General features: G+C 50.1%; 2 protein-coding genes and 1 long non-coding RNA gene across 3 annotated transcripts; 2 read left to right on the top strand and 1 right to left on the bottom strand.

The window, feature by feature from the left end:
- The first annotated feature begins 12842 nt into the window (after positions 1–12842).
- LOC122370298 lies at positions 12843–14763 on the top strand. The gene is made up of 3 exons (XR_006254548.1): positions 12843–13225; positions 13465–13600; positions 14306–14763. It is a non-coding gene; the product is annotated as an uncharacterized LOC122370298 (long non-coding RNA).
- Positions 14764–64146: 49383 nt separating this feature from the next.
- LOC122370297 (trypsin-1-like) lies at positions 64147–67281 on the top strand. Its single transcript, XM_043345767.1, has 4 exons — positions 64147–64523; positions 64797–65005; positions 65927–66116; positions 66480–67281. Exons 1-4 carry the CDS (start codon positions 64487–64489, stop codon positions 66833–66835), a joined length of 792 nt encoding a protein of 263 aa, XP_043201702.1. The 5' UTR covers positions 64147–64486; the 3' UTR covers positions 66836–67281.
- Positions 67282–86905: 19624 nt separating this feature from the next.
- On the bottom strand, positions 86906–123379 carry LOC122370296 (neuronal acetylcholine receptor subunit alpha-7-like; the record flags this gene model as incomplete). Its single annotated transcript, XM_043345766.1, has 9 exons — positions 86906–89504; positions 90679–90788; positions 99182–99268; positions 109293–109487; positions 112848–112920; positions 113192–113372; positions 116227–116336; positions 120265–120309; positions 123240–123379. Coding segments are annotated over 9 exons (1424 nt in total), but the record flags the coding sequence as incomplete, so codon positions are not given.
- Between the last annotated feature and the right edge of the window lie 12300 nt (positions 123380–135679).

The following is a 135679-nucleotide window of genomic DNA, read 5'->3' as shown; positions in this document are numbered from 1 at the left end:
GCGCTGTGCTGGGTGGCGTTTTACGCCCCCCCCCCGGAAAATGGCGTCGCGCAGCGCCACCATTTTCGGCACACCTGCTCATACATTTTTTTCTGCATATGAAGAAATTTTAGACCCAGGTCGTTCAAGGTCAGGTCACGTCAAATACTTAACATCAGAAAAATTTCAATGGTCGCTGACGATCGCACCGTTCGCAACGTGCCATGGAAACCGTTCGATATTTTTGTCATTTTCGCTCAGGGAATCACCGCTCGATTTCACACCAGTTTGAGGTAAAATGTCAAAACAATATCGAACGGATTTCATTTTATAGCGTTTTTTGATACTGTCCCATCACCATGTCTCAAGTATCAACCTTACGGCATGTATAAAATATATTTGCTAGTGCAATAAAACACCTCATATGTGTTCAGCTTGACGGTTTGGATCGACTGATATGCAACATGACCTGGTCAGGTCAACCTGAGGTCAAGTTTTAAATATGGCCTTTCAAGGTCTTATTATAGTTCATTCGTCCCGACGAGAGGAACACTATGCTAACGGCAAAATAAATGTCGTGACTCTTGAGTGGAAAGTATTACAGAAAACATTTTGGTAAAAACGGCTTTTTTAGAGTTTTTGCTCTCTGGAGGCTTAGTTGTTGAGGTCAAATCTGAGATCAAACGCCTTTGAATCTTAATCTCTGAGGTCAAATCTGAGATCAAACGCCAGCAAAAAAAAAAAAAAAAAACGTCGAAAGGGCTTTTGACTGCATTTTTCCGCGGGCAGCTCTTTTGGTTCCGAGTTAAGCACCAGTTTTTCGAAAATATTGAAATAAGCAAAATTTGGCCTTTCCTGACCTCTGGTGACCTGGCACTTGACTTGGCCTTAAAATTACCCAAGTATTTCCTTAAATATCTTTAATGCTTTTTCGAAAGCCGCTTACTGCGTGTCGCTACGTGGCCCAACCCCAACAGCCGAGTTAGAAGAGGGGACGTGAAGACGACCCCCTCCCCCCCCAGTACATCACGGTAAACTCAGAGCACCAGCACGGCGCGGTTTATCATTAATTTTGAGCTGAAGTAACTTGATAACTTTTGATATTTCAATCAACTTGCATGCCCTATAACTTCCGGTTCTCTTACTGGCAAAAGAAAATCTGACTTTTTTATTGTGTTTTCAGGGAACGGCCCATTGAGCCTCCTCTGCATCTTGGCGGAGAAGGCGTCAGTGGTGGCGTACACGGGTGACGAAAATTTGGATCACCCCTATCATAACAAGTCCGAAGAAAACGAACGGTGCCGCCTCATCGTGGAGCGAACGGAAGTCTTGTGGGGATCCATGGTTTGGAAGGGAGTCTTTTGCTGTGGGCGACGGCGCACTTTGTGCTCAGTCAACAAACGGCGCACAAAGTGCGAAACACGCTGTGGTTTGTGTGTATCCATTCAATGCTGAGCGCCAGCCACCTGCAGCCGCGAAGACTGAGGTCGAGAAGCTGGCAAAAGAGTGAAGCTGAGCTGACGTGGAGTCGATCCCCCCCCCCCCCCCCGACGCAGTTTGGCGTGTGTCAGAATTGAAATACAGCGCAATGCGACCGTTTCTACAAACATGTATTTCTTGTAAGGGCTGGGGCGAATAGTGCAAGACTAGACGTTGGTCGGGCATGGTATAATACAGGGGCCGTATTCACGTCGATCATTTTCGTAAGAATTTCCTTAAGTTTGACCTACTGGCTACTTCTCAAGTATTTTTTTTTCTAATCACGTGAACTTCGTTGATAAAAACTTAAAAAGCGTCGACGCGAATACCAAATTATTCTTACGAAAGAAAATCGACTTACGAAGTCGACGTGAATACGGCCCCAGATATGTATGCTGGTTTTGGGCAATGATTCGTTATATATTGGCCAATCCCAATATATAGACTAGCTGCCTGGTAGTGGCTGTTGTATCAGCATCATGCATGCATATTGCATAATGCTGATGCGGCAGCTGTTATCATGGGCGGCGAGCCTATACATTGGCTTGAGCCAATATAAAACGAATCAGATCAGCCGTTTCAGGCGGCGCCTGAGTAACACCCGAGTATCGTATGAGTTATCGACGTGAGTACGTCCTGAGTACAGCCCTAGTTTTCACTGAATAACCGATGAGTTCCAACTGAGTTATGGCCGTACTACCACCTGAGTTATACATTAGTACCAGCTGAGTTACATGTGAGTTACTTCCTAGTTTTTCATGAGTAATGACTTACTAATACCTGAGTTTGGCCTGAGTTGTCTGAGTAGGACATGAGTTACGCATGAGTACTTACTGAGTTTTATCTGAGTTTTACCATCGGACAAATTGGCAACTCACTTTGTTACTCACATGCTACTCACTTGCAATGAGTTTTGCCCGAGTTTTACCTGCGTTCCGCCCTGAGTTTTACCTGAGTACGCGGATTTAGAGTGAGTTTTACCATTGGACAAAATGGCAACTCAGTCATTACTCAGAAAAGTGAGTAAAAATTTTTTCAGTGTGCACTCGACGTACACATACGCCTGTGAGCTAGACCACTGCACAGTCGCTGTCAGTTTCAGCGGACAGCTCGTCAGCGGTGACCTGACGGACCGTAGAGACATCACCTGACAGACCGTAGTGACGTCACCTGACGGACAGTAGTGCCGTCACCTGACGGGCAGTAGTGACGTCAGCTGACGGACCGCAGTGACGTCAGCTGACGGACCGTAGTGACGTCAGCTGACGGACCGCAGTGACGTCAGCTGACGGACCGCAGTGACGTCAGCTGACGGACCGTAGGTAGTGACGCCGCCTGACGGGCCGCAGTGACACCATCTCCATTCCTAAATTACCGGCTTTCCCAGCCATTGGAATTATCATATCGACCATAGTCCATATAAGCAGCCTAGAACTTTGCAAGAACATCAGAGCTTCTCGAAGAATGTTAACGGTTCATGGTTTTGTTTCTCCATGAATTGCCGACAAAGCTACATGCTTATAATATTCATACAAGTACCTATGCTTTATTCAAATATCGTTTGTTGAACCTGTCGGATTCGGCGATATCCGTGCTCATGAAAAAAACAACATTTAAGCTGATTCTTTGAAACTATGTAGTCATTAGACGTTCCTTTATAAGTAAAATATATTTTCCTGAACTAGGTGTAGGTAGGGCCAGGGAATTCTAAAAATAATGGCTAATGACATTAAATTGCGGTAGGTAGGTAGTAAATTGCGTTCGATGAGCAGAAGCAGATGAAATGTCACAGCCCAGCCTGATGAGGAGCTGCTCCTGCAGTTCCTTCTGATGCTGTTCGTATGTATATGAATATCCATATGGATGAGTGCAATGTGCACAGACTCACGATGATTTGATATACGAGCGCACGGACAAGGCATTGTTTTCACCACCGATGATTGCAACCAAGGACACGCTAATGTTCTTGCATACATGCAAACAATTAATGTTACGCAATGTGAGCGGGACTTTCATCCACCCCATGTTCAGTTTTCATAGTCTGCCAACATCTAGGCACCGTCCGCCGTCCACCGTCCACCATCCACCGTCCACCGTCCACCGTCCACCGTCCACCGTCCACCGTCCACCGTCCACCGTCCACCGTCCACCGTCCACCGTCCACCGTCCACCGTCCACCTTCCGCGCTGTCCGCGGGCTCGGCTTGGTCGCCCGGCACGCAGCGACTCGCCGCCGCCGCCTCAGGCAGCTGTGGTTTAGCCGCGCCCGCCGGCCGCCGCCTCCCCTCCTAATTAACTGACCGGCCCAATAAGTAATTCTCCGGGCGCGTTTTCACGCCTGCTGGCCGGACCAACCAGATGCGCCGCGCAGTATGGCTCTCCTCCGGTAGCTCTAGCACTAATTTTGGACCTTATGGGAGCGGCTTCGACTCCAGTGTGGAAGCCAGGCTCCGGACGCAGTTCTCATAACCAGCAGACAGCTCTAATCCGGGGGAGCGGACAGACAGAGCTGGCCTATTCGGCGGCTCTAATCCCACGGCAGCGGAAAGGCTGTCGGTGAGCACAGCAGCCCCAGTCCCGGGCCAGGATGGCGGCGCCAGAGACCAGCTAATCGGGGGTCGTATTTCAGAATCAGGGCCGCAGAGGCGACACGGCGCCTGGCGCACCTCCCGCGGCCGGCAGCCCTGACCTCGAGTGGTGTCAGGGTGGCAGCTCCGCCTGGTCTGACCGGCCGGTCTCCCACAGACTGAGACGGGCCCACACCGAGTGGCAGCGCAGACAGGGAGCGAAGCGCCCATATCGTGATATCGTGCCTTTCGGTCCAGGCTCGTCCACAGGACAGTCGGACACGTCGGCCGGTCCGGGGCTGGACCGGGGGGGGGGGGGGCACAGAGCCGGATTGTCGGCACAGGTGGCCGGCACAGGTGTGCGCTTTCCGGCACCGAGCGATAAGGAAAAATGGGGAGCCTCGCCGACCGACTACAACCGCAGAGCCTGCCCGACTGCCCGAGGGCCGTGCTGGTGGGCACAAAAGCTGTTTGTGTGAGATTCCACAATGCCCTCAGAAAAACGGCTGCCGACGTCAGGCTTGAGGTTTCTTTGACATCACAGGCTCTTGTTCTGTGGCCTCGCTACTGAGCTCGCCAGCATAGAGGCGGCGGCAGCACCACGGGTTGTTAGCCTGGGAATGCCACAGAAAAAGGAAAGGCAGCTGCCATCCCCATAGTCCCGACCCACGGAACCCGTCCGGATAGCCGAAACAAATCGGGAACGAATTGGATCGTTTAGGGCAGCGGGCGAAATGCTTACAACCGCGCCTGGAGCTATGAGCCTAATCGGCCATTCCGGAGGGCGATTGCTCATTGTGCGCCGGGCCGGGGCGGCGCGGCGCTGGGTGCCTCGGCAGAGGGGAGGCCGGCCGCGGCCCCACCCGGGCGCGGCGCGCACAATAGCGCCCCGGCCCGGCCGACGGCGGCACGCACCCCTCCCAGTCCGCACGGCCGACCTCGAGGTGTGAACAAAGCCGACTTGGTGGCGCCTTTAGTTAGCGATCGGCCGAGCCGGGCATGTCAGCTATCCTGAGGGGCGCTGCGACTTTCTCCGGCGCGGTGGGCGGTGGGCGCTGGCTACGTGGGTCGCCGCCGCCGCCACACCGGTGGACCGGCGCGCTGCTGTGCCGCCGGGCGGAGTCGGGTACATGCCTGCTGAGGTGTGTGTGTGGGTGGGTGGGGGGGGGGGGGTTCCAGGGCGCGGAGTGAGCGTCTCGGCATTGTAATTATTTACCAACAGCTTTTAGCATATTGGAAAACATCTTCAACGTAACGGCGTGTGATTTTAACTGGTTAAGAGTTAAGCTGCAAAAACGAAGATAAGGAATATGTGGAAATAAAATGAACAATATAAAATATGCTTCTTATTATCTGATTAAAATTACCCAATCCTCAATTCGATCAGATTGATGATGTATTGTCCGCCGCCGACCCTGTGAGGCCGACCCAGGGTCCGCCGCCGAGCCTGTGAGTGAGGCCGACCCAGGGTCCGCCGCCGACCCTGTGAGGCCGACCCAGGGTCCGCCGCCGAGCCTGTGCCACTGACCGGTCCGTCGTTTCACTGACAAACTCATTGAAAGCCTGGCGCGGCTCCGAATAACGCTGGCGAGCGGCGAGCTCTCAATGGCATTGTGATCGTATGATAATCACTTCATTTGTTTGCACCAGCGTCACCGGCAGCCGCGACCGGCTGCGCGCCGTGCCGACGTAAAAGGCCCTGTCGGCGTCTAGCGGACGGGGGGGGGGTACCAGGGGGGGGGTCTCCTGGGGACCGAGCGGCGCAGTTGCATGCATCGGGCGGACCTGGTCAGGCCGCCCACGTGACCACGGCCGCCGCCCGGGCCTCAGACCACGTGACCGGTCCGTTTGTCATGTTGGCGTTTAGTGCGCGGGAGTGCGGGGCGGTAGGGTCGGCTCCTCCGCTGCGCCGGCAGACATAGCAACAGGCACATATTTAATTACATGCTCTGGCCGGTAATCCGGGGCTAGAGGCTGGACTAGAAGCGTTCACGGCGTTCTACATAATACAAGGCTCCACGACTGTAATGTGATAAACTATCTAAGCTACAGGAAAAGTAGGATCATGTCCAGAGGTTCCAAACCAACTGAGACGGCAAATTGATAATTTGAATAGGGCCGGGTATATTTGAATAGGACCCCTGGTCTGTAGGGAGTATGGATTGACTCCTCTTGTCAAAGACGTTTATCCCTGAATCAACTATTATTTGAATCCGTAGCTGTGGAGACGCACAATGTATTCATGCAATAAAGTCATCTTGGTGTCACAGCAAAAGGATTGCAAGAAAAGGTATCGGCCGGACAGCCATAGATATCCGGTGGAACCATTAGCGCCATTCTGAAGGCCAAACCGGTTTAGCCGAGAGGCCGACGCTAAAGCTTAGCTGAATATCACCTACCAATACAAATACAAGAATCGTACCTCGCCAATACAAAAATCGTTAAAATATGTACCCAATACTTTATTTATATACAGTATAGGGGTATACAGTATACACATTATACAGTATGCCTAAGTATAGGGGAAGTTGGGGGAACGCCGAATACTTTTTTCTGACGCCCGTAGCACGCAAGGTAGACAACATAAGCTATTCTTGTTGGCGTCATTCGAGAGGCCAGTCTTTTGCCTTTCAAACATACCAGGCGCATTTGATGAATTCGCATACCGTTAAGCGCACAAACTAAAAATATCAAAGAAGTGACTTTTTCGGCGTTGCCCCGGACTGCGGGGAAAGCCGAAAATGGGAGAAATGATCTACGGGGAATGCCGACATTGATGTTTTGCCACTTTATCTCAAACTTTATCCGGAATTTATCAAAGCTGACACGCGTTTTAAGAGCTTGAGGACGCTTGGTGCACACTGGAAGTTATAATTGTGTGATATAATAAGAAAATGCCAGGTAAATAATTCCTTATAGGTAACAGGCCGTTGTGTCGGTTGAAAGTGTAATTTGTGTGACTAAAAATTCGCGTTGCTATTCTACAGCAGTAAAGTCCACGTAGCGTGCTTTAACGTGCGTAATTGCACGTTTTCGGCGTTACCCCAGCCAGCCATACTTTCATTTGCAGGCCCATAACTTTTCAACGTGCCGTATAAATTTCAAATAGGCAGCACACTTATGCAAAGACATGCTGAAGATTACTTGACCGAATTGGCCAGACAAACGGTAGCATAATGAGTAAGAAATGCAGCTTCAAAGGCGCATGTAGTACAAGGAACGCGTACCTTGAAAACGCTCTTGGCGCCCTCACAGCCGAAGTATTCCGAATGACGACTCGTAACAAACATGCGATAATTGTAGTCACTTAGGCTTCAGAGCAGCACTGACAAGTGGCATCCATGTCTTACGGTTTTCGAAATATCTCGAATTTCGGCTTTGCCCCAACTCCGGCATTGCCCCAACTTCCCCTACAATCAAATTACAGCTAACTTATTTCCGGCATTGACGGCAATTGTTTGACCATAATTATAGCAGATACAAAACTTTGTAATAGTTTGACAGTGATTTGCGTTCGTTTATACATGTCCTGCAAACGACTTCCATTGAATAGTTCTAATAATTATGCCAACATCTTGGCAAAACCGTTTCAACTTAATTTCAAATTTTTCCCTTTTTAGCGTCATGTCACATCGATGCGAAATAGAGAGTTACCAGCCATGGAGAACAATAAACAAATTTGCTGTATCAATTTCATCTGAAACATGACAAAGATAAGCGCATCCCCTGATAAAAAATGACCGTTTAACCCGCGCCCCACTGGGGTCTGCGTATAACACGCCCTACTCGGGGGTGGCGGGGGGGGGGGCTCTTCATAGCCCCCCTTCTAACGCCGAAACTACTGGGCCGATCGTCAAAATTCAAACGGCGTATGATAGCCCCGGAAAAACTGTCATGCGAAGCCTAATTTCATTGACCTCGAGGTCACTGATGACGTCACAGGTCAGGTCAAAGTAAAAATTATTAGCATTTTGGCTTGTTCACGTTTTGGGCTCTGGCCGCCGTCTTACAAGTCAGATCAGGCTCATTTTTGGTTCAAACACTCGTGAACAGATGCTCTAGATACCCTGAGGTTACCAAACTTGTACTTTGATTTTCAGGTCAAGGTCAGGTCATCACAGGTCACGAAAATATTATATCATGCGTCGGTCACGTGACACATGTTTTATGGTTCATTTAGGCCAAAGATTTCGAATTTGATGTCGTCTGTGTCATTGGAGGTCATTTTGAGTCGAATTTAGCTTAGGCCAGGTCACTTTCAGGTCAAAAAGGTCAAATTTTGAAGTTAACATTTTTCAACAAAAAAGGTGTCTGTTGGATGCAGCTTGAGCTAAGGAACACGATGGTGCTATTTATATTGGCGTACGATGTCAAATACGTGCTAAAAAATTGATTTGAAAAATTAATAATTGTGATTTTTTGCAATAATGCGTATAACTTGGCCATTTTTGAAGATATTTAGCTAAAACTTGCTAGAGTTAGTCATAATAACGCGTTCTATCACATATATTCCGTTTTTTTTTTCTCTCGAAAAGTCAAAAACTTTTTGAAAAACTGTAAAAATGTAAATTTTGAATTTTATTATATAAAATTTTCAAAATTTCGAAAATCCGAGATAGCAGTTTGATAGCGCAGTCTATTCTGAGTCCTCTCATGCAAAGAATTGGATCTAGCTTAAAAACTGAGCCCTTGGGAACGATTGCTCAATGTTTTGCGTCGAAATCGGCCGAACATGACGTCACTCTGACGTCATTTCCGGCCGACCTATGATAGCTACGAAGTTAAAATTTTGACACAAGGTGTCATATTGATGCAGCCAAAGGTACTGAAAGTTTGGCGTCGATACGTCAAGCGGTTTGGAAGTTATTGCAGAAAAACGGGAGGGGGCTATGAATAGCCCCCCCCAGTGGGGCGCGGGTTAACGGCATTGATGCGACGGGTGACGGTCAGTGCACGTGCCACGTGCTGAAGCAGTTATGTGAACATTGATCCTTTATAAAAATCCGGATTAACGGGGCTGATTGGCGATTGCACTAATTCTATCTAGTCTTATCGTTAGACAACGGCCGGGCGATGAAGTTTCATGTCTCAGAGCTGGAATGCCGCTACACGTGCCCATATCCAGTGTACCCCACCTCAAAGAACGTCTAAACCGAATACCCTCAAAATTGGTGCGTCCATAGGCGTAGGAACGTTTTCGAAAGTGGGGGGGCCAGGGTCCCAGAGATCCAAAACCTAACCTACCCCCAAAATCCGATTTCTCCTCGGATTTCGGCCACTTTGTTTTCGCAAACATGCTCAGAGGTAAAAAAAAAAAAATAGAGACAAAAAAAGAGAAAAGAATTGGTTGAAATTTCAGGGAGTCTCCACTCTCCCGTCCATAAACTCAAACTGATGGACGCGTTCCCCTGTCCTCCGCAGCCGTTGGCACCCATGCAAATTCCAGAGGCATCCAGCAACTTTTTCATTACGAGCAAGCGTGAAACGTGCAAAGCGAGTCTTTTCAATATACCTATAAAAATCAGCATGAACGGCCCAGCTAGGCTCAGCCAGGCCTATAACGTTTTAAGAGGTTTTATATCAGCGACCACTGCAACTGGGCTGATTGACTTTCACTTATCAGAGGCCGGTGTGGGACTTTTAGACGGTCTGGGCCTTCAGAGGCCAGTTTAACCCTCCACGGCCCGGTCCTATAGGTTTTCTACATACGCGCTGGCCGAGGGGGCGGGGGGCGGGTACGACCCCCCTCGCCGTTTCGCCCCAGGTGGAGCTAGCGCGTCGCGGTAAAACGAGCGTGTGCGCCGTTACGAGACGCAGAGATCGATACCCGATTTTATGGTCCTAGGTCAACCAGTGACCTCTGACACCGTTCCGTGCTTCTATCCTCAGGATACTGAAATCCTTCTCCTTCACACCGCAACCCCCTCCGGGCTGGACAGGCAACTTTATCTCATGCGGGCTGCTCCCTTGGAGCGGCACCGCTGCTCCCGAGGGAGCGCACCCCGTAGCCGGGTGCAGTGAGTGCCTTGGGGCTGGGTGGCCTGTCCTCTGGACGGGCTCAGCCCCGGCGACTCACTAGGGTGCCTGCCCAGACCAATGTCTCCCCCTATGTATATCCTATCATCCTTCCGACTCTGAAATGGTCTCATTGGACTGAAAGGGCCTAACCCAACAAAACAAACAAAAACCGGTGACCTCTGAGGTCAGGTCAAGTGCCTCAAGGCACGGTTCCGTTTTTGGTGAATAACTTCGCAAAAAATGGCCGCAGAGCCGCGATTTTGCCAGCATCGTGTTCGCCTCTCTCAGGCGCGTCGAATGATATACTTTTTGTTTGGGTGAGGTAAACTTAGGGTGTTGACCTCGGGTCACGGTCAGGTCGGCGTCCCCAGGTCACGAAATTGGTCGAAGGAGGTCATGTCGCATATCATTCGATTCGGCAGGTCTTCTTGAGTCCATAGGTGGCTTTCCCGACTCGCTAGCTCAATTTGATCGGTACCTAGTTATTGACGAAAAACTCTTATTTCCACACACTTATTTCACACTCTCTTATCACACTCTCTTAAACACACTCTTATTTCCAAAGGTACCCATGAACAAAAGGCAACCTTTCATTTGTAGCTAATTTTGAATGAAATTGGGGAAATTGTAGGTAGGGTAGGTGCATAGGTCCGTCCAGAAAAGGCAACCCTGGGATTTACATAATTCTCCACCCCTGTCAAGGTCGCATTAATCATGCAATATGTATATTCACCAGATACACACCCACCTTTTTCGCAAAAAAACTTCTTATATCCATCTCATTTCTAAATTCTACCTGACTCAAACCAGATCTTCATCTTAGTGCCTTGACCAGATCCACAAAACGAAACCGGTTGGCGCAATAAACATATCAGATATGTCTCTTCTGCGCTGAATTTGAAAATTTACGCGCTAAATCGCTAAACTGCTGCATGTTTTAGACGGTGTTTATTCTACCTGCAAAGCACAGATTATCCGTGACAGAAACCAAGATACCTATAAGAAACAGGTAGATCCGATGTTTGAAAGTAAAGCCCAGTAAAGCCCCAGTCACAAATTTGACGCACCTGTGACATTTCCTGACACCCACGTGACTATTGTATTAACTTTTGTGTTTTGCGATGTTTTGACCTTATTTAAAGTACTGAAAGCTCAAAATGTATGATTAATGTTGTTTAAAGCAGCATATTAATAATTATATTTGTAAATTATCGATAAACTGCTTATAGCAGGTCACGTGATTGCTACCAGATTATGTGCTCAGAAAGCATCTTTTCAACTTCGATTTTGAACAATTTTTACCTCCTTTGAGGTCAAATGATGGACGGTTTGACGCACACGATGAAATGCTAAATCTATTGATGCCAAAATTTGTTCGTTTTTTGCATTTTTAGACTAGTATATCCTGGCTCAAACTTTGACCAGTTTGTGTGTAAACCCTATGGTGAAGGGAAAACTTCACGCCCAGCAGGCGTCATTACAGTGCTGCCAAATCGTGTTTGGTGGGGGTCGACAGAAACGGCACCGTGGCCCATCTTTTTGTGTTTAGTTGGTTGAATCGTGTTTAAAGTAAAGAGCGAATCTCAGACATTGGAGTGCTCTCAAAAGTGGGGGGGCCACACACATTACTGGCCCCCCCACTCCAAAATGGTGGGGTGGCCGTGGCCCCCCAGCCAGCAATTCGGTTGGGGAAAGTGCGGGGACAGTGTTGGGGAAAGCTTGGGGAGAACGTACAATTCCCCTATCGGATCGGGGAACGGTCCGTGTTCCCCATCCGTTCCCCGACTGTATTGGTAATATGTTCAAAAGACATGGGGAAATTACACCGATCCCCGTACGGGGAAAGAGCAGCATTCCCCAATCAAACCCCACTGTTGGGGTTCGGTCGGGTAAAAGATCAGATTCCCCGAACGGGGAAGGGTGCGTTATCCCCGACCCATTTTCAAGAACAGTTTGATTGGGGAAAAGTAGGGGAACTGTTGAAATTCCCCGCTCGGGATTTTACACTTAATCCCCAGACGAATCCCAACCGCCAGTAGGACGTCTTGAGATCGACTTCCAGCATGTAATTCCACAAGTATTCAATAAAGAAAAATGCATCTTGGGAATGCTAAAAGCAGTCTTAGGAGCAGTTCTAGAGCTATAGGTTCATGCATCGATTGAAGGGAGATTAATAAAAAAATTAGCGATATAACGATTTTATAACGATATAACGATAAAACGATACCTATAACGATATAATTTTTTTATAATCGTTTTCATGACAGGTGATCTGGCGAATGCATCAAACCTGACCAAATTTGCACCAAATTTCTTTTTCATATCTTTATATCATATACCTATTTATTTGAGTGTTTTAATCGAAAATAATGTCTGATATAATTGATCAAATCGGCACCGCATCTGGACCAAATGCCTACCAATTGTGTACCAGTTACCTATCATGAAAACGGTTATTCGCAGACATTTGATTGAGGCATTTGATGTATGTAATTTTCGACCTAAAAGAGAGGTAAAGCCGTCTTGGTTTACGGGGCCTGCTAAGCCGTGAGGATGAGGACACGCACACGTCATTATTTTGAACGAACGTTGGTGCCCTTATTTCATGAGGTAAAAACAACTTTGACAACTTTCAGGATCTTTGTTTCTTCTCGCACTGCTGTGGCATAAACATTACGTTTTCTTTCTTCTGTCATCACTCATCGCATTGAAATTACAAAAGCATCAAAATTTCAACAACACACGTCACACTGCCTACGACATACATGTGTCGCCTCAACGCAGCGAGGGGAGGGGAGGGGTAGCAACGACCGGCCGCCGTCGGTTCCGTCCGCACATCTGGTTGAGGGGCGTCTCCTGTCGCCATCTGTCATCGTGAATGGGGCCGTGCCGACGTGTCAGACGGGACGAACGGGGGAAGTCGGTCCAGAGTCACTGCGCCGCGCGGTTGTGTGAGCAAGCCGTGGGCTAGGTACCGCTCCAGGTCAGACCATGGTTGGCACTGAAGAGTGCGGCGACACTACAGAGCTGTGAACGAAGACGGTGAACGGCGAGATGTGGTGACCGCTTGACTGACCTGTGCTCAAAGTCGTGATCTACCGCTGGCCGCTGGGGTCAGTGCGTGAGAAGCTGGACTCGGCAACAACGGAGGACGCAGCTCGACGAGGAAGCTATGCTGTGTTGGTAAGGAACTAAAGCACTTAATTGTAACGAATCCATGACAGATATAAAATGACGATACTAACTCAAGTTTATTGTAAAAGACAAAGCTTTCGATACACACAATATCTTGATAACTGTCTAGGATATGCAGAATATGACGTAAAAATGACTAAGGTCATCAACCTCCGTCTGAGATTATCCTTAAATTGCCCGGACAATATAATGTCATCAGCCTAATGCTTCATCTGCTTCTGTTCTAGAGGGACGTCTGCCGGTTACGACCGGAAGGTTTCCGACGGGACTTGGCAGAACCCACAACAGCAGTATGAACCCGGCGTGGAGTTAATGCGTAATTGCTCGCATGAGCAACCGAAGAGCGACTTCCAGGCGAAGATGGTAAGCAGTTTATGGGGGTGGGGGCTAGCTTAGAGCTGTTGAACAACCTGTCCTTCACCCAAGTCTAAAGGCTGAGACACACTCTTTCTACAGCCAGAAAATCTCATGCGAGAGCCCATTAATTAAACACATGAAATCACGATCGCATCAACCACTTACAGGGATGTGCGAACAATTGACGCGATTGTAATAAATAACATGCATTTGAATAGGCTCTCGCATTCCATTTTCTGTCTTCGGGAAGAGCCTGTTTCAGCGGCTCTACTAGACAGCTCTGCTTGTGAAAGGGATTGTTATCTTGAAAAACTATATAGCAACCGATTTTAATTGTCAAACGGCGTTCATTTATCTGTCAAGTGCTTTCGCGAGGAACTTCGTAAGGCGTAATATAGACGTACAACATTTATTACCTAATGACTTTTCCTGGAATGAGAAATGTTTAGAAGTACAAATCTAATTATTGAATTTTATTTCCTGATTTAAATAATTTAAGAATAATTTAATTAATTATTCTAAGTATATCACATTCAATTTTTAAGCACTTTTCGTGGAAAAAAGTTATAAATAAGTGTAATTTTATAAAATGGCATTCAACATGTTTCAGCGTAAGCTGACGTTTCCATATAAGGACATTTCATGTAGTAGCTAGCTGTAAAACCTGATTGATATACCTACAAGTGCACATATTTTTGTTTTTGTCCACAGCCGCAGAATTCCTGGAGATGCGCTGGGACATGGATCATAGCAAGGTGGCTCTCAGCGGCAGCTGACCGCTGAGATGTGTCTGAAACAGCCAGAAGGAAGACTCGGGTTGTGGATCCAGGGCACTACTGATCGGAAGGCGGGACCAGCTGTAGGGAGACTACAGCAAAGCCGTCGTACTCAATCTGCTGAACAGACTCCTACTGCAGAGGAAAAACTGGGGTTCGACGTGTTAGAACTGGGGTTAGACCGGTTACCAGTGCTCGTGTTCGTCACCTGTTGTTTGTCACTGCTGTGCTGCTGCTGTATGTCATGTTTGCCACCTGCTAAGCGTTCACAATGTATTTTAAGTGAATAATAACCTTTTTAGTGTTTGTCTTGATTTGTAACGAGTATATCAAGTACCTATGTTAACCTTTCATCAAATGAAGGACTCCACATAAAAATAGTATAGGCTGTGGTGGTACACTCGGGGGCAGATTGATGTTCCACCATTCCCTACCCATCGGGCTCCCATGGCTCAGCACTGGCAGCTGCCAGTGGCAGCACTGGCAGCACTGGCACGGGCAGGCAGTGCTGAGCAGTGCTGAAGGCAGGCAACACTGGCAGCAGCCAGTGCTGAGCCATGGGATCGCCCGATGGGTAGGGAGTGGTGGAACATCAATCTGCCCCCGAGTGTACATACCATGCTTGGCCGACTGTTGTGTAGTGATCTAGTCGCTGAAGCGTCCTGAAAGTCTGGAAATAAACAGGCATAGCCAAATGGATTGGTTCTAATTATTTTCCTGTGTGGTTTTATCATTTCCCTATTGCGGGGAAACAAGTGGACAATTTTGTTTGTATTTATACAAGTATGTGTATACAAATATTTGTATGTTTACGGACAAAATAAATAGTCATTGTCAATTTTAATGGGACCCGGATATGTTTCCCAGTGCGGTTTTTACTGGCTTCTCCGTACGGGGAAAAAAGCAGACAAGGCAGTGGGGCCATTGCCAAGTCGGGGAACGGCCGGGGTTCGCGCGGGGGAAAGGTCTTGGAACGTTAGGGGAAAATCACGGTTTCCCCGATCGGGGAAGGTCTCCAGTAAGCATAAACCCGTATAGCCGGGTGGGGGAATGTGCGGGGCTCGCACAGGATCTTCTTGGGGAAAATGTTCGAAAGCCCCGTACGGGGAACCGACCTTAACAACGGGTTTTAACCATAGTCGGCGCGGGGGTAGCTTGGGGGACGTTTGGGGAACGCTTGGGCAGTTATACCGTTTCCCCGTACGAATCCCGCATAAAGTTCCCCGTACAAAGTGTCTCAAATCCCAAGCGAACGCTCCGTTTTCCCCAGGAGAACGGTTGGGGTTTCCCCGAGCCTGCCCCAAGCTCACCACAGGCCTTCCCCGTACGGGGAAAGCTCCGATTTGCTGGCTGGGCCCCCTGGCCCCCCGGTTCCTACGCCTATGGGTGCGTCCTAAGTGTTCTGGGCAGAGGGCTGACTCGAACAATTCTATGAGGATCTCACTGCCATGAAGGAGCCGTCTGGAGACCGGACGTGGCAGGAAGTGCAGCTCTCGGGCACGTGCTCCGGTCGGTCGGGACGTGTGCTCGAGCCCACACTATCGGCGCCGGCCGGGCCGGGAAGAGGGCGCGCCGGGGCGCCGGGGCGCCGGGACACTGCACTGGGGCGCGCCGGGGCGCCGGGGCGCCGACCGGGCAGGATCCCGCCGCCGGATGGACCGGCGACGTGCAGGAAGCTGTCTGAGCTGATAGACGGAGCCGAGAGCGCCGGGCTGATGCAAGACGACGCGCCAGTGCACCTCCCAGTGCTACCGTGTTGTACTCTGCGCGCACCTCCTCTCGCAGTCCCCCTTTCCCATTGGCAACACACTACCTACATGTATGTACATTTACGGTAAACACCTGAGCGGTGCCCGCTGCCACCCAATGAGCTGCAAAAAGCGCTTCAGTTCTGTGTTCATGAGAAAAAGAGTAGGTCCTATCTAAAAACTATCTACTGCTTTCTTGTGATATCTAAATTCACGTGATAGGGCCTTTTTTCTGCGTCATGAACAAACAAATCAATCCTAAATAGTAAGAAGGAAGAAAATTACAAATATATCACTCTTGCAATTTTATTTCAAATACAATTAACCCGCGCCCCAGTGGCGGTCTCAGCCAACTTCGCCCGTGGGGGGGGGGGGGGGCATATGTTACCACCCACCTCTAACTCAAAAACTAAGAGCGGCTAGAAAGACGCGGTAAAAAGCAGTCGATAGCTCTCAATGCGTACGTTTGAAAGTATTTCAGTCATTTTTCATCTTAGAGCAATATTGGGGTCACCAGAGGTCATCAAAGGTCAAAATTTGCCAATGATCATTATATTTTTCAGAAAACATCTCGTTATCTCAGGAACTATGGTAGCTAGAAAAACGCATGTAAAAGCAATCGATAGCTTTTGAACTCTTCTTTTGATAAGGTCTTATCAAAATTGACCTCAGGTCAACGGTTTAGCCTCCAGAGGGCAAAAACTCCAAAAAATAGCTGTTTTTACGAAAAGTGTTTTTCGTAAAAATAATAATAAATAAAATAAAATAAATAAATAACTTTCGCCTACAAAAAGCCACGAAATTTATATTGCCAGAATCGTGTTCCTCTCGCCAAGACGCGTCGAATGAACTATAATTTGACCTTGAAAGGTCAACTTGAAAATTTGACCTCAGGTCAAGGTCATGACCTGACCGGAAAAGGTCATGTTGCATATCAGTCGATGCGTCGCAACAAGACAAACACAATGAGACCATCCTCAGCGTTCTATCTCCTTCCAATCGCGAGTTATTGGCAAAAATCTGTTTGTAGCCTCAAATGACCTCGGATTACCTTTCTATAGGCTATCAGCAAAAATGACACCTTGGTCATCACGGGTGGTCCAAGTCATTGTGATTCTGAAATATTTCCTATGCGTACACACGGATCTAGAGGCATTTTCATTTTTCTCCATTGACTTGTAATGGAAAGGTCACGCCACTGACCTGACCTTAGGTCACGGATATAAAAAATCCGAGATATGCAAACTGTAGGCGCCCATAACGTCATGCAATCCACCAAGTTTAACCTTTCTGACAAACACTGCAGGCTGGACACTGGCGGATCCAGGGGGGGGGGCATTAGGGGCATATGCCCCCCCCCCCCCCCCCGACAGGAGCCTGGGGAGGGCATTCAGTACAAGTATGCCCCCCCGTTCAGACTTACACTTCTAACGCCTATAACGAGGAACTAAATAAAAATGGATTAGAAAGACTTCCTAGTAACTACTTTTGTGATCAGAGTCGTTTTAGTAACCTCAATTTAGTTGTCATTGCTTTATTTTGTCTAAAAGTATGTTGCTTCTTAGTTCTTACCACAGGGGAGTCAAGCTGCTTCAACCCTTTTGACCGTATTGTCTAACGATGGCACTCATATTGCGCAAACCAGGAATCGGCCGCCGCCTATGCTTGGGAATAGGGACGGTTAGAATATGATTTACCTGTATGGCCGCAGCCAGTGCAGCGTAACTGGGGGGGGGGGGGCACAAGGGGCGCGTGCCGCCTCATTAGATGCATGGTGCCCTATGGACCCGAGAGGCCCTGCAGTGCCAATTGGCCGCTCAGGGTCCAAGCGTGCCTTATCTCGACTGAGATAAGACCCGCAGGACTCGTGAGAGCACCTCACGGATGACGGAGTCACGGGTTCCTGAGTCGCCACACATCACACATCTCCATAATGGCCCCACTCTGGCTTCTGAGGGCGCTGTGCTGGCCTCAGAGTGCCCTTGCTGACCTATTAAGCGTCAGCTCTAATTAGGGTCCTGGCCCATACCCGCATGGAACGGCTCCACACCAGTGTCCCTGAGGGTCCATAACGGCGCCTGTGAGGGTCTCACACCGGCGCCTTTGAGGGCCCAACACCGCCAATCTGAGGGACTAACACCAATATTTCTTAAGGCCCTACATCGGCGGCGGCTCTTAGAGCCCCACACTGGCGCCTCTGAAGGTCTTACACAGGCGCATCTGACGGCTACCTACCTGCAACTCTGTGGGCCCCACACTGGTGACTCTGAGGGCTCCCAGTGACGCCTGAGAGTACCACGCCGGTCTCCAGGATCCAACAGGGCTCCTGAAGGCCTCTGCTGGACCTTGCTGGTCTCTTGAAGACCCCTTTCCCCCATGCATGTGTCTCTGAGGAGTGAGGACTCTCACAACGATGCCTTTGAAAGTCTTCACCGGCGACTGTGAGGGCACCACACAGACACGTCTGAGGGCTCTACACCGCCACCTCTAACACACCAGTGTCTCCTGAGGTCCCACATCGGCGACTCTGAGGGTCCCACACCGGCGCCTCTGGGCCCCACACCAGTGCCTCTGGCAGTCAGCCACCGGTAACTATGTAGGTCCTACACCGGTGACTCTGAGGGCCAGGTTACCGGCGTCTGAGAGTACCATGCCGATCTCTAAGGACTCCACAAGGCTCCTGAAGATAGGTACTGCTGGCGCTCACTTGCCGGCCTGTGAAGGCCCATTGTTGGCATCATACGGCCCGTTACCGGCCTCTGAGGGCCCTTTGTCGGTCTCTGAGAGGTCTTACTGGGTTATTTAGCATTCGCATTTCGCACCAACAACTCCAAGGGCCCCACACACAGCCATCTGTGAATGGTGTGGGCTTAGCGCCACACCAGTGTCTGAGGCACCACAACGACGTCCATGTGAGGGCCTCACACCAGCACCTTAGAGGGCCCACACCGGCTCCTTTGTGGTTCTTGCACCAGTGCCTCTGAGGGCCCCACACCACTGCCTCTGGGGAACCCACACCGATACCTTTGATGGTCCCACGCCAGTACCTCTTAACCCTCGCCGGACGTATTGGTTTTCTACATACGCGCCGGCCGAGGGGGGGGGGGGGGGCGGGTACGACCCCCCCTCGCCGTTTCGCCCCTGGTGGAGCTAGCGCGTCGCAGAAAAAACGAGCGTGTGCGCCGTTACGAGACGCAGAGATTGGTACCCGATTTTAAGGTCCTAGGTCAACCGGTGACCTCTGAGGTCAGGTCAAGTGCCCCAAGGTACGGTTCAGTTTTTGGTGAATAACTTCGCAAAAAACGGCCGCAGAGCGCCGATTTCGGCAGCATCGTGTTTGTCTCGCTCAGGCGCGTCGAATGATATACTTTTTGTCCGGGTCAGGTCAACTTGGGGTGTTGACCTCAGGTCAAGGTCAGGTCAGCACCCCCAGGTCACGAAGTTGGTCGAAAGAGGTCATGTCGCATATCATTCGATTCGGCAGGTCTTCCTGAGTCCATTGGTGGCTTTCCCGACTCGCTAGCTCAATTTGATCAAGAGTTATTGACGAAAAACTAATATGACCTTGATGACGTCATAAATGACGTCACGCAAGGTCAACATTGCAAAAGTGACGCATCTAACCTTGCAAGGAGTGCATCAAATCACGGTTCTGTGTGCTTGAGATAGTTGGAGATCGTTCCCGGCGCCAGAATAGCAGTTTTCATTTTTCCCCATTGACTTATAATGGTGAGGTCACGAAAATGACCTGACCTCATATGACCTTAAGGAAAAATCCGAGATATACAAGTTGTGGGACTCATAATGGATACTAGATCCTGCAAGTTTCATTTCCCTGTGACATCTCCTCTGGCAGTGAGGGCGTTGCGAAGTTGCGACATCTGAAGACCGTGCAGAGGTTCACTTATGACGTCATAGGTCAGTGACCTGACCTGACCCAAAAATGCGGTTGGTGTCAAAAGATCCGGCTTGGATCAAAGGTCAGGTATGCCAAGTTTCAGCTCTCTATCGCCAGCGTGTTCGGAGCTATCGCGAAAAAACCCTATGGGGGGGGGGCGGCACCCGCCCCCCCCCCCTCGGCCGGCGAGGGTTAAGGTTCCACACCGGCGGCCCTGGGTCGGCTCTATACACCAGTCATTCTGAGGGCCCCACCGGCCCCACCAATTTTCGTCGATTTCTGGCGCTGCCCGGGTGTTTGTCCCAAAAGCCTCTTCCTCCTGCATCTGCCAATGGGGGTCAGGTGTCCTACCATTTCTTCTTTTTTTTTTAGAAAAAAACTCGTGTCAGGGCTATGACGAAAAAAAGTGGCCTAAATCCGATGAGAAAACAGGATTTGGGGGCACCCTAGGTTTGGCTCCGTGACCTGGTATGCCCCCCCCCGCGCTGACACCCTGGATCCGCCAGTGAGGCTGGACATGATTGCAAACTTTTTTAGGCTTGGTCAGTTAACTTGACCTGGTAACCTGACCTGACATGACCAGGTATGTAGAGGTCTATGCCATGAAAAAAAATTCACACATCGTCCAAAATTGATGTACCAAAAGGTACCTCAAGCGGCGCGGCGCTACGCGCCGCGGTTTTTTATTCACACGCAAAAAACGCGACAGGGTGGTAACGTATGCCTCCCCCCCACTGGGGCGAAGGTTAAGCCACGAGTGAAGTGTTTAAACAGAATCTACATACAAAACAACAAAAGTGTTGGTATACCAGCTCTACATATACTAATGAAGGCTGCATGTTCAAAAGTATCCTTCTCTGAACTGCAAATGCTATTTCATCAATACTTGCCCTATACAAAGACAAGGGAACACTTATAATCACTGATGCACTTTCTGCTAATCCGTCCACTGCAGTGCAGCCAAAAACATGCGTCCTTCAGATCGTTCGTCCTTCATCATTGGCTCATTATCCTCGTCAACTGAAAACTCCGCCAACTTTGGTGGCGATAATCTGTGTCCGCATTCCCTGGACTACTTTCCTTTTCCTTCGGACTATTAGCTCCAATTAAAAATGCCTAACTGCGAACAACAAGAGTCGAGCCAACCGCTATAAAATTGGATTATGATTGTCCTTGTCCCCTGACCATTTCATCACACTTCACAATGGCGTGTGTCATCATACAAGTTAGGCCATTGAAGACCACTTTTAACACACTGTCCTGGGTGAATAGGTTCTCCTTATTTGCACGATTTCTGAGGAATGACGATTGGCGAAGAATAAGTTCATTTGCTTCTCTGTGTGTCTTAGGTCCACAACTGGCTCTAAAGAAAGAAATGTGTCCATAGGTCCACAATGTGCATAATAGTCATTCGTTAAATTACCGGCAATGTAACCAATTGCTTATTGTGGCACATCAAACATAATAACCTGTCAATGCAGGCAAGTCTAGTGCTACGTGCTATTGGATAAGACGTAATGACTATATGAGACATCTGAGGAACCACAGTTGGTATGAGGATTGGAGCGCCCTCAGTCCCGGCTTACAGAGCTCCAGCAGCTCTGAAGGAGACGGGACTGAAGCTCCACTGCACCTGGATCAATCGACTTTGTCCCCTATGACCAGGCGCAGACAGGGTGATTTTGTCCCCTATGACCTGACCCGCGGAAGAACTATGTAGTGTCGCCGCGGTGTACATACTGGCGGCCGGCGGACACGGCTGTCGCGGCGGTGTACTGGCGGCCGGCGGACACGGCTGTCGCCGCGGTGTACTGGCCGCCGGCGGACACGGCTGTCGCCGCGGTGTACTGGCGGCCGGCGGACACGGCTGTCGCGGCGGTGTTCTGGCGGCCGGCGGACACGGCTCCGCCACACGTTTCCGCCGCGCGATAGGCGCGCACCGACTCCGTTCCTGCAGACGGAGAGAGCTACCAGGTGCCTTACGAGGCAGCTGGCAGAACTTGTCCCCGTGAACAGATTGAACAGAACAGCACTTCAGAAAAGAAACTGCAGAACAATTTACGCGCAATCTAAAAGCCCGCACTACTGCTGATGCTGATGCGCCACAAGGTTTGGCAAGTGCTTTATCTGTTTTTTTTTTCAACTCAAACCCCAGGACCATTCCAACCTTTCCCATTCCCTGAGCACTGAAGTGAGCAGTGAGCACAGTGCCGTGCGGCGTTTGTTTCGGCTAGAGGTCGTATCAGGTGGCCCCACTGCGGACTCGGCGACCTCCGACGGTCCCCGGCGACCACCCTCCCCCGCCTGCCGTCACTCGAAGCTCTGGCTTTTTGTCATCTGAGCGCGCGGTGACCGCCAGCCGCCGCTGAATCAGCTGCGATTCAATTGAAAGTCAAGTCGTCCCGTCGGCTGAGCCGCCCCCGGAAGGCGGCCCTTTCCGGTGGGTACCCGGCTGGCTGGCACGGCACGGGGAGGGGACTAGCACTGACAGCAGCGACTGCAGCGAGAGGAGAGTGGTTCCGGCGGGAGAGAGAGAGGGGAGAGAGAGAGAGAGAGGGAGAGAGGGAGAGGGAGAGAGAGAGAGAGGGAGAGAGAGAGAGAGAGAGAAGAGTTAAGAAACGGAAGCAGCATCGGAGACAAATGATTACCATTTGTGTATATATCTTCTGTGAAGTGCGCAGCAAGAAAGAGTCATCGCAATGTGACTATTTCTGAGGTGACAGACATATAGCGAAGGCTGTATAAATTATTGACGAAAAGAGATGTGTATGACAATCACCACTGAACTCTATAATGTGGAAGGCGCATCGGCCGCCAGATGGTGTCCAACGGTGCCGCCATGTTGCGCAGACCAGGAAGCGGCCGCCGCCTGTGTTGGGGAATAGGGAATTTCAATTCGGGACCTCGATTTACGTTTGCGGTCGCTGCATCCGTTACGTTCAAGCTATGTGGACACGGAACCCGGCATCTTACGCAGAATTGAGTGGAGAACAAGATGAAATCCTAAAAAATCCTCAGCTACAAGGAACTAATACGTTAAACCCTTATAAGTCAATGGGGAAACATGAAAAATGCTATTTTGGCGCCGAGAATGATCTAAAACTATCTCAAGCATATAGAATCATGATTTCATACACTCCTTGCAAGGTTCTATGCTTCATATTTGCATTGTTGCCCTTGCGTGACGTCATTTGTAACGTCACAAGGGTCACAATTTTTCTCCAATAACTCCCGATCAAATTGAGCTAGCGAGTCGGGAAAGCCACCAATGGACTCAGGAAGACCTGCCGAATCGAATGATATGCGACATGACCTCTTTCGACTAACTTCGTGACCTGGGGGTGCTGACCTGACCTTGACCTGATGTCAACACCCTAAGTTGACCTGACCCGAACAAAAAGTATATCACTCGATGCGCCTGAGCTAGCTGAACACGATGATGCCAAAATCGCGGCTCTACGGCTATTTTTGGCGAAGTTATTTACCAAAAACCGAACCGTGCCTTACCTAGATCACTTGACCTGACCTCAGAGGTCACCGGTTGACCTGAGACCTTTAAAGCGGGCTCCTACAAGTTACTCTGCATTATACTTTGCCGCATACGACCACTTTACCGCTTAATTCTAGTTTAATTAGCGGCGCATTAGCGAGGTGGGTTCAATCAACCCCCTCGGCCGGGGCAAATGTAGGTCCGGCGAGTAAATTTGAGGAATTCTGAAGATACGATCGTGTTTCCCACTCAATTCTGCGTAAGATGCCGGGCTCCGTATCTACGTAGCTTGATCGTAACGGATACGGCGGCCGCAAACGTGAATCGAGGTCCCGAATTCCCTATTCCTCAACACAGGCGGCAGCCGGTTCCTGGTCTGCGCAATATGGCCGCCACCGTTAGACACTACGGCCAATAGGGTTGAAGCGGCAGTGCTCCCCTGTGACAATCACCCACAGGCCACAAATCAGTTGGGGAAACTACGAGGCGAAAATAAAAAATTGATTGGTCAATAAATGGACTTTTGATGACCATATATGGGCATAAATGCAGCCCCCGCTACTAAGGGTGAAAAACTGTATAACAAGCCGGTACTTGCGGTATCGCGATTCGCGTCCACTTATCGGAGAGAAAAGGCTTCCATTTTCCACTAGGAATTAGCGTGATTTGATTAAATTCGGCGAATTGACTCGAAAATGGCGATAGGAAAGCGACTTTTCTGCAGGTTCTGGGCGTCACAATCAGCTGGCCATTCAATAAATGGATTGGTGCTTTGAAAGAAAATTGTTAAAAGATTTAATTTAATTAGGTACAATAAACAAAGATATTTAATTTTAAAATAATAACTTAACCAAAATAAGAAAAACAAACAAAACAATAAAGATAATGACATTTTTAAACCACGGTACCGCTTGCATTTTTGGCGCGTCTGTTTCAATCCGCCATATTTGCCAATCACTGTTTGACCTTGTGTTGTACCTAACTCTGCGATTTAGAGCCGCCAGTTAATTATTCAGGTCAGGTCAAGGTCAGGTCGCGGGTAAAAACTGCAAGTTTCTATGCACGTTATCGGCCTGGGAGCGCAGTTGGAGAAGAATGGACTGAGACTGGTTGTCAAAAGCGTGTTCTTAGGCTACCAAGACAAGATGCATTGCATACAATGTCATGCTAACGTCAAAGGTCGAGGTCAGATCAGATCACAAAAACGAACTGTAGAACAGGATATGTGATTGAGCGAGTTGCAACTTGCAACACATGTTTTATGGGTCATTTTTCATAGTGCTCATTGGGCATACTCAGTGATATGGACCACATTTGGGTTAAGTTCAGGTCGAGGTTAGGTCAATGTCAGGTCAAGTGAGGTCAAATTTTGAAGTTGCTTACCTATTTAGAACCAAAATGTGTCTACATATCTGATGCAGTTTTTTCTCGACAGCTCAAATAGTGCTATGTTTGGCTATGTTTACTCCCGTACGAGGTCCAAAACATCATAAGAAGTCCATTTTTTGACAAATTGGTGCGTCGTGACGACACTAAAATTTGAATGACTCTTACGTTTTTAACCGATTCTTCTAAAAATTGGAATGTGAGTGCACAAATATGTAACATATATCCTATTTTTCTCATAAGCTCAATTTTGTATTGTATACCTAACGGTTTAACCCCCCCCCCCCCCCCCAAAAAAAAAAGATCAAAATCCAAAGTTTCCGAAAAACCGAGATATCCATTTGAATGACAAGGTAGAAGAACGCATATACTCTTTGTAACGCCGTTAGAGGCGTTTGCATTTTGCAGTTTTTTGAAGCACAAAAAAAAACAGCGCGAAATGACCGGGATAGAGTCCAGCCGGGACGGCGCCGACTGCCGGGGTAGGGCCCGGACGGGACGGTGCCGGCACAGGGCCCGGACGGAGCCGGGGCACCGTGCCGGGCGGAGCCGCCGCCGCCTCTCGCTGCAGCGACTCACCGGGTGCCGTATTCACACTCCGGCCAGAGCAAGGGGCGATAAATGTCGCCTCCGGTGTGCACACGACAAGTGGCCACCCGGTCAGAGGCGCCGCGCATACTGATGGCCACAGCTCAGACTCGAGTCGCGCCGCGTCTGGCCGAATCGGGCGGAGTCGGTCCGACTCGCCAGGAGTCGGTCAGAGTCGAGGAGGCACGGACAGCCGGTCGGACGGGGAGCAGCAGAGGGTACGGACGGCAGGAAGGTGGGCGCCGTCTGTCCATACTCCATTCCAAACTGCACGGGTCAGTACCAGTTGCGCCACCACTGTACCCCTCCCCAGCCGCCCAGTCTGGGGCTGCCCCCAGTCCCCGGCCCCGCCGATGCCCCCGGATCACGGGCTACGGTCGCCAGCCGCGATCCCCCCCCCCCTGCCAACCCCCGGCCCCCAGCCGCGGCGCCCGCCGGCCGGCCGGCCAGTGATGATCGATGGTGAAAAGTGCCGTCAGGTCCGGGCACTGCCTTATAGAGCGGCCGGCCGGCCGGTGCACGGCGTCATTAGGCAGCTGCACGCGGCACTGTGAGGCGGCTTAGCTGGGCAGGGACGACAGGACGTCGGGCGCGCCCGAATGCTCAGCCAGCGATTCGCCGGTACCTCCAGTACTGCCCGGCACTGCCCGGCGCTACCCGGTGCTGCCCGATGCTGTCCGGCACTGTCCGGCGCTGCCCGGTACTGTCCGGTGTTGTCCGGTAGTGTCCGGTGCTGCCTGGCACTGTCCGGCACTGTCCGGTGCTACCCAGCACTGTCCGATCCTGCCCGGTACTGTCCGGTGCTGTCTGGTGCTGCCCGGTGCTGTCCGGTGCTGCCCGGTGCTGCCCGGCACTGCCCGGTGCTGTCCGGTGCTGTCTGGCCGTCCGGCACTGCCCGGTGCTGTCCTGCGTGCACTAGTGGTGTCAATCGGTTACCAAAATTTCGGTATACCAATACCGAACCGATACCGATTCGGTATTCGGTATTTTATACCAAAAGCATTTGGTATTTTGTCGGTATTATGAAAGTCAACTACTGTGATAAAAAAATTAAAACATTTTTGATAAACCTTCTGAACTCAAATTTGATTTGCTAAATGACATTGGATGAAGAAAAAGGACAACCATGACATATTTCTCCCAAATGCATGATGTCATAACAAATGGGCAAACACATTAACTGCAACATCAAACACATCAGTCTACCAATGTTAAATGGCAACTTATCAGTGCCAGCAAATTCCAATACCATGAGGATAATTATCTTACAAAAAAGCTAATGTGCAAACCATGTACATTAAACATTACATACATTGCATTAAACATGTATCAATGTTTAACTCACTGTATACTGGAAAACATACTCTAACTACCTTACTCAAAATTTCCAAAGCGTTCATTGGTAGGTAACAAATTTGACTTTGTTTTGAGGAGTCTGTGATTGATATTCTTGACCTTGTCTTGCTCTCCATTTCACTGCAATGCAGTTACCTTATCCCAAGGTCAAAACCCTGTTTTTATAGCACTAGCTTCACCAATATCATCTAATATTGAAGGCAGCATCTATCACTTCATCATCACCCCACAAATTCTCAACTTCGTTCAACATCAAAAAGATCCTGTGGATAATTTATTTTCTTTACTTAGTGTTCTCTTTCCTGCTCTCCTCAACAGAAAGAAATCCCTAGCAATGTAATCAAAAGCATTCCTAAAATATAATTAGGTCTTGGCTTGATTCGCAAATAGCAGTTTAAAAACTGAACACAAGACATCTAAGAACTTTTAAATGTCGCAGCTGCGCCAAAACCCGATGTGGCTCAATAACAATTGAAAATAATTGAGCAACATTGTTTTTCTGGTTCTTCATTTTTTAGCGATAGCGGCGTACAATCTTTCTTGAATTAATTTAAAGAAACCAAAATATGAGCATCATATTTTTAAATTAAGTATACATGAGCAAAAAAGAAAAAAACTTTATTTTATGCAGTTCCGTGCGTTTCGTGCCTAAATGCAAATGGCCGCCGCCTTCAAGGCTACCATAGTGGAAGTGATGCCATGCCACGTGACAGGCGTGACACGTGTCAATGATTCCGTAAAATTATGGACATTTTACTTAGCTTTCATCGCGATATCATTACAGTGGTGTCTGCTATCTATCAGTGTGCCTCGTAAGTAATTATTTATCAAGATTTGTTGTGTTAAACATTTATTTATGATGAAAATTGGCTGCGTCACTATCGTCACCAGTTGAACTGTAGGTATCATGGATTTTGTTTACATTAACCCGCGCCCCACTGGGGGGGGGCTATTTATAGCCCCCCCTCCCGTTTTTCTGCAATAACTTCCAAACCGCTTGACGAATCGACGCCAAACTTTCAGTACCTTCGGCTGCATCAATTTGACACCTTGTGTCAAAATTTGAACTTCGTAGCTACCATAGGTCGGCCGGAAATGACGTCAGAGTGACGTCATGTTCGTCCGATTTCGACGCCAAACATTGAACCACGGCAATCGCTCCCAAGAGCTCAGTTTTTAAGCTAGATCCAATTTCTTTGCATGAAAGGACTCAGAATTGACCGCGCTATCAAACTGCTATCTCGGATTTTCAAAATTTTGAAAATTTCGAAAATTTTATATAATAATATTCAAAATTTATATTTTTATATTTTTTTTCAAAAAGTTTTTGACTTTTCGAAAAAACCGGAATATATGTGACAGAACGCATGATTATGACTAACTCTAGCAAGATTTAGCTAAATATCTTAAAAAATGGCCAAGTTATACGCATTATTGCAAAAAAATCACAATTATTAATTTTTCAAATCAATTTTTCAGTACGTATTTGGCATCGTACACCAATATAAATGGCACCATCGTGTTCCTGAGCTCAAACTGCATCCAATAGACACCTTTTTTGTTGAAAAATTTCAACTTCAAAATTTGACCTTTTTTGACCTGAAAGTGACCTGACCTAAGCTAATTTCGACTCAAAATGACCTTGAATGACACAGACGACATCAAATTCGAAATCTATGGCCTAAATGGACCATAAAACATGTGTCACGTGACCGACGCATGATATAATATTTTCGTGACCTGTGATGACCTGACCCTGACCTGAAAATCAAAGTACAAGTTTGGTACCCTCAAGGTATCTAGAGCATCTGTTCACGAGTGTGGAAACCAAAAATGAGCCTGATCTGACTTGTAAGACGGCGGCCAGAGCCCAAAATGTGAACAAGCCAAAGTGCTAATAATTTTTACTTTGACCTGACCTGTGACGTCATCGGTGACCTCGAGGTCAATGAAATTAGGTTTCGCTCGACAGTTTTTCCGGGGCTATCAGACGCCGTTTGAATTTTGACGATCGGCCCAGTAGTTTCGGAGTTAGGAGGGGGGGGCTATGAATAGCCCCCCCCCCCCCCCAGTAGGGCGTGTTATACACAGACCCCAGTGGGGCGCGGGTTAATGGTATAGCCCAGCCCATCATTGTCATTTGGATACCATTTTTTGATCATGATAACACACGTAACCCTGTCTTGACTGGACTCGAATTGAATGACTTACGTTCAGGCATGGATGAGATTCAGGGTTCAAGTTCTTGTCCTTTCACCTCATGCAGATGACTTGAATCCACATCCCAGTTAAGTAACTGACCTGAATATTTGTTAATAGTTACACAATACAGTTATATTTTTTTGCAGTGCAAATAACTTTCTTGTTTTTGTTGCCTTATTTTAAAGTATAACCTTTTAAAGCTTATCATTTGTTTTGAGAAAGTTTGAAGCATTTGTTTGATGATTCCCTGAATTCGGTACCTAGTCGGTATTTCACCCTATTTCTGAAAATCGGTTCGGTTTTGGTATACTCTCAGTGGTTTTGGTCGGTATCGGTTTGGTATTGGTTTCCAAAATTTCTAAAACTGACATCACTAGCGTGCACTCCTGTCGACAGGTGCCGGCGGCGCCAGGCCGACCTCTGCCGCCGGGTCCTCCCTGCTGGTCCGGGTCAGACGGGTCCTCCCGGGTCCGGGTCAGTGGGGAGTGTCACGGGTCCTCCCCGTCCGGCCAGCCGGGTCCTCCCTGGGTTCCAGGTATCCGGGTCATGCCGGGTCCTACTGGGTCCGGGTCCTCCCTGGCTGTAGGGCAGATTGAAGCGGCCCCGGTCCTAGCCTGACTCGGGTCAGCAAGCAGTAACGCCGGCCTTTGCTTCTGCAGATGTAACTCTACTTAGGTTCGCTTACATCTTATAGCACAAATATGAAAATGGGGCTACGTCCGGAGAGTACCTACATACAGGACAGGCCCTTCGCTGGGTCTCAACCGGAGTCGTCTATCAGCCTGTTACAAAAATACAGCCGACACACGCACACAGGGCCTATTGGTGCAGCCAGAGAACAGGCTCTCGCGCTCTAGTGATGGCCGGCTGTAGTAGTGACTCAAGAGTCACCAAAGGACGACGGTGCTCTTCAGTCTTAGGCGCGACAGCCATCAGCCAACAGCACAGCCTGCTGTTTTGCACACGCATGTGTTCAAGGAGCACTGTCAAAAAGGCGTTACCGCGGGCAGCGAGTAGTGACCAGTGTCCTCTTGGTTATATACCAGGTAATGACCTCAGGATCCAGCCATGTACAGTCTGTCTTTAAAGTACCGCGCAAAGTGACGGTGGATCCATCAAGCCTGGCCGATGAAGGACTGCTAAATTTGAGTCACCGAAGCAATGGACATCCTCGTCCATTCCCCAGGTCAATTGGTTCGGTGACTTTCAAATTATAGCAGGCCCTTCCTCGGTCAGGCTTGATGGATCCACCGTCACTTTGCGCGGTACTTTTAAGACAGACTGCACAGCGCTCCGATCGCCGTTGACCGCTGGCAGTCTATCGCTGGCGCACACGTGCAGTCGCACACGCTGCCGCTTCCCCGCACCTCCTGCGGCGCTGGCGGACGGAGGAGCCGCCGCAGTGGCCGCAGCAAGGCCCATATACCAAAGGCCGCAGGGTCGCACGACGGTCCGATGCGTCGGACAATCCGACAATCACGCAAGTCGACGCGTAGTCGACGGACAATAATTTTGGCCGAGATTCATAGTCAACGGACAATAACATTTGACGGAGACTCATGGTCAACGGACAATTACACTTGACGGAACTTCACAGACAGCGGACAATAATATTTGACAGAAATATATAGTCAACGGACATCTTTAACCCGCGCCCCACTGGGGTCTGTGTATAACACGCCCTACTGGGGGGGGGGGGCTATTCATAGCCCCCCTCCTAACTCCGAAACTACTGGGCCGATCGTCAAAATTCAAACGGTGTCTGATAGCCCCGGAAAAACTGTCGAGCGAAACCTAATTTCATTGACCTCGAGGTCACCGATGACGTCACAGGTCAGGTCAAAGTAAAAATTATTAGCACTTTGACTTGTTCACATTTTGGGCTCTGGCCGCCGTCTTACAAGTCAGATCAGGCTCATTTTTGGTTTCCACACTCGTGAACAGATGCTCTAGATACCTTGAGGGTACCAAACTTGTACTTTGATTTTCAGGTCAGGGTCAGGTCATCACAGGTCACGAAAATATTATATCATGCGTCGGTCACGTGACACATGTTTTATGGTCCATTTAGGCCATAGATTTCGAATTTGATGTCGTCTATGTCATTCGAGGTCATTTTGAGTCGAATTTAGCTTAGGTCAGGTCACTTTCAGGTCAAAAAAGGTCAATTTTTGAAGTTGAAATTTTTCAACAAAAAAGGTGTCTATTGGATGCAGTTTGAGCTCAGGAACATGATGGTGCCATTTATATTGGTGTACGATGCCAAATACGTACTGAAAAATTGATTTGAAAAATTAATAATTGTGAATTTTTTGCAATAATGCGTATAACTTGGCCATTTTTTAAGATATTTAGCTAAAACTTGCTAGAGTTAGTCATAATCATGCGTTCTGTCACATATATTCCGGTTTTTGCGAAAAATCGAAAACCTTTTGAAAAAAATATAAAAATATAAATTTTGAATATTATTAAATAAAATTTTCGAAATTTTCAAAATTTTGAAAATCCGAGATAGCAGTTTGATAGCGCGATCAATTCTGAGTTCTTTCATGCAAAGAAATTGGATCTAGCTTAAAAACTGAGCTCTTGGGAGCGATTGCCGTGGTTCAATGTTTTGCGTCGAAATCGGACAAACATGACGTCACTCTGACGTCATTTCCGGCCGACCTATAGTAGCTACGAAGTTCAAATTTTGACACAAGGTGTCAAATTGATGCAGCCGAAGGTACTGAAAGTTTGGCGTCGATCCGTCAAGCGGTTTGGAAGTTATTGCAGAAAGACGGGAGGGGGGGGGGGCTATAAATAGCCCCCCCCCCCAGTGGGGCGCGGGTTAAATAGTCGGCCGGCATAATATTTGGTGGACATTCATCGTCGACGCCAATCGCATCGAGAAATATTTTTTTAAGAGCTTTCGTCAATGTACCGGAAGTCGTTGCAATTTGCATGGTCGTTGCGCCGACGGGCGAAGTCCTTGGCCGTTTCATGGTTATCAAATATCCGATATCCAATATCCATGCCATACCCTTATCCCATTTTTTTTCGGCGTGTCGGTGCATGAATTCATCCTAGGAATGTGAAAATCTGGAAATGCAAGAAGTTGTGTCCATCGCAATCGTAGCACATTGCACACAATTCCAATAAGTCGCGTACCTATTGCATGGCACGCAAATAAGGCAGCGCTGTCGCGTGCTACTTGTCGACGCCACACAATGTCTTAGAAGTCAGGACCTCGCGATATGAGACGTGCCTGAGCTCATCATACGAAACAATGCTCCGTTTCGATAAATGTCACAATGTTTCTGGGAGGAAAACCACCACGAAGAGCTGTAAATATACAGGTTTGAAACTTCCCAGATATGTCAAGCACGTAGTTTTTATAAATGAAAATTGTGCTGGTGCAAAAATCATGGTAAAATAACGAACTACACATCCAAATGTAGTTGATTTATTACCACATGACCAACCGCGGCAAATACAACAGGGACACGGTCGTATCACGCGAATCGTGAAATATAGGATAACCTGTCAGTTCAAGTATGCTGCTTTTCTTCAACTTTAAGAGTCTTCATAATGCAACTCATTGCGGAATCTAAAAAGGAAATACTATTCATGCCCAACTCAAGCTTGACATTCAATGTCCATTGTCCCTAAAGTCTTTGGCCATTCGTTTCATTTCACTATATAAGCATCTACACCTTCCCCACTCTTGAAGCGTTTGCATATAGGTGCTCTTTTAGATAATACAGGGTTTTATTTGTTGCTGTTGCGATTTATGCTCGGAATGCAAAAGAAATCGCCAGACAGGCGCATCTTTTCCTGCGTATGGTCATGCAGGGGCGCGCAGAGCTGGTCGGCGCGCGCCACAGCACGGCGGTGTGTCAGTGACAGACTCGGGCCGTGTCCCTTTGGCAGCGCGGGCCGTGTCCCCGTGACAGCTCGGACCGTGTCCCTGTGGCAGTCACGGGCCGTGTCCACGTGGCAGTCACGGGCCGTGTCCACGTGGGATTCCACGTCCACAGCCGCCTGCACGTGGCGGCAGCGGACGCCCGCACACGCCGCCGTCTGGGCCGCAGGTGCTGCCTCGGCAAACACTGTCGATGATAGTGAGCCGCCGACGCCGGCGCTGGCGCGCTGGCGCGACTCGCCCCCCAGATCAAATAGCCGCGGCGCCAGGTGCCGCGGCAGCGCTGCCCGATCGCGCTGCTCCCGCCGAATTTCCCACGTGCAGCGGCGATGGGACGGGGACGGAGACGCGGGCCCCTGGCCGGGAGGTCCAACTTCCGTCGCTGTTTGTGCCGTGTCAACAGGGTGTCGCTGCAGCGCTGCAGCCCGGACCGGCTCCTCCGCGCCGGAAACGCGGCGCCCCCGTCCACACAGTGGTCATTGCTATGCGCAGCGGCGCCGGATTACACAAATCCCGTATTCTCGGCAGAGCGCGTCCGGTCGGCCCCGGCAGGACCGACGACAGTGCCGTATACCGCGCTGCCATATCTCAGCGCGCTGCCAAATGACAAGGGGCTTGTTTGCAGGGATGCGGAGCCGGAGCCGGAGTCGGAGCCGGAGCCGCCGGAGCCGGCATATTTTGCCCGGAGCCGGAGCCGGAGCCGGAGCCGTGAAACAATATAGCCCGGAGCCGGAGCCGGAGCCGGAGCCGCCAAAAAAGGGGGCGACTCCGGCTCCTTTTTATTTTTTGAAGAGGAAAAAAAAATAATTGACCTAGTTCGGTTTGACAGTACAAGACAGTAAAACATATCGTACTATTGGTCTCAATATAAGTGCCCAGGCGACCTGTAGTTTTGATGCGGTGAATACCCTCACCCTCGCCACAATGCGAGTGGGGGTGGCGCTGGCTGGGAGGAGGGGTGCACTCGGCCCGAGTTGTGGCGAGGGTAAGGGTATTCACCGCATCAAAACTACAGGTCGCCTGAGCCCTTATCTTGAGACCAATAGTACGTCATGGGCCATCAAGTGAATGAAAAAGCCGAATATCCCCAGTATCCCACAGTGCGCAATCAACTTCCTGTCTGCTCCTCCCCCCCCCCCTCACGTCTACTGCATCCCCAGAACATGAGGACCGGTCATCAGGTGACGGCCATTGTTTTGAAGCCAGTGCAGTGGACTGCGACTCCCAGCAACGTCTCTTCCCACCAGGGGGCGTCGAAGTCTAGTTCCTACCAACCTGGCACTCCCATGCCTACGTCACCACGAGGACGCCCGAGGGCATTTACATGTTGAAGATAGGGAAATTGCCATAGTTTAGAGCCGCCTGAAGGGCAACATTGAGATAAATGATAATGTAAATGTGTGCTAATATGATCATCAACATGTTATTTATCCAAATCCAGGGCCAATTATTGGATAACTTGTCACGTTTTCCAGTGGTGATGCGCTAACTTTCGTGGTTCTTGCAGCCAATAAGGGTGTTTCGTAGTGCGATTCAGCCGCATTATCGACTTTAATGCCATAAACCGCCACGGAACATACGATTTGCAGCTTCCTGGCGTGATAGCTGCCAGTAGGGCTCCGGAGTCGGAGTCATGAAGTCGGTCGGAATTGACAGTTCTGACCTGAGTCGTCGAGTCAGAGTCAGAGTCGATTTTAAAAGCTGGAACCTGAGTCAGTCACCGAAATTCGATCCCCTCCGCAGACCTTTCAGGGTTCCGTAGTCGGAGTTGTAGTCGGTCGGAGTCGGCAGTTCTGACCTGAGTCGTTGAGTCAGAGTCAGAGTCAATTTTAAAAGCTGGAGTCTGAGTCAGTCACCGAAATTCGATCCCCTCCGCAGACCTTTCAGGGTTCCCGAGTCGGAGTTGTAGTCGATCGGAGTCGACAGTTCTGACCAGAGCCAGAGTCAGAGTCGATTTTGAAAGCCAGAGTCGGAGTCGGAGTCACCAAAAATCCATTGCCTCCGCAGACCTGCTAGGGCTATGGAGTCGGAGTCAGTCAGAGCCGACATTTGAAATCAAAGTCAGTTGATTTTTGAAAGTCTGCGTCAGAGTCGGAGTCATCAAGAAACCCATTGACGATCCGCAGTACCATGCAGTAAGGGCGCTGCCGATCGATGCCCTGAATTGCCTATGAATTGAATGAATAGATGACAATTAATTAGGTAGGTAGTAGGTACCTTCTATTATTCATCCCCTGCCACTTGGGGGACTTACGTTTAGTAGAAAAAGACGCATTATTGTTTGTTTGTTTATTTATTGACAATTTTTTTTTAGCAGTTTATAGGGATACAGACACAAAACACAATGATAGCACCTCGCTGGTGCAAATCATTGCTAGATAGATGTTTAAATGTGTTGCCATTGAAGAATCTACTGATTTTCCTGGCGACTCTCATTTTCAAGTAGGACTACTGGTCTTGTAAGATCTCTTGATTGCTCTCCGTCTGGCGTCTTCCAAGGTTTTCTGAAAGCTAATCAAACGTTACCATGGCTGCTCTTGATCACCTCTTGATAGCATGGCGCTTGCTGGTTCTGGGTTCTTAATTGGTGGTTCTTGCGTCTGATCTTGTTGCTTCATGTTCCATCACATTACATTAAATTTCTAATCTAATGGAACAGACACTTTTACCTTTTATTTCACTATCAGTCGACTTGCATTTACCCCTGTGGCCTGCTCGCCCTTTTATTTACACGCTAGAATCTACCAATTATTGAAAAAGCCTCGGATAAAAAAGCAAGGAAAGTATGTCAAGTTAAATAATTGAGACGGTCCTAGAACACCAGAAAAAAAAAATCAAAAAGCCTGTCCATCTCACTTCCCTCACTTCATAACAAAAACAAGGCAGCAAAACATGCGAAAGAGTCCTTAGCAACGCCCTAGCAACGCATTTGTCTGAAGTGCGCAATATGTGTCACATCTGGAAAATTTAGTAGCTACTTGATTATTCAACTAGAGTTGGACTATATAAGCTAGGCTTTTATATAAAAAATAAGTATTCGCTTATTGAATTTATAGAAACTGGTCGCTTAGCTTCGAAATAATGATTTATTACAGAAAAAGCTTGTTTGCGACATATTTGTAAAGAAACAGCGGAAATAGCTTTGACTCGTGCGCTATTCTAGTACATTTTTGGTAGAAAACTTCGTCCAACCTTATGTTTTAGGGCCTTGCTTCCCACCACCCCCCCCCCCACCCCCCACCCCCCACCCCCCAATGCAGCCGAGATGGGTGTCAGCTTACGATGGTTCAGTGGTGAACTCCGATTCGCGGCGACTGCGTTTCCAATGCCATCGCTTCCTAGTCCTTTGTTCTGCCAGTTCTCTCCGAGGTGCGTTTGCGCGGGGACGCGGTGAGCCGGTCATGGCAAGAGTAGGTAACGCGTATAACCAATCCAATTTTTCTTCCACCCGTATTTAATTGATTGCATAGGGGATGTACTGAGTCGGAGCCGGAGCCGCCGGAGCCGGAGCCGCCGGAGCCGGGCCATTTTACTCGGAGCCGGAGCCGGAGCCGGAGCCGCCATAACATTTCACCCGGAGCCGGAGCCGTAGCCGGAGCCGATTTTTTTCTCCGGAGCCGGAGCCGGAGCCGGAGCCGTTTGAAATTTCCACGGCTCCGCATCCCTGGGGAGGAGTCAATTAGAACGAAAGGTATCCGGTTGCCAATCCCCTTTGAGCCATGTTAAGCAATTATGCATCTTTCAACAAGCGCTGCCATTGAATCTCCAAACCAAATGCTACCAGGGAACTGATGATGTAACAGATATATCTTAGTAGAGTCTGCTTAGAATATCAAACAAAAACAGCACTGGTTCTAGAATCCAAATGGAAAAGGAATTATACAAAACTTTGAGGATGGAAAGCATGGAGGATGAAGGTAGGTACGTTTGAATGAGTAGAGGCAAGCACGTCCAATGAGCTGCGTGCCCCGTGGCGGGCAGTAACGTCTTGACGCCTGACCTTAGATCGCCTATAAAAATAATCCGGTGCACCGAATCGCGACGGAGGGCAGAAGCCAGCCATTCATAGTTCCACCGGTAACACAAAGTCACATTTCACGTTTTGGAAGTGCAGAAATGCCGAAAGGATATGTCTGTAAGGACATGTGTATTATGTAAGCTAAATGCTTATTATTTATAGTTACATCAATTCATTCCGTAAGTATGGTAACTGGTAAGGATTTGCTATATTCGAGCGAAGTTTATGGCAATCACAGAATCCTAAAATACCACCTAACATGTTATAATGTTTCAGGACTATGTGGTTGCCATCATTTTCTCTGGAATATCAAACCTTGTTTGATTTTCACATTATTAAGGTTATTTACTAACCTTTTTGCGTATTGAATCTGGGTGTGTACTGGTGAACTCAGTGTTACTCTGGGTAACATAGCAGCGTCACTCTATAATTAATTCAGCTTCACCCTAGTCAGTTTGGTATCACCCTGGTCAATTCAGCGTCACTCTGGAGAATAACCGTCCCTCTGGTACATAAGTCTACAAAATAAGTCCCCGCGACCAGTGAGCAGGCAGCGCCTGAGCGCTGCTCAGGCGCCACCCGCCTGCTCATGACGGGGACCTATTTTGTATGTAGACCTACAACACATAACGTCCCATCGATTACGTCCTTCTGGTAAATATGACGTTCTTCTGGATAATTCAGCGTCACTGTGGTAAATATATCGTCATCCAAACGTCCATCTGGTGAATATAACATCCCTGTGGTGATTATTAGGTAGGTACGTCCCTTTGGTAGGTATAATAACGCCCCCGTGGTGAATACAACGTCCCTTTGGTGAATGACTGAATGTAATGTATCTCTAGTGAAAATAACGCCACAGTGCTCAGTGTTGATGCATTTGACAGCCACTGTTGTGAAGCACCACCCCGCTGAATCTAATGTCTGTTGTTGATTCAGTGCCACTCATGTAGTCACGTGCAGGTCCAATGTGGGGAGAGGTCGTTTGAAGAAGCCGACGCACCCCTGCACCGTGGAACCGGTCCGTTCATAATTGATGTACAATGCTTCCAGCAGTTTTTCTCCAATAAACAGCAATCCTTTCTATCTTTGTTTTTATCATTTCAATTTGTACAGCAATGCAAAAGAAAGCAAAACCAAGGAGTTTTAGAACCTTTAATACTTTTTTGGGATCAAGCCTCCCCCTGCGGATCCAATACCACCATTCTGGATCCACCAATGTCAGCGAGCTGCAGGTATTATAACAGCATGGCAGGCACGTCTGACCCCGCGGAGGGAGGCCGCGTTGCAGCGTGGACCGTCCTGCGGAGGGCACCACACCCGCCGGCTGGCCTTTTTACCGCCCCTCCCGCCGGGCGACGGTCATCTGGCCGGGGACAAAAAGGCCGCCGCCGCCGCGGCGCGAACCTGACCCGTCAGAGTAAGTGATTCAGGCCGCGGGCGGGCGCGCCATTGAACCGCGCCGGCGCGGCGGGTCGCCGCCGCCCCGCGCCACTCAGCGCCATTGAATGCGACCGAACCATGACAAAACCGAGCTCAAAACAGCCGGACACCTGGCGGCTAAATAAATTATGAGGCACGTTTCAATGAGGTTATCAATAGGCAATCAACAGCATACCCCTGCTCACCAGCCACTTCCTGTCAGGCTTACGATGGATTCTGGTTTTCAACGCCCTGCTAGAGTAAAACTTGAACGCATTGCATCACGTCTATCCTGATTTATTCTCTTCCCCCCCCCCCATTCCTTGGTCATACACTGCGACGCAACAGGCGGCGTTCGAACGAAAGGTCGTGAAAACAACCTGAAGATCATTCTTAAAAGATTGTGCACACAGCCGCCTAAGGCCGACTCCCCTCACTGACTTCGGCTAGCCACCAACCGCAACCATACCCGTCAGAAGCCTTTCATAAACATCGAGCACCCGACGCGTCTCGAACCGCGGACTTTTACAGCGTGGACGTGTGCTCTTACCACACGGAGTCCAACACTCCAGCCGACTGAGCTGCTGGACCGGCCCGCGCACGAAATCCAACGCTCTTCTGCATCGTATTCATATTCATATTCATCTTAAGGTTGTCCATCGACATACCAAATTTGAGATCGATAGCGTTTTCTTAGGTAAAATAATGGTGAAAAAAGCTACTAAAAATTGATGGTGTCAAATTTCCAAACGCCATAAGTTAGCCGTTTTAGCCAACGGTGCAAAACAAAGACCACCATTCAATTCCCCGTGAGGAGCTGCATAGTATCGATACATTTTTCACGCAAAAATATTAATTTTGAAATTTGACCTCAATTGACCTTGCCTTGACCTGACCTTCACCAGAACGTAGCCTTAAATTGACCCGCGTGATTCGGTGGTGTGTTCCTGTGAGACAGATTTGTCCGCGTGATTCGTTGGTGTGGTGTGTTCCTGTGGGACAGATTTGTCCGCGTGATTCGGTGGTGGTTCCTGTGGGACAGATTTGTCGAAGGGTTTGTTGGCGCGACTGGTTCCCGGCGGAACAGGTCGATTGTGGCTGCGGTGTGTCTCGGCGCGGCCCTTTGTCCATCCCCCCCCCCGTCCGCTTCAGCCGGTGGGGTGTTGCGGCGCCGTCACCGTCACAGGCCTATCGCTGACCCCCCCCCCTCCCACACACACACCTCTGTTTCTCAGGCGCATATCAACAGCGGGCGCCGAGTCACCGTATATCAGGGCGGCACACAGTCTCCGATACCGCGCGACAAACGCGCACACAAACACGCAGTGCGTCACTCCGCAGCTGGCCAAACGCTCCCTCACACACATACACAGACTCACCTTAGTCCGCGGCGCTGGGCCCGAGTGGACTCCGCCGCGCCGCCCCTGTCACCGCCAGGCACACCACCAACACAGACCGACCCCCCGGCCGCCGGGCGCAGGTCAGCGCTCAGCCGGTCCCAGGTCAGCGCCCAGCACCGCCCCAGGTCAACACACACCCCGTCCGAGGTCAGCGACCAGCTGTGTCGCATGGCCGCCGCGCCCCGCCTCGGACCGGCGGCCAACTTCAAAGCGGTACCGCCTCGGTATTGATCACAGTACTACGGATGCCCGCGGGCCGTCCGAGGGGGCGGGGCGGCGGGGGCGGGCGGGTTGGGGGGGGGAGAGGTGCGATCGATGGCTGGCTCAGACCCGGCGGCGCGTCGCGCGGCTCCGCAGACCGCGCGACGCCGCCGGGACACCCGAAAAAGTGGTGGGGCCCGGCCGGCCGGCCTACCCGGCCGCTGCCGAAAATTACGGACAGCCCGCAGTCCCGGAGAAAGCCCCGAAGACAGAGCCGGGAAGACACCCACAGAGTTCCACGACAAATCGACAAGTGCCCTGCACCCTCATATTTTATTTTTTGCTTAAAATTGGTCTAATGGGTTGTGATGGGCGGGGAAGCCAGCTGTGGCAAGGATTGTTTTCTTCGAACAACGGTTTCCGAGATATAGCCTCGGGCAATTCTTGGAGTTTGCGCTGCAGCCCTATCTTTGGCGGCGTATAACTCAGAAACTATTGGTTTTTTACGATAAAAACTTTATATGGTTCAACTCACAATCAACCAACAAACATTTTGGCTATCTCGAATTCTCAATTTTTGAAAATTTTGATCACGTGACCTTTTGTCCTATTTTTCGAAGTGACCTTGATATTTTCCCCACTGAAAGTTGCAATTTTGTCTGATGACGATTAAAGCCTTATCGATTGTCATTCATATGCGATAATAAAAAAGTGGTTATCGCCCTGCATTGACCTCAGGTCAGGTCATTTTTATGACCTGTCCATTATTACGAGCGGGAGCGACAGCGAGATCTCGAGAATAAAGCAAGATAGCGACAAGCGGTAAACGGTAAAGGGTACACACGGATAAGGTCTATAATTTTTACTGAGGTCATTTTCAGGTCAGGTCAAAGATGACGTCACAGGAGTTAAAAGGAAGTCAAAATAGCGGCACTATACATATATATAAGAAGGATGGTAAGAAGGATGGTTCTGATGTTCAGCCTGACCTATCTGCCAATGACTTAAATTCTTTCTTTGTATCCGTCGGTCCTCGTGTCGCTGCCGAGATCCGAGCCCAAAACGCACCTACCAATTTGAATGTACGTCTTACCCGTGTTGGCGCATGCATTTTTCAACTTCGAGAAATCACACTTGCCGAGCTTGAGCGGACGATTTTCAGCATGCGTAGCTCGGGTGCTTGCGGTACCGACAGTGTCTGCGTTCGCATGCTGAAAGCCGGATTCCGAGCTATTGGTGGTGTCATCCTGCATATTATCAATACCTGCTTAATTCAATCCGATATCCCCGATTCATGGAAACATTCCATAGTTCACCCTCTGTTCAAATCCGGCAATCCTTCAGACCCCGCAAACTTCCGGCCCATTTCCCTGGTTCCTGTGATCATGAAAGTGGTTGAGCGCATTGTCCATCAGCAGCTCTACACCTACCTCTCTCACAATCACCTTCTGGCATCCTCACAGCACGGCTTCCGCCCCCGGCACTCTACTGAAACCGCGTTGTTGTCCGTCACTGAACGCATCCTGGCCGCCACCGACAGGGGGGGGGAGATCTCAATGCTATGCCTTCTCGATCTTAGTAAATGTTTTGACGTGATAGACCACGAGCTTCTGATGCAAAAACTTATGCTGCACGGTATCGAAATTTCCTGGTTCGCTGCCTATCTTCATGGGCACACCCAGAGCGTGTCGTTGAAAAATGGGTCCGGAAGTAGAGTGCTGTCTCGGCCTCTTCCTAATACCATGGGTGTCTTCCAGGGCTCTGCGTTAGGGCCGTTACTTTTCACCATCTTCTCTAACAACTTATCGCTGTACGCGGGTGATGCAGTAGTCTTTCAATATGCCGACGACACCCAAGTATTGCTTAGCGGTCCTGCCAGGGACCTTGAAGTTCTCATCTCGCGCATGGAGGTTTCGCTCGCGTCACTCAACGAATGGTTCTGCGCTAACGCCCTGAAGGTCAACGCCAGTAAAACACAGCTCATTGTCTTCGGCAGTCGTCAAAATTTACGCAAATTGCCAGATTTCAGGGTATCGTTCCGTGACGCAGCGTTGCAGCCGTGCGCGCAGGTTGGGAACCTGGGCGTCACTTTTGACAGTACTCTATCCTGGGACGCTCACGTCTCCGAACTCAGCCGCCGGTGTACGGGACTGTTGATCGGTCTCTCCCATGCGCGCCACAGTCTCCCGGATGGCATCATTAGAACGCTCGTGACAGCACTCGTTATCTCACGCATCCAGTACTGCCTCTCAGTTTATGGCAATGGGTCCCAAAAAAATTTCGATCGTCTCCAAAAAATTTTGAACTTCGCTGCTAGAGTCATTTTCGGTCGCCGTAAATTTGCCCATGTCTCTGACCTGCGAAAAAAGCTCGGGTGGTTGTCCCCGCGTCATATGGCTGATTACCAAACCCTTGTTATCGCCCACAAAGCCATTCAGCGCGGCGAACCCGAGGAATTGGCAACCATGTTCGTCACAAACAGCGCTGTCCGGGAGAGACACTCCAGGCAAGATCACCTCTTTCACCTTCCGCGACCACGGCTGGAAACGGGTAGGCGGCGGTTCGGCTATCGAGCCGCTGCTCTACTCAACAGTCTCCCAACTCAGCTGTCGCAGCTGTCTCCCGCCCCCTTTGCCCGATCTGTTAAAGCCGCGATAGTGGATGGGACATCAACTGATCGTCGCTGACCAACGGGTTGGTGGGTGGGTGAGTTGTACCTGTGTTACTACGAAAGTGTCTCTGTCCTTGCTTTGACGTGAGTGAATGTGTGAATGCTGTGAATGTTTAGATTAGTAACCGCGGATACGGATTCTGAGCAGTAATCGCCACGCACTTTCAGAATGTGGATCGCTCATGATTGTTCAATACAATATATGAAGTTTTTCTCGAATAACTTTCAAGGTATCCCAGCTAGGAACAAACTAATAGCACCATCGTGATCCTCTCGTCGATCCGCATCGAAACATATGTATGTTGAACTCGAAAGGTAGAAAGGTCAAAAGTTGACCTTAGATCACGTGACCTAAGGTCAACTTTTGACCTTTCGACCTTTCGAGGTCAACATACATATGTTTCGATGCGGATCGACGAGAGGATCACCGCCTATTAGTTTGTTCCTAGCTGGGATACCTACCTTGAAAGTTATTCGAGAAAAACTTCATATATATGTATAGTGCCGCTATTTTGACTTCCTTTTAACTCCTGTGACGTCATCTTTGACCTGACCTGAAAATGACCTCAGTAAAAATTATAGACCTTATCCGTGTGTACCCTTTACCGTTTACCGCTTGTCGCTATCTTGCTTTATTCTCGAGATCTCGCTGTCGCTCCCGCTCGTAATAATGGACAGGTCATAAAAATGACCTGACCTGAGGTCAATGCAGGGCGATAACCACTTTTTTATTATCGCATATGAATGACAATCGATAAGGCTTTAATCGTCATCAGACAAAATTGCAACTTTCAGTGGGGAGAATATCAAGGTCACTCTTCGAAAAATAGGACAAAAGGTCACGTGATCAAAATTTTCAAAAATTGAAAATTCGAGATAGCCAAAATGTTTGTTGGTTGATTGTGAGTTGAACCATATAAAGTTTTTATCGTAAAAAAACAATAGTTTCTGAGTTATAGGCCTCCAAACATCGGGTTGCAGCGCAAACTCCAGGAATTGCCCGACATCACAACCCCTTACACCAGTTTTCAACGAAGAATAAAATATGAGGGTGCAAATTTAATTTTTTATTTGTCGATTTGTCGTGGAACGCCCCAGAGGCGGGCGACCGCAGGAAGGAACGGGCAGGGACGAGGGGAAAGCAAGAATCACACACGCTGGGACGGCGTACGCCGGGGCCGTCAGTCTGAAACTCCCCCGTACACCCCAGGGAGGACTCGCTGAAAGGCGACACCCGACTCCCGTGTGGCCTGCGGATCAGGGAGGGACACTCGGCGGACGGCGACCGGCTGTCTGTCGGTCGCGTATTTACAAATTGCAACCGAGCTCCGCCGTGGGGTAAGGTGGGCAGGGGTTTTTGCACTACGGCTGCGGTTGAACTACCGTCTGTGGTAGAAACTTCAGGACGATGGCGCGTTTCATACGAAATCTGGCGCAATGTTTGTTTGCTTCTGAACTTGTACTGCTATTGCTGTGAATTCTTGAAGTGGGAGTGTTTCAATAACAGTTTGTGGATTATTTGAGTTTCTTTATGTAAACATAGAATAGTATTATGAAACATTTTGTGAAAATTGCAAATACTGATATGATCAATTACTTAGTTTGGGAATTGATACACATTTTGTAGATATTTGTCTGGCAAATGGTGTAACAAACCTCAAGCCTATCATGATCTGAAGCTGTTGTAACAAATCAAAATTGCTTTGATGTTACATAGTACCTTGTTGGAAAGACTGGAGCATGGTTCAAGATGATGCGTAAAAATTCAAGATTTGTGCGAAAGCTTGTGACTGAAGAACGAAAACAGTTCGATATGATGGCTCAATCAAACGTGTAGATGCCAGATGGACGACAAAAGTAGAGTTTCAACATTCCAGCATGTGAGAATTACTTCAGAAATTCATAGTTATTGTAGTATTGCATTCTTCTTATGTACAGTTATAGGTTTTGTTAGGGTATTTCAAATTCATTGTGTCAGTTGAGATATAGCTGGATTGCGGAAAAATTTAGAATCATTGCATGGTAGCTAGGTACTTGTTCGATAAAAAGGTATGTGATGAAAGCTATGAGAAGGTTTTTTATGATTTAATATATGGTCGTTGTTGTACCTACAAAAATGCAAGCTTACTAGCAACTAGTTTCTGAATCAAATAGAAAGTATTTGCCATGAATGTAAATATGTACCTGCAAAGTATGTCAATAAATTTGTGTGAAGTTGACCAGAGAGTTTTATCATCTGGGCATGTATGTCGCTTCTTACATTAGGTGTTGAGCATAGTAATTACGGATGAACTTTGTGCCAATATCTTCAAATTGCACAATGTATGTAGCATGTCTACAACCCTCACTGATCCTGCTATAGCTATAGGCATTTGGCACCAGCTTGACTAAGGGCATGAACTTCACAGTTGCACAACCTTTTGTCATGTACCACCAGTCACGTTTTTACTTAAGGTGCACATAGCAGTGCACACAACAATGTCAATGTGCAGAGGGCCTACACAAAACAACATGACGAGTGTGCACTATGCACAGCATTGTACCCTGATTATTTGAATATTTTGACCACTCAACAGTCAACAGTCAGGAGATAATTATTGAATATCACATTTATTATACATCACTTGTCAAACAAGAGCATGATGACACACATTTTGACAAGCAATCATGGTAGTATTCCAATAAGTTGGACAGTCACCTGAACCTCCCTGGGCGTCATTTTTCCAGGAGGGTACCTCTGCAGGTGTTGTGGTAGGCTAGGTTGAATTGGGTTAAGTTAGGCGAAGTAAGGTGGTTAGGACCAGGTCAGACCGTTAGGCCTGGTCAGGTTGATTTTAATCTTTCATTCTAATTTGACATAGATACCTATTATCGATGTATTTGCTCCAGCCTAAATTTCATTAGGTAATGAGTTAATTTTGCTTTGTTTTTATCTGTCTTGTTTTGTGTTTTTGTCCCTTATATTTTGCCCCATAGGCAAGGGTGGAGCTTTTCAAGGGAAGGTGGTGGAGCATGATTGGAGGCGCTCAACCAGACGGCATAGATGCCTGAACGATTTCTGAACGCGCACTGATGCCTGATTCAAACCACGCTGTCTTCATGCGGGGCGGCGCGCTACTTAAAAGTCCCTAAAAGAACGGGAAGTGATGCCGATAGAACCTTCAATCATTCTGGGCTAACGCTTATGACTTGGAAAAAGTCGCGATCCCAATTCAATCGAAAACCTGTGGGCTCTTGTTCAGCAGGAGGTATATGAAGAGCCACCCGCCATATGCACTGCTCAACCGCAGGCACAGGTTTAGACGGCGTTGGTCTGCATCAAAGCCAGTGTGCTGGAGAATCCATTGGCTGAAATGCTCCAGAACATTCACCACTGTGTTTTTATGAAAGGTGGCTACAAGCTCAGTTAAAAGAAAAAAAATTTGCTTTTTAATTACAGCGGGAAGAAAGGTGTCCGGATAATTTCGTTACACCCCCTGTAATGTTCAAATTGTTGCTAAATTCGAAATCAGCTCCAAAAACTAGCCTAGAAACATGTAAAACTCGAAAAAGGAACCGAGGTCATCAAAGGTCATTGAGCTGACCTGACCTTCAGGTGACCTTGACACCCACCCTAATGCATGGGACCAGCATCAAATCGCAAAGTTCAACGCTTGAAGCCACGTGAAGACTGCAACCGCGCGGCTAATGCGAGCCGACATACGCCGAATCGCGATTCGGGCCAAACATGGTCTCGAGAAATAGGTCACAGGTCAAAGGTCATTTGGGTCAGGGTCGTGAAATTTTCAGGGTAGGTGTGAAATTGATAAAATCGGGGGCATTGAAAGTTTCGTCGCAATCAGACGGTTTTTACGCGAGTTACTCACGAAAAACCGATAAAGCGCACCAAAAAAGGCAGAAATATGCACATGCGATATCCTATGCTGCGAAAAAAGTGCATCATTTTTTAACGTCGCCGACAAATTGTAATTACCCTAAGCTCAGGCAGATGTATGGTAGAAAATCCCCCAAGTGAAATACACTACGGCGGAAATAAAATACCCTACGGCGGAGCTCGGTTGCCATTTGTAAATACGCCTGTCGGTCCGGCGGTACAGCGTCTGACCTTGACCTCAGTGCGCTCCGCGCCCCTCCCCTGACCCCGGCTCGGTGTCAGAGGCTGTACCGCGGGGCCGCGGGGCGCGGGCAGCTGCCGGCGGGGTGCCGGCAGGGGTGGCAGAATTCGCGCCCGGCCGACCGACCGGCGACCCCCCGCCGTCACATTCCGAGGTGAGAGGGCAGCCAGTGTGGCCGGGATGGACGGTCGGCGGCTCAGAGCTGATAAAAACAGCCGAGGGTCCGGCCAGCTGCCTGCCCCCTCTCTCCCCCTGTCGGCTACTGGGGGAGGGGGAGGGGACAGGTCTGTACTTGCGGGCAGGTATCGGTCCAAGGACCTGCGATGCGTAGGGGTCAGAAGAGGTCACGGGCCTGTGTTGAGCGCGCTGTGCCGTCACTGCCATTGTCAGGGACGGCCACACCGTCGGACAATCGCTACCGATACAGGCAGACCGACGGCACCGATAGACGGCGATATTTGATAGCAGATATCCGGAGATCGTGGCTATCCGCGCGGTGACTCACCGGCACTCTCCCAAATACCCGGGCGGAAACGGTGCCCTCATCGATAGCAGCGATACCGAACTACAATTGGATTTGGTGAAGAATTAATTTCAGCTCGCATACTCCTCGTACCCGATAGCTAATATGACGTGGTCTGGCCCGTTGGTTGGCGTCTACATTTTATTTGCTAACATAGGTATGCGATGCTTATTGCTTAAAATGATGCCTGCACCTGCAAATCAACTAACGTCAATATGGCTTCTGGTTCTACCGTCAGGCGTACCTAAACAAGTGTCATGACTCGTCTGAATCGTGCCCGCTGGCTTCGACTAGGGTCTTTTTGGGCTTGGATCTTTTGCTGCATTGTACCTATTTTACCACATGCCGAGATATCCCTTTAACATTAGCACGTGCATTTGGGAAATGGCTTCGGCCCGCCTCGGCTAATGTTGAAGGTATTTGGGAAACGATTCGGCCCTAGGGCTTTTTGATTTTCCCAGACAAAATTTTACTGAATATTCTGAGCGGAAGAACCAATTCCAAAGAAGATATTTACGGATTGTGTGTTCACTAACAGCAACAGCAGAAGTGAGCAAAATTAAGTGACTGCGTTTTCACTTACTTTTGCTGTCAACGTAATTCAACTAAACAAGGGTATAGGTATCTCTCAAATGCCAATGTATTTATTGCTGCAGAACATGGTCAGCGAACTGATTATTACACTTATTACAACATAATGCACGCAAAAAACGAACACTTTAAATGCGCGAAGCATCTTAACAAGCCACAATGAAACATTTTATATTGTTCCAGCTGGGATCCAAGACGCGTTTGATTAATCGGTTCACCCAATTTTCAGTTTTCCTCACGGTTTCCTCACTCCTGCTGGAAGTGGACTCTGTAAAGAAGTCGTCTGCCCTAGCTTGTTTATTCACAGCCCGTTGCTGAGAGGCCAACACACCTGAGGGAGGCAACACACCAAGGCCATCTATAGAAGGTACAGTCACTCCCCCGCCGACCAATCAGAGACAGATCCTGAGTGACGTCACCCCTGATGCTCGAAAGGGGTACTCCATTCCTTTACAACGTAAAAATGACTAATTTCATTTGAAGATTGTTGGTGACACTCTACACACATCGCTCAATTATTGATGTCATTGGAAAGTCCAACTAATTTTCTAGCGATAAAAAAGAGCAGCAATATGCTAAGAAATGGCCGGTTTTGAAGATATAGACAATTTAAAAACCCTCTGCAGTTGCAGGAAAGCAACGTAAAAACGCATCGAGCTTATATTTTTACTATGAATAAATCATTTTTCAGTAAGTTTTTAGATATGGTATCGATTTATTCAACAACTTTATTACAATATTTTTATTACTTGGAACTTTATTTCAAAATAATATTTTCAAAAATGGCAACTGTTGGCAAGTAGCCATTGACCTCTATAGTAACCTAGACGGGCGACTGCCGCGCCGCGGCCGGCACGGAATCGTTCCCGCATGGGGGCGCAGTGGCGCCACCTGCAAGTGGTCAGAAGTTCCCGGTCCCTGTAGACGGTCCATGTTAAGTGGGTAACTTTTGAAGTTGATTTTTATGAAAGATACAGCCTGCGGATGGCTGAAAAGGATTGATATGTAACTGAACATGCTTTCTCAAGATGTGATGTGTTCGATTGCCAACAGGATGGCTCGAGCCATGCAATAAAGTGCATTATTTCAAATGACCCGGACGCTGGCATGGTGCAAAGCATATCAAAACGTGGAGAGGCTCCCTGCCGTAGGTAAGGCCATGCGGGACGAGGAACGTACCCGCTTCCTACTCAGGTGGCAAAAATACCCGGCAGGATCCCTACTGGTTGACCTGACCTGACCCGACCTGGCCTAAATGCATCCAGACATCATCTGTGATCAAAACGAACATGATATTCGTGATCAGCACCCCGAAAACCTCATAGAAGCGACACTTAACGACGTTCTAACAGGTCCTGATTTTCCCGACTCTTGGGTCATTGGCCTGCCCTGAAAGGTCAACCAATGACCTAGGACCTTAAAATTGGGTATTATCGGTTTCTTCTCGTCTACTTGCAATTCCATCCCTGATAGTCTGCCAGTGCTTATATAGATCACCATCGATCTGGAATGATCATCTTATCGGCTTCCTCTCGTCTACTTGCAATTCCTTCCCTGATAGTCTGCTAGTGCTTATATAAATCATCGTCGAATCTTTTCACTTTTGCCACCTAAGTAGAAAGAGCAAGTACGTTCCTGGTACTGCATGGCCTTACCTACGGCAGGGAGCCTCTCTACGCTTCGATATGCTATGCACTGCCAGCGTCCGGGTCATCTGAAATAATGCACTTGATTACATGGCTCGAGCCATCCTGTTGGCAATCGAAGACATCCACGCCTTAAGAAAGCATGTTCAGTTATATAACAATCCCTTTCAGCCATCCGCATGCTGTATCTGACATAAAAATCGACTTCAAAAGTTACCCACGTAACATGGACTGTCTACGGGGACCGGGAACTTCTGACCACTTGCAGGTGGCGCCACTGCGCCCCCATGCGGGAACAACTGCAGCGCGGCAGTCGCCCGTCTAGGTAACTATAGAGGTCAATGCAAGTAGCTTTGAAGCGATTGTGGCGCGCCGCGCCATTATTGTCCTGAGGCCCCCATATGATGTCATCAAAAGTGGAGTGACATGGGCCTGCAACACACTGAGTCACCGTTGAGGTCCAACACTACACCCCTCCTCAGGTCAACACAGGGAGCTGCAGCACAGCCATTAAGTGATGTGGAGCTTGAGGCTCAACACTACACCCCTCCTCAGGTCCAACAACACAACACCAGCGGTGGCCGCGCACCTATATGGAGGGGGTTGAAGCGTGGCGAACCAGTGATTACTCGCAGCGCGAAATGTGGGCCGAACGAACATGCATGAGGAAGGCATGAGTACCACGTCTTCGAAAGCTATCCACAACAAAAGCAAAACAGAAAAGACGCTCCCTGAGATAACGCCGAACAGGATAACACCGCCCGACAGCTTGGCCGCGCCAGTACGGCCGTGGCCGCCAATGCCGCGGCGAACAAAATCTGCGCTTCTTAAGTTATATGTGTGGGAAGGGAGGGGGGGGGGCCGCACGCTCAAGAGAGATCGTATTCCGCGAGGTGTGAGGGCAGCCGGCGAGCTCGGGCCGAGCGCCGGCTGGGCGGGGCGGCGGCGGTCGGCGGCGGCGGGGGCAGTTCCGCAGGCCTGGAGGTCTCGGCCGTAGCGTGTAGAGGGCCTGCCGCGCCGTTGACCGTGGCTGGGGGGGGGGGGGTAGGCCAGTCTGATCCCAGACGCGGTTCGTCGCTGTTGCCATGCAGCGTCAGTGGAAAGCGCTGCCGTTTGTAGTTGGGGCGCTGGGGACGGACGATCCGTTTAAACTTCTGCGAGTCCCTGGTGAGGGTAGATCCACCGCGGGTGGCGGTGATCTGCGTTCCCTTCATCTGGACGACCTCGTAGGGCTCTGGGTCGTAGCGTGAGGCCGTCTTGGTAGACCGGCGCTGCAGAAGAACCGTATCGCCTGTTTGAATGTTGTGAGGTCGCACGTTCTTGGGGGTGTCCTTGTAGGCCTTCTGTACATCCTTCGCCCGTGCGTCGTGTTTCTGCACGTCATGAGACGGTGTTCCAGGTGTTGGCCTCTCAGCTGTCAGCAGCCGGGTGCGAAACGGCCGGTTGAAGAGCAGTTCCGCGGGGGGTTTCCCAGTGCTGGGGTGCGGTGTTGCGCGGTACTGTCGTAGGAGTTTGTACAACTCCTGTTTGGGATTTTTCCCTTCGATGCGGGACGTATGCCATGTTTTCTTTATGGTTTTCATAAAGGCCTCTGCAAGGCCATTTGCCTCTGGGTCTTCGGGGCTGACCCTGCGGTGCGTGAAGCCAGCCCAGCGCGCGTACATGGCGAAGTCGTGTCCGTTGAATGGGGGGCCACCGTCCGTTTTCACTGATTCCGGGATGCCGTGGGTTGCGAATATCTTGTCGAGGACGGGGATGGTCGCCAGCCCGCTAGTACTAGAAGTGATCTCTACTTCAGGATAGCGGCTGTACTCGTCGATGACGACCAGGAGGTGCTCTCCACTCGACAGAGGACCCCAGAAGTCTGCTGCCACCCTTTGCCATGGGCGTTCAGGCAAGGGGGTCGGTTTTAGCGGGTCTCTGGTTGGAGTGAACGTCGAGGCTTGACAAGCCAGACACTTGGAGATCTTCTCGTCGACGAGCGCGTCCAGATGAGGGAACCAGACTTGCGCTCGCAGTAGCCTTTTGCACCGGCCAACCCCCTGGTGGCCCTCGTGCGCGAGCTCGACCACCCGCTGTCGGAGGCTCCCAGCCCCAGGTTCAGGCTCAGAGGCGGGGATGTAGAGCCTGTCTTCGCGCAGGAGAACTCCTCGATTGAAGCTAAACTCTCGGAAGATTTGGCGGAACGGGTCGAGGTCTGGGTCCCTAGTGATGTAGCCCTGCTGGATGCACTTGATCAGCTTTTGGCTCTGCGGGTCTCGCGCAGTCGCTTCCTGGACTTCCTTGATGTTGATGGCGTCCGGCGTGTCATCCGAGATGACCGCGTTGATGCAAATTTCATCATGACGGTACAGGATCATGTCGTCCAGCTGCGCTGCGTGGTACGAGGAGAGCGGCATCGGATGTCTCGAAGCGTAGTCGCATGGGTTCGCCTTCCCTGGAAGGTGTACCATCTGGTACTGGAACTCTTGGGTCTGCAGTTTGTGCCGCTCAACGCGAGCATTTCCTCGCCTTTTCCCGTTGTAGACGGCGAGCAGGGGCTTGTGGTCCGTGACGGAGTCGAACCGTATTCCCAGCAGGTAGTGGCGATGGACGTTCATACCCCACGCCTGAGCCAGAGACTCTTTTTCGAATTGGCAGTATCTCTGTTCGCACGGCGTGAGTGAGCTACTTGCGTGGTCGATCGGTATCCAGGTCCCATCGCTTGTGACCTGGAAAAGGCTGGCGGCGATGCCATCTGGTCCCGCGTCTGTGACGAGCTTGGTGGGCAGCTGGGGGTCGAACGGCCGCAAGGCCGTCTCACTTGTCATTGCTTTCAAGATGGCTTGGTACGCCTGTTCGCACTCCTTGCTCCAGATGAACCTGGCGTGCTTTCTTGTGAGTTCTCGCAAGGGTTTGGTCAGCTGAGCGTACGCTTGTTCAGAGTTGAACATGAAGCGCGCATTGTACTGGCAAGCTTGAAGGAAGCTGCGTACGTCGTCGGTGGTCTGGGGAGGTCCCGCTTCCCTGATCGCTTTGACCTTGCGGGGGTCGGCCGACATGCCGGACTTGGAGAAGACCCAGCCGAACCAGTTCACTTCTTCGGATCCGAAGGTGCACTTTTCCTTTCGCAGAGTTAGTCCTCTTTCTTGCAGTCTCTGGAGGCATGCGTCGAGGTTCGTGGCATGCTCCTCTGCGGTCTTGCCCCACACGAGGATGTTGTCGTGTATAGATGTACATCCCGTCAATCCGCGCAGGGTGGCACTGATGCGGTCGTGAAAGATGTCAGATGCTGGCGACGCTCCAAAGAACAGTACCTTGAAGCGGTGCAGGCCTTCGTGAGTGCGGAAGGCACCCATCTTTCTCGACTCCTCTGCCAGAGCCAGCTGGTGAAAACCGTGGCTCATGTCCAGTTCCGAGAAGACTCTCGCTCCTTCCAACATATGGCGCATCTCGGCGACGGTTGTCACATGTCGCGGCGTTCTCCGGATGGCTTTGTTGGGCTCCCTCATGTCGATGTTCATCCTGATTTTCCCAGCTTCTTTCTTCTCGGTGATGACGACATTGGAGATCCATGGACACTCTTCCTGTGGTCCGACGTCTTCGATTTTTCCTTCCGCTCGCAGCTCGGCTAGGTGAGCACTGAGACGCTCTTGGTAGGCCAGGGGAACAGGACGGTAGGGTGCGACGACTGGGGTCGCCTCCGGATCAATGTGGAAGGAGACTTCATCGTCCTTCAGGAGGCCTACTCCTTCGAATACCTTCTTGTGCTTATTGACGATTGCTGCGATCTTACGTCTGTCGTCGCCGGAAATATCCTGACTCGTGCATTTCTTGGCTTGCACTGTCACGCCAGCAGCTGCGAGGGTGTCGACGATTCCTGCCACGCCGACAACATGGCCGGGTGGCTCCCCCTCGCGAGCCGATCCGCCGGCGTCGATGTGGAGGATGCCAAGCGCCTTGGCGTCCGCGTCACCCAGAAGCGGCTCCGCTAAGTGTCCATCGATGATGTACACAGTCGTGTGACACTGTGCCCCGTTTCGACTCTGAAGGGTGGCTCGCATCTCTCCCTTCACTCTCAGAAGGGTTGCTGTCCCGTACGGCCTCAGCTTGACGGATGATGCCTCCAGTTTGCCAAGGGACGCGTGGTAGGCGCTGACAGGGATGAGCGTCTTGTTGCAGCCGGAATCCACGAAGAAGGAGGTGGCGGTGCCGTTGACAGACACCTGAACAACGTTTGCATGTCCAGGCTGGATCATGCCGACCTCCACGACACGACCCACGCTGTTCTTGTCGTCCACCTCGAACTGGTACGCTTCCTCATCGTCTTCAGCAGTGAAGCGGACTTGAGCCTTGGTGCAGCTAGCAGCTCCTACGAAGTGATTCTTCTCACCACAGAGAGCGCACGTCTTACCCCTAGCCGGACAGCGGCCCGGCGGGTGCGGTCGGTAGTGCGGCGGGCAGTTCTTGCACCTGACACGTGGGCCCGCACCTCGGCCTCCCTGGCCACTGGGTGTCCTCGTTGGCTGGTTGATGCTGTAGCGCCCTCTGGTGGCTACCCGTGCCACAGACTCTCCCACTTCTGACTGAATTGCGCCGCTGGATTTCCTGGCCTGCTCATATCCCAGGGCCGACTTGACGAGCGTCTGCAAGTCGGGGTCTCTGGCCAGGGCTTCTTGTCTCAGGCGCTCGTCTGACGTACCGAAGATGAAGGCGTCTTTCTTGGCCCGCTCTGGAGTGTAGGGGTTGGTGTCAAACTGGCACTGGGTGGCAAGCGAGTCCAACTCATCGAGGAATTCAGTCACGGTCTTCTCTCCTTGCCGTGCATGCATGAGCCGGAAGACGGCCATGGACAGGTTGACATGCTGTCTGCAGTGCGCCCGGATCTGGACGATGGCGGCCTTGAAGGTGGTGGGAGGGTCTGACTCTGTGTCGACTCCTGCTACCTTAGCGAGCTTCCGTAGGTCGCGGCCTCCCCACAGGAGGAGCAGGTTGAGCTTTTGTGTGTCATCGGTCACACCAAGGGAGTTGACGAGGAGGCTGGCATGTTCAAGCCACTCTTCGAAGATGTCGTGGTATCTGGCGGGGTCGGTTCCCAGGACACAGGGTTTGCCGGCTGTCGCGAGGCCGGCATCAGGGATGAGTGACATCCTCGTCGCCAGTGTAAAGAAGTCGTCTGCCCTAGCTTGTTTATTCACAGCCCGTTGCTGAGAGGCCAACACACCTGAGGGAGGCAACACACTGAGTCACCGTTGAGGTCCAACACTACAGACTCCATATCTTTCTTCTAACTTCTGACGCTTCACAATCTTCGACTTCATCGTCAGCCTTTTCAAACCCCAAATAAGGGGGAAGTAGGAAATTTTATCTTTCATACTCAACGCAGCCCAATAATGAAAAACACAAAAAGATAATCACGGTGACTATAAATATGATCATAGTATTAATATAATATTAACACAATATTAAGAATATAATAATATATATCAAATGAATATGATATTAACTGTTGCGCCGGTACGGCATGTGGTAAATCTCTTCCCAACCTTGGGCCAACCTTGGGCTGTGAAAATGTTGGTGAAAATGCAATTTTATTCACCTCGGTTTTTGGCTACGGACCTCGTGCCTACCGGCACTCGGTCCTCCGCACAAAAACCTCGGTGAATAAAACCATAGAGATCTTATATACATAGAGATGACATGCTCTTAAAATCGTGGCGATTCAGTGGGTCTTTTTAAGCAACTTATTTTCAGCCAGTAGCGTGCCAATATGGCTGAGGCATTGTTAGTCTGAAGAAATCATTACGGAGCGAGCGAAGCGAGCGTAGTCTTTCGTAGATTAACGGAAATGTCTGAGTATAAGCGGCCGGCCGGCCGTGATTACGCTTTTGCGAGGATTATATCTCAACAACCACTTGACCGATTTACATGCGATAATTTTTGTAGGGTAGCTTCATTCCTTCTACCAAGTATTGGACCATTCTCGATGCATGTGGGTGACCGCTTATGCACGTGCCACGTGCAAAACGAAGAGGTGTCAGTTTTGTAATTGTTGCAATATCTTGGTAACTAGGGGAGAGCGGGGCCAGTTGAAACACGGGGTCAGATGAAACATGGCTTTATTTTCAACAGTATGCAACATATGGCGTTGCCGACACCACTGCGCATCCGCGCTCGACCACTTCCTTTGTCAACGGCGTTTGGGCGGCAAACGGACGGTATTTTTGATTTGACACTTGCTTTTGTGTTTTTGAGGGGCGTTTGGGAGAAATCGTTTTTATGAATATTTTGTGAAATCTCATATACCTTTGTTTGCTGAAAGAAGAACTCCTGGCTCCGGAATAACACCTTATTTGGCCCTTCATTCAGCATGATGCCGTCCCTCCAGCTCGTTTGACATGTGCTTTACGGCGCGTGCGAGATGGCGGGAGCGGATGGGGTCAATTGAAACGCTTCTCTGAAGGTCAGTTGAAACAGGGCCACAGGCCGTTTCAATGGACCCCGGTGACCTTTGCAATGGTTATTGTTCAGGGGCTGTAAACATTAAAGGAAATAGTCCACCTTTGAAATGAGGTTTTAAACTGAAATAGTAGTTTGATAGAGCTCAATTTTTGACCCCTTTTTCTCCAGCCTTTTGCTTGAAAGCACACTATAGCCTGAGATATTTCTCATTTTCCTCATCCGCCCATTTTACCATAGTCTATGTACTTTATGTCACCTATTATGAGGAACTTTGCACTTTTAGCTTTCCAACGACCTATTGAATGTAGCATTTGGAAAAGTAAACCGGACAAAATATCTCCTTAAGAAAGTAGCCTTAAAGAGGAAAACATCCCATTGTTAAGGATAGGTGCAATTGACCCCATGGGCTGGTTCAATTGACCCTCGCATCGGGGTCATTTGAAACAGGCGTAGAGCTGTTTTATAAGCACGCGTTTGGCAGCAAAATATGTTTGAAACATAATTTTACATATCTTAAAATAAAGCCAAAAGAGCATATTTTTTCACGGCATTGTGCATTTTTCGATATGACAACTAGATCTCGCTGTGCATGTCAATATATAAAAAGTGGTTCAACTGGCCCCGCTCTCCCCTACTTGGCCGATTGCGCTGAAACTTGGTATGTAGGTAGGCACCCACTAGGCAATGCATATCCATGTGCCACAGTTGGGGTGCTGCTGCACGTGCGCACGTGCAGGGGTCGATTCCAGATCTCGAGAACGGCTGAACCGATTGTGCTGAAATTTGGTTCATGGTTAGGGACCAGTTAGTAGGGTGCCGTGCAAAAGTCAGTTGGGACCCATTTTGCACGTGCGCACGCGCAGGGTGCCGCTTCCAGATCTCGAGAACGGCTAGGCCGATTGCGCTCAAATTTGGCACATCGCTAGGGACTGGTTAGTAGGGTGCAGTGCACAAGTTAGTTGGAGGTGTCCCTTGCAATTTCGCTTGTCCAAGGCCCACCCTCTCGCTCGCTCCGTTGGTCGCCCCAAAAGGCGTTTTAATGGTTAAAAATATTGCTAATTCTTTCCTGGCTGATTTCATTCCTGAGGTAAGCAATGAAATTTGTAGCATGATTTCATTTTGTGTTTTTATTTAATTCCTTAAAAGCTCGCCTATAAACATTCTCTCTCATTCAGGCTCTCATCAACCCGGCAGGCGGTGGACCTCCCGGCCACCTTCCGCGCGTGGGGGGGGGGGCATTTTTTTGCCCCCCTCCCGTATCTCCGAAACTACTGGACGGATCCGTAACATTCAAACCATGTTCGATAGCCCTGTCAAATTCATCGACGGAACTCCAATTTCATTGACCTCGGGGTCACCGATGACGTCACAGGTCAGGTCAAAGATAAAATGTTTCGCCGTTCACAGGTCTTCTAGGGAATGCGCTATAACAAAGAGTAAAACGCATTTTGTCGAAAATCAGCAATAGGGCTTACGTTGCCTAGTATATATGTTGCTATTAGAGGTCACTGATCCATGTCAGGTCACAGGTCAGGTCACCAAGGGTCAGCACATGAACCAACTATACTAGGGTTGTGCGATGTATGTTTTATGGCCCCCTGACATGGTCCCCCCAAAAAAGGTCACAGGTCTAATGTCATTTGGGCGAGGTTCATGGAATTTTCAGGGTAGGTTTCTTGAGATTTGGTCAAGTTTGGCGCTTTCGGTCAACCTTCGTGAAAACAGCTGTTCTGAGCCTTTCTGAGCACGGTGCAAGCTCAAATATACATATGTTGCATGTGCCCATTCAATGATACATTAACCCTCGCCGGACCTATTGGTTTTCTACGTACACGCCGGCCGAGGGGGGGTTGGGGGTTGGTACGATTTCCCTCGCCGTTTCGCCCCTGATGAAGCTAGAGCGTCGCGGAAAAAGCAAGCGTGTCCGCCGTTACGAGACGCAGCGACTGGTACCCGATTTTAAGGTTTCAGGTCAACCGGTGCCTTCTAAGGTCAGGGCAAGTGACCAAGAGCAAGGGTTCAGTTTTCATAACTTCGCAAAAAAACGGTCGGAGAGCCGCGATTTTGGCATCATCGTGTTCGCCTCGCTCAGGCGCGTCGAATGGTATACTTTTTGTTCGGGTGAGGTCAACTTGAGGTGTTGACCTCGGGTCAAGGGCAGGTCAGCGCCCCCAGATCACGAAGCTGGTTAAAAGAGGTCATGTTACATATTACTCGAATCGGCAGGTCTTCCTGAGTTTATTAGTGGCTTTCCCGACTCGCTAACTCAATTGGATGGGGAGTTATTGATGAAAAACTCTAAGTCTAATGACCCAAGTGACCATAAATGACGTCACACAATGTCAACAATGCAAAAGTGAAGCAAACTTGCAAAGTGATTTCTTGCAAGGCGTGCAAGAAATCACGATTCCATATGCTTGAGACAGTTTGAGATAGTTCTCGGCGCTAAAATAGCAGTTTTCATTTTTCCCCATTGACGTATACCTAATGGTGAGGTCACATGGCCGACCTGACCTCATGTGATTTTTAGGGAAAATCCGAAATATACAAGTTGTGAGACCTCTGGAGGATACTACATCCTGTAAGTTTCATCTCCCTGTGAAAGTTCCTCTGGCACTGACGGCGTTGCGAAGTTGCGACATCTGAGGACTGTGCAGAGGTTCACTTATGACGTCACAGATCAGTGACCTGACCTGACCTGAAAATGCGGTTGGTGTCAGAAGATGCGGCTTGGATTAAAGGTCAGGTATGCCAAGTTTCAGCTCTCTATCGCCGGCGTGTTCGGAGCTATCGTGAAAACCCCTATGGGGGGGGGGGGGGCGGCACCCGACCCCCCGTCGGCCGGCGAGGGTTAACGATACATGTAGTACCTGATACGAGCATAAGGTTAAAACATGCCTAATTTTATTTCAATACCGCTCGAAAGCGTCACAGCTAGACAAAAAAGAAAAGCTGCACTTAAAAATAAGCGGGTGTGAACCAGGGGGAGGCACTCGCCTTGGCCGTATATGGGCCAGAATGTCTAACGATTTCCGCCATGTTGTGTATACCAAAGTCTTGAAAAGTTGATCACTGCAATCAAACTGCAAGCATGAAGCAGCAGCACTTTTGAGTAGTGTACCTCTCACTAAACTGCACCTCTGCTACCGTACATGCAATTTATATTTCTGGTATACACAACATGGCGGAAATCGATAGACAAAAACAAGTCACCAATGCTCCTTCCAGTATATATTAGAGTTCAGTGGTATGAACACAATCTCCTTGACCGAATCCTTACAAAATGCAAGTCACGGGCCATGGCACCCCAGAAAACCTTGCTTAAAAAGACCCACTGAATCGCCACGAAATCCAGTGCTTTAACATAGGCGTGTCATCTCTATGTATATAAGATCTCTATGAATAAAACGCATTTTCCCAGCCCCGGTCGGGAATATATATTCTCTTTAGACGAATCAGTTGCTATTTGGATGATTTCACTGAAAACGCTGCATTACATTAGAGTAGACGGTAAGCCAACATCAGTCATGTCAGCAGTTCAGCGCATGAGCTGCTTTTCGCATAAAATTGACCCACTGCATGTTGGCCTCCTATAGCACTTTGGATGGCAGAAGCCACAGCTTACGGCATAGGCCTACAGTCAATGGCCATTAGTGTTCTGGTTAGTGAAATACCTACGTAGCTCACGGGAGGAAAAAATCGTAGAAGACCCCGATGAGTCAGAACCTGTGGGTAGGTGATGGTAACTCTGATTCGGTACACTGCCGCCAGAGGCACTGCCGTCAACACAAAGCGAGCACAGGTGACGCTGCATCAGCACCTACCTGGCTGTGGGTGGTAACTGGACAAAAGATCGTAAAGCAGAAGATCGTATGGCAGAAGCTCGTAGGAAGTTGATCGTATGCAAAAGATCGTAATGGATAAAGATCGTACGACATAATGCTCGTATGGACAAAAGATCGTATTCGCTAAAGATCGTCAAGGAAAATGATCGTATGCCAAAAAGTCGTAATGGATAAAGATCGTACGACATAATGCTCATATGGACAAAAGATCGTATTCGCAAAAGATCGTCAAGCAAAATGATCGTACCTATGTCAAAGATCGTATGGGATAAAGATCGTACAGTATAATGTTCGTATGGACGAAAGATCGTATTCGCAAAAGATCGTCGAGGTAAATGATCGTACGCCAAATGATCGTATGATATAAAGATCGTACAGTCAAAATATGGTAATCACATGGTGCAGCCAAACTCCAGCGCATAATAAGCTGATCAATTTCTGTGTTCGCGCGGGCCTGTGGTGCCCCTTCTAGGCCGCTGGTGCCCTTGGGCTCTGACGGAACTAGATATGTCAATCGGATACCAACTATTTGGTATACCGATACCAAACCGATACCAACTTGGTATTTGGTATTTCAATCCTAGTGTGACTGGTAATTGGTATTTTGTTGGTTTCATGAACCCTCACTAATGTATAACAGGCTAAGAAATTGGTAAAAAGTTGGTATTTCCCACATGGTCCCGAGTTGGTTTGGTTTCGGTATTTCCCCTCGGTTCTGGTTGGCATTTGGTTTGGTATCGGTATTTCGATTTTCCGTAATTGACATCACTAGACGGGACTGTGGTGCCCGTGACAAGCCTGAAGTGCCCCCGACTGGCACGTGGTGCATCTGATAGGCCCAATGTGTCCCTGCGAGGCTGATGGTGCCCTTGCCAGGCCTGTGGTGCCTCTGTTAGACCTGTGGTGTCCCTCGCAATTCCACTCGCGGCGCCCGGTTGAGAGGGGATGGGGACTTGAAAGTTGAAAGCAAAAGGTTGCGGCACCACCTTTTGCTCCTAAAATTTTGTCGATATTTCAAAACCACGATTGCAAAATGCAAATCTTGAAACGAACTCTACAGGATCGCTATTGATTTATCGATGCCTTCGATGCAATATGAATAACCCACTAAAAATAGCACGATGTTATTGGTAACATGCGAAATGTGAGGGCCCTCTTTGGCATAGGAGGCACATCCAGCCATGAGGGCCAAAGGGGCACACCTATGCCTGTGACGCCCCAATGCTTTTTTTAACCCGCGCCCCACTGGGGTCTGCGTATAACACGCCCTACTGGGGGGGGGGGCTCTCCATAGCCCCCCTCCTAACTCCGAAACTACTGGGCCGATCGTCAAAATTCAAAGGGTGTCTGATAGCCCCGGTAAAACTGTCGAGCGAAACCTAATTTCATTGATCTGGAGGTCACCGATGACGTCACAGGTCAGGTCAACATAAAAATTATTAGCATTTTGGCTTGTTCATATTTTGGGCTCTGGCCACCGTCCTACAAGTCAGATCAGGCTAATTTCTGGTTTACACACTCGTTAACAGATGCTCTAGATACCCTGAGGGTACCAAACTTGTACTTTGATTTTCAGATCAGGGTCAGGTCATCACAGGCCACGGAAATATTATATCATGCGTCGGTGACGTGACACATGTTTTATGGTTCATTTAAGCCATAGATTTCGAATTTGATGTCGTTTGTGTCATTCGGGGTCATTTTGAGTCGAAATTAGCTTAGGTCAGGTCACTTTCAGGTCAAAAAAGGTCAAATTTTGAAGTTACAATTTTCAACAAAAAAAGGTGTCTATTGGATGCAGTTCGAGCTCAGAAACACAATGGTGCTATTTATATTGGCGTACGGTGTAAAATACGTACTGAAAAATTTATTTCAAAACTATTAATAATTTTTTTTTTATAAATTTAGCTCGAATGTTTGAATGGACGGATTGACAGAGCCGGAGCCCAAGCTAAGCAGAGCTTGTTGCGTAGACCCCGACCCCTACCGTCCGATCGCGCAATTCCGGGTAACGGGAGAATTTAGATGCCAAAGTTTAACGTGCCCTTCAAAGCCGGACACGGCCTGTCCCACTCAACTGACTTCAACTGGCTGCGGCTGCTCCCACCAACCGCAGACCATCCCCGTCAGGAGTCTCGTATATCGAGCGCCGGAGCGCCTCGAACCCGGGCTCTCACTACCGGGAGTCCGATGCTCTACCAACTGAGCTACGGGACAGGCGTGATTGTGTGTGTAATAATTGTGAATTTTTTGCAATAATGCGTATAACTTGGCCATTTTTGAAGATATTTAGCTAAAACTTGCTGGAGCTAGTCATAAGCATGCTTTCTATCACATTTATTCCGTTTTTTTTTTTTCGAAAAGTCAAAAACTTTTTGAAAAAAATATACCTAAAAATATAAATTTTGAATTTTATTATATAAAACTTTCGTAATTTTCAAAATTTTGAAACTACGAGATAGCAGTTTGATAGCGCAGTCTATTTTGAGTCCTCTCATGCAAAGAAATTGGATCTAGGCTAAAAACTGAGCTCTTGGTAGCGATTGCCGTGGTTCAATGTTTTGCGTCGAAATCGGCCGAACATGACGTCACTCTGACGTCATTTCCGGCCGACCTATGGTAGCTATGAAGTTCATATTTTGACACAATGTGTCAAATTGATGTAGCCGAAAGTACTGAAAGTTTGGCGTCGATACGTTTAGTGGCTTGGAAGTTATTGCAGAAAAACGGGAGGGGGGCTATGAATAGCCCCCCCCCCCAGTGGGGCGCGGGTTAATCTACACCCATGCTCTAGCATAGAGGCCCATGAAAGTCACACTCATAATCGTGAATTTCTTGATGTAATTGTGGGCATGAAAATTTTTCGAAGCTGGTGGATAACATAACGTCATAAATATTCGTAGTTTCTATATACCGGATTTTTTTATGTTAGGTGACCTGAGCATGGGTGAACTTGTATATCATTGGGGGTGCCTCAGCACTCTAAATGCTGGATTGAGCACCCCCAATAAGACTTGAGCACCTCAACAGGGGCACCCCACAGGTCACAGCAGCACACGCACGTGACGGTTTTTCGTAGAATATTTTGTGACTAACGGGCTTTATGCTACAATCATTTACCTAAAACACTTCTATACGATTATTTACTTAACGAACTTAACGTTACCATCTTTTGTCGTACGATCTTTTACAACATACGATCTTTATCTTGCGATCATTTTCATACGATCTTTTTCATATGATCCATTGCTTTACAATCTTTTGCTTACGATCTTTGGTCGTACGATATTTTGCGACATACGATATTTATCTTACGATCATTTTCATACGATCTTTTTCATACGATCTTTTGCTTTACGATCCTTTGCTTACGATCTTCAGTCGTACGATCTCTTGCGACATACGATCTTCATCTTACGAGCATTTTCCTACGATCTTTTTCATTCGATCAATTGCTTTACGATCTTTTGCTTACGATCTTTTGTCGTACGATCTTTTACAACATACGATCTTTTACAACATACGATCTTTATCTTACGATCATTTTCCTACGAACTTTTTTCATACGATCTTTTGTCTTACGATATTTTGTCACGTAATCGCCTCAGACATCTCTTAGTCGTTAGTCATCTCCACGTACAGAGTGCTTCATAAAATCAAGTAGCTATGAAATTCCTCTGACTGCTGCTCCTTTCGCCGGGCGGGCGGGTACTTTTATGGCACTCGGCTGCTGTTTGCTGACTGGCGCCGGCGCGGGTTGAACCCTGCCACGAACTGTGCGACTCTATATCGCCCCGTCTGTTTCCGCCTCAGACTCCGTCTCTGAGAAGCTGCCAGCGGCCGGTGGCGAGCGGCGTCTGTGTGCACCGCACGGCCGGCAGGTGGGCGTTCCCGCGGCGCTACTGCGCCGTCCCTCCCTGTAGTGTATGTATACTGTGTGTATTGTATATTGCGGTACAGGGAGAACTGCTCGGAGAAAAGGCTCCGCGCCGTCCCTCTGTACCGAGTAGCCGCCCCGAGGAACGGTACCGCGCCATCGCCCACTCCCCATGGCGTCGCCGAACCACCAATCAGGAGCGTGTCCTTTCTAACAGCAATCGCCGCTCCGGTTTTCACATGTCCGGTTCAAAGTACCCGTCCGTCTCGACTGCGGAGCGCCTTCCCAGTGGCAAGGCTAGGGGCTCTCAGTAGTGCAGGGCTATAGCGGCTCCCAGTAGGTAGGTCGACAGCTCTTCGGTTACAGGTAGGATCCCAGAAGCAAGGCTGGTGGCTCTCAGTAGCAAGGCTGGCGGCTCCCAGTTATAGCAGGGCCGGCGGCTCCTCGGTTACAGGTAGGATCCCAGTTATAGGAAGGACGGCGGCTCCCAGAAGGAAGGCTGCAGCGGCTCCTCGGTTACAGGTAGGATCCCAGTTATAGGAAGGCCGGCGGCTCCCAGTAGGTAGGCTGCAGCGGCTCCTCGGTTACAGGTAGCCCGGCGCGGTCGGAGCCCGATAAGACGCCGTCCCGGTACCGCCCACGCCGTGGGTGGGCGGTGGGTGGCCCTCTCAACGATAGTGAACTGCTCACCGCTCCCAGACGCGCCTTATAGCCCAGTGCGCCGCTGGGCCGGGTCGGTGTCGTCTCGGAGAGGGCCAGTGCGCTGGACAGGCCGGTCGGCTGTGACAGTCACCATGCGTCTGCAGGCTGCTGTGTTCCTCCTCACCATCGGTCAGTAACTCAGCAGGGTGCACTGTTTCCTCCTTCGGTAGGCTTACGGTTAAACTGAAGTAATAAGTATACTCAGCAAAAATAATTTGATCACGGTAACTAACTTGAGACAATTTGCTGCCTTTTATTTTGGTTATCAGTTGTTGATTTGAAATAGAAGCGTCCCAGGTATCTCGCTGTTAGATGCATCTGTCACAGCTGTGAGGTCTATGTTTGTCGCTGCAGTGAGGTCTCAGTGCAGTGACGTCTGACGCTGCTGTGGTGTCCGTGCAGCTGCCGGCCGGGCCGTCCCGCGGCGCGGCCCGGCGGCCCGCTCCGTCTCGGTGATCCAGGGCGAGACGGCGGCGCGCGGCGAGTTCCCCTGGGCCGCCCAGCTGAAGCGGCACGGCGCGCACGTGTGCAGCGCAGTGCTGGTGTCCGAGCAGTGGCTGGTGACGGCCGCCCACTGCCTGACGCCCGACCCGGACACCGCCGCCTACCAGGTCAGCCGCGGCTGGAGGGACACCGCACCGCTGCACTGTCATAGGGGACCGCTTCCAGTCACAGGGGACCGCTTCCAGTCACAGGGCACCGCTCCCAGTCACAGGGGACCGCTCCCAGTCACAGGGGACCGCGCCACAGTCACAGGGGGCGCGCTCCCAGTCACAGGGGGCACCGCGCCACATTCACAGAGAAACATTCCACAGTCACTGCACATCAGTCACCGCAGCCCCACTGCTGACCATGTGGGCCGTCGCGCCGCTGCGGGCTGAGCCGGGCCCCGGGGCCGGCCGCTGCTCACTGCCACCGTGCTGCAGCGCAGCCGCGTCTGTGTTAGTCAGTGGCACCCGCAGCCCGATCAGCGCCAACCGAGCGTGGCCGTAGTAAACAGAGTGACGGCGGGCTGATAGTGGGCGGCACCGGGCGCTCATTCATACTCGTACATACACAAACATTACGTCAACACCGCTGCAGTGTATGGGGCGACACGCCGTCAACAGGCTGTCCATTACGCGGGCGGTGTGACTGACCATTACACCCGAACCGGGTGTGATACAACCGGTCCGACGGATGATTGTGGACACTGGCAGGGGACTGTGGGTCCTGACAGCTGATTGTGGGCCCCGACAGGGAACTGTGGATCCTGACAGCTGACTGTGGCCGGTCTGACGGCTGATTGTGGGCCCCGACAGGTGACTGTGGACCGGTCTGACAGCTGACTGTGGGCCTTGACAGCTGACTGTGGGCCCCAACAGCTGATTGGAGGCGGGTCTGACAGGGGATTGCGGGCCGGTCTGACAACGGATTGTGGGCCCTGACAGCTGATTGTGGGCCCCGACAGGCGACTGTGGGCCCTGACAGCTGACTGTGGGTCCTGACAGTTGATTGTGGGCCGGTCTGACAGCTGACTGTGGCCCCGACAGGTGATTGTGGGCGAGTACGACGTCAGCGTGGACGAGGGCTCCGAGCAGACGCGGTCCGTGGCCGAGGTGGTGTTCTCCGAGCTGTCGGACGGACAGAACGACATCGCCCTGATCCGGGTGGACACGCCCGTCCAGCTCTCCACCTATGTGAAGACCATCGAGCTGCCCCAGTTCGAGGAGGAGTTCGCAGGTGGGCCTCACCAGTGGACCTTACGTGGCGTCGAGGTCGTTTGTCAGCGATTTGCCTATCAGTGTTAGTAATGTAACGCTCTGCTGAATGTGCTAATAAGCAGAAACATATTTGTTGCATTCATTTTTCCTAACTGCATGTCATTAGTAACGGAATGGGCGAAATTGATAGCTTTAAGTTTTTTTAGGGGAAGAGTAGCCTTTAGTCCGAGCCCTGAGACGGCCCAGCACCTCTGAGCCCCGTGTGACCCCTCTGAGCCCCGTGTGACCCCTCTGAGCTCTCTGTGTGACCCCTCTGAGCTCTCTGTGTGACCCCTCTGAGCTCTCTGTGTGACCCCTCTGGGCTCTCTGTGTGACCCGGCAGGTAAGACAGCCGTGGCCAGCGGCTGGGGCGTCTCGGGCTCGACGGCCGTCGGGCCCACGTTCCCCGACCGACTGCAGAAGGTGTCGCTGCAGGTGGTCTCGGACGCCGACTGTCTGGACAGCCTGGTGCTGTTCCAGTTCGTGCCGGGCCCCATGTCGTGCGCGCGCCCGCCGCCGGGCAGCAGTCTCTGCTGGGGCGACTCGGGCGGCGCGCTGACCTTCTACCGCTGGTCGGGCCGGCCCGTGCTGGCCGCCGTCACCTCCTGGGGCGTCGACTGCGACCTCAACAGCAGGCCCTCCGTCTTCGTCGACGTCGGCTTCTTCGTGAAATGGATCGAGTCCGTTATCGGGAAGTGAATCGGCGCCGAGCCGTTACCGTGCACTTCATTACCGGGCTGTGATGAGCAATGGGGCACATTTTTTTCACATTGCGTATGCTTGGAGCGCACCAAACCACAGCCTTCTTTGTGATCTCCACCCTCGGAGCCATGCTCTGGCAAGTCGCTGTTTTTCTGTATCGCGTTTTGTTTTGTGATATTCTGCTATGGAGAGCCGATTATGTGGCGCAACAAGGTCTCCTCGATAATATTTCATTTTGTTATTCATGCGATAAGCTTTTCTTCTTTCATCGCTACTCCGACCTTCGAGCTACATGCAGGTTGGGTAAAATGCGAACTGCCAAAGGCAGGTAATATTTACTTGCATCGTGTGATAAAAGACGTCCACTTATTTTCCCTGGATAGGATCCAATGCCAAAGTAGTGCAAATCAACGATGTGAACTAAATAAAACTTTAAGGCAGCAGTTGTTTGATATGCTTGCGCACTTGCACCCCTTAGCCCGCGCCCTGGTGGGGGGGGGGCTATTTTTTGCCCCCCCTCCAGACTTTTCGATATATCTCCAGAACCGCTGCGCCGATCGTCACCAAACTTTCAGTACCCTCCCGGACATCAATTTTACACATTGTGACCAAAAATTTATCCAAAGGCTATGATAGGTTGGCCGGAAATGACGTCAGAGTGACGTCATGTTCTGCCGTTTTCGACCCAAAAAAGGGTTTCGCGGGAAGAGCTGTCAGGCCTATAGCTTTGCAAATACAGAAAAACTATAAGGACATAAAAGCTGTAGAATCGACAGGGCTACAAAACTGCTATCTCGGATTTTTGAAATTTTTGGATTTTGACCCCCAAAAATCAAAAAATAGATTTTTTTATTATAATAGCCGAAAAATCCAAAAAGTTTTTTGAATTTCGAAAAAACCGGAATATATGTGATAGTCCTTACCGCCTTCTATCTACATACCAAATTTGAGATCGATACCTCTTTTTTTGGCCAAGTTACAGCGAAAAAACTGTTCAAAATTGATGACGTCAAATTTTCAAACTCAATTTTTTGCAATTCTAGACCTCGTAGCGCAAAAAAAGACCACCATTAGACTCCCCGTGACGAGCTGCATCGAATCAATACCCATTTTATGCAAAAATATCAACTTTGAAATTTGACCTTTTTTGACCTGACCTTGACCTGACCTCCACCAGAAAGTGGCCTAAGCCGTACCTGATAGTCTTATAACCAACACCATTGAGTTGGAAATGAAAAATTGGCCATAAAACATGCATCGCACAACCTTAGTACCTAAAGTTAGGTTTATGTGACCTGACCTGTGACCCTTGGTGACCTGACCTGTGACCTGGTAATGTCAGTGACCTCTTATAGCAATATATGTACTAGGCAACTGACGCCCTATCGCTGATTCTCGACAAAATGCGTTTTCTTCGGTGTTATAGCGCATTCCCTAGATGACCCGTGAACGGTGAAACATTTCATCTTTGACCTGACCTGTGACGTCATCGGTGACCCCGAGGTCAATGAAATTTGGTTTCCCTCGACAAATTTGACAGGCCTTTCGAACGCCGTTTGAATTTTGCGGATCCGTCCAGTAGTTTCGGAGATACGAGGGGGGGCAAAAAATAGCCCCCCCCCACCAGGTCGCGTTATAAACAGACCCCACCAGGGCGCGGGTTAGGGCTATTCCCGGGCGAGAAAATATAAAGGTAGCACTTAGGTACCTACCAGCCGCACGAGTGAGACGTCCCCCCCATGGAAAGTTATCCCCTTTTCGGCCCGGAAAGTTACAGACCAATCTGCGAAGCAAAAAGGTGTTCGATAGCTTTACAGAGGAGCTACCATGTGACCCTATTTCGTTGACCTAGTTGCAACTCATGGTGTCACAGGTCAGGTCAAAGGTTGCGTTTTTGACTGGTCACAGGACTTCTAAGGAAATGTGTTTTAACATCGTGTAGAAGGCATTTTATCGAAAATCATCGATAGAGCATTGTTTCTCTGATGCATTAACTATTTCTCAATTTTGCTAAATGATGTCACTGATACCAGATCATGTCGCAGAGGTCATGTCACAAAGGGTCACAACATGAACCCAACGATACGTAATCCTTTTAGTAGCAGGGGAAAGGGGTTGTTTTCAGCCACCCTTCCGGTTTTTCGGGAATATCTCCAAAACGGCTGAAGCGTTGGAATTTTGTGATTTTTATAACTAAATTGGGCATATTCCTGGAAAATTTTGAGCCGATAGCTACAACAGGGGTGGTTACAGGGCATTGGGAATCGGAGGTCCAATTCGTGAGGTGAGTTATTTGGGTGAAGACCACGATGCTGATTGCTGATGCATTATGGCTGTATGTATTTATTCTGTACGTAACTATAGGTATATCAACATTATTTGTAAGTATTAGAGGTTCACAAATGAACAAGAAGTGGAGCATAGCGGCTCTAGGAAAAGAGAGGGAGGTGGAGTTCACCTCCCAACTTCGGTACCCTGACGCCGCCTATGAATTACCAATCTTCTTTAGTCATTCTACCACACATTTATGTAACATGATGAGACCATTGCCAATCCGTTTTGGTGATGCACCAACGAAAAACCTGATTTATTATGTATTTTAAGTACCTGCCAAATGCATTTACCTGTATCCACCTATGATTTTTCGAAAGGCCCATATTTATGACACATGTTAATTTCTGGCTCATTCTGCATCGATCGGCAGCAATGGTGTCAAAATTGGTTGAAAACATGGCCGTGGCGAGCAGTTGAAAACCATCTGAAATTTGAGGTTTTTGCCCCCTAGCGCTTTTACCCCTACTTACTTTCGGGGACTTTTCTTTAAAAAATGTAGATCTGGTTGAGCGGAATCGAATGCAGGTTGAATTTTGAAAATCGACCGGTTAGATCTCGAGATATCAAGAGGGGTCCTAAACAGCCCCCTGCCACTATTAGGGGTAGCCAGAAGCCTGCCACTAATAGTGTGTGCTACACGTTTTACGGTCAATATATTACATTTTAAATTCAATGATGTGGGCTAGGCGAATATTGGGGCCAGTTTAGGCTACTTTCTGGTGGTCAGGTCAAGGTCAGGTAAAAAAGGTGAGATTTCAAAATAAACATTTTTACATAAGGCGGTACTGATTCAATGCAGCTCGTCACGGAGGATCCAATGGTGTTCTTAGTTTTACGCTACGTGGTCTACATAGGACGGTCAAAAATTGAGGACCTATTGGTTTTCTACATACGCGACGTCTGAGAGGGGGAAGGGTTGGTACGACCCCCCCCCCCGCCGTTACGGCCCTGATGGAGCTAGAGCGTCGCGAAAAACGAGCGTGTGCGCCGTTACGAGACGCAGTGACTGGTAGGTACCCGATTTTAAGGTCTCAGTTCAACCGGTGACCTCTGAGGTCAGGTCAAATTACCCAAGGCACGAGTTCAGTTTTTCATAAATAACTTCACAAAAAAGAAAATGGTCGCAGAGCCGCGATTTTGGCATAATCGTGATCGCCTCGTTGAGGCATGTCGAATGGTATATTTTTTTGTTTGGGTAAGTTCAACTTGAGATGTTGACTTCCGGTCGAGGTTAGGTCAGCGCCCCCAGGCCACAAAGCTGGTCAAAGGAGGTCATGTCGCATATCGTTCAATTCGGCAGGTCTTCCTGAGTCTTCCTGAGGTGGCTTTCTCGACTCACTAGCTCAATTTGGTCGCGAGTTATTGACGAAAAACTCTTATGACCCAAGTGACATCACTTATGACGTCACGCAAGGTCAACAATGCAAAATTGAAGCATCGGACCTTGCAAGGAGTGCAGGAAATCACGATTCCGTGTATGTACCTACTTGAGATAGTCTGAGATCGTTCCCGGCGCTAAAATAGCAGTTTCCATTGTTCCCTATTGACTCATATATAATGGTGAGGTCACGTGACCGATCTGACCTTATGTGACCTTTAGAAAAAAATCCAAGATATGCAAGTTATGAGACCTCTGGAGTATAGTCATTACATCCTGTAAGTTTCATCTCCCTGTGAAAGCTCCTCTGGCACTGAGGGCGTTGCAAATTTGCGACATCTGAGGACCGTGCAGAGGTTCACTTACGTCATAACTCATAGGTCAGTGACCTCACCTGACCTGAAAATACGGCTGGTGTCACAAGATGCGGCTTGAATCAAAGGTCAGGTATGCCTAGTTTCAGCTCTCTAACGCCAGCGTCTTTGGAGCTATCGCTAACAAAAACTCTATGGGAGGAGGGGCGGCACCCGCCCCCCTCGGCCGGCGAAGAGTAGTTTTCGCCATAAGTTTGCAAAAATGGAGCTATCGAGCTCAAAGTTGTTATGTCGATAAATGACCTCAACCTTGCCCGGCGATGAGTAATGCACCCTCGCCCTACATATTTTTAAAAATGGCGGCGCATAGCGGCCGGGGTGAGACTAAATGCTTACTTCGAAATCTAAGCTGTGTTGCGGCATTGGCGGTTATGTGCGGCGTGTATGCCGCATGATTAGTAAGCGGCGACCACTAAATTAAAGACTTAAACGCTCCAACCTGTTTTCAATGAATAACACTGCATACCAAAAATGCCAATCGCTCTCGTCATAAGATATTTAGATTTAAATAACTAATTTATCTGCATCATCATTTTGAACCAAATTAATGCTTTCAACTTAGTACTCACTCATTCCTTCCTTCGTTGGCTCCAAACAGTACTTCGATTGTCTGGAAATCGTATGCCAAATCCCGCACCTGTATACGACTGGTGCATATAAAGGCCGATGTAAGAATTTCAATAGGCTCTCGCATGCGATTTCCTGGCTACCCAAAAAGTCTGTTTCAGTCATGCTATCAAAACATGGTATGTCAGCCCTCTCACCAGCCTGTAGTGCCCCTGACCGTCACCGACTCCCTTCCCTCCTTAAAAGCCTAGTTTCCCTCCATCATCTCTACTAGATTTAGGTGATGCTCCGACAAATTCACAAACAAGACCGAACTTGTTCGGAGTTCGGACTGTGAGTTAGCCCTCGCCCTTTAGGGGGGGGGGGTCGAACGGACTCCCCTCGGTTTTTCGCAAATAACTCGCGTAAAAAGCGGCCGATCACGACGTAACTTTTAGTACCCTCGTGTTGATCAATTTTACACCTACCCTGAAAATTTCATGACCCTGACGCAAATAACCTTTGACCTGTGACCTACTTTTCGAGACCATGTTTGGCCGGAACCGCGATTCAGCGTATGTCGGCTCGCATTAGCAGCGCGTTTGCAGTCTTTTCGTGGTTTCAAGCGTTCAAACATGTGATATGATGTTGCCCCCATGCATTAGGGTGGGTGTCAAGGTCACCTGAAGGTCAGGTCAGGTCATTGACCTTTGGTGACCTCGGTTCACTTTTTCGAGTTTGACATGTTTCTAGGCCAGTTTTTCGGGCTGAATTCGAATTAAGCAGCCACATGAACGTTTACAAAGTACAGGGTGTTTCACAATAAACGTTACTTTTGATAAGCTTTTAAAATGACCTCAACTATTCGTATGCCCATAAATTCTATATTCATTTTGTCGCAAATTCTTTCGGTTTTTTTATCCTTACAAAAGCTTTGACGAATTATCAACTACATTCTTTATGTACGTGCAATGTCCACACCATCAAAACGGGTCAATTCGCTTCAGGGTCCTTCACATGAATGTTGCTTTTCAAATGACGATGTTTCAGTGACATGTATTACATATGGCTCATGAGCAGGGATGCGGAGCCGGAGCCGGAGTCGGAGCCGGAGCCGCCGGAGCCGGCATATTTTGCCCGGAGCCGGAGCCGGAGCCGGAGCCGTGAAACAATATAGCCCGGAGCCGGAGCCGGAGCCGGAGCCGCCAAAAAAGGGGGCGACTCCGGCTCCTTTTTATTTTTTGAAGAGGAAAAAAAAATAATTGACCTAGTTCGGTTTGACAGTACAAGACAGTAAAACATATCGTACTATTGGTCTCAATATAAGTGCCCAGGCGACCTGTAGTTTTGATGCGGTGAATACCCTCACCCTCGCCACAATGCGAGTGGGGGTGGCGCTGGCTGGGAGGAGGGGTGCACTCGGCCCGAGTTGTGGCGAGGGTAAGGGTATTCACCGCATCAAAACTACAGGTCGCCTGAGCCCTTATCTTGAGACCAATAGTACGTCATGGGCCATCAAGTGAATGAAAAAGCCGAATATCCCCAGTATCCCACAGTGCGCAATCAACTTCCTGTCTGCTCCTCCCCCCCCCCCTCACGTCTACTGCATCCCCAGAACATGAGGACCGGTCATCAGGTGACGGCCATTGTTTTGAAGCCAGTGCAGTGGACTGCGACTCCCAGCAACGTCTCTTCCCACCAGGGGGCGTCGAAGTCTAGTTCCTACCAACCTGGCACTCCCATGCCTACGTCACCACGAGGACGCCCGAGGGCATTTACATGTTGAAGATAGGGAAATTGCCATAGTTTAGAGCCGCCTGAAGGGCAACATTGAGATAAATGATAATGTAAATGTGTGCTAATATGATCATCAACATGTTATTTATCCAAATCCAGGGCCAATTATTGGATAACTTGTCACGTTTTCCAGTGGTGATGCGCTAACTTTCGTGGTTCTTGCAGCCAATAAGGGTGTTTCGTAGTGCGATTCAGCCGCATTATCGACTTTAATGCCATAAACCGCCACGGAACATACGATTTGCAGCTTCCTGGCGTGATAGCTGCCAGTAGGGCTCCGGAGTCGGAGTCATGAAGTCGGTCGGAATTGACAGTTCTGACCTGAGTCGTCGAGTCAGAGTCAGAGTCGATTTTAAAAGCTGGAACCTGAGTCAGTCACCGAAATTCGATCCCCTCCGCAGACCTTTCAGGGTTCCGTAGTCGGAGTTGTAGTCGGTCGGAGTCGGCAGTTCTGACCTGAGTCGTTGAGTCAGAGTCAGAGTCAATTTTAAAAGCTGGAGTCTGAGTCAGTCACCGAAATTCGATCCCCTCCGCAGACCTTTCAGGGTTCCCGAGTCGGAGTTGTAGTCGATCGGAGTCGACAGTTCTGACCAGAGCCAGAGTCAGAGTCGATTTTGAAAGCCAGAGTCGGAGTCGGAGTCACCAAAAATCCATTGCCTCCGCAGACCTGCTAGGGCTATGGAGTCGGAGTCAGTCAGAGCCGACATTTGAAATCAAAGTCAGTTGATTTTTGAAAGTCTGCGTCAGAGTCGGAGTCATCAAGAAACCCATTGACGATCCGCAGTACCATGCAGTAAGGGCGCTGCCGATCGATGCCCTGAATTGCCTATGAATTGAATGAATAGATGACAATTAATTAGGTAGGTAGTAGGTACCTTCTATTATTCATCCCCTGCCACTTGGGGGACTTACGTTTAGTAGAAAAAGACGCATTATTGTTTGTTTGTTTATTTATTGACAATTTTTTTTTAGCAGTTTATAGGGATACAGACACAAAACACAATGATAGCACCTCGCTGGTGCAAATCATTGCTAGATAGATGTTTAAATGTGTTGCCATTGAAGAATCTACTGATTTTCCTGGCGACTCTCATTTTCAAGTAGGACTACTGGTCTTGTAAGATCTCTTGATTGCTCTCCGTCTGGCGTCTTCCAAGGTTTTCTGAAAGCTAATCAAACGTTACCATGGCTGCTCTTGATCACCTCTTGATAGCATGGCGCTTGCTGGTTCTGGGTTCTTAATTGGTGGTTCTTGCGTCTGATCTTGTTGCTTCATGTTCCATCACATTACATTAAATTTCTAATCTAATGGAACAGACACTTTTACCTTTTATTTCACTATCAGTCGACTTGCATTTACCCCTGTGGCCTGCTCGCCCTTTTATTTACACGCTAGAATCTACCAATTATTGAAAAAGCCTCGGATAAAAAAGCAAGGAAAGTATGTCAAGTTAAATAATTGAGACGGTCCTAGAACACCAGAAAAAAAAAAATCAAAAAGCCTGTCCATCTCACTTCCCTCACTTCATAACAAAAACAAGGCAGCAAAACATGCGAAAGAGTCCTTAGCAACGCCCTAGCAACGCATTTGTCTGAAGTGCGCAATATGTGTCACATCTGGAAAATTTAGTAGCTACTTGATTATTCAACTAGAGTTGGACTATATAAGCTAGGCTTTTATATAAAAAATAAGTATTCGCTTATTGAATTTATAGAAACTGGTCGCTTAGCTTCGAAATAATGATTTATTACAGAAAAAGCTTGTTTGCGACATATTTGTAAAGAAACAGCGGAAATAGCTTTGACTCGTGCGCTATTCTAGTACATTTTTGGTAGAAAACTTCGTCCAACCTTATGTTTTAGGGCCTTGCTTCCCACCACCCCCCCCCCCACCCCCCACCCCCCACCCCCCAATGCAGCCGAGATGGGTGTCAGCTTACGATGGTTCAGTGGTGAACTCCGATTCGCGGCGACTGCGTTTCCAATGCCATCGCTTCCTAGTCCTTTGTTCTGCCAGTTCTCTCCGAGGTGCGTTTGCGCGGGGACGCGGTGAGCCGGTCATGGCAAGAGTAGGTAACGCGTATAACCAATCCAATTTTTCTTCCACCCGTATTTAATTGATTGCATAGGGGATGTACTGAGTCGGAGCCGGAGCCGCCGGAGCCGGAGCCGCCGGAGCCGGGCCATTTTACTCGGAGCCGGAGCCGGAGCCGGAGCCGCCATAACATTTCACCCGGAGCCGGAGCCGTAGCCGGAGCCGATTTTTTTCTCCGGAGCCGGAGCCGGAGCCGGAGCCGTTTGAAATTTCCACGGCTCCGCATCCCTGCTCATGAGTATTACCACATGAGACAGCCGAACAGTAGGACTGATGAGCATATAACTTTCAGTTGAGCACCCTTCTCGGGTTCTCCACTATGCCACCCTTCCGTCTGACTTTTTCAAACAGATTTTCTGGGATCGCCGTCCGGCCAGGAGGCGGGGCTGGTCTCGTGTTTCCAGTCTTCTGGAACCTTTCTACCACCCGTTTGAAAGACATTTTTGACGGAATATTCTTCCTCCTTTTAAAATGGCTATCGAAACTCCGTCGCACTGCGGTCAGACTCCGCAAAGCGCCGTAATGCATTACCACCCATACCGCCTCATCATCTGTACACGGCGAATTGACCCGTTTTGACGGTGTTGGCATTGCACGTCCATACAGATGGAACCGTTGACGGTTTGTAAAAAAAATATAAGGACTAAAAACTGCAACAAATTTGCAGCAAAATGCATATAAAATTTACGCGCTTACGAACAAGTAAGATCTTCATTTAAGCTATTCAAAAGTAACATTTATTGTGAAACACCCTGTAGTTTGGTGCCTTCGTAACATGTTACGAGGCTGTCAGAGGCGGTTGACACCTACTACAAATACCTGGCAGGACCTCTACTGGTTGACCTGGCCTGACCTAACCCGACCTGGCCTAAATGAGTGAAGACATCATCTGTGATCAAAACTAGCATGATATTCGTGATCAGCACCCCGAAAAAACCCATAGCAGCCACACTACGACGTTCTAACAGGTCCCAATTTTCCCGCCTTTTGGGTTATTGACCTGACCTGGAAGGTCAACCGATGACCTAGGACCTTAAAATTGGGTATCATCGGCTTTCTCTCGTCACGGGCAACACGCTCGTTTTTTCCGTGAAGCTCTAGCTTGATCAGGAGCGAAACGGCAAGGGGACAGGGGTTATACCTTATACGTTCGCGGCTGGAAAAACACCAATACGGGCGAGGGTAAAGTTGAAAGTATTAATTTGGTTCAAAACAATGATGTAGATAAGTTAGTTATTTAAATCTAAATATCCTATGACGAGAGCGAAAGACATTTTTGGTATGCAGTGTTATCCATTGAGAACAGGTCAAAGCTATTGAGTTTTTAATTTAGTGGTCGCCGCTTACTAATCATGCGGCATACATGCCGCACATAACCGCCAATGCCGCAACGCAGCTTAGATTTCGAAGTAAGCATTTAGTCTCACCCTAGCGGCCGTAATTTTGCTCCCTCTGGGCCACCCTTTTGGCACGTTCCCTGAAAATGTCAGATCCCAGTCATTTGAAATTGGACAAGTTTTAAGAGACCCTCCCCCTTTAACCCGCGCCCCGCTGGGCTATTCAGCCATACGCGTCCTGCTGGGGGGGGGGGGGGGGCAGATTCTGCCCCCTGTCTAACTTCCGAACCGATGGTCGTAGAAAGACGGGGAAAACGGCAATCGAAAGCTCTCAACAAGGCGGATCTTAAGAGACCAAATTTTGTTGCTTAAGTAGGTCAGAGGTCAGGTCAAGGTCAGGTCAAGGGTACAAAATGTAAGTTTCTACAGTATCGGCCTTGCACCGTAGTTGCCGAAGAATGGACTGAGACTGATCGCCCAAAACGTGTTCTTAGACTACCAAGACAATATTCGTTGCATACAATGTCATTCAAAGGTCAAGGTCAATGTCAGGTCAGGTCAGGTCAGGTCGCCAAAAACAAAATATAGAAAAGGGCATGTGCGGCACATGTTTTATGGGTCATTTTACTCATAGAATTCAATAGGCACACTCAATAAGTGAGTGATATGGACCACCTCTGGATGAATTTCAGGTCGAGGTCAGGTCAAGGTCAGGTCAAGTGAGGTCAAATTTTGAAGTTGGTTGTTAGGGCCTAAAAAGGTGTCTGTCTGATGCAGTTTTTTCACGGCGAATCGAATGGTGCTATTTTTGTTTCCGTACGATGTCTAGAATTTCCAAAGAATAATTTTTCAAAAATTTTGTGTGTCGTGACGTCATAAAATTTTGAATAACTCCCACATTTTTGAACCGCGATTCTTCAAAAATTGGTATGTAGGTGCACATAGACTACTTGTATGATGTATATTCCGTTTTTTTCGATACACTCAAAATTTTGGATTTTATAATTATTTTCCCAAAAAAGAAAAAACTGGGTCAAAATCCACAATTTTCAAAAACCGAGATAGCCATTTGATAGACAAAGTAGAATCACGTGTAACCTTTTTAGTTACGTCTTGATTCCTTTAAAAATAAAGATGTTAGCGGCGTTTGAAATTTTGCCGTTTTTTAGGCGAAAATGGCGAACATGATGTCACTAAAACGTCAATTTCTCAAAAAAAAAAATCCGACGGATTTCGCTCAAATTTTCAGAGAACGTGTCAAATTGATGTATAATAAGGTACTGAAAGTTTGACGTCGCTGGCGTAACGCGTTTAGACGTTATTGGTGAAAAACGGGAGGGGGCAGATTCTGCCCCCCCCCCAGCGGGGCGCGGGTTAAAAAGTGACCATCCCACCTTGACATTAGTTTTGAGTTGAGATAGCTAAATTGGTGGCCATGGCCTGAAAATACCGGTTTGGGCACTCACAACATCGAAAAATGCTTTAATTCGGAGATATGGAATTTCAAACTTGCAGTTTTCGGATTCTAAGGGGATAATGCATTGGAATGCCCCTTGGAATTTGTGACGTCAGCGCAGATCTAACGATTTTAACCCTCGCCCGCACATGCCATTTTCCCATCCTAGAACGCACATGGGGGGGGGGGGGTGGTTGCCACCCCCCCCCCGCGCCATTTCGTTCCTGTTGGAGATAGAGCTTAGCAGTAAAGACCAAAAAGATTCTTTGGGAAGAGACGAATCCAATGATACCCAGTTTTACCTTCTCAGGTCAGTCATTGACCTTCCAGGTCAGGTCAAACTAAAAAATGTTGCTGTTTTGGGTCACCGTTGGATATCAAGTGCGCTGCTTATCAAATACCGATGACGATGCTGTTTTCTGGTGCCAAGCCAGCTAGAACCTCTTTGTCACACTATCCGACCAGAATTTTGCTGCTGAGGTCATTTCAGGTCAAGTTAGGTCAAGGTCAATTATATGTGTTTGTATGTCTGTGTGTGTCTGTGTGTATACTGATGTGTGCACCGATTGTTTTTGGGTCCATATCACATGAAATCATGATCTGAGAAGCTTTTACCAAAAATGCAGTCAAAAAACTTCACAAAAAGTAAATTCAGCTTGCCTAAAACGCAATTATCTTAGATGACCTAGGTTGACCTTGACCCTGACCTTGACCCCTGTACATCGTCGAACAACATGTTCCATGATAGGTGGGAGGTAAGACTGGCAAAAAAGGCCGAAATCAGGGTGTCAAAAGCTCACAAGGCCCATGGCAAACGCAAGATGTTGAGAATTGGCCATTTGGGTCATGACATGACCTGAAAAACAAGGTCATATCTCCGAAACCAAAAATCACAGAAACTTGAAATTTTCAGTGGACATCAAGAAAGGATAGACGAGCAGCTATACGAAAAATCAGCCTTCTAGCTCTAAAAATGTTGAGTGCAGAGCAGAAAGACTGCCTGGGGGGGGGGTGGCAACCACCCCCCCATGTGCGGGCGAGGGTTAAATCTTTTACTAAAGCGTTTGGTAGCACGCGGTGGTATATGCCGCTTTGCGCGCAACAAGTGGCGCACTTTCAAATAAAGTCGCTAGGAACAGCGGAGATCCTAAAAAGTAAACAAAAGTAAAAGTCTAATATCTTAACCTTCGCCCTGGTGGGGGGGGGGCCATTTTGGCCCCCCCTGTGGTTTTTCAGCGATAACTCAGAAACCACTTGAGTTAGCGCCCTGAAACTTTGTATAGCTGTTTATTCAACATTTTTACATCATGTCCTTTTTTGGGGGGTTCGGGTCAGGTCAGGTCAGGTCACAAGGTCACCAAAACTGACACCACCTCTAAAAAAGTTCAAAGCTCTCTCAAAGGCACAGCTTTTATCCGATCGATGTAAAATTTACAGTACTTGAAGATGTCACCCAGCTCTACAAAATGGCTATCTCGGATTTTTTATAAATGTGACCTAAGGTCAGGTCAGGTCATCGCTGCTCCCCATTATAAGTCAATGGGAGAATCGAAAAGTAGTTGTTTTTCAGCTAAATCGGGCGTGATTGTTCCTATATTTCGTTATTGAAGTGTCTTGGGTCAGCAAATCACAGCCCATGTGAAACCATTTGCTTGTGACCTCGCTGAGGTCACGCTAGGTCATCTCCCTGGTCACCAGAGGTCACCAGCGGTTTTTCTGCACTTACTTGTTATTGAATAGAGATAGAGACTCCGTTCGACGTTTATCGTGTTTGTCTCGTCAATGCGGATCGAATGATATGCAGCATGACCTATTTCGGTAAGGTCATGACCTTGACCTGAGGTCAAATTTTCAAAATGACCTTTCGAGGTCAAACTATATATCATTCGACGCGTCTCGACGAGCCAAGCACGATGGTGCATGAATCGTTTCTCTATTTTCTCGTGAATGCATGCTATAGTTAAAAACATTTTCAACGAAATTTGCCAAGTTGACCTTGCATGACCTCTGTGGGCCAAACCGTTGAGCTGAGGTCAAATCTGACGAACCTTGGCGAAAGAGCTTGAAAAGAGCTATCGATTGCTTTTTTCCGCGGCTCTCTAGCTCTTCTAGTTTCCGAGCTACAGCGGAATATGTCCGGCAACACCGAAAACACTGAAATTTGACCTATGATGACCTCTAGCGACCTCAATATTGACCTTAGCGAAAAAATGACTGAAATACTTTCGAACGTACTTGTTATGGGCTTTCGTTTGCTTTTTTCCGCGTCTTCCTAGCCCTCTTCGTTTTCGAGTTAGACGGGGGGGGTCATTTTGGCCCCCCCCCACCAGGGCGAAGGTGGCTCAGACCCACACCAGGGCGCGGGTTAACCCGCGCCCCACTGGGGGGGGCTATTTATAGCCCCCCTCCCGTTTTTCTGCAATAACTTCCAAACCGCTTGACGTATCGACGCCAAACTTTCAGTACCTTTGGCTGCATCAATTTGACACCTTGTGTCAAAATTTGAACTTCGTACCTACCATAGGTTGGCCGGAAATGACGTCAGAGTGACGTCATGTTCGGCCAATTTCGACGCAAAACATTGAAACACGGCAATCGCTCCCAAGAGCTCAGTTTTTAAGCTAGATCCAATTTCTTTGCATGAGAGGACTCAGAATAGACTGCACTATCAAACTGCTATCTCGGATTTTCGAAATTTTGAAAATTTCGAAAATTTTATATAATAAAATTCAAAATTTATATTTTTACATTTTTTTCAAAAACTTTTTGACTTTTCGAAAAAAAACGGAATATAGGGGAAGTTGGGGGAATGCCGGAGTTGGGGCAAAGCCGAAATTCGAGATATTTCGAAAACCGTACGACATGGATGCCACCTGTCAGTGATGCTCTGAAGCTTAAGTGTCTACAATTATCGCATGTTTGTTACGAGTCGTCATTCGGAATACTTCGACTGTGAGGGCGCCAAGAGCGTTTTCAAGGTACGTTTCCCTTGTACTACATGCGCCTTTGAAGCTGCATTTTTTACTCATTATGCTACCGTTTGTCTGGCCAATTCGGTCAAGTAATCTTAAGCATGTCTTTGCATAAGTGTGCTGCCTATTTGAAATTTATACAGCACGTTGAAAAGTTATGGGCCTGCAAATGAAAGTATGGCTGGCTGGGGTAATGCCGAAAACGCGCGATTACGCACGTGTTAAAAGCACGCTACGTGGACTTTACTGCTGTAGAATAGCAACGCGTATTTTTAGTCACACAAATTACATTTTCAACCGAACAACGGCCTGTTACCTATAAGGAATGATTTACCTGGCATTTTCTAATTATATCACACAATTATAACTTCCAGTGTGCACCGCGTCCTCAAGCTCTTGAAACGTGTGTCAGCTTTGATGAATTCTGGATAAAGTTTGAGATAAAATGGCAAAACATCAATGTCGGCATTCCCCGTAGATCATTTCTCCCATTTTCGGCTTTCCCCGCAGTCCGGGGCAACGCCGAAAAAGTCACTTCTTTGATATTTTTAGTTTGTGCGCATAACGGTATGCGAATTCATCAAATGCGCCTGGTATGTTTGAAAGGCAAAAGACTGGCCTCTCGAATGACGCCAACAAGAATAGCGTATGTTGTCTACCTTGCGTGCTACGGGCGTCAGAAAAAAAGTCTTCGGCGTTCCCCCAACTTCCCCTATGTGATAGAAAGCATTATTATGACTAACTCTAGCAAGTTTTAGCTAAATATCTTCAAAAATGGCCAAGTTATACGCATTATTGCAAAAAATTAACAATTATTAATTTTTCAAATCAATTTTTCAGCACGAATTTGACATCGTACGCCAATATAAATAGCACCATCCGTGTTCCTGAGCTCAAACTGCATCCAATAGACACCTTTTTTGTTGAAAAATTTGAACTTCAAAATTTGACCTTTTTTGACCTGAAAGTGACCTGACCTAAGCGAAATTTGACTCAAAATGACCTCGAATGACACAGACGACATCAAATTCGAAATGTTTGGCCTAAATGGACAATAAAACATGTGTCACGTGACCGACACATGATATAATATTTTCGTGACCTGTGATGACCTGACCTTGACCTGAAAATCAAAGTACAAGTTTGGTACCCTCAGAGTATCTAGAGCATCTGTTCACGAGTGTGTGAACCAAAAATGAGCCTGATCTGACTTGTAAGACGGCGGCCAGAGCCCAAAACGTGAAGAAGCCAGAATGCTAATAATTTTTACTTTGACCTGACCTGTGACGTCATCAGTGACCTCGAGGTCAATGAAATTAGGTTTCGCTCGACAGTTTTTCCGGGGCTATCAGACGCCGTTTGAATTTTGACGATCGGCTCAGTAGTTTCGGAGTTAGGAGGGGGGGCTATGAATAGCCCCCCCCCCCCAGTAGGGCGTGTTATACGCAGACCCCAGTGGGGCGCGGGTTAACACGCGCAGTGGAAGGGGGGGGGGGTGCGGATTCCGCCCACCCCTCCTGTTTTTCGCCAATAACTCGCGCCGCAAGCATAATATTAATGTGAAATTTTGGCTACCAGTCCAAAATTGAGCTGCGGATCTTCTCGTGCAAGAAATAAGAAAATCGGGTCACAACTTTTCTTGTAATAGCGGTGTAAAGTCAAACATCATGCCGCTAGCCGTTACGCGCCGCCTGAATTGTAGACTGTGCCGGGGCGGGACGGTTCCGTCTTTACATCGCGCTCCTTACCGCTGATTATATTCGATTCGCGTCAAATTCGGTGAGAAGACTAAAAAATGTACAGGCAATCTTCTGGTCAAAGAATTTTGAAAATCGGCCGGTAAAACTTGAGTTATGAGTGTGTAAATACAAAATTGTGATTGCCGCGTTTCCTGCGTCGGCCGATCCCGCTTCAGCCGGCGACATGTTACCCTCAGCAGGCTTCTAGCTGCCATAGGTATTTATTGTTAGATTAACTAGAAGTTATCGGCGTGTAAACGCAAAAATGACGCTCATATGGCAGATTTGACCACCTTTGACCTCATTTGACCTTGAAGATATTGACCTAGGGTCATGAAATTCACACACAACAGAGTTCCCCAGAGCCTTCACCTACCCTCCAAATTTCGTCTTTCTAGCTCCAGTGGGAGCTGAGATCTTAGGGGGGCGACATCCGCCCCCCCCCCCCTGCACTGGGCGTAGTACTCGCAATCCTTCCACTGCGCGTGTTAAAAACCGGTGAGTATTTTTCGATGAAATTTGGTAGATATTCGTTTTCGCTCTTTCTGAACCGAGCGACATCACTTTCATCACAATTCATTAACTTTTTTGAAGGTGGGAGAGTCCCTTTAAGAAAGATAGTTTCAAGAAAGTTAAATGAAATGGCATAAAAGTGATGTACCATGGTTAAAAAAGCAAAAATGAATATCTGCAAAATTTCACCGAAAAATATTCACCAGTTTTTGAAATAACTATTAAGCTTTCATTTTTGCTTCGCTGTTCTTATGACTTCATTTGAAAGCAACAATTTGGTATCAGTGCGACAGATGTTGCGCGCAAGGCAGTATACATATATCTTTAAATAACTTCATTAGCTATTCAAAGCTGACTTAACCCTATTCCTGGCGGGCTCCGCCGGGACAAGAAACTGGCGGGGGGGGCCGATTCGGCCTCCCCCTGAGATCTCGAGAACGAAGCAAGATAGCGACAAGCGGTAAACGGCATCGGATACGCACGGCCAAGATCTACAATTTTTACTAAGGTCATTTTCAGGTCAGGTCAAAGATGACGTCACAGGGGTCGAAAAAGTCAAAATGGCGGCACTAGATATGGAGAGAGTTTTTCTCGAATAACTTTCGAATTAGTCAAGATAGGAACAAACTAAGGGCATCATCGTGATCCTCTCGTCAATCCGCATCGAATGATATATATGTTGACCTCGAAAGGTCAAGGTCAAAGGTTGACCTCAGGTCACGTGACCTCGAGGTCATCATGTATATCATTCGATGCGTCTTGACGAGCTGAACACAATGAGACCATCCACGCGTCTGTATCTTGTTCCTGTACGGAGTTATTGGCCAAAAACCTTTGGTGACCTTTGATGACGTCACATGACCTCACAGCTGCCCAACAGCAAAACAGACCTCAAGGTAGTGAAGGTTGATCGTATATGAAGTCATGTATGGTATATGGGGCCATTCCGACCCGTTTTAGTGGTAAAAACAGGGAGTTGATTTTTCCCCCATTGACTTCCCAGTAAACATGCCGACGTCGGCCCGACGTCGGGCCGAGGCTCGGCCCGATGTCGGCCCAACGTCGGTTCAACCTCGGCCCGACATCGGCTGGACGTCGGATATGCCCGCATGTTCCGACGTCCAGCCGAAGTCCAGCCGACGTCGAGCCGATGTCGGGCCGAGGTCGTTTGCCGAGGTTGACGAGATCGTTCGTCGTTGGACCGACGGGGCCGACGTCGGCATGTTTATTGGGACAACGCGCCAAAAATATCAACCGGCGGCGGGATTCGAGCCCCCCAGTCGCCGACGTCGGCATGTTTACGCCAAAAGCATCGGCCGGCGATGGGATTCGAGCCCCGTGTCACTTGAACGGGAGGTCAGTGCGCTAACCACTACACCACGCAGCCAACTAACGAACCAGGTTTGTTTTGTTGGGTTATGCCCTTTCGGTCTGACAAGACCATTTCAAAGCCGGAAAGATCATAGGATGGAGACATTGGTCTTCTTGGCGAGCACCCTGGGTCCAGTTCATATAGAGTCCCTGGTCCCATTGCTGTTACGTGCCACTTATTGGAAAGGGCGACCCCACAATGGGTTCATATAGCCACTCTTACACACCTGCACCAACGTTTCCCAAAGTGTCCCTTTGATAAGTGGCACTTTGGCAAAGTGACACTTGCCGACTGGCCTTTCTATATGAACTGGGCCCGGCCCTGGTGAGTTGCCGGGGCTGAGCCTGACCAAAGGATAGGCCGAGCAGCCCCCAAGCACTCACCGCACCCGGCTACGGGCGAGCTCGGCTTACAGGCAATCCCAAATGAGATAAAGTTTCCCGTCCAGTCCGGATCAGGGGGTTGCGGCGTGGAGGAAGATTTGAGTTTCCTGAGGATATTTGGAATACAGAAGCTCTTTATGAAACATGAAACATGTATTTTATATTATTTTAACGGTCAAAACAGCGGCCGATGTCGGTCCGACGTCGGCCCGACGTCGGCTGGACCTCAGCAATTGATCTCGGTCCGACGTCGGCCCGACGTCGGCTGGACCTCGGCTGGACGTCGGAACATGCGGGCATATCCGACATCCAGCCGACGTCGTGCCGAGGTTGGACCGACGTCGGGCCGACGTCGACATGCCGATGCCGAGTTGCCGACGTCACCCCGACGTCGGCCGACGTCGGGCCGACGTCGGCATGTTTACTGGGTTATAATGGGGAGGTCGCGAAATTGACATGACCTTAGGTCACCGATATCAAAATTCCGAGATATACAAATTGCACATACTGGTACCCTAACTAAACCCTGAAGAGAAGAAATTGATCGGTCAAAAACTCTAGCTCTGGCGTGATTGCAAACTTTTCTGAGGTAGCGTCACCAAACCGCCTCTGGTGACCTGACCTGAGGTCAGATCAACTCAAAATTTTCAGACATGTTGCGTAGAAGCCTTTTAGGAAAAGTCAGAAAATTTGAGCTTCCTAGCTCAACGCGTTTGGGAGATATAACCAAAAAACCTCAGGGGGGGCTCCTGAGGCCCCCCCCGCCAGGAATAGGGTTAATCTTGGGTGAAGTTTAAAAGGCTACCGAAACTGGTAAAACAATATAGCATTCCATGCGCATTGCGCAGTGACGTGCTGTGTTCACTGGTGCTTTTGCTTTTGCTCTACCTACTTGTCACCAAAACGTGACGGAACGTGGGGACAAACCGCAAACGTAATGTACATACATCGTCATCATGCCAATACGTACACACGACGGTGTTTTTACAGTTCCGAGATAGTGTTTATCGTCTCTCCAATTCACGGATCGTGCCGACCAAGAGCTAATCCCTATACGACAGAATTGCCGTATAGGGATACCGATACCGACGGCTTCTGAAATCACCGATTCTTCCGGCGCCGTCTGACGTCACAGACGACACCGGTACTGTCTGACGTCACAGACGACACCGGTACTGTCTGACGTCACCGTTACAGTTTTACCTCTCGGTGGACACACAAAATACCTACACTAAAATTGAATCACATAGCATTATCACCGATCGCTGTTGCGGACGTTTTACGTAAAAAAGGCCAAAAACGAAAAAGAACATATGGGAAGTGGTGCACCAAATAATGGGGGGGGGCGACGATTAGCCGTCACGGGACCGGGGCAGGCGGCGTTTTCGCCGCCCGTTCCCTGACCAATATTTGTCATAAGCTTGCGAACTCTGAGAGATATTGACGCCAATCTCTCAGTAGGCAGATACCGGCTTCCCCCTCAACTTGACATCTTCTGGAGACAAAAAAAAAATCAGAAAGAAGATGTTAAAAAGCTAAAAAGTCAAGCTCACATCGTTAAAAGCTAATAATGGATGAAAATTAGGAACGTCATTGAGACTTTATAATAAGGTCCATTTGCATTTATATTTTGAATAATAATGGATTTAAAGAATGCATTAATAATGCATTTTGAAGCAGCACGTTACGTTTATTTGCAAAGTTTTAGCTGCCTACATAATTCGAACAGAAACCCTCCTTTGTATGGTTCACGCTCAGACGACTCAGTTCGTAACATTGTTGTCATTTGTATTGAAAACGGCGTGACGAATATTCAACAAAGCGAGCAATCGTCGAATCATGAAGAATGCTTTAAGAAAGCAAACTATTTACACACGAGGGCTTCGCATTTCCTCCCAACGCGGGAGCCTATTAAAGCTATGGCGATGCTTCGATGTCTCCCCTCAGTTTCGGAGCTACCTCCCCTCAGTCGCGGAGCTGCCTCCCCTCAGTCACAGAGACGCTCCCCTCAGTCGCGGAGTTGTCTTCATTCGGTCACAGAGACGCCTCCCCTCAGTCGCAGAGACGCCTCCCCTCAGTCGCAGAGACGCCTCCCCTCAGTCGCAGAGACGCTCCCCTCAGTCACAGAGACGCCTCCCCTCAGTCGCAGAGACGCCTCTCCTCAGTCGCGGAGATCGAGTGAGCAATAACATATGGTACGCGGCGCGCCTCACGCGCCGACCCACAGACCGATCAGCCGCTTCCACCGTACCAAACAACGCGCCACCTACGCCAGACATGCTTGAACGTATGTCGCGCGGGCTCGGCAATAACACCATGGTGATGCATCACTTTCTACATATGGTAATGCGTGGCCGGCGCCACTGACATGCGGGCGGCTCCGGGCGGCCACCGCTGCCAGCCCCGGCCGGCCAACAGAGTGAGAGGCGCGGCTGACCGGGCGGTATCACATGGTGTCGAGAGCCACGCGGCGCCTGCAGCCCCGCAGCACCCACCGCGAGCGGGGGCCACGGCGGCACCCATAGGCGTCACCCACCGCGAGCGGGGGCCAGGGCGGCACCTGCAGCCCCGCCGCACCCACCGCGAGCGGGGGCCAGAGCGGCACCCATAGGCGTCACCCACCGCACCCATCGCGAGCGAGGGCCACGGCGGCACCTGCAGCCCCGCAGCACCCACCGCGAGCGGGGGCCACGGCGGCACCCATAGGCGTCACCCACCGCACCCACCGCGAGCGGGGGCCAGGGCGGCACGTGCAGCCCCGCCGCACCCACCGCGAGCGGGGGCCACGGCGGCACCTGCAGGAGTCGCCCACCGCACCCACGGCGAGCTCACACTCATCAACACACTAACGGCAGATCATAATTCAGGAAGATCATAGTTATTTGCTAGCTACAAGATGTGAAGATATAAGATATCGACTAGTCATAGTGATTAGGTGAGGCTTCATATTGCGTCATCATACGCCGCAACGGCAGCTCGATATGGCGCACTTAACAAGACAACAAGCAAACTTCAGCGCTCACTGGAAGCCTTCATCGATCTATAGGATATAAGCAATATCGACTGAAATATAGGACTTCTTAAATAAATATCCCTTCATAAATGTGTACCTAAGTTTGTTAATTAGGTACTATGGTTTCATTTATTACATGAGAAAGCAAAGTGACGTTTCTTTGAACTCGCAAAATCATATAACGCATGCCGTGTGTTTTGTTGGATTGGGTAAGCCCTTTTCAGTTTTCGGTCTGTTGGGACCATTTAAGGGCCTTGAACTAAGTTGAGAGATAAGACACCGGTCTGAGTCGAGCAGACCGGTGTTCCGCGGCGTCTGAGCCCATCCCGCTGTAACAGAGACGTCCCCGGTGGGGCAGGTCATCCAGCCACTCAAACGGTCACCCCGGAGAGATGTAGTATTATACCTACTCCATATTGAGGTGACCTCGTCACCGCGACCGGTGATTGCTGAGGAGACGCCAGCCCCGAACAGGAGGTGTAATGTAGAACCGGATTGGCTGTCTTTAAGGAAAAAGAAGACGGACGATAAAATAATATCTGTGGAGATATAGGTGAGCATAGGTGTAACTCTCTCCGTGAGCATGGGCATAACTAGACAGATATTAAAAACGCAGAAGTCGCCCATTCGCCCTCAAGCCAATGCTCGGTAATCAGGAAGTCAGGAATAGTGGCAATGCTGAGCAGTTAGTACACACGAGTTCTCCTGAAGAGCTGTACACTAAAAACTGGGGACCAAAATGGTCCCTGATTCGCCACCCTCCCGAGGGGCGCGCACAGGCCCCGGTCGGCGGCACTCGGCGGCCAGCGAGGGCCGCGGCAGGTGGCGCTGCGGGCGCAGTCCGTTTGAGCAGGTGGCGCTGCAGTCGGCGGCGTCACGGCACGATGATGTGCGGCGCCGAGAGCAGCACGGCCACCGTGGCCACTATGGTGAACAGCGTGAACACTATGAGACACAGGCGATCCACCACCATGGCGGCGAACTTCCAGTCGCTGGTCACCTCGCTCTGCTCGTCGTCACGGCGCATCTTGTCGGTGATGGTGTGCAGCTCCTTCAGTATGAGCTGCAGCTCGCGCGCGCAGCCGGCCAGGCAGCCGCCGCCGCCGCCGCCGCCGCGGCCTGGCTCGTCGCTGGCCGGCAGCCGCAGGCAGCTGGCGCCCGAGCCCGGCAGGCCGCCGGCGCCGCGGAAATCATCGTCCATGTCGAGCACGTTGGCCAGCAGCGACTTGGACGAGCGCTCCTTGAGCTCCAGCTCCTTCATCTTGTTGTTCATCAGGATTGTCTTCCGCGTGATCTTCTCTCCTGGGCGCGACATGCGCAGCAGCCACGGCATCCACTGCAGGAACAGACTCCGCACCTGCCGTCACAAACACAATGTCATCCACTGCAGGAACAGACTCCGCACCTGCCGTCACAAACACAATCTCATCCATCTGCAGGAACAGACTCCGCACCTGCCGACACAAACACAATGTCATCCACAACAGACTCCTGTCGACACAAACACAATGTCATCCACTGTAGGAACAGACTCCGCACCTGCCGTCACAAACACAATGTCATCCACTGCAGGAACAGACTCCTGTCGACACAAACACAATGTCATCCACTGCAGGAACAGACTCCGCACCTGCCGACACAAACACAATGTCACCCACTGCAGGAACAGACTCCGGACCTGCCGTCACAAACACAATGTCATCCACTGCAGGAACAGATTCCTGTCGACACAAACACAATGTCATCCACTGCAGGAACAGACTCCGCACCTGCCGTCACAAACACAATGTCATCCACTGCAGGAACAGACTCCGCACCTGCCGTCACAAACACAATGTCATCCACTGCAGGAACAGACTCCGCACCTGCCGTCACAAACACAATGTCATCCACTGCAGGAACAGACTCCGCACCTGCCGTCACAAACACAATGTCATCCACTGCAGGAACAGACTCCGCACCTGCCGTCACAAACACAATGTCATCCACTGCAGGAACAGACTCCGCACCTGCCGACACAAACACAATGTCATCCATCTGCAGGAACAGACTCCGGACCTGTCGACAAAACACAATGTCATCCACTGCAGGAACAGACTCCTGCTGACACAAAGAAAATGGCAGCCTCGGCAGGAACAGACTGCCGTCACAAACACAATGCAGGAACAGACACCACCCGTCACAAACACAATGTCATCCACTGCAGGAACAGACACATGCCGACAAAGCACACCGTCATCAACTGCAAGAACATACTCTGTGCCTACCCACACGAGTAGGTACGACGCGCAAAATGTCAATCAGGGGCTCACTCACGGACTGAGTGCTCCCTCCGGCGAGAGGGGAGTGTGCTCCCTCTGGGGAGAGGGGAGTGTGTTCCCTCTGGGGAGAGGGGGGAGTGTGCTCCCTCTGGGGAGAGGGGAGTGTGTTCCCTCTGGGGAGAGGGGGGAGTGTGCTCCCTCTGGGGAGAGGGGAGTGTGTTCCCTCTGGGGAGAGGGGGGAGTGTGCTCCCTCAGGGGCAGTGTGCTCACCCAGGGCGCCATCTCGTGCGTCTCGCCGCACCGGTGGTGGTAGTTGAGGATCAGCACGGTGCTCACCACCGACGACGCCACCATGAACATGATGCAGTTGAAGTAGGTGCCTGACAGCGCACGGCCGGGGTCAGCAGGGCTCAGCAGGGGTCACAGACAGGGTCACAGGTCACCACCAGACCGGTCTGAATCGGTACTCCCACCGGACGGCCTTAGCGTGAGCAATAGAATGATAGGGAAATGGCGGTAACCAGTTCAGCTGCAAAGCTATGCCTTCAGAGCTTGGTTCGACGCAACCGGATAAAATATGAATATCTACTAAATCGGATGAAACACAATGTATGTTTTTAAAGCCCCCTAAATCATTCATATTATATTGCATCTTGGATTCGTGGCGCCAGTTTAGGATTGTCGCGCCTTAATTGGGCAGAAAAAGACATTTTTGATGCTCGTGACATGGGAGTGGGCAACTGCGGCACATGTGGCCGGCACTTTGGCCCGCATTGTCACGGCTGTGGTCGTCCGGTTAAACCAGCCACTGACAGTGACACTGACCCCCACAGAGGAGCGCCGGGGCCTCACTGGCCGGCCGCGGAGCACCGATTCCGACCCGGCACCTCAGGCAGTCACCCGATGGGACAGCCATCGGGCCACAAACGGACACAAACGACACCAATGGTCGACAGGCCAGCGATTGTGGTCAACCCTTAATTAGGCGTGTCAAACAGCCTATCTATCATAACATGTCAGCTTTGATACACTTCAATGAATGCTGATTTCGAAACTTATTTTGATTTTTTAAGTGTTGTCTTTCTATTTCAATGCAAAGTACAAACATTAACATTTTTCAGTCATGAGTTTCTTTAGGTTATCAACATGTTAAGCAAGCATTTAAAGTGAATCAGCCACTGAGCCGTCAAAGTAAATATGCATGCATCAAACCAGTGCATTGCACAGCTCATGCAGCATTCGATGATCGTTTAGATTACTTTTTATTTGCGATGCGAGAAATGTATAAACGAAGTCTGCAAATCGACAGTATCTACATTTAAATGCAAGGCACTCGTGTCTTAATTTCAAATTAAGGATTCAGAAACGTGGCACACATTTCTCACATTTAGAAGTGTTGAAGACATTTATTTATCTAACGTTGAAGCCAACTGTACGTTCTTGTAATGTGAACATCAAATAGCATCTTTTCAGAGCAGCCATGAGAGAGACGACCAGTCGTGCACTTCGTTGACACATCTTTCGAGTCTCGTTTGAGTTCAGAGCTGTTTAATGCGTGCATATTTGGTATGTTTATTCCGCTCAGGGTGGAGTCGACACACGGATTACTTTAGTAAGGAACTGAGCTAATTAAAAAAACACACAATCCTTAACACCGGTAACAAACAAAGGCACATTGATACACGGTAAATTAGATGCATCAGCAAATTAACATGGAAAGTAATTAAAATATTGATCCCAGATGCCCGACAGACAAGTGGCCACCATCTCCCAAATGAGCCGCGCCCCTGGTCGACTGGAAAGCCCTGGCCGTGCTCCCTGTCGGAGCAGGACCACAGAGAGCGTGGTGGACCGTTTAGTCCGGATCAGATACTGCTTGGAGCCCTGACACTGGCGCACCCTGGCACCAGACCAGGGGGCGGCTCAGTCGGGAGATGGTGGTAAAAAAATCGCCCACAGTCCCACAACCACCCACAGTGACTGCTGGGAGCCGTAGAGGGGAGGCCAGAGTTGATACCGAGACAGGGGGCGGGGGGGGGGGGGGGTGAGAGCCAGTTTAATCGTTCGGTTAGAGAGCGCTCAGCGGCCGGCGGGACCTCCAGCTAGATCAGATGCAGTGCCTGGCGGCGGAGAGTGGAAATGCGAGCGGGTGCAGTGCACATAACACGGAGCATGCCGGGCGCTATACAGACGCTCTGCGCGGGCACCAGGTCAGTGTGCGGCAGTCGTTTAGGCAGTCAGTTTGTGGCAGTCGTTTAGCGGCGTGCGGCGAGTATCTGTCACCGTTTACGTCCGCCATGGACCGGTTTAATGGTGATTTATGCTGTGCTCAAGGGATGCGGTGGTTTATGGCGGGCCATTGAATACTATGCAGGGCCCAGGGATACTGGGTGACTGGGCGCAAGGCCTGGGCGTATCAGAGTCATACATCTAGGAAGATAGGCGCCTGCATTTAACAAATGTGCCTTCATAAAAGGGTCGCGCCAAAGTCAGATCCGGTTCACAAATGAAACGGATGACAGGAAACGGTGCCCACCATTGACGTAGGACAACTAACATCCAGGAAGATAAGACATCACGCTTTTATTTATCATAACTGCCGTTTTTACTCATCACCATACTCATCCAATGCCGAATGCTGTTCTTGATGCGAGCTACTGACTGAAGTGTGTAAGATCCGAGGTGATGAAAGCAACTACAGTCCTGAAGGAAAATGCGGGTCCGACAGCAATAACCTAATGGAGTGCAACTATGGCATGAGACCGCTCCATACGATATGGCTGCTGTGCAGTGGACTGTACGATAGTGCTGCCGTACATACGATATAGTGGACTGGACGTTGTGTCGGTGACGAGCGATGTGGCCCCGCTCTGGCCGGGGCAGTGCGACTCTCGGCGGTAACTGTCCGCTGTCTGGTCCGAACCACGAGACGTCACATTTTCATCGAAATTGGAAACCAACCGGACAGGGCAGTGACGTCTGTTCTTGTTTGACAAATTCCAGCCGGTCCCCGTTGTGGGTCATGAACTCATCCGCACCTAACGACGAAATAAGTCGCGAGACGCGCCTCCAATATCTGCGGACAGTTTTGCAGTCCCGCTGGGTCGAGTTCAGAAGCCTCAACTCAGCTGGGTCGGCTCAGCCTGCCGGTATTCCTAATTCCTGGGACTCGGCGCTCCGGCAGACTGCTCGTGGCGCCCCCCCCCCGCCCCGTCCCTGCCCCGGGGCGCCCGGCGCCGGACTGCGGAGGACGGCGGCCTCTCGGCGGTGTCGCGGTGTCTGACCAATGTGACCTGACCGGGGTGCGGCCCGTCCGCCGCCACTGACCGACTCCAGATGAACGGCCGGAAGCCATCTGTTATCGGCCAGCCGGCGCCTGAGCACCATTCCGCTCTGCCATTCCGCCCAGCCGGCTGAGGCAGAGACGCCCAGCCCATTCCGGCCTTTGAGCCCCAGCGAGATGCCGGAACAGAAGGGGGACGGACGGGACAGTGCAGTTCGCCACATTGCGCCGCGGTAGCCTCCTATTCCTAGCCACCTCCACTCGACAGACGCGAACAACCGCAAGGAATTAACGCAAGACGAAAACTGAATTTGTGTAAAAGAAAGCAGAGGATGAATCACAAACAAAGTTGGAGGCTTAGTTGACATTGCAAAATATCAGTTATTAGTTGAGGCCGCAGTGGTTGAATCATAGCGCTTTCCAGTGCAAAATGTGGCCTTCATGATTAGGGGAAGTTGGGGCAATGCCGGGGTTGGGGCAAAGCCGAAATTCGAGATATTTCGAAAACCGTACGACATGGATGACACCTGTCAGTGATGCTCTGAAGCTTAAGTGACTACCAATTATCGCATGTTTGTTACCAGTCGTCATTCGGAATACTTCGGCTGTGAGGGCGCCAAGAGCGTTTTCAAGGTACGTTTCCTTTGAACTACATGCGTCTTCGAAGCTACATTTCCTACTCATTATGCTACCGTTTGTCTCGCCAATTCGGTCAAGTAATCTTCAGCACGTCTTTGCATAAGTGTGCTGCCTATTTGAAATTTATACAGCACGTTGAAAAGTTATGGGCCTGCAAATGAAAGTATGGCTGGCTGGGGTAATGCCGAAAACGTGCATTTACGCGTGTTAAAGCATGCTACGTGAACTTTACCGAGCTTTAACTTTACCGTAGAATAGCAACGCGTATTTTTAGTCACACAAATTACACTTTTAACCGACACAATGGCCTGTTACCATAAGGAATGATTTACCTGGCCTTTTCTTATTATATCACACAATTATAACTTCCAGTGTGCACCAAGCGTCCTCAAGCTCTTAAAACGCGTGTCAGCTTTGACGAATTCTGGATAAAATTTGAGATAAAATAGCAAAACATCAATTTCGGCATTCCCGTATATCATTTCTCCCATTTTCGGCTTTCCCCGCAGTCCGGGGCAACGCCGAAAAAGTCACTTCTTTGATATTGTTAGTTTTTGCGCTTAACGGTATGCGAATTCATCAAATGCGCCTGGTATGTTTGAAAGGCAAAAGACTGGCCTCTCGAATGACGCCAACAAGAATAGCTTATGTTGTCTACCTTGCGTGCTACGGGCGTCAGAAAAAAAGTATTCGGCGTTCCCCCAACTTCCCCTAATTACTGTTGCGATTCCGCCGCTAGCAGCCGCCACTCCGTGGCCCAGATTTATATGCCTGCCTTTTAATTGTTATTGAGATTTGTGTACCTCTTTTCATCATCTACTGTCAAAACTATATCGGCCAAGACCGGATGTGATGCAATTATATTGAAGCAATTCTCGCAACAGCCGTTGAGATGAATTGATGGTGAATGTGGATACTGGATAGAATTCGGTGGCTGTCTTAACCCGATGTAAATTTTTAATTGTATAATTTATGTGTGTTTTTTTTTTTTTTAGAAGTTATGCTAAGAAGCCCAAACAACGTGTTACCTGTCTGTTATTCTCTTGGCTTTCCCGAGAAGAAAGGAAAGCGCGAGCAAAATGCACTGGATTCGCTTCACTGAGACGAAGAGTTTGCATTACAAGCTAGTGTTTTTATAATGTATGTCTTTTCCTTTTCCTACCCTACATCACCTCCTTAACAAACTATTGCCCATTCCTGTGAGCACATTAACGCCATGAATGAGGTGAGGTGAGAGTAGCGTTACCGGCGAGGTGCCGCTAGCTGCTACCGAAAGAGAGTCGAGAAGGGAGAGAAGGAGACTGGAGAGGCAGCACAGCCCGGGTGGCTGGTCAGATTATCGGCGCTCGATTAGGTGGCGGTGGCCCGGCTACGTTCGGGCGGTGGCCGCCGGAGCAAGAGAACAGAGCATGCCAATCTCGACTATAGAACGCGGCGATCCCCGGCGAGGTCTCGGTGCCGGTCGCGGTGGCGGCATTCGGCGCGGCCGGCGGCTCGACGGAGGCGCCACAGCTGCTCTAAGCGGCCGGCTGAGCGGGCTCGGCCTACACGAGGCTGCCGTAACGGCCGCAGAGTCTCGCAGCTGACAGCTGTCACAGCTGACAGCAGTCACAGCTGACAGCTGACAGCAGTTACAGCTGACAGCTGACAGCAGTTACAGCTGACAGCAGACAGCAGTCACAGCTGACAGCAGTCACAGCTGACAGCGGTTACAGCTGACAGCGGTCACAGCTGACAGCGGTCACAGCTGACAGCAGTCACAGCTGACAGCAGTCACAGCTGACAGCAGTCACAGCTGACAGCTGACAGCAGTCGCAGCAGCTGACAGCAGTCGCAGCTGACAGCAGTCGCAGCAGCTGACAGCGGCGGCAGGCGCGGGCACGGTGCGGCGACGGACCGCGGCGCGGCGGCGGCGGAAGGTGACGGAGCTGGTGGACAGTCTAACAGCAGGACTGCTGTCTGGCTAAAGGACAGGTTGCATGGCTCGGGCTCCCTCACAAACGGCAGACGGTCGGGTAACAGCTGATTCTGTCCAGAGTGGAAATGTTACCTTCCCAACAGAATATTCTAAATTTAATTATTTTAGTAAAATGAAAATAACTTATGAACACAGACATTTTTTTAATTTAGTATCAAGCTGCGGTGAGACATTTGCCAAATTCCTTTGAATGGACGTGTTTCTTATATCAGAAGCTGCGATAAGCAGGGGCTGTTGTGGAGGTAGTGATTTCTATGGCCCAATTGGCAAGGTCTGCGGAAATAGAAGTAGAAGGTATGCGGTGACCGCTGGCGCCGTTCTGACCCGTCCCACTTACCAGTTTTATCTGGACTACCTTGTGACTGCTGATTTTGACTGCAGGCCACACGTCCCGTCAGCGGGAGCAGTGAGGGTAGGGAACGATAGAGGTCTGTCTATTGACCGACTGTCAGCATCTGATCCACCTCGGGACGGCCCTGATTTCTAGTATCCTCGTCATCCTAGCAATATTTTGCAACTGACCTTTCAACAACAGATTTATGGTCCCACTCAACCACTTTGTCATGTGATAAGGCTGTAAGTTCTCAGACTCGAAAAGAAAACAATTTATTGGACATAGAAGTCTTCGCCATAAAACTTCAGAAGGTTCCATGGTGTAATTAAACTGTAATTGTTATGCCAAGTTTAAACTTTGCATGGAGATAGCAAACGATTGCCTCCTTCTAGAAAGATAGCACATACTTACGGGTGACTGTCCCTGGGGCTTGTCGGATTGCCATGGTGCCTAACGTTTCTAACCACATTGTATCCTGACTTTTGTGACTCGAAACGACTACCAACTTCTATGGCGTCGCCGCTCTACATGGTCATCCGGACAAACTGTTCTCCCACGTCTTTGTACTCTTCTTCCAGGACAGCTGTATTGTCCTCCCGGGACAGTTCACTGTTCTCCCGGGACTGTCCTCCCGGGACAGTGTACTGTCCTCTCAGGACTGTCCTCTCGGGACTGTCCTCCCGGGACAGTGTTCTATCCTTCCGGGACAGTGTACTGTTCTCCCGGGATTTCAGACTCTCACCGTTCTCGCAGCCCTCTAGACTCTACGTCTACACTGTTCTACAAGGTATCTGTAGACTGCACTTCCCACCAAGGACTCTGCACTACACGCCTAGAACCTCGATTGTCCCAGGACCCTGCCCTCCCGGGTGCTCTGCCCTCCCGGCTCTCTGCTCTCCCCGGGCTCCCTATATTACTCTGACCAGGCGCTCCCAGCCAGGCTGCCGTTCCCGGTTGGCAGGCCCTGTGACGGCTGGCCCCCGACCCCCGCCGGACAGGGGTTAGCCTGCACTGCACCCCTCCCCCCCGGCCACGTCTGAGGGCGCCGGCCGCTCCCCACATCAGGGCGCCCTCCCCGTGCGGCGCTAGAGGAGCCCCCCACCCACACCGCGATGGAAACTTTGACGAGACTGGCATCGGTTTGTCTGCCGGTGGTCGCCGTTTGGAGTTAGTCCGAGCGTACAGACAGGGAGATAGTGACGTGCCCCGGCTGTCCCCGCGCCGCTCCCGCCGCCGCCCGCCCGCCCGCCCGCAGGCCAACAGGCGCGACATGCACGACGCCTCCCTGGCTGACCTATGAGCGGGACCGCGTCCGACGTCTCCGGCAAAGCGTCGCTTATCATCAGAGAGAACACGGTCAGCGATAGGAGGATAGTGACGCCTGCAACACAGGGACCGGTCGGGCGGGCGCAGGGACCGATCAGCCGCTCTGCTCGCTGCTCCGCACTCGGCGGCTAACGACCACACTGAAGCGGCCGGCCGGCGGTCACCACACGGGCCGGCCAACAACCATGCGACCTCGGATACTGGAGCGCTAGGGTGGGCTGCGAGAACAGACAGACACAGACAGATAGACAGACAGACAGACAGACAGACAGACAGACGGACGGACGGACGGACGGACGGACGGACGGACGGACGGCAGTCAGCGCCGGTGGTGCAGAGGCTGCGCGCCGCCGTCCGTTCTGTACAGAGAACACAGAGGGCCGCCGGCGGAGGGTGGCGGAGGGAGGGTGGGGGTCGACTGGACTACTCGGCGGCGCGGCGCCGGCCGTCCCCTGCAGGAGCGTGCTCTGTGGCTCGGGGAAGGGGGGGGTCTCGCCACAGCGCGTGCCTCTACCTGCCGCAGGCACTGCATCTGGTGCCGGCCGGCAGACCGGGCGGCGCCCACTCCCAGAGGATTCGGGAGCCCAGGCCGGCACAGAGAGTCCTTGGGGCGGGGGATTTCGGCAGGGCCCCGGGTGCCCGCTCCCCTGCCGCCCCTCCCTGTTTACCTATGAGTGGTACTGCGTCCGAGGTAGTTGGCATACTGTCGCTCACCATGTTTAGAAAGACAGTGAGTGATAGCAAAATTGTGACACCTAAAACGGGAAGGAAGACGGCGGGCTTTAGTTATCAGTGCTGCGAATACACGCCCGGGCCGCAGTGCGCTGAGACACGGCTGGTATGGCACAGGTGCTGGTGCTTTTGGAAATGAATGGTCACAAGGTATGGAGCATACATACATGATACGGCTGCGGTACCCAATGCCCGAGGACGTTCAGAATCAGGACTAGGCTGAGAAGAAGGCTCGTCAGTGTTGCATGCTTTAAAAAAAGAAACAAACAGAAAACACGGCATGCAGAGTTGTTTCGCTGTCTATAGAACAGTAGATATACAGGCATTATTGGACTTGACGTCAGCGCTGGCGCCGGTTACGAGAACACACGGGCTCTAGTTGTGATTTACGCGGCCGCAGTCACAACATCGAGGCGGGCAATTTAGACTGGGCGGCCACCCCCCGGGCGTCCCAGAGCAGCGGGCCGGCGGCGAGCGTTACCTAGCAGCGGCACCGCCTCTGAGGTCTCTGGCATATTGGCAGCCACTTGGTTGAGGAAAACGGTCAGGGAGAGAAGCACTGTGACGCCTGGTGACAGAACACACGGTTAACGGGGGCCGGCCGTGACCTCTGACCCCGGAGTCGTCTCCGCCGCCGGGGTCACAGCAGGGTCAGGGGTCACTGAACTGAGGGGCACACACGGCGGCTGGCCAACACCAAACGACACTAGCAGGAGATCAGCGTTGGAAACGAGAACAAGGAGGAAACAAAGTGCACGGAAAGGGACGAACAAAAGACAACTGAATAGAAAATACCATTCGATAACTAATAAAATGTCGATATAGACAGATAGATAGACAAACGGATTTAGGTATGGATAGATAGATAGATAGATAGATAGATAGATAGATAGATAGATAGATAGATAGATAGATAGATAGATAGATAGATAGATAGATAGATAGATAGATAGATAGATAGATAGATAGATAGATAGATAGATAGATAGATAGATAGATAGATAGATAGATAGATAGATAGATAGATAGATAGATAGATAGATAGATAGACAGACAGACAGACAGATAGATAAACTGATGGAATGCTCGTCACTTGTCCATGAGAATGAGAAAAAAAATGGGCACCTATAATACAATCACAACGGTCCATATGTAAGACCATATAGGGATACGAGCGTCCTAAAATGGCCGTTTTTCATCATAGACCAATATGGCAGAAAACACAGAAGGATCACAAGCTTATGGGAAAAAGAAGTTTATCCACATGGGACATTTTCAGGTAGGGGAGAGTGGGGTAAGATGCCCAGGGTGGGAAAGACGCCCCACCCCCTCTAGCGACGAAACAAAGAATCGGACCTGGAAATTAATGTTCTTAGCGTAAAGCGGAAGCCTGCCTTGTTAACGGCACAAAAAATTGCGAAGCTCAGTTGGGCAACGGCTGGCTGATGACTGCATGTTTTTTTATTTGCTGCTTTCAAAAAAATATTTTGGTGTCAGAACATTGTGAATATCAAAGAAGGTAAATAATTTTTGCGTCCCTTGCTAATTGCTATAGTCGTGATACATCAGCATGCGTGTACTGTGTCCCAAACAGTTTGTTTCATGGTGTAGTTTTATGGCTAACAAAATGTTACTTCGGTACCTTGGGGTAAGATGCCCCTGTCCTGATGAGGAAAGACGCCCCCCTAAATCCGTAGGCTGTCCTTCAAACAGCCCGTCAAATCATTTATTACATACTTGTGATGTAGACAAAAGCCGATCTGGGACTATTGAGAGTCCAGTACGGTCGGGTGCTCCCCATGCCGGTCTCTCGGCCCACATAGCGACTTTTTGGGCGGCATCTGACTCTGAGAGCCCTCACGACGGCCTATGTGGGCCCAATTATTGGCTCCAGGGCCCATCACGACATCCTTTGAGGGCTTCCACGTTGGCCCCACGGGCCGCACTGGCATCGGAGGTCCCCACGATGGGCTCGAGGGCCCTCAAGCATCATGAAGACCTATAAGAGCCCCACAGTGGTCTCTGAACGCCACCACGGAGGCTTGTTTGGCCGCGCTGGACTATGATGGCCCTAACGATGACCTCTGAAGCCCCTTACGCAGGGACGTATCCAAGGGGGGGGGGCGACGGGGGCGGTCGCCCCCCCTGGGCCCTGCCGGGCCCCAAAAGCGGGCCCGGCAGGGCCCGCTAGGCAGCAAGAAAGCGGGCCCGAAGCGCCCGCTTTGGGGCCTAGTCAGGAACAATTTGGGGTCGGCTGGGCCAAAAAGCGGAAGGGCATGTTCAGAAGGATTTGTTCGAATTTTTTGGTTCGCGGATGGGCCCCTGGGGCCCTGCCGGGCCACAAACAGGTCCGTAACTGGGCCCTTCGGCCCACTTTTGGGCAGAGCGAGGGCAATTTGGAGCCCGGCAGGGCCCCAAAAGCGGAAAGACCCGTTCAGAAGGATATGCTCGAGCCTTCGAGCTTGAGGAAGGGCCCCTATGGCCCTGCCGGACTCCAAACGGGTCCCTTATCGGGCCCAAAGGTATCGCTTTTGAGCTAATTGGCCCCGGAGAAGTTATGGTTAGCGGGTCCGAAAAAAATCCTCTTCCGTGCCCAGTCACAGGGCCTGTCTGTGCCCTAGATGTGGAAGGGCCCGCTGAGAAGATCTTGCCCAGGCTTTCGGGTCCAAAAAGGGCCCATAGGGTCTTGCCGGTGCTCATATGGGTCCCTAGCCGGGCCCCACAAGCGGACCGGGCCAAGCCAATGACAACCGGGGGCCCGGGAGGTCTACAAAAGCGGAAGGGCCCGTTCAGAAAGCCTTGAAGCAGGCTTTTGAGCTTAAGTATTGGTCCCTCGGCCTCGACAACGTATCAAGAAAGCGAGCCCAGATATACACTTCCGTGCCCAGTCTCAGAAACAGCTTGTCCTGGCCGGGCCCCAGAAACGGAAGGGCCCGCTGAGAAGGCCCTGCCCAGGCCATGGGGCCCGAGGAACAGGCAACAGCCGATGATGGGACCCTTTCGACTGACCTCATGGGGCTGCTCCTGTTTACAGTTCTCCGAACAAAATGAGCTCCATAGTTGCGCCACGGATGGCGTTTGGGACAGGCGGTGGGGGAGGCGTTTGAACACCCTCTCTCTCTAACTCGGCTCCTGGGCCACGTAGCGACACGTAAGCGTACGTGGCATTCGGAAGAGCGTAAAAAATCATGCCGAAAGTAACTCGGTCATTTTCTAGGTCAGGTCAAAGGTCAGGTCACCATAAGTCAGCAAAGGTCACATTTTGCCTATTTCAACATTGTTTGACAACTCCGGCGCATAACCCGGGTACAAACAGAGCTGCAGCGCCACAAAAAAACGCATTCAATAGTTCTTTTAACGTTCTTTCCGTAAACTGTTCTCAGAATTGACCTGCGATTAACCCGCGCACCGACGGGGGTCCGCGCCAACTTAGAACCGACGGGGGGGGGGGGGCGGATGACCGCCCGCCCCCTGAGATCTCAAGAACGAAGCAAGATAGCGACAAGCGGTAAACGGCATGGGGTACGCACGGACAAGGTCTACAATTTTTAATTAGGTCATTTCCAGATCAGGTCAAAGATGACGTCACAGGGGTAAAAAAAGTCAAAATGGCGGCGCTAGATATGAAGAGTTTTTTCTCGAATAACTTTCGAATTAGCCAAGCTAGGAACAAACTAAGGGCACCATCGTGATCCTCTCGTCAATCCGCATCGAATCATACTCCGTTATCTACTGTAGCTCTGACACGACGTGACAAAGTTGCAAAAAAGTGATTTGAGGTTGGGTCATTCGAAGTAACCTGGTGATCTGACCTTAAAAGTTAGGAGGTTCAAACTTGCACACCATGTGTAAAATTAATGAGAAAATAGTCATGCCAAATTTCGCGGCGCTACGCGCCACGGTTTTCCCGCATAACCTCAAGGGGGGGGCGGATAACAGCCCCCCCCCCGTCGGTGCTCGGGTTAACGGTTTAGCCTCTTGAGAGAAAAAACTTTTAAAATAGTCGTTTTTATGAAACACTTTTTTTCTTTAACAATTTTCGACTCAGGAAAAGGCACGACATTTCTTTTGTCAGCATCGTGTTACTCTCGTCGAGACGCGTCGAATGAACCACATATAATTTGACCTTATCAGGTCATTTAGAAAATTTGAACTAAATTCAAGGTGACCTGACCTGAAAGGTCATGTTGCACATCCGTCAAACCGTATCGTCGATAAGGCCTGAACACATCTAAGGTGTTTTCAACGCTCTAGCGTGTCTCTAACAAATGCTATTGTCAAAAGCTGTGGAGACGTTTCGTGACCTGAGATGACCCCATAGACATAAGGAGGGGTCACGGGTACAAATTTCCGATTTAGGTTGTCATTTTTTATGTAACCAGGTGATTGAGGGTGCCTAGGATGACGTTTGCCTAAAAGAGGCACCTTTCGATTTTCTCCCATTTATAAAACCTAATGGAGAGGGCGCAAAAATTGACTTGACCTTATGTCACCACCGGTATGCAAATTTGGAGATAATCATTTTATACATACTGTTACTCTTATCAATCGCTAAAAGTTTCAAGCCGATCGTTCAGTCGGTGTTGCTATGGAGAGCATTCTAACCTTTTCTGAGGTGAGGTCACTTGACGTGGTCTGGTGACCTGACCTTGAGCGACCTGGGTGTAAAATTTTCATATCTGTAGATAAGATTCATCCCTCTTTTTTATATCCACGCAAAACCGCAAGGAGGAGGTGTTCAAACAGCCCCCCCCCCCCCGGCCGGGCGCGGGTTAACGAACTTCAACGGAAGTGAACTGCAAAAACGAACTTCAACGGAAGCTAACTGCAAACATGTTATCAAGGTCGAGAAACGCAAGACAATACATTTTCATTTACAATGCCAAATTCTATCGTAAATTTGCTGTTTTTTTCGACATTCTCGAATTTTTACACGCCAGGATAGGCAGTCGCTGTGGGGCCCCTTTTGGCTGACCTCCGGGCCCTTCTCGGCTGTCGCCCCCCCCCCCCCCCCTGAGCGAAATCCTGGATACGTGCCTGCTCTTACGACTACTTTTGAGGGCCCTTATGATGACGTTTGGTGTCTACTGCAGGCTCGAAGGGACTACTGATTCGTTCAGGCGATTCACGTGCCCATTTATGTCACTTATAGTGCAGGGGGCATCTTTCCCAACGTCAGGGGGCGTCTTTCCCACCCTGTGGGGTAAGATGCCCCTTTCACTTCTTCAGGAAAATGCTTAATAGCAAAAAAAGTAATAATATTTCAGGCACGAAAGTGTGATATTTTTGGAGAAAAATGATGTCGGCTTCCGTTGAAACTCAAAGGCCGGGGGGATCCAGGGCGTCGCAAGTCCATCTACGACACGTCGCAAGTTACGACACATGTCCCGTCGCAAGTTGTGTCGTAGCGAAAAAGGAGGGATGTTGAGGAAAGAGGGGTTTGTCGGAGGATACGACAGAACGTAGCTGCGACAAGGTTTAAATACCCGCTCTACTCGAGAATTTAAAAGGCTACACGATCAGCTGATCCCGTAGTAAGCGTCAGTAAGGTCGAAAACTCTATCAAGCATAAAGGAACATTCGCCCTTCTGGTTTGCGAGCTTATGAGACAGCCAGTTCAAGCATGTTCTCTGATTCTGAAGCTTTGTCTCAACTGGGTGACTTGTGGTTGCTAACGCTCACGTGAGTTGCGATGAATTTTGGGATCGATGACAGGAGATTCGTGGCGCTATAGGGCATCTAGAAGCGATGCTTTAGAAGAAATGAGTTAAGAGAGTATGAGGTCACAGAGAGCTAGTAGAGTTGGAGATTGAGGTCACAATTGGAAGTTACAGAGGTCATCTGGGACACTTCAGGTCACGGAGGTCAACTTGGGGTCATCACAGAGCTCAATTGGAGACCACGGAAGTAATCTGAGACACGTCAGGTCACAGAAGGCAACTTGGGGGCACGTCAGGTTACAGAGGTCAACTCGGGGTCATCACAGAGCTCAACTGGGGGTCATCTGGGACACGCCAGGTCACAGAGGTCAGCTTGAGGTCATCAAAGAGCTCAATTGGAGGTCACGGAGGTCATCTGGGACACGTCAAGTCACAGAGGTCAACTTGGGGTCATCACAGAGCTCAATTGAAGGTCATGGCGGTTATCTGGGGCACATCAGGTCAGATAGGTCAGCTAGGAGTCGTCAGAGGGGTCACTTAGAGGTTACAGAGGTCATATGGGACACGTCAGGTCACAGAGGTCAACTTGAGGTCATCACAGAGCTCAATTGGAGGTCACGGAGGTCATCTGGGACACGTCAGGTTACAGAGGTCAACTTGGGGTCATCACAGAGCTCAATTGGAGGTCATCTGGGACACGTCAGGTCACAGAGGTCAACTTGGGGTCACCACAGAGCTCTATTGGAGATCACGCAGGTCATCTGTGACACGTCAGGCTACAGAGGTCAACTTGGGGTCATCACAGAGCTCAATTGGAGGTCATCTGGGACACATCAGGTCACAGAGGTCAGCTTGGAGTCATCAGAGAGCTCAATTGGAGGTCACGGAGTTCATCTGGGACACTTCAGGTAACAGAGGTCAACTTGGGGTCATCACAGAGCTCTATTGGAGGTCATTGGGGCCATCAAGGGACACGTTAGGTCACAGTGGTCAACTTGGGGTCATCACAGAGCTCTATTGGAGGTCACGGAGGTCATCTGGGACACGTCAGGTTACAGAGGTCAACTTGGGGTCATCACAAAGCTCAATTGGAGGTCATCTGGGACACGTCAGGTCACAGAGGTCAACTTGGGGTCATCACAGAGATCAATTCGAGGTCATGGGGGTCATCTGGGACACATCGTTTTTAGAATTTGGAGAATCTTTTGGGGGATGCCCCTCGCAACGTCCAAGACCGCCTTTCTGGATTCGCCAGTAGTTGCTGGAATGGTATTAGGCTACTTCATAACCCTGAATACCCCAATAAATGTGAATATAACATATTATGCACCATGTTCAACACTCTCGCTGGCGCGGATTGAGGCCTCATAGACGAACCGTTGGTTCTTGCTTTATAACTCGCGTTAGCGGCAACGGATTGCAACGAAATTTTCAGGATCTCAAGTTTCAACAATTTTCCACGTACCATGCAAATTTCGTGACCATGACCCCAATGACCTGTGACCTGTGACCTCTCCCTCAAGGCCATATCAACTTGCGACACAACTTACGACTGCTATTTCAAATTCGTAAGTTGTGTCGTAAATCAGGCACTTTGCGATAGACTTTACTTCTTAAGTAACGCTACTCATCAATTGATCCCTCCAAAAACGACTTACTACACAACTTGCGACACGTCGCAGCTGCGACGAGGCTTACGACGCTCTGGATCCCCCCAGCCCAAGTTTTTGCTTTCCCATCGTCATTTTCGAATAATATATGACATAGTAAAACCCTGGGCATCTTTCCCCACTCTCCCCTATGGGGGGGGGGGGGCACATTGCGCAAATGCAGCAGTCTGCAGATCCATCATCCGCCCTGCACGGGGGTGATGGAAGGAGCCTGAGCACCACACACTCGGGTTCGCTGATGGACAGGAAAACGCAGTAAAATCAAAAAGGGTATCTTGCTGCCAAGGGCATGTGTCAAAAAAGTAGAAAATTAAATTCGAACAAAACTTATAGAACTTAAAAAGCTGCAAACACATGCTGGAACTGAAAAGGCGTATGGCGGGCCTTTTACGGGGATAGCATGTATGAGAGGTACACAGTTAACAGCATACAGGTGTGTTTAACTATGCATTCATTTACGTACAATTGTGTTTAACCATGTATTCATTTACGTCTTTCTTCGGAATGAAATGTCTTTGAGAAAATACGGAAAGTCGATCGGAGTCGAAACCGGTCTGGCCTGATTTGACCGAATAGTTAAAAGATAATCCGGTGTGAAAAGGCTCCATAATGTCTTTTGCGGAGAACATTCTGGATAACTAATGTGAAGGGCATCAACATACGACAATAAGTCTGAAACATACGAGTATATCTATTAAACTGGCACATCAACGGAGCAGATGACAGTATTTGGCGTATACGAGAGAGAGAGAGAGAGAGAGAGAGAGAGAGAGAGAGAGAGAGAGAGAGAGAGAGAGAGAGAGAGAGAGAGAGAGAGAGAGAGAGAGAGAGAGAGAGAGAGAGAGAGAGAGAGAGAGAGAGAGAGAGAGAGAGAGAGAGAGAGAGAGAGAGAGAGAGAGAGAGAGAGAGAGAGAGAGAGAGAGAGAGAGAGAGAGAGAGAGAGAGAGAGAGAGAGAGAGAGAGAGAGAGAGAGAGAGAGAGAGAGAGAGAGAGAGAGAGAGAGAGAGAGAGAGAGAGAGAGAGAGAGAGAGAGAGAGAGAGAGGAGAGAGAGAGAGAGAGAGAGAGAGAGAGAGAGAGAGAGAGAGAGAGAGAGAGAGAGAGAGAGAGAGAGAGAGAGAGAGAGAGAGAGAGAGAGGAGAGAGAGAGAGAGAGAGAGAGAGAGAGAGAGAGAGAGAGAGAGAGAGAGAGAGAGAGAGAGAGAGAGAGAGAGAGAGAGAGAGAGAGAGAGAGAGAGAGAGAGAGAGAGAGAGAGAGAGAGAGAGAGAGAGAGAGAGAGAGAGAGAGAGAGAGAGAGAGAGAGAGAGAGAGAGAGAGAGAGAGAGAGAGAGAGAGAGAGAGAGAGAGAGAGAGAGAGAGAGAGAGAGAGAGAGAGAGAGAGAGAGAGAGAGAGAGAGAGAGAGAGAGAGAGAGAGAGAGAGAGAGAGAGAGAGAGAGAGAGAGAGAGAGAGAGAGAGAGAGAGAGAGAGAGAGAGAGAGAGAGAGAGAGAGAGAGAGAGAGAGAGAGAGAGAGAGAGAGAGAGAGAGAGAGAGAGAGAGAGAGGAACGTAGCGGGATCGAGATAGGGCTGAGGGCACGCGGCGAGTCGATGTTTCAGTAAGCCTGCAGAGGCGGCGATAGAACCACAAAAACACACAACCCAGGGGCACAGTGAGAACCAAAGAACGACACCACGCAGAGGCGGATGAGAACCACAGAAACCAGGGACAGAGAAAGAACCGCAGAGTCATACATCCAGGAGGAGAGTAATGACTAATGAGCCGTATTAACCCTGGGCAGTGAGAGCCACACAATCATGATACTCGGGCACAACGATAGGGCTACAGGACTTCATTACCTGAGGTAGAGTGAGAACAAGACCCCACCAGCTAGGATTAGGATGAAGTTCATAGAAACCAGGAAAAAAGAGCTATAGAACCACACAACCCAGGGATAGAGTGTGGCGCAAGACAGCAGCGCGTGAGGATCAGAAGGCCAGACAGTCAGAGAGGCGGGGGTTACAGACAGTCAGAGAGGCGGGGGTCACAGACAGTCAGAGAGGCGGGGGTCACAGACAGACAGAGTGGCGGGGGTCACAGACAAGAGTGGCGGGGCTCACAGACAGTCAGAGAGGCGGGGGTCACAGACAGAGTGGCGGGGCTCACAGACAGTCAGAGAGGCGGGGTCACAGACAGAGAGGCGGGGTCACAGACAGTGAGGCGGGGGTCACAGACAGTGAGAGAGGCGGGGGTCACAGTCAGAGAGGCTGGGTCACAGACAGAGAGGCGGGGGTCACGGACAGTCAGAGACGCACGGGTCATAGATAGTCGAAGAGTTTTGGTCACAGCTGTACCGTCTGCCTACCTAGACTAAGTTTCTCGCCCGACGCCGGCGGCAGGGTAAAGACGAGCAGCACCATGCCCGATATGAGGATGCCGGGAAGGACCAGGTTATGCACGTAGTAGAAGGTGCGCCGCTGCAGCTTCACCGTGTACGTGATGCTGCTGTACGGCTCGGAACAACAGGCGTACAGGATCTGGTGGCGCACGCCGGGCAGCCCTGCCGAACAGGTGTACACGTGACGTCATTGGCGATCAGCCGGCAGACCCGAGCTGAGCCCGAGCTGAGCCCGAGCTGAGCCCGAGCCGAACCCGAGCTGAGCCCGAGCCGAAACCGAGTCGAGCCCGAGCCGAGCGCAGCCCGAGTCCGAGCTGAGCCCGAGCCGAGCCCGAGCTGAGCCCGAGCTGAGCCCGAGCTGAGCCCGAGCTGGGCCCAACCACAGCCCGAGCTGAGCCCGAGCTCTGCCCGAGCCGAGCCCTTTCCGAGCCCGATCTAAGCCCGAGCTGAGCCCAACCAGAGCCCGAGCTGAGCTGAGGTGAGCTGAGGTGAGGTGCCGCGCCTGGGGATGCTCGGGGCTGGCCGCCACACAGAGGGGACGGGGAGCAGCGGCGCTACACGGGTTCTACGGCAGGGGTGGGGGGAAGCCGTGCAAACTCAAGCGGCGTCAGCGGCCAGACCCATGATTTTGCCCTGTAGGACAGGCATGACTGAAATTATTCAGAAACAAAATTTCTTCAAAAGCAGTTCTTCATGAACTAAACTTACTTCTTAATCGTAGACTATCTAGTATCTACTGCAATGAGCTGAGGGAAGCGAAGCCTGCGACAGTAGCTCCATAAGACAATTGCTGGGGTACGGCACCTCACCTCCAATGTACGGAGAACAAAAGACGGGTCACGTGAACAGACGACTGTGGAGGCGGCGGCGCGCGGTGCGCCCGTTTACCTAGGCTGAGTTTCTCGCCGCTGTCGGGCGGCAGCGTGAAGCCCAGCACGGCCATGGAGGCGATCAGCACGCACGGTACTATCAGGTTGGAGAAATAGTACAGCGTGCGCCGCCGGATCAGTATCTGGTACGTTATATCAATGTACGGTTGCGGACAACAGGCATACGTGAGCTCGTTTCGAATCCCCGGTACACCTAAAACACAGAGGAGAGAGAAAGCAGGTAGAACACAAAACATGGAGGCACAAAACACTCAGTTAAACAATATTTTAGACACATTTCCAAGTAAGTATGAAGTGGCTTGGAATGATGCTCTTTTAGGCACTCTGTGCCATCTTACAAATCTGTGCCCACGCCTTGCTGGGGAGGAGACCGAACTCCCTTTGTTTACTTTTCAGAGAAAGTTGTTAAAATCTGGCACCCAGGCGCCCAAGCGTTTCCTCAATTTAACACACACATCATACCGTTTTCGGCATGAGCTCCCGATGTCCCGATGTCCACATATTTTAGTGTGGGAAAACTGACATCAGGCCTTGTAAACGCCAAAAGAGGTATGTTTTTGTCGCTTTGCGTCTACTCATTCAGGAAATGAGGTTCCTTCGTTTGTTCAGACTTCAGGAAATGAGGTTTTATTTTTAAACATTGAAAGTTTGAAGAAATGGACATTTGGTGACCTCAAGTTGTCTAATTTCACGTATTTCAGATTACGTTAGACTTCATTTTTGACGGTGTTTGGACTGCCACCTGTTGTTTTTACTCCACAGCCATGGAGCCGAGTCATACTCTGCCCAATCATTCCGCAGCAAGGCGTGGGAGGGCCTTGCTGCCCAGCTCAGCGAGGCGCCGGCTAAGAAAGCCCAGTGACAAACTCACCGATCTATCCACGCCACTTGTGTACAGCAAGTCGTGCTCTTATCGTTCAGCCTCCCATAGCCCTCGGTGGTCCTTCACGGTTAGTTACATGCACTTTAAATGAAACTATATACATGCAGTATTTATTGCACCACTTTATTCATTATTCTGCTTAGATTTGTATTTTCTTCTTATTTATGTGTTTGAAGAGCATACAATTGCTTGACAGTGACATACAAATTTGGATATTCATTACCAAGCCATAAATCTCTGTACACTTTTACAGATTTCTATGACCAGGCATGCTAATGTGAATCTAAGCTGCTATTGTATTGATGCTTGACCTCTCGGCCAAATTGGGAAGCTTTGATTCAAATCTAATCTTTGTCCATTGCATTCCGTCCACCAGCTTACTGACCTCATCGGTTTTGACCTGTTCTGACCCAGGGCTGATATTCAAGTTAACCTTCCCAACAAATGGTATGTCAATCGACGCGGAAGTACATACATGACCAGCGCAATAGCGCTAAAATAATTGCTCCGTGACCAGCTTAAGCGACACTATTTCTCAGTAAATCGGACCATCACTTTTACGCTTTTGACATGACCTCAGAGGTCACCGGTAGACCTGTGACCTTAAAGTGGCAATATTTGCTGTCCCATGTATCGATCAGTATGGTCCTTTTTGTACAAATCTCGCTAACTCAATAGCGAGACGGCGGGGATGGGCAGGAAACCGATAGGCCTGGCAAAAGTGTCAGTAGGTCTGTCGCCATCAAAATGCAATTTCATGCATGTGGTTTATGCGAAAATACTCTCTTGTTATGGTCTAAGGATAAAGTACATCAACGCCGGCTAGGGAAGCGTATCTTTGCTTAAAAAAAACTTTATACCTTCCTTCATGTATCTATGGTGTGAGCTGAATTTTTGACGCCGCTTTTTAATGTAATCAGCAGATGTATGCATTCTGCCATAGGCGACCGCATTCATGCGAGCTACCATCAACTGCTTCATACCTAGGTGTGCTCTAACTAGTCGTCTATTGTGATGCATATATACTATAGAGGTCTGTGATTCTGTATTATAATGCATTTCCTACCGTGCTAAGTTAGGTTCCTGCTAAAAGGCTCTGCATTCTACATATGTAAGCTTCATCCATTTAGGTTTAAAGCTGATGCGTTTTGTTTGGTTTATTTGATTTTGTGGGTTAAAGTCATATAGGTACCTGCATTCACCTAGAAAATATTTTTTATACACTACAAACATACACATAAAAGAAGAGAGCTTGTGACCGTATAAGAGCACGACTTGTGTACGAACATGTAGACAAGCAGCAGCGCACATTATTCAGCGACATTATTTAATTTTTAATTTATGTGCAACGAAAGGCGAGTATAGAGCGCTGCGGCAGCTGAGCAGAGATGTCAATCAGGAACCAAATGTTTGACAGACCGATACTCAAACAATATCGTTTTAGTATTCGTTTCTCCAAGTCTTTAATTTTGGCATAACTTTACCTATAAATGGATACATTAGTTTTTCCCTTGTAGTGGGAATAACTCGTAACTCATATGTTAACATTCAGTTCTTTTTCGTTTTCCCTGCACATTATTTAACTTTTGTATCTACCATGTTTTTAGCTGGTATCGGTTCGGATTTAGTTTGAAATTGGCATCTCTATAAAGAACGGAGCGACCCAATCTTCAGTTATTCAATTCAGTCGTCCTAACAGCCGGGGCCACCGCCGGCATTGTGACGACAGTGTGCCGGCAGTGGACGCACAGCTGACAGTGTGCCCCTACTGACACACAGCCGACAGTGTGCCCCTGCTGACACACAGCCGACAGTTGGCCGCTGGTGACACACAGCCGGTAGTGGACGCACAGCCGACAGTGTGCCACTGCTGACACACAGCCGGCATTGTGCCGACAGTGGACACACAGCCGGCATTGTGCCGACAGTGTACCGCTGGTAACACATAGCCGACAGTGTGCCACTGGTGACACACAGCCGACAGTGTGCCCCTGCTGACACACAACCGACAGCGTGCCGACAGTGTGACACACAGTCGACAGTGTGCCGACAGTGTGACACACAGTCGACAATGTGACACAGTGGACCGGCCCAAACCGTCCCAGCCGCCGCTGATGACACACAGCCGGCAGTGTGCCGACAGGACAGTGGACACACAGCCGACAGTGTGCCGACAGGACAGTGGACACACAGCTGACAGTGTGCCGCTGGTGACACACAGCTGACAGTGTGCCAACAGGACAGTGGACACACAGCCGGCAGTGTGCCGACAGTGTGACACACAGCCGGCAGTGTGCCACTGATGACACACAGCTGACAGTGGACACAGCCGACAGTGGACGCACAGCCGACAGTGTGCCCCTGCTGACACACAGCCGACAGTGGACTTACAGTCGACAGTGTGCCACTGCTGACAGTGGACACTGAACACACAACCGACAGTGTGCCGCTGGTGACACACAGCCGACAGTGTGCCCCTGGTGACACACAGCCGACAGTGTGCCCCTGGTGACACACAGCCGACAGTGTGCCCCTGGTGACACACAGCCGACAGTGTGCCCCTGGTGACACACAGCCGACAGTGTGCCGCTGCTGACCGGCCCGGACCGTCCCCGCGTGCCAGCGCTCGGCCCAGGGTGGTCAGCCCCGGCGGCGCGGCGGGACACATACCCAGCAGCGTCCACTCGCCGTTGGGTAGAAAACTGCTGGCGTCACCCTCCTCAGACGGCAGGATCAGATCCAGCTGAAACACGTGACAGCCGGGACGGACACGATCGTCAGAGGCTGAGACAACACGTCGAAACAATTGCTGGTCAGAGGCTGGGAAACACATAGCAATCACAACGGAGGCGCTGCTTAGAGCCTACTGTGAATGCTGAAGTTATTTCACACCTCCGTAAGTGGGAGGTAACGATGCAATAGATGCTGCTAGAGGGCACACTACCTGCATATGGACCATGTAATAACATTTACATAAGCCAGCATGAAGCGAAGGGGAGCGCTGGACCTCGTACCTGCCATCCGTCGTAAGTCCAGGAGCCGAACTTGAGGTTGCACTCCTGGTCGTCGAACGGGAACCAGGTGATGTCGATTTTGCATGTGGACTTGAAGATGCCCGGCGGCACGTACAGACAGCTGCCGTTGTTTTTCACCACCACGTTTGTGTGGTACGTGCCGTCAAACTTCTCGTCGGCACTGCAACACAGAGTGTGGTGTCGGCTGGGACCAGGACGAGCAAACTACTCGTACTGGCGTGTGAGGGGCTTGGTGCACGTGTCCGGGGTTTGTTGTGCGTTTGCATGTGAGGTGTTTGCTAGGCATGCTCAGAGTCACTCAGAGCTACCCAGAGCTCGGGAGGAGGGCCGGCACTACGGTGCAGAGAGCGGGGAGCGGTCCGGTGCAGAGCGGGGAGCGGTCCGGTGCAGAGCGGGGAGCGGTCCGGCACAGAGCGGGGAGGGGTCGGTACAGAGCGGGGAGGGGTCGGTACGGAGCGGGGAGGGGTCGGTGCAGAGCGGGGAGGGGTCCGGTGCAGAGCGGGGAGCGGTACGGCCCGGAGCGGGAGGGGCGGAGCGGTGCCCTCAGATATCTGCCCAGCCAATAACTGACTCTTAACAGCTACGCGGAACGACAGCGAACGGCCCAAAGTGCAAATGAAATGGCCACCACACCTCTCGGTTTAATGGTCTCCGCTGACACGGCTCCGATGCGATTCGAACCGAGACCAGTGGCCGCAGTGCTCGTTCTGGCGAATATTGTGGCACAGGCTAATTCAAAACTTGTGTATAGGTGAACGCCAATTTCAAGAACAATGGGAAACAGATACCAAACCGATACTACCGAAGAATACTGAAAACTGCTAAAGATCAAACCACTTTATTTTAAACATTACGCTCCAGATCTGCCATTTAAGTCAAGGTACTTTACCACTCCGTTCTTTGATCATTTTTTCTGTGATGAGACGGGCGATATTTTACAATATAATGGCCATTCGAACTGTGTTATCAGCAGAGCGGTGTCGAGTGTCGACTTTCCAACAGCGACCTGCAGTATGCTGCGCAATGCGCATGGACCTTCGTCGTGCATCGCACAATGCACAAAACAAACTGTGCTCCGCCGTCCGGCGGTATCGGAATACCCGCGCCGGAGGCCCCATAGCCGAGGGCGTCCCGAGCCGAGCTGCAGCCGACCGGCAGCCGTCATCGGCGACCGATCGGCGTCGGCTCACTGGGTCCGGGCGCTCCGTTTGCTCGGAACAAACAGCCGCTGGGCGAGATACAGTCGATGGTGGCCAGAGGCGCCGGCAGTGGCAGGCCGAACGGTGGCCAGAGGCGCCGGCGGTTCCGGCCGAGCGGTGGCCAGGGGCGCGGGCGGCCGAGCGGGCGCGCCGTCGGCAGCCTCACTGTACCGGTGAGGAGCGCGGCCCGGAGCGCAGACCGACGCAGAGCGGCGCGGAGAGGCGCGGAGCATAGGACCCGGCCGCCGCGCCGCTGGCTTCTTTGTCGACTCGACACAGGGACAGATTGTGCTGTGTTTAGTGCGACTTGGTGGCGGCTGGGCGCCGGGCGAGGACAACTCCATACCAGCCGGCGCTGAGCGATAGGGGGTGCGGGGGGACTCCATACAGACCAGCGCTGGGCTAATTAATTTGTGTTTGCCGCCGGTTGGTAGCACGCTGTCTTTGCTTTGGTCCCGGGCGCACCGCCAACATGAACAGACAGCACGGGGCCATGAGCAGTGAGGTACATACGAGCCCTGTCAGAAACGCGGCATTGAACGCTACGAAGGGGACATTCTCCCCGAAAAGTCCTTTACATGCCGGGATGCTTCGAATTTCGCCTCGTTAGGATGCTTTTGCATTTTTTTTTTGGCAGTGCTTCGTTTCTGGCAAGATAGTAAGCTGTAGAAACAGCCAGCTTAATTAACGGCGATAGGTATTTGTGTTTGTCCCTGCTGCCCACTGGATTGGCTAGAGGCCACAGACACATTGCAGGGCGGAATGACAAATACCGACACATAGCGGAGGGGTGGGCTGTTGGTCCTGAGGGCCAGCGGATGGTTGGACTGCTAACTAACGGGCCAGCGGAGGGAGTGAGCTGCTAACTTACGGGTCAGCGGAGGGAGTGGGCTACTAACTAACGGGTCAGCAGAGAGTGAGCTGCTAACTAACGGGTCAGCAGCGAGTGAGCTGCTAACTAGCGGATCGGCCGCTGCACGGGGAGGTGAATGGTGGCTGGAATCGATCCGTTTACTGAGCACACTGGTTTGGTTTCAGTGCCGTCTCTATCACTATTGCCACTGATGGTCAGTGTAAATAGCCGGAAGGGACGGACTGATGGGCCAGAAAACCAGCGCAATACTTTGCCCCCAGTCCACCTACCGAGGGACGGGAGCTGGGGGTTTGACGCCCCTCTACCTCGACCCCCAGGGCCACCTAAGGAGGCGCGGGAGAGGGTCATTTCACGCCCCTCTCCTCAATTCAACCCCCCACCGCGCACCACCTACCATTACCAATGAGCGAAAAAGCTGCTACATTTTCCGGGTTACCCCACCCTTCCTTTTCTCGAGTAATTGGCTGCCCAAAGAACAGTTGAGTTTATTCAATCGGCTTAAAATGGGAAGGGGTAGGTCACAAAATGTACCCGTCTGTGGGTACTTACAATCGGGTGATGAAATATAACAAGACAGATCCACCGGTTACCGATGCCTCAACACTGGCAGCAGCCGCCTGGTACCTGGACTGTGCCGCCTGGCATAAGTGTTCAGCGGCACAGTCTATCCACGCAGTGTGACAGCGGACCTGGTCGGCGATTAGAGTGACGCTGCGCGAGCCGGGCCTACACTGCCGGTGGCCCGGTTGGGTAGCAGATGGGTAGGTAATTCAATAGAGGCAAAGGCCGTATGGCTACTGGGTAGTGCTACGCCTATCATCTGCGGAGGTTCTGCGGGCGGCAGACGGCGGGCGGCGGGCGGCGGGCGGCGGACGGCGGCGGACAGCGCCGAGATGAGGTTCTGCGGGCGACGGACAGCGCCGGGCGACGCTCGAGCTCACCTGTTGTAGAGCAGTACGTCGGGCTTCCAGATCCGGTGCGGGGGTATTCGCAGGTCCTGTACGTTCCCGAACTCGGACTTGTTCCACCTGAGGTTAACGTCATTCCACTCCTGAAGTAGCCGGACACGGGGTGTCAGCTGATGTGGGCCGATCCAGCCGGGACCACCTGGTCCCCGGCTTACTGCATGGCTGTCATATGCTGCCGATTGCCGCATTGCGTTGGCAAACTATGACTGTTAGGCAATGACTGTACAAATTAATGCTCTCTTTTAAAATATTTGTCTTTTTTGCTCACCTAATCGTAAGGACTGAGCCGTGGAGAGCACACAGTCAAATATAATGAGCTGGGTGCTGTATATGACTGGGCAAGCACCCGATCATCTTGAAACTTTGAAAGCAAATAACATATGATCGCAAAAAAAAATATACTGCCCTGAAGAAGTCATCCTCATGCTGAGATCCCTCCCGTATAGTGAGACGCTCTTCCAAAGATTTGTTGGGAAATAACTTTGGCAACTATGCTGTGTTTGGCGAAAAGGCAGCTCTTTGCACCGATGCCGAATAAATTTACATTTGTTCGATCAAATATCATAAGGCAACTAAATAACACATGTGCTCTAGCGACAGAATGCAAGAGGCACAACCATGCAGCAGGCAGTCTGAGTGGCAAAAACAGCGTTCAGGTGGGCCCCGCACGATTCGCTCTGTCAGTTAAATGCTTATGTGTTGTGTGAACATTGATAATAAAACTCTGCAGACGAAAAAAGTATGTACACGCTGCATTGTTGCCTCTGCTACAGAGTATCCATAATGAGACATCAAAATAACTGGCACGTCAGTACCGTTGGATACTTTAATGAAACCGCGAGGAATGAAACTGCCACCATTTTGATGATTGTGGGGACATTATAATTTCAAAAGTGAATCGTCAACCGGTCCCAACTCCCAATGATAACGATGATGTTGAAATTACATGTGTAGCACTGTCATTCTATTGAGCATACTTATATTAGTAAGGCACTTTGTTACGGTTTCCAGAGCAGAAGGTGATTCGCTGCTTTGACCGGGTCCTTCAACTGGCCAACCCAAAAGTGTCCATGATCAGCCGCGGAGCGGCGCAGAAGTCCAGAACAGGCGCTACCGAAACATGGATCAGCTGGCGTGCACAGTGATTCTCACCGACAAGGACTACAGCAAACTAAGGGGCCAAAGCAGACACAGGCAGGCGTGCAAACTTGCCGATACATACCGCATGCCGCGAGCTCCCCCTCCCACCGTGCCTGTCTAGTGAGCGTTATCGTTAGAAGGTCGCGCCATGAGGTCTCCCCCGGTAGAGCCAGCGGCAGTGGAATGCTGTTTTTTCGCTAATGAAAAGTGATTCTGAAGTCTAAATTAAGCGTTTGACCAAACTTATGTCACAAAATATTGGCAAATAAGTGTCAAACATCTATGCTAAGCTTTTCGCCCACCAGAGGAGTATGGCCCCGACCTTGTCTATTTAGATCCATGCATCAACTTACCAAGTTTAACCAAATATTCGTAATTAGAAGTTGGTTCTTCTCATCCTACGGTCAGAGACAGCCAGTGTCAATGCAAGATAAACACCCACACACTTTATCGGCCAGTCAGAGGCAGGAGGTCGGTGACAGGACGCTGGACTGTGGAAAATGGCCAGCTTAGGGAGCTGGACTGCGGAAAAGGGCCAGCTTAGGGCGATGGGCTGCGGAAAAGGCCAGCTTAGGGAGCTCGGCGCCGGAAAAGGGCCAGCATGGGAGTTGGGCTGATGTAAAGTAAGACCTGTTAGAGGTGCTGGCCTGTGATGCGGTAAAGCATGGCAAGCGTCCTACGGGATGGGGTTTGGTGGCTGGGCGACTTGTCCGTATAGTTAGTGCATACAGCAAACGGCCGCTGAGCGGCGGCCGGAGCCCTCCCCCCTCCCCGGACAGTCACCGGCCGCTGCTGTCCCGCCAGACAGTCACCGGCCGCTGCTGTCCCGCCAGACAGCCACCGGCCGCTGCTGTCCCTCCAGACAGCACCACTGGCTGCTGCAGTCCCTCCAGACAGCGCTACCGGCCGCTGCTGTCCCTCCAGACAGCGCTACCGGCCGCTGCTGTCCCTCCAGACAGCACCACTGGCCGCTGCTGTCCCGCCAGACAGTCACCGGCCGCTGCTGTCCCGCCAGACAGCCACCGGCCGCTGCTGTCCCTCCAGACAGCACCACTGGCCGCTGCTGTCCCTCCAGACAGCGCTACCGGCCGCTGCTGTCCCTCCAGACAGCACCACTGGCCGCTGCTGTCCCGCCAGACAGTCACCGGCCGCTGCTGTCCCGCCAGACAGTCACCGGCCTCTATCGCTCCAGATAGCACCACTGGCTACTGCAGTCGCCGACCGCTGCGGATCCAGCACCCCGGTATAATCCGCAGCGGCCTGCACAGAGCAGCTCCCAGCGCGCCCCCGTGCGGTCCGGTAGTGGCCGGCGCCCAGGGGCGGCACGTGGGCATCCGGGACACTCCTCCGGCGCCCCGATGCGGACAGCGGCGCGGAAGTTTCCGCCTGCCGGGCGGAGTGGCGCACGCGCTCAGCTCAGTCCGCACGCCCAGATTGTCTCCCAAATCCGCCGGCCTTTCTCGGTCGTCATGAATAAATACTGATCGGAATCTCCACTGAGCAGCTCAGCAGCGGACCGAAGGAGGCCGCGCCACACTGATTGGATTCCGTTCAGAGAACAGCGACCTGGCATCACGAGCTCCTCCGTAAATTTTGTAGGGATATGTGGATCTGGAAAATACTGAGATTTCTGGCCCGCTGTGCGCGTGGCAGGATTTCCATTCACCTGTCTCACGGCATGTTATATTTCGATGCTACCGAGGAATATATAGTTTCAAGCGCAGTTCATGGACTGGGAACCTTTCAAGCAAACTCTATGTGAGAGTTTGATATTTTTGATAAGAAGACATCGTTAATTTCGTAATTCATTTCACATTTAATCCGTGATTTCTTAGCCTGAATAGGTTTTTTCTCCAGAAATGTTGCGTGGTTTAGATAAGGGTTTTGAAACTATCTACAAAAACTGCCACGCGGCCAATGACGAGCGAGACGGACGGCTCGGTCCATCTGGCCGGGCGGAGCTGGGAGTGACAAGCAGCGGGGAAGGGCCGAACTGCAGAAATGTCGGCCGGCCGCCGCCTCTGCGGAGATCGATCACAGACGCCGGCCGCCAAAGGTCGACCATCATCTGCGGCCGGCGGACCGGGGTGTGGGCGGGCAGCCGACCGGCTCTGGCGGACAGTCGCTGCTGTCGCCAGAGACTCGGCAGTCGCCAGAAGCTGCCCCCGCGGCCGGCCGAGACGGTCGACACGGCCAGAAGAGAGCGATGGACGACGGTATAGCGGAGACGTGATGACGGCGGCGGCGACAGGCCGACGGGACCGACACCACGGGCCGAGGATGGATGGACGACTCAGAGATCAGCGGTAGCTGAACGCCGGCTGTCAGCACCAGGGGAGGAGAGCTGATCGGAGCTGGTAGCTGACCAGGGCTGTCGAATCAGGATGGTTATGAGTTCCCGAGTATGAAGCCATTTTATGGCAATGCGGTACACCCCGGGGCGTTGGGGGATGTTGAGGATAGCGGGAGATAGCGGTCCGAGCCGCTGAGGATAATGGTCTGAGGACATTGCAGGAAAGTGGTCCAAGCCGCTGAGGATAGCGGGAGATAGCGGTCCAAGCCGCTGAGGATAGCGGGAGATAGCGGTCCGAGCCGCTGAGGATAATGGTCTGCGCCCCTGAGAATAGCGGGGGATAGCGGTCTTAGCCGCTGAGAATATAGAAGAATAGCGGTCCGAGCTGCTCAGGATAGTGGAGGATAGAAGTCTGAGGAGCCAGTGAGGACAGAGGAATAGAACGTCGACAAACGCTCTCAGTGAGCGGCGACTGCACACAGTCGGCCCGCGCCGGTCAGTACGGCGCGGGGAGGCGTGCGGTGCTGGAGGTGGGCGTGGCCAGTGCGGGAGGCACCACCCCTCCGCCGCGCACTTACCATGTTCAGCCACACATTGGAGGTCAGAATCTGGTTTCTTTCATCCTAAAACGCATTTGGTGTCACGTCAGACATTTGTGGAGATGTGGCGGTGAGATGAAGGGCTTGCTTAAAGGTGCTGAACTTGACTATGGATGGAGAGAGAGAGAGAGAGAGAGAGAGAGAGAGAGAGAGAGAGAGAGAGAGAGAGAGAGAGAGAGAGAGAGAGAGAGAGAGAGAGAGAGAGAGAGAAGGAGAGAAAAAGGGAAAGAAAGAACAGGTTGAAGAAAAGAGCTTTCGTAGATTACATACATGTTATTGGGGTTGGTTTGATTGAAATAATGCTCGAGGAAAATTATGAAATATATTCATTGTTTCTTTTATTCACTAGCTCATTGTAATAAGCATAGAAAAAAATCAGAGTGATCTACATACACGGCTGATAGTTGAAAATTGATGAAGGCGACGTTTCGACGTTTCATTCGGCTCTCATTATCCGCAGATATGATGTATACAATATACATGTCTTCTATTACCAAACTTATAAATGTCCCACTTTTATCTATATTATAAATCCTAAAAAGTACCCCGCCGCCCACGCCCACGCCGTGTGCGACGTACGCACTTTGTGGCGCTTATTGCGGCGGCGTCTGTTGACCTATGGCCGTGAAATTTTACAGCGATGTTGGCCACCTTTACACGTAGCTCGTAAACACGTAAACGTTCAAGTAGGCAGCAGCAGATACAACTTATACAGAAACATGCTACGTTGGATAATAAAATACCTACCTATGCTGCTTAAGATTTATGAAGATCGATATCAGAGTAGGTATACTTGATCGAAATCAAATCGAATGATTTTGGAACCAGATCGAAATCATTAAAAGTGAATCGCACAATGATTTAATGTTATGCATAAATAGTGGTCGTAGGTAATCGTCACATTTGGACCTCACGGCTACGTGCAGTGAATGACGATGGCTGAAAGATGATTTACTGTGGCTTGTTTAACAATGCCTGTCTAATACAAACATTCCATCGGCGATTCATTCTCAACTCAGCTGTAGTAGATACCAACGACACTGTGAGACGGAAGCTTTTTGTCCAACGGAGCTTACACGAAATTTAGACCTCACAACTGAATGTGCTGAAACGTAATAATGTTGCGATGCTGGAATATCGTGAGCGGGCCGGTCGTGCGGGGCCGGTCGTGTTACTTGGCCCCCCGCACAGATGTACCCCCATTCCCCACCTGATCTCGAGCCCGCTGGCAGAGGTAGTACAACGCCAGTGGATCCGGTCCAGTCTCCTCGGACCCCGTCTGCTTCCTGGGACGCGTTTCTGTGGCTGTGTCCGATGCGTCGTCCCTCCGGGTGCTTCCAGACGTTTCCTGTTTGTGGGACTCCCGTTCCACAGCTGGCTTTAGCTGGTTGAAGTGCAGAGCCTTTTCCTTGCCCTTGTCGTCACGGACGAGGTACGTTACTAACAATAAGAAATTTCCGGGACATTGCAAATTAGGCGCGCAGCCGTTCCGGTGAACATATGGCAGCAGTCGTCTCCAGTGGCGCTCTCACCGCGACGTCGTTCCCCCGGCAGACAGCAGCGTCTCATATTGCGACCGTTTTTCATTTTGATGGCAGCGAGCCAAACGACTTTCAACCACTCAGCGTGCGGTGAGCACCGCGTCGCGCCTCGAGCACTATCGATCACGGCGCACGCGACGGCCGGACCGAGCGCGGGGGGCTGGAACAGACACTCGGCCGCCCTCCTCGGGCTGACCCGCCACCCAGTACCCACCGCGGGCTGACCTGACACCCGGAGCCGACCTGTGCGGGATGGACCCGACACCCGGGGCCGATCTGTGCGGGATGGACCCAACAATCAGGGTCGATCCCCGCGGGCTGGACTCGACACTCATCGGCTGACCGGCCTCCGAGGGATGGCCCCAACACCAGGGGCCGACCGACCACCCCGGCATGGACCAGAGAGTCGGCGACCCGTCGCCGACCCATTTTTAAAGTTATTCCTGTACTTGAGGGATCTTTTTATTGTATGATGTGGTGACGATTGATCGGTTGTATCGGTTCCAAACCCACCACCACTCCGGCAGTGGCGCCTTTGGTGCTGTGTGTCCCGGCGGCCAGTTGGCGGGATCTGCCCTCACTATAACGTCACCCCATGGGCTCGCTATCGTTACCCCATGTCCCCGCTGTGGCCACCCCATGTCCCCGCTGTGGCCCGCCGTGTTATTGGCTGCGCGGTGCGCGGCCGGCCGCGGCCTGTCGTGCCGCGCCCGGCCGATCCTCCCACTCGGCGCCCATCTCCGTAAGTCCATTAGGCAGCGGCGGCGCGCCGGTACCGTCGGCGGCCCGACGGGGGGGGGGGGGGAGCGTCCGATGAGCGATCTGCCCCGACAGTGCCCACCGTCCTGTCCGCCCCGACAGAGCAGACGCTACACGAGTCGCCAAGCGACGCGAGAGGTGAAACTGCAGCGAGTGGCCGAACGGGGGACTGAAGCTGTATTGATCGGACGTAACGGGTCGGCTCGGCCGCATCCGCCGCCGCTCGACCCCAGCCTGCGGGCGGCCGGAGGCGGCGGGTCGGGTCGGGTCGGGGCCGGTCAGCCGGGTCAGGCTGGGTCGGGTCAGGCTGGGTCGAGTCACGTCGGGTCGCGTTGGGCCCTGTCAGTCGGATCAGAATGGATCGGGTCGGGCTGGGTCGGGTTGGTCCGGGTCAGGTCGGATTGGGCCGGGTCAGGTCGGGTTGAAGCCAGCTGTCACAGGCCCCGGAGATGGGCCGGATCTGATCGATCACCTGCCGGGCAGAGGTGCCGCGGAGAAATGCCGCCGTGAAATGGAGGCCCGCAGCTCTGGCGGCTCGGCCCGTGCCGAGGAGGTCGTGTTCGGTGCCGCGGAGGTCGTGTGAGGGGCGGAGGACTCACGGTCGGTGCCGCGGAGGTCGCGCGAAGGGCGGAGGGCAGAGGACGGAGGACTCACCACGTCGATGATCTGCTGCAGGGAGATGCCGAAGCTGATGACGATGGGCTCCGACTCGTTGGCTACCGGCCGCTCCAGCACGTTGTAGTCGGACAGCAGCTTGTCCAACACCCGCTTCTCGTGTGGACCCTGCACGGAGCCTGCAATCACACACAAACGAGAACTCTGACTCCGCTTCTCGTGGGGACCCTACACAGAGCGCCCCACACAAGAGCGTCCTGTAATGGAACCGTAAGGTCCCTGCCTTCTCGTGTGGACCCTGCACGGAGCCTGCAATCACACACAAACGAGAACTTTAACCCCGCGTCTCGTGGGGGCCCTGCACGGAGCCTGCAACCACACACAGACGAGAACTGTAACCCTGCTTCTCGTGTGGACCCTGCACAAAGCCTGCAATCACACACAAACGCGTCCTGTAATGGAGCCGTAAGGTCCCTGCCTTCTCGTGGGGATCCTGCACAGAGCCTGCAACCACACACACACGCGTTCTGTAATGGAGCCGTAAGGGTTCCCACTTCTCGTGGGGACCCAGCACGGGGCCTGCAGCCACACACAGACACGAGCTGTAATGCCGGCTGACACAGACGTCGGGCGTTCACTGGTGCATATTTTTTTTTTTTTGTTGGGTTAGGCCCTTTCGGTCCAATTAGACCATTTCAGAGCCGGAAGGATGATAGAAATTAGGGGAGGGTCCACGTCAAAACAGCTAGTGACTATTGAGCTAGTGACTTTTGAGCTAGTACAAAAGAGCTAGTGCTTTAAAACAGATAGCGCCAAAATAGCTAGGAATGCAAAACAGCTAGTACCTCAAATCAGCTAGAGACAAAAAAGCTAGCGTCAATATAGCTAGTAGAGCAAAATAGCTAGTGCTTCATTATAGCTAGTGACAAAATCGCTAGCGTCGAAATAACTAATGAAGCTGTAGCTTATTCGTACGAAGTACGGGCAGCTATTATAGATTCTTTCCCGACGAGCCCTCTGTGAAGATTTTGCTCGTTTTCTTAATTTTTGCGCGTGTTTTTGTTGTCTTCAAGTTAAATTCGCGTGTTTATTTTTCCGTTCAGTTATTATTGTCGTTTTTTGGAGTGAGTTGATATTTCCAAATTTTTAATTCTTTCAAAATTGCCACTTTTTCATTACCCAAAAGTTAAATTTGTTGCAATGGAAATAATAAAATCAAACAGGGGAGCAGACAAGATTATTTACAATGGATACATTTACCGCAAAAACACAACAAATGTTACAACACAGAGCTGGCGCTGCGAAATAGCAAGATGCAAGGGCTCTGCTTCCACACCTGTTACTTACATTAATGGTGGCGAAATTATCGAGAAACAACCACATAATCATCCTCCCGATTCAGTGCGTACCGAAATTGCCTCCTCACTACATCAAGCTTTAAATTCCGCAAGTACATCTCAGTTACCTCCCCGACGCATCATAAGTGATATTAACATTAGTGTGGAGGCACAAGCCATGGCTCCGAAACGAAAGAACATTACATTAACCCTCGCCCGTAAACGGTGTTTTGCCACCTTCGCCCATGCAGGGGGGGGGGGTTGGTGCGACCCCCCCTGGCGTTTGAAAACGGAGCGTCGTAGAGCTTAGCGGAAAAGACCAACGGCTTGCTCTCAACGAGATCTCGCGATTGGTGGTATATTTTTTGGTCCTAGGTCAACATTTGACCTACTTATGACCGGTCAAAGGTCAAATTTTCGGAAAAATCTAACTTTTTCAGATTTCCGCGCCGATTGCGGCAAAACGGTAAGAGATATCGACTTGAAACATTCACTATCGTGATCCTTGATCAATTCTCTATCGTTTGGTGTATATTTCGATGTCATAACTCTAAAAATGATGCGTTGGGAGCATCGGAAATCTGCAAGGTCATTTGTGCATTGGGTCACGTCAGGCGTGTGACGTCACTGACCTGACCCTGACCCAAAATGAACTACAAGAAACAACCGACGATGCCTGAAATGGATAGCAAATTCGAATTCAGGGCATCAAAATACCCCGAAAAGGCATAAAAGTGCAAGAAGTCATTACAGGTCAACCGAGGTCACTGACCTGACCTTGACCTTAAGTAACCTTCAAAATGTCAACGGACATTGTGCCAATGTCAAATCAGCCAGTTGTGATTCTAAAACAATCCATCAGTGTGTCAGGTCAGTCGGCATTTATACCAATGTGAAGCAATCTCCAATTTAGCGTAAATCTGGCCGGAGGTTGTTCCCTTTATGACGTCATATGACGTGACCTGACATGACCTTGACAAATTTTTTTTACCAAAAGTTGCGCAAAGGATGCCCCAAAAGGTACTGAAAATTTGAGCAGGCTATCTGAAACGGTTCGGCGTGTAGCTAAGAAAAACCTCAGGGGGGGGGGGTTGCACCAACCCCCCCCCCCCTACATGGGCGAGGGTTAAGGCTGCAAAGAAAAAGAAGAAGGCTGGTAGGATATGCCCCGGAGCCATCGACGAGGGCAGAAATTCAAATTCCCGAAAAATTTAAATTTGTTAAGCAAGGGGAAGAAGACGTACGCTTTTTATTATACGACAACGCCGAAAACGAAGACGATTACAACGAACGACCGAACGACCGAATCATAGTTTTTGCGACCGACCAAATGCTTGACGAACTGGCGGCGAACGATACATGGATGCTCGACGGAACTTTCAAAATTTCACCAGTACTTTTTAGTCAGTTATACACCATTCATGTGGTTGTAGGTGACTCAGGCCATGTTTTCCCTTGCGTTTATGCACTTCTTCCGGACAAAACTTTCGCAACATACCGAAAATTCTTCGAAATTTTAAAGTCATTTAGAGATCTGCAACCGCGTACGTGTGTTATTGATTTCGAATTGTCGGCCAAAAGGGCCCTCCGCGATGCCTTCCCTGACGTCTCAGTAGAGGGATGTTTTTTTTTTCATTTGACTCAAGCTGTTTGGCGTAAGGTTCAGGCCAGCGGTCTTGTCCCGCAGTATCGGGACAAGCCATCAGTCCGAGAAGCCATCAAATCACTATGTGCGCTAGCATTCTTCGAAACGTCGCAAATTGTTGAAACTTTTGAGGAATTACAAGAGGAAGTGGAACGGCTGGGGGAAGAAGGATTACATCAATTATACGATTACTTTGAAGATACATATATAGGAAGGCTGGGTAGAAGAAGCAGAAGAGCACCGTTGTTTGACAAAATTATTTGGAATGTTAGAAGGAGGACAGAGGAAGGGATCCCTAGGACAAACAACAAATTAGAAGCGTGGCACCGGGGAATACAAGGCATGTTTGACTCATCACACCCATCATTAATGAGATTTTTCACCGCCATCCAAAAAGAACAAAATCTTCAAACATCTGATCTTGTGAAATTCAAAAGTGGCCAGGATGTTCAAAAACAAAAGAAAACATACAGAGACATGAATGCCAGATTGGTCACTCTACTGAGACGCTACAGGGAAGGCATTATTAGCAAAAAAGAATTCATTCGGGGAGTAGGCTTCAACATCACTTTGAATGTTTGAGATGGCATGACGCGGGAAATACATGAGTCATAGATACCTTGCATTTTCGAAGCGAAGTGATTGGGAAGGGAACAGAGGTCCAACGAAAGAGCTATTTTGACGCTAGCTGTTTTGTCACTAGCTGTTTTTAAGCACTAGCTATTTAGCTTCACTAGCTATTTTGACGCTAGCGATTTTGTCACTAGCTATAATGAAGCACTAGCTATTTTGCTCTACTAGCTATATTGACGCTAGCTGTTTTGTCACTAGCTGTTTTGAGGCACTAGCTGTTTTGTACTAGCTCAAAAGTCACTAGCTCAAATGTCACTAGCTATTCTGACGTGCACCCTTAGGGGAAGACATTGGTCTGGGCAGGCACCCTAGTGAGTCACCGGGGCTGAGCCCATCCCGAAGGACAGGCCGATCAGCCCCAAGGTACTCACTGCACCCGGCTACGGGGTGCGCTCCCTCGGGAGCAGCGGTGCCGCTCCAAGGGAGCAGCCCGCATGAGATAAAAGTTGCCTGTCCAGCCCGGAGGGGGGTTGCGGCGTGGAGAAGGATTTCCGTATCCTGAGGATAGAAGCATGGAACGGTGTGACTGGTGCATACCTATACCAGAGCCATTATATACAGCTCCAACCAATCACACATTGCAGTGGGAATTCGGATGGCCGAACTAATGATATATTGCTGTTTATACGCAGCATAAACAGCACTGACAAACGATAATTGAATCTGTCACCGAAGCTGTCGATAAGAGCCGCGGACGCCAGACCGCGAATGGCCTCCCCGGCTGAGCTGCGGGGCTGTGAGCCGCCATACCGGGCTAAAAATACCGCACAGTTGTGCAGCAGACGGCCGCGCCAAGTGTCCCGCTGGAAACCATCGGACGGCTAGCGGCCGAGTCGGGCGGCGACTGCTGATAGCCTCCCGGCGGCCCGAAATCCGCCCGCGCCGCCAGCAGCGGTCGCCACTGCCGCTGCCCGTGCTCAGAGACCGTTTATGTAGCGTAACGACAGAGTCCGGTCGGAGGCAGCCAGCCGGTCTGTGCTAGAGATGTCAATCGGATACCAACTTTTTGGTATACCGATACCAAACCGATACCAACTTGGTATTTGGTATTTCAATCATAATGTGTTTGGTATTTTGTTGGTATTATGAACCCTCACTAATGTGTAAGAGACTAGGAAATTGGTAAAAAGTTGGTATTTCCCTCATGTTCCCATGTTGGTTCGGTTTCGGTATTTCCACACGGTTTTGGTTGGTATTTGGTTTGGTATCGGTATTCAGATTTTCTGTAATTGACATCACTAGTCTGTGCGCTGGCCGAGCCGGTCTGTGCTGGCCGAGCCGGTCTGCGCTGGCCGAGCCGGTCTGTGCTGGCCGAGTCGGTCTGTGCTGACCGAGCCGGTCTGCGCTGGCCGAGCCGGTCTGTGCCGGCCGGACATACGGTCAAATAATACACAGCAGCTTTGTATTATTTTCAATGAGCGGATTTTCAAAGGAGTTTACGACAGGGATGAGTGAGTATGTAGGTACAGTCTGTCTTAAAAGTACCGCGCAAAGTGACGGTGGATCCATCAAGCCTGGCCGAGAAAGGGCCTGTTTTAATTTAAAAGCCACCGACCAATTGACCTAGGGAATGGACAAGGATGCATGCCAATTGCTTCGGTGACCCAAATTTAGCATGGGCCCTTGCTCACTCAGGCTCGATGGATCCACCGTCACTTTGCGCGGTACTTTTAAGGGTGCGTTAACTTCGGAGGTGGCTCCGCTCAGCGTTGGTGTCCGAGCACTACTACTCCGATTCTCAGCCAGTAGATGTCACCAGGGTAGAACGCTTTTTTCCCACGTTAATGACCTTCTCCCCCTCCTCATTTCACGGCCCTTACGATAACGACGTTTGGTTACTGCGCCGGCGCGGCGGGCGGCGCCGACTGAGGGAGATCATGGTGTGTAAACACCGCGCGGAAGGAACATGTCTCTCGACAGGCCTTCCCGGCGCCGTCCTTAGCCTGGTGTAGGTACGTCCTACCCAGTTAGAACGAAACTGATTATTTGATATGGATACATGTTATCGAATATTGAGTCTGCCGCAGCTCTAGTCACAAGAATGCGTCTGATATCCTCACATGATTGACCTGACGGCATTGTTTTAGTGAAATGCAGTGCTAGATTCCCATTGCTACACATACTACCAGTAAAACGCCTTATAGGACGACAAACGGAGCGAGCGAGAGGGTGGGCCTTGCACGTGGGAAATTGTGAGGGGGTACATACCTCCAACTGACTTGTGCACGGTACCCTACTAACCGGTCTCTAGCAATGTGCCATATTTGAGCGCAATCGACCCAGCCGTTCTCGAGATCTAGAAGCGGCACCCTGCACGTGCGCACGTGCAAAATGGGTCCCAACTGACTTTTGCACGGCACCCTACTAACGGATCCCTGACCGCTAACCAAATCTGAGCGCAATCGGTCCAGCCGTTCTCGAGATCTGGAATCGACCCCTGCACGTGCGCACGTGCAGCAGCACCCCACATGAACTGTGGGACATGCAAATGCATTGCCTAGTGGGTGCCTACTGCCTACCTACATGCCAGGCCCATGTCGTCCCCTATCTCTCTGCGTGTCCACTAACACGAATGACGTCACGCATGTGGGCGGAGCTATGGGCGGAGCCTAACGCACGCGGCAGTCCAAGCCGCCATATTTGAATTTATATTTTAATAGAATCTTGCCGATATTTTGGGTGAAGTCAATTTATATGGATAGCTTGGTGACAGTTTAGCTATACGAATAATTATTTATTATGGATGTGCGTATATTCAGCTTGGAATTGCAATTAAAGTTCCGCACCGCATAGATTCGAACTCGGGACCTTTGGAATACTGCGCGGGCACGCTAACCACTACACTACCGCGACCGCGCGGCGGCCGGCGGCAGGGAGGCTGCGGAGACATGGGGGGACATTTTACGCTTTTGTGAAAAAAGCAAAAGATTTAGCGAAAAACACGTAATAGATAACTTGCAGAAAATTGTCTGCTCTTTCAGATAAGATACTTAGGTTAGATATATCTTGTGCAGACTTCATTCTACAGTGCTTCGAAAATCGCTCATTTACATGGGGATTGAACGGGGCTTCGAGACTTGACTCCAAATGACGTCACGAGCTGACGTCACGAAAAGGTAGAATCGCCGGACGACCCTACCTGGTATATAGGGCCTTGCCTACATGCAAAGTTTCAGCGCAATCGGCCCAGTAAGTACCGAGATATTACAATTGTTACAAAAATGACTCCTCTTCGTTTTGCACGTGGCACGTGCATAGGGGGTCACCCACATGCATCGAAAGAAGTCAAATACTTGGTAGAAGGAATCAAGCTACCCTACAAAAATTACCGCAAGTAAATCGGCCCATCGGTTGCTGAGTTTTTTTTAGCCTTTCAAAAGCGTTACAGCCCGGGCCTGGTCGGGCCGGGCCGCTCTTACTGAGATTTATCCGTTATATTGAAATAACTTCGCTTGCTTCGCTCGCTCCGTAACAACGGGAAGTTCAGCATCTATTTTCTCATTTGAAGCTAAGCCCCATGCGCACAATCTTATTTTGATGGAGCAGACTATGAGCTGGAAGATTCGTATTCCATTTCTCATCTATTTCTCATTTGAAAGCATGTCGTTTGAAGCTAAGCCCCATGCGCATATCAAGTAGACTCTGGACTGGAAGTAGGTACAAACTACCTACAAATATTACAAAATATCAATTTTACCTATAGGTAAACGAGGCATTGGTATGCTTGCTTGCTTTTATAGCAAGCTGTATTTTATTGACTGCTAGCAACCATGTAATATGTTCCTTGGGAACTTCACAGATGGAGCAACTATCTATACCTACCAACCATCCACCTTTTTTCAAACGGCTGCTATACTTATGGAAGGGATGATTATTTAACTTGCTTCTCCGGTGCCACTGCCAGTGCTCTACCTCCTCCCCCTCCCCTCCCGGACGCCATCCACTCCGTCCATTCCATAACTGACTACCTCCAACTGGTCAAGCAGTCAATGGATCCTATCGTCAATATTTGGAGTCGGCTTACGCCGCCCGTGACCTCAGTCACAGAGTGCACAACAGCATAGTGTCCTAAATACCAGGGTTTCGGGGCTGGAATCATCAGGGGTCGTGGCAACAACTGAGAAGTCAAAGTCGGAGTCGTCCAAACTCTATCGACGTCGACTCTGGAACATGTAGTACGTATGTATTCTATGTAGTCTAAGAGCATGATTTGCCCATGCAGTCGATAATCAACACTTCCGTCTTGGAAATAAATGTTGCATATGACTTACCTTTGTCCTATCTGGTTTGCATGACAATTTGGTACCCAGCCCTGTGCAACAAAAGTATAGAAGTCTTGTCGTTTACAACGCTACCAGCAACCTAGCCGAAAACTTGATGTCGCAGGCGGCAAAAACCCTCGGCGGTAAACGGGTAAACCACTACCAGAAACGTGGGTACCATGACCGCTGTGCCGCAGCAGCTTTAGCCTTCCAGTCCGGCAGCCAGATGCACATCGATGTTTTCAAACAAAAATATCAAAAAAGTCCAACAAAGATCATGAAAAATATGTCAATGTCGCTCAAAAGAAACGTCTCCAACGTCCCAACGATCCGGCCAAAAGGGTTAGCAGATACGTCCGGCGTTCTCTCGCGGGGACAGATGGGGACTACGGATCCGGCTGTGCAGCACCCGACTTAGAGGACCGCGATATTCAGCAATATCAGCTCAAAACAAAGGAGTTCTTAGACAACCTTGGAAGCACTGCTGTGGAGCGTGCCCAAATCGCTGAGAACACTGCTGATGACAAGGAAGAGTGGCACCACGAGCGACGCAAACGCGTCACTGCGACAACCTTTCACCAAATAGCGAATATGCGAGACTCAACGTCAAACAAAAACATCATGAACAGACTTCTTTACGATACAACAAAAGATTTAGATACACCTGCTCTGCAGTATGGCCGCGTCAACGAGGAGCTAGCTATACAAGCATATGAAAAGCAAACAAACACTGAAGTGAAAAGACCAATTGGGCTGGTAGTGCACCCGAAGCATCCATTTTTGGCCGCCACTCCTGATGGAATCGTTTCTAATGACATCATAGTAGAAGTGAAATTCCCAAAAGTGCAGAGAACACTTCACTGGAAAGACTGGCTGCGTCTTCTAGTGGACTAACTAGTTTTTTTCTTGACGACAAACTTGAGCTAAAAAAGAGTCACCAATATTACACCCAAGTTCAGTGCCAGTTGGCTTGCACTGGTGCAAAGTTCTGTGACTTTTTTGTCTGGACACCAAACGAAACGTCATGTCAGCGCATAGCTGCTGACGAAACGTTCATCGCAAACAAACAGACTGGAAAAAAGTGAAGGCATTTTATGATGAGTGCATCGTGCCTGAAATGATAGATCCCCGCAAAGCACGATAGGTACATGCCGTTCCGTGAGCGGTCAAGGTATAGGGAGCCCAAGGGCAAAGACGTGAAGAAAAAAAAACATACAGGATGAGGCGACTAGCCCTGCCACACATCTAACAAGCTGAAACTGTTTTTGTCACTCATCCCATCATGGCAAAAAGGGTAAAAAAGGGAGCGACTCACAACAGTGCATGAGACTTCGATGTAACATATCATTGGCTCAGATGTCGACCACGCATCAGCTAAGGTAATTTCAGCAATCGTGTCAAAACTGAAGCATTCGCTCAGCATCATGCCGATCTCATTTTGTGCTCCTTGTTCTGTGTCAGTTTCGTGTCATGTACGAATGCAATATGTCAATGCATGCCATGGATGCAATATTATGTACCGGTTATACTGGTATGTTTTCATTGGCTTCGCCTCTGCACTGTGTCAGCAGAGCAGACGCCATACTGGGGATATATGTGTGATGCATCGCTGATATATAACTACTGATGCACTGTTTTATTATTTTCCGTGAGTATTACAATACATAGTAGAACTGGTTCTTCCTTCTTGGTCTTGAGCTTCACCATGTGGTTGCTATATACCGATACCACATTAGTTATTTGCCGACGTGTTGTGAATTGTGATCGCTATACAAATGCAGCTTCAGAGTAGGTACTATGCGATTGTAATATTACTGACGTATGAAGACAGACTGGCCACAATCAAATTCAAGCATGCCATCACAGTTCACATGCAATACCCATGTTTATTTAGGGGAGAAGGTAAAGTATAGGCGCCAAGGTTGGTAGTTGGTAACCTGTGTATCGATATACTACTTATATAAAATCCACTAATCTCATTCAATCCACCCACCATCCGTATTTTCCTCCGACAACCCCGAGTTCGCTTCTGTTCCGGCAGAGTTTCACGGCCACCGGCACACGCGGGAACCCCAGACCGTAAATCACCGTGTGTTGACAGTCCCTTCCCGCCGGTCGGCGCGACTCGCGGGTTTTATTACATGGGGGAACGGCAGGGACCGAGGCGGAGACCTATACGACATCTAGCGGCACTCCCTTGAACCAACAAAACCGTCAAAAAGTGGATATGAATCGGGCTTAATTCCAGTCACAGTTCAGATATTTCTGAAAAGTAAACTTCATTTTCGTGTGAAGAAATGTTCTGTGCACATTTCTATGTAGCCGGTTTTTTATTTTATGCCTCACACAAAAAATGAAAGATGAGCAAAGTTTTGCTTTCATTTTTTGCAACATTGCAAAAAGAAAATGGAAAATCGGAGTACATAGAATTGTTGTCCACTTTGAGGAGATGCGGGTGCCATTCATTTTTTGCGCCTAGTTTGAATGACATTTAATGAATTTCGGCTCAAACTTTTCAGTTTTTCCACCTTTATCGTGCAATATCAACGTGAATATTGCACGGAATCAAACAACTTGTCCAAAGTAGGCTTTGTATACCCATGGAGCAGGTACATGCCAAATTTGAGGCTAATATCTCTATCGGTTTTCAAGATATTGCGGTTTTTCACCTCCCATTGACTTAACATTAACATCGCACCCTTAAGACAGACTGTACTGTAGGCTCTCTGACATCGAGAACACATGCTGATCCAAATCCATTGATAGCTCGGCCGTCCCACCAAATTTTTACCTCATATATCATTATCTTAATCTTATGGATATATATCTTATCATTAACGTAATGGATTTGACTTTTACACTTTGCTTCAAAGTCCGCGCACGTTTTTGCGACAAAGAACTCTGTGTATTTCCACCACAGTTGAGTTATGAGTAATTTCTTAGTACGGCGCCTTGTGTCACAAACAGCGTGCCCGAGAGCTTAGACAGCCGAGTCGCGTTTGTTTTGTTTTCTCGAGACGACTTGGCCTCCCCTCCCTCCCCCTTCCCAGTGGTGCCAGCCCCCCCCCCCCCCCCAACCCCCACCCCATTCCACAACCACGGGTGGTGCCTACTGGGCCAGCCGGAACGGAGCCCCCTTCCCCTCCAATATTCCACTCGGGTCTCTCTATCCCTCTCCCTCTCTCTCTCTCCTCTCTCTCTCTCTCCTCTCTCTCTCTCGCTCTCTCCCTCCCTCTCCCTCTCTCTCTCTCTCTCTCTCTCTCTCTCTCTCTCTCTCTCTCGCCCACTCTCGGCACAGCTGTGGGCGCGCTCAGGAAAACAATCTGCAGTCGCTTGCTCTGTCTCTGGCTCTCTGTTGGTTGGCCGAGGCGGCCCACACGTCGGGCGCCGCGGAGAAAACAAATGCCGCTAGCTGCACATAACGCGCGCCGCCGGCGATCGATGACGGCCGCCGCCAGCGATGACGGCCGGCCGCCGGCGAGAGTCGGACGGAGAGGACGTAACGGCGGCGAGAGAGATAGGGAGAGAAAGTACCGGCAGTGGAGAGACCGGGAGAGGACCGTGAGAGGACCGTGAGAGATCGGGAGAGACCAAAAGGGAGGCATGCCGAATTGGGAGAAACTGGAAGAGACCGAGGAACGAGAAAAATTTAAGACTGAGAGAGAGTTCAGGAGGGGCCGAGAGGGCCGGGGAGAGACCATGAGAGACTGCGAGAGAGCCGGAGAGATCGTGAAAGATCGTGCGAGACTGAGAGACACTGTGAGAGACTAAGGTAAGCCGGTGAAGACCATGAGAGACTGTGGCGGCGGTGAAAGAGATCGGGCAGCGGACGAGACCGGAAAACGTGGACATAGGCGGAAATGTACAGAGATGGACGTAACAAAAAATGGATGAAACCTTGCAATGGAGGTATAAGGAACGCCGTGTCAGCCATGAAATATGGATATAAATGAGAGCGAAGACAGAGTGAGCGGGCCCAATGGCTTTCGCCGCCGTTAGCTGGAGCTGGAGCGGGCCGGTGTCTGGGGATGTAGCGGGCCGGTAGCTGGGCCTGGGGATGTAGCGGGCCGTTGTCTGGGGATGTAGTGGGCCGATGTCTAGGGATGTAGTGAACCGGTGTCTAGGGATGTAGTAGGCCGGTAGCTGTATCTAGGGATGTAGCCGGCCGGTGTCTGGGGATGTAGCTGTGGATGTAGGAGCTGTGTATATGTAGCTGCACTGAAAACAATTTAACCCAAGGCCCGCGAGTAAACCGGTGTTTTGCGGGTACCCCTATCCGCAACCATTTTTAACCACCCTCCCAGGAGTACAGCTAGGTCCCATTGCAGTGTAGTCGTCCCTGCTCTCAGCGGACTTGTTCGCTGACAGCGGTTATATCCGCTCAGAGCAAGTACGACTACACCGCAATGGGACCTAGCACTACTCCTGGGAGGGTGGTTAAAAATGGTTGCGGATAGGGTACCCGTAAAACACCGGTTTACTCGCCCGCCTTGGGTTAAATTGTTTTCAGTGTGTAGGGGATGATGTATATGTACTGTGTATATGTAGGGGATGTAGCTGGGGTGGCTGCGGATGTAGGTCGGTCGTCCTGGTCGGTGCGTG

Source organism: Amphibalanus amphitrite, unplaced genomic scaffold (genome assembly GCF_019059575.1).
Source record: "Amphibalanus amphitrite isolate SeventyFive unplaced genomic scaffold, NRLGWU_Aamphi_draft 001120F_arrow, whole genome shotgun sequence".
In the NCBI taxonomy this organism is placed as follows: Eukaryota; Metazoa; Arthropoda; class Thecostraca; order Balanomorpha; family Balanidae; genus Amphibalanus; species Amphibalanus amphitrite.
Note: the sequence above shows the minus strand (reverse complement) of the source record. Positions and strands in the feature narration are given on the sequence as shown.

Excerpts from the sequence above, each read along its gene's own strand:
- LOC122370297 (XM_043345767.1), top strand. The coding sequence starts at position 64,487 with ATGCGTCTGCAGGCTGCTGTGTTCCTCCTCACCATCG. Across the intron at positions 64,524-64,796 it reads TGTGTTCCTCCTCACCATCG|CTGCCGGCCGGGCCGTCCCG; the intron begins GTCAGTAACTCA and ends GTGTCCGTGCAG. Across the intron at positions 66,117-66,479 it reads GTTCGAGGAGGAGTTCGCAG|GTAAGACAGCCGTGGCCAGC; the intron begins GTGGGCCTCACC and ends GTGACCCGGCAG.